We start from the raw sequence: 109028 nt of genomic DNA, 5'->3' as shown, positions 1-109028 counted from the left end.
AAATGCCCTCTCACACAGCACAGTAGTAGAAAACAGGGACAAGAAAAGCAAAGCAACTCTGCTTGTAGGTGTCCTCAAACAGGTATACATTACTCCAGACCTCCAGTACTGTAACACTGGGCTGACAGAAATATGTTTCCATTCTTGCATCATTGCACATTTGCAGCATGAGGTACTTTAAAGTGTTGAAGGAAGTTGTTCTGTCTTGCTAGGCAGTTAGTTTGTTTGCAGCCAAAGAACATGAACCAGAATTACTGAATGGGTCAGTCACGAAGGTGTGCTGATGGAAAAAGTTTTCCTGAAACAATTTGCAAGATCCTCCAAGAGGATACTCAGGTATTCAGTTACAGCTAAGCTGACCTTTCGCTGCACATTCTCATCCTGACAGCAGAGAAACTGACTAAGCTAATAAAAAAACGGTAGAATCCTGTTCCTCCTGTAGTTGCTGGATGATGTCAGTGATTGTCATTTTGAATGTATTAATTACTTCAGTTCTGTCAAATCTCATTAGGTGAGGTTTCTGACACTCCAGTTCAAGGAAGCACACCTTCGTAAAAACTCTTTCAAAAATAGCAAACGATCGTGTACTTCTGGATCTTGTAGCTTTGGGGATAGTTCTGGCGAAATTATTTTCAAAACCTCAACGAGCTGCTCCCACAGCTCAAACAGCCTCTGTACACTGTCATTAAAACTGAGCCAGCAGACCAGGTTGTAATTCAGAAGCATCTTATGTGTCTCTCAGCCCATTTTGCACAGAGTTGCAAATCTCCCCTTATTGATACCACTGGCATTGACAGCAATGATGCACTTTTTCACTACAGATTCAGTCTCATCCATACTTTTCATTGAAGCCTTGCTGACAAGTACTTCTTGGTGGGCAAAACTGTGAAACAAAAAAAGTTTCTGAGTTCAGCACCCCTATTCGTGCACCCTGCAGAGCCGCTGCCCCATCAGCTGTCAAGCCGCACAGATTGTCAAAGCTAACATGGCACTATTCCATTCTCACCTGCACACATTCAAAAATGGATTTGCCAATCACTGAGGCTCACCTGACATAAAACACCTTCAGACAAACAATGGCAATCACAGTCAAAAATGCGAACGCATACAATTACCTTGGGATTTCTTGTGACATCAAAGCTCTCATACAAGCAAAGGCTGTAGAAAGGGCTCATTGTGACTTTTTTAGCTATTTCATTTAGTAGAAAATTCACCATATCGCTTGTACTCCTCCGTCACATGTCGTTGCTCAGTGTTATATCTCTGACAACTGTATTTTCTGGTTGTACGGCCAGAACAATTTTCTTCATAAGTTCTCTGTTGCTGAATGGCAAATTAGTCGTTAGTTGTTATAGTTAAGTAGTTATTGCTTAGGCTGCAAGTCTGTCACAGAAGTCACGGATTCCGGGACTTCTGCAGCCTGCTGGTGCGCCTGACCCCAGGGCCGCCAGAGCAGGTCAGGTGGCCCCGGGCCAGCCCCACTGGCCCCCCCAGCAACAGTGGTGGTCCCAGGCTGCCCCCCCCAGCAGTGGTGGTGGTGGTCCCGGGCCACCCTCTGCCAGCAGCGACAGTCCCGGGCTGCCCCCCTCAGCATCAACAGGCTTCCTGGAGCCCCCTCTTCTGAGCACCAACGAGCACCCCGGAGCACCAGCAGGTGCCCTGGAGTACCACCCCCCCCCCACGCACCAGCAGGTTCCCCAGAGCCCCCCCATGAGCACCAGCAGGTACCCTGGAGGCCCTCCCCTGCCAGCACCAGTGGTGCCCCCAGAACATCCTAGATTTAGTCAGGGCTTTATAATACAAGTCATGGACAGGTCACGGGCCGTGAATTTTTGTTTATTGCCCCATGACCTGTCCATGACTTACTAAAAATACCCATGACTAAAACTTAGCCTTAGTTATTGCCCATTGGCGAATAAAAACCTGAAAAAAAGTTTTGCTTAGATATGTTTCATTTAGGCTAGACCCGATCCCCTTCCTCTTTGTACAGGGGCACTAGCACCATGGCTGAAGCTAAGTCTTCAGAATTCAAGCCCTGTCCATCTGTTAATGACGGGCTCTTCCAGTGCCTACTCTGTCTTGAAGAGGGACATACTTCAGAGCAATGCTCTATATGTGGATCTTTCTCTAAGCCAGCAGTTCTCAACCCACAGGCTGCATGTGGCCCAATGAGCACACAGCTGCGGGCCAGCTCAGCTGCGTGGTAAAGGCCATCCCCCGGGTTCCCAGCTGCCCGGCATGGAAGGGTGCAGTCAGGCTGCCCCGCCACCCAGCATGGTAGGGGCGGGGGCAGGGCTGCCGGCCCACCCCACATGGCAGGAGTCCGGGGTCGGGGCTGTTGGCGGGCCCCATGAGGTCTGGGGCAGCCGGCTGCCCCACATGGTGAGGGTCGGGGCTGCCCTGCCACTTGGCCCCTGCAGCCCAGGTAACACATTGTGGGCCGCATATGCAGCCCATAATGTCTAATCATTTGAGAACCACTGCTCTAAGCATACTCACATCTAAAGAACCCCCCCTGAATTTTCTCTCCTTGAGAGCTCGATGCAAGCTTGCTTGGACACAAAGGAGGATTTTACCTAGATCAGTCTTCCCAGTCATCTCTTTCCAGTAGTGCCCTGGTGAGCCAAGAGTCTACCTTGAGTCCTTGGGTCACATATGTAAGAGACCCCAATCATTCACTACTATTCCAGTGCCAACAATCTCTGACAGAATCAGAAGGGGGTATTGCTCCACAGAGGAGACAAGGGTGCAGGTCACCATCTGCGGGACCTAGCAAGCTGAGATTTGAGTCACTAAACTTCTAACTCATCTCAGGCTCAACCTCCTATGGGCAAAAAGTATGGCAAACCCTTTGTGGCTACCCAAGTACTGATTTCTAAGACAGCGCCTGTGGTACCCACTAAGTCTGTGGCCACACCTTTCTTGGGCACCCAATGCTGAGATCGGTACCAGAATCCAGGTCCCTACCACCTCTCTACCAGTCCCCTCAGAGCCATGTTCATTGCTACCGGCTATCTCGTTATGTAAAGCATACAAGGTACAGAGTGACCTATTTGTGAGCCTTGTACCAAAGGTGTTCTCCTTCAGAGATTTGAGAGTAGTGATATCCAAACTATTGGTTTCTGAGTTATTGGTATATCATGTTGAGGAAGTATTGACAGTACCAATCTCTCCAGGGCACTTCTGATAGAAAGGTCTCTCCCTTGGACAAAATGTATTCCTTCTCATCCTCATCTAGACACAGCACTGACTCATTTCCCACCCATCCACCTTCCCCTTCTTGGGTAGCACAGCGGAGTCAATAAATGTTTCTAGAGGTGATTCCATGACAGGTCACAGGAAGGGACCTCGGACTCATAGGGAACATCTGCTTTATACCCCCCCCCATGGATCCACCACCTCAGTATTGATATCCATACCAGCCTTGACCCTATTGGAGGCTCTGGGGTGTGCAGCCACACTCTAGAAAGTCTGCATCATCTACTGTCTCCAGAGTTGGATTTCCCCCACAAGAGATGCAGTTTAGGCCATAGCAGCTAGGCCAAGTAGTGTAAACTCAGATACTGTAGAAGCAAGAAGAGAAAACTGAGGAAGGGCATCACGTGCAAAGGGGAAAAAATATGAGTCTCTAATGCAATATCTTAATCCTCCCCTGATGAAGCAGTGAACCCTTCTACATCTGTCTGAGTGAGTGACTTCAAGGTGTTGCAGGACTTCATTTGGTGCATCACAGAGACCTTGGATATCGTTTTCATATCCCTGGCAAGTGTTTACAAGGTATGTGTGTGTTTGTGGCCTACTTGTGTGCCAGCTCATTAGATACAGCTGCATTCAATAATCAGGTGCAGACATTAAAATGATTGCCAAACTTTGTCTGGACTAGGAAAAGTGGTTGCATTTAGGTTGGTTACTAGCTAAACCAGACCTAAATTCAACTACTTTTCTTAAACAAGCCAAAGCATAAGACAATTAGTGGTAGCTATTTTAATCTCCCATGTGCGGTTTAGCCAGTTCTATAACAGGAAATGCAAGGTCTTGTTTGTTTTAACTGTTGGGGAGGCAGCAAGTGATAAAAGGAAATCTTCTTGTGAAGATTTAGTGTTACTGTCAGCAACTCAAGGGGAAACACATCCTCTTTCCTAGTGGCAGGTTGAGGTTGCTGAAGACATAAGTCATTTTATAGTTACTATCTCTGGCTATTTTTTCCTGTGAAATCAACATTGTTGGTACTTAGCAGAGTCATCGATTATAATTATTTGCTAGCAAATTCATGCTGGTGCATTTTTTTTGTTCCCTGTACTAATTTTGAAAAATACATTGAATTGTGAATAACAGATAACTAAAAATCTTAGTTATAGGAACAATTTCCTGAGGCTGCTAAACTATTTTAAATAAGGGATAAGATGGGGAAGGAGAGGTTGTATGCTAAATGCAATATGAGTTAGAAAATCTACTGTTTAAAATGAGCCATTGAGCTGGGCCAGACTGGAGATGGAGTAGAGCAGTGACATGTGACATCCTATACGCCATGTTCACCACTTTTATATATTTATAATACATTTTGTACTAAGTATGTCTTGTGCGGTGTCTTGAAAACTCATAATCTGCTGAATATTATTATCCTGTTGAAATGTGTGTAACAACACTGCCCTGTAAAATTATGAGATTTTTCTATATGATTGTTACTGAAATATGTTCTAGTTCTGGGTAATGCCCACAAACCAATTTCTCAGAGATAGACACACTAGCATGCCAGCAAGGTGCTAAGGGGCCATTACCTGCTTAACTGTCCATTCACCAGTAGGGGGGGAAGGTGTAAACAAGAAACTTACATTTCATCCTAGAGACCATTCAAATCTCATGTACACCGGGGACTGTTCATCCACACCCAGGCAGGGGGTAATTCTCAAAGAGAGGAAGGTACAAAAATGAGAGACCGTGACCCTCACATCACCCCTCTCACTCCTCCTCCAATCTCTCTGCTCACGGCATCAATGAATACCTGAAGAACATTGAATTGGGAGAGGAGTGCCTGGCTGAAAAGGAAATCTAGCCTGTGAATTGTTGCAGCTTAAGGGGCGGGGAATTGTTTTATCCAATCCAGTGTGTTTGGATTGAAGTGTTGGGGAACCTCTACTTGAGAATACAAGCCTGGTGCATAGAGTCCTACTTGAATCACTGGATGATTGTTCAAAAATTGTAGCTGAGTTGCAGAGAAGCCATGGAAAATAGTGAAAAAGTAACAATGGACCTTATTATTTGCGTTAATAAAGTCCATTATTACTTTTCTACGATTTTCTACTGTTGGCTGCCTGGGGCTGAGAGCAAGGGTTCCTGTTCTCAGCTCAGGGGTGGCCAGGGCTCCCATTGTCAACCCTGTGCACAGTTGGGCTGCCCTTGTCGAAACTGCAGAGGAAGCCTAATATTGCAGGATCCGCAATTTCCATAATATCGTGAGTTTAGGACTTATTCCTAATCATTTCCCAGTGTTGGAATGCTGGACTATCAATGAGCTTGCATTGACCAGGAGAATATGGAGCAGTCCAAGATGCACATTTCTGGGGAACAAGACTGGGACTAAGGATTTGTAGGTGCCACCCTAAATGTAATTCATGAGTGGTTGGGAGAGCATTCATGTATTTAGCTGGGCGTGATTTTACATGCTAGTGGCTGTGTATGAGTAGGACCAGGAGTAGTGGCTGTTCACAGTAAAGCAGTGTAAAAGGCACCACAGGCTACTAAGCTGAGGAAATACAGCAGTTCAGGCTGTACCCTGGAGAGTGTCACACACGTGCAGCTGAACTCTGGCCCACCATGAACTGCTGGGAGCATTGTGAAGGTGGTTTTATGTGCCCCTGCTAAGAGACAGTCATGTAGTACTTCTGTCTAATATCTGACCATTGTTGGTTGGATATAGAGTGAAGTTCATGAATGGTGAGGAAGTAAGGGGAGGGGAGTAGAAAGACTTCCATATGTGTGCACTGAAGTGTAAAACCATGATGAGACTAGTTTTACCAATGCTGGGTAAAACTAGCTCTAGGGAAGCTTGAATCTATTACAGATGTAACTGCTAGTTTATTATCTATAAACTGTTTAGGAGTTGTGCTGTTGTGATAATCTCCCCATTTGTTCCTGGAAAACAAAGCCAGTGAAAAAGTGAACAGCTCCTGGCTAGACCTTTATTTTATCTATGAGAAGGGGACTTGCTGAAAGCTAAAATTCTTAAAGTCTCCTTTTAGACCCATAGCACAAGCTGTAACAGATTAAATTTTAGACCACCAGAAACTGTTAGGAAGAGGGGACAAATAACTGAGGTAGACACAAAAGCAGGGGGGTTGTTCCCTATCACAGAATTCAGTTATTTAATATCCAGTCTGTGAGCCACAGGCAATAGTGTGAGACTCAGAGCTATAGAATGAAATCCCACTAGCTGTTCAAGCTGCTTGCAGTTCTTTTTAATATCAACTTCCATTCAATTTTTGATAAGTATAGTATTAATGTTCTCTAATCTGTAAAGGTTTAGCTTGTCAGGCTTATGGGTAGCAATCAGACTTTGGGAGGGTGTACAATAGTATCATGTTATAGGATTTTTTTTTTATTAAATAAAGGTGGGGGAAACTGGTTTCAGTGTAGTAATTCTCATATTAGAATAGAAAATCAGCCTCTCTGCCTATCATCAGTCCAACAAGAGAGGGAACTGAGTCATAGGAAAACAAGGCCACCGGTTTCTCATATTAAAGTGAAGCTAGCCACAGTATCTGACAATTCTGAATAATTTAAAGCGTAGTTCTAACACATAATGGATATGGAAGCCATAAAACACCTCCTCAGTTCAATGTCACTGGCCTTTTTTTTTGAATTTTGGAATAACAAAGTGTTTCAAATTGTATTCTGAGAAAGCCAGTCTGCCTTTCTTACCTCTGCTGCTTCAGTGTGTGTTACTGAAACAACAGAACTACTCCTTCCTTTCCCTGCGCAGGAACATAGTAGAGGAGGTGGGGAAGGGGAGAGTAAGGTTGTCAGGCTGCTGGACCAACTGTGAAGAGTTGCATTTTATTTGAGGGAGATAGGGCTGCCGGTCGGAGTACTTGTACATGTAGTCATATAGTCTGTGGTAAGGGTTAAAAACATCTCTCTTTATTCAGCCATTTGGAAATCACCATGCCCCCACTGCCCCTGCTAGAAGCACCTGGTGTCATAGTCACAATGCATCATTGCAACATGTTCCTGGTGGTTTTATGAATGGCCTCACCGCATTTGAAGCCCTCAGAAAGGTGTGCAGTCGCCTCGAAGACTTGTATTATGGCAGCGTGACCACAAGCAGAAGTGGTTCCTGTTTCAGATTGGCTGCTGTCTAAGGGCTAGTCTACACTACCCGCCTGGATTGGCGGGTAGAAATCGATCTCTCGGGGATTGATTTATTCTGTCTCATCTAGACAGATAAATCAATCCCCAAATCGACACGCTTACTCCCACCTTGTCAGGAGAAGTAAGCGCCGTCGACGGGGGAGCCACGGCAGTCAATTTGCCACCGTCCTCACAGCGGGATAAGTCGAATAGGATACGCTGAATTCAGCTATGCTATTTGCGTAGCTGAATTTGCATATCTTAAATCGACCTCCTCCCCCGCCCCCCGCTTAGTGTAGACCTAGCCTAAGGTTCTTTCACATCGGTGGAAAATTACTGCACATGCACAGCTTCCATGGTCAGGAGCAAGGGAGGCAGATGAGTGTGATTGTGTAGCACAAGAAGCAAAAGCTGAGTAAATAGCCACAGTGGAAGCTCTTTATGACCCTTATGAAATGCTATATTTTGTCCTTTTCTCAGTAACAGCAGGGCATATACTGTGGAATGAGAGAAGACGATGAAGCAGGGACAAGTCCCAGCACTGAGCCACACGCCTTAGAAACGGTAGTCAGGCAGTAGAGAATAATATAATACTGTGGCCTCTCTTTTTAAGATTGGTTTGCCACAATAAGTTCATTTGTGCACAGCTAAAACTTCTACTTTGCCATAAAACCAGTCACAGTATCCAATTGAGAGAAAAACATCTGGATCATGACTTCTTTCCCTGTGTGAGACATTGGTGATGCACCTCTCTTTCTGCAAGTACCTGAGAGCATAACAAAACTGATTCGCATGGCCAATAAACAATACGGTGGGAAAAATCTGAAGCAATAAAGTAATAGAAGACTGATACATGGGGAGAAAAACAGCACTCAGAGAGTAGAGGAGCCTTCACAAGAGGCTGTCTGGTATTACAGCCAGAAATGCTTTAAAAGGATAGAGGGATATTCCTTGTTAAAATATAATAAGTCTCTTGAAAACTTCAAACTGAAATGTTTTCTTTTATTGTTCATGCACAAGTTTGGTGATAGTGGGGTGCTAACTTGCTGTCGTTTTACACAGCATAGACAAGACCCACATGGCCTCTGTAAATTACCAGTAGAGACAAAGAATTGGTTAATACACTATTGAAATTTGAGTCTTACAAAAGCTATTGCTTCTGTGTAATTAGATTAATCTAATTCAGAAAGCACGGTACAGAAGACCAAAGTTTGGCTGGTGTAGAAACTGCCTTGGGTATCAAATTTTGGGATTTTGTCTTCACTCCAGCTTAGTTCTGAGCATTCAACTCCTAGCATGTCAGTTCAGCACCACAGCTGTGTTTGCTCTCTCTCTCTAGCTTTTTAAAGCCAAATATGGGGGCAATAGCAGTGAGTAATATTCTTTAACTCCCTCCCACAACCTAGGAGATGACTTTTTGGGGATCATTCACCAGAGGATCACCTGCCAACCTCCTTCCTTTACACTTGTACTTCCCTCTGCAAGCATGGTGGAGGCAACCAAACAGAGCAGGCAGAATGCCAAGAGGTGCCTTATTATGCATAGTAAATTCTCTGTGCCTCAAAATTCTAGGATGGAATCCTGTTTGAGCAAAGGCTTCATAAGGTTGTACCCAAATAAGGTGGTTAAACTGAAGCATTTGATCCAGCAAACTTCAAGAAGCCTTTGTATAAGGACAGGAACTTTTCTCATTTCTACTTCAAACACAAAAGTACCAGAGAAGGACTCCCCTTATTTCAGGAGCTAGGACCTCGCTATACCAGAGGTAAGTCCAGCTCAATGAATGGGCCCAATCCTTCCTTCCAGTCTGGAGTGCTTGGGGAAAATCTCACTTGGTCACAAGTGTGCATTGTTCTCTTCCCATTGATGGAGAGGGAGACCAGGTATTAACCTGTATAATGGCCAGATTTGACCAGGGCAGGACAGTACTTGGGTCCCAGGCTGGGAAGCTGGTGGTTAGAGAGCATGTGTGTGACTGCAGCTGGGTGTGTCCCTACCTGTATGAATCCTGGTGAAAGTGCAGGCTGGAGGGCTTTGCCGCTTGTCACAGCAGTGCAGTGTGAGAGGGATCCAAAGCTGGTGGGTCAGGGGGCTCAGTGGTACCCCAGTTCCAGGTGGCACCCTGGGGGGAACCTGTCACACTTGGGTCTCTCCCCTCTCCCCAAAATAGTGCCTTCACGCAGGCCTCTGGGGAAATTCTGATGTAGATCTCTCTCAAGCTCTTCTTTTGAAGCTGTTCCACCATGTATAAGTTATGAATGACTATGAATTGCCACTCTATATATCACAGTGAATAGTCCCTGGATCAGGGAAAGTGTGAACATGACTCGAGTCTGTTGATTAAGGCAGGGGTATGCGGAGGTCTGCCAGGGGATACATCAACTCATTTAGATATTTGCCTAGTTTTATAAGAGGCTACATAAAAAGCATTAACGAATTCAGTACAAACTAAAATTTCATATAGACAATCACTTGTTTATACTCCTCTGTGCTTTACACTGAAATATAAGTACAGTAGTTATATTCAATTTATTTTATAATTATATGGTAAAATGAGAAAGTAAGCAATTTTTCAGTAATAGTGTGCTATTACCAAAAAATAGCAGGTAGAGGGGAAAATGTACCCCACATAAGTGCTGTAACCACTAGGCTAAAAGTTAAAGGACATCACCACTGCTCCATTCTAGGTTGATCTGGTCAACCTGAAATTCATCAAAAAAAATTTCAATTTTTTTTTAATTCATTTTGGGTTGAAGAGAAATTCCTCCCCCGCCCTTTATTTTTCAGAATTGCCACTGAACCAAAAAAAAAATTAGTTAATTGCTCAACACTAGCATTATACAAAATCCTTCAGGAGAACAGAATGCAGTGATGTCTGTGCTAGGAATAAAGTTTAAAAAGGACATGATACCAGGGACTACTATACATGGAGGGGTTTTGCCATTTTTTCCCCCCTAAAAGAAAGTTAGCTATACTTTGCAGGTACTATGACAATGTGAATTGGTTTAAAAATATGGGAAAGGCATAGTACAAAAGTTCACATCAAGATTTCTTATCTTAGTAGGTCCTTGCACCTGGAAAATGGGAGGGGAAGGGAAAAAAAATCAGTTAAAGTTCTATCACAAAACTGGCATGTGAAAGACTTTCCTCACCTCTAAATATAGAGTTTAGGTAGTTACCCTCTCAAATATGAACCTGGTTCCATGCCAGCTCTGGTATAATTCGTAAGGGCTTCTTACCATCATTCCTTAGAATGTGGTTGCTTATTTGGTCTACTTGAGAGTATGGTTCTATTAGACACCACTTCTACTGTGATAAGTCTAAGCCAGGTGGGACACCTGTTCCTAATACAACACCCTAAGTTTTACAATAATACTCAGAAAAAAGAATGTCATGATCTAATTTTCCATGCCATAAAATGTTCTAATAGGTATAGAGTAAAATGTTAAAGTGTGCTTAGGTGACACACGAGTCTAAGTCACTTAGGTACAGATGCTCAAATGGTATTTATTCACAACAAAATGAATGGGAGTTAAGCACCTAAATACCTTTGAGGACCTGGGCCATAGGCACTTTTGAATATTGCACCTCAAGTAGCAAAAGTAGTCAAGATCCCAAACCTTTGGATGTTCACACATTGTCATGAAGAGAAGAGAGAGGCATCCTCCCAATTTGTCAAAATTTTAAGCTGTTACTGCAAGTGATTTTGTTCCTGAGTCAACTTGTACATTAATACCTAGCATGTGTATTGTCTGAGGTACTGCCACTTTAACTGAACAAGTAAACTGAACAATTTCAATAGCCAATTATATTTTAAGATTTATTGTATAGTGTCCAAAGACAAATAGGTGCAAGCAACAAAACTGTGTTTCACAGCTATTTTGACATGTGTTTACAATGCAGCTATGATCCGTTGCTGATTCAGACCACAAGTTGTTGTTTTAAAATAATCCTTTCCTTATTCCATCACCACACACATTAAAATCATACTGTTTGCATATTTGACAGAATCAGTTTACAGCATGAGATTCATATTCGTTTCATAATACTTTTATTACCAAAATCAACAGGAACACAGATGCATGCTGTACACTGTGTGTCGTGAAGATCTATCTCTAAGCATCAGTAAGTTGCTTAAGTAAATCATGATTTACATATAGTTTTGGCCCAGCTGTCTCACATTTAAGGTATTTCTTTACTGTAGCTGTGAGTATGCTTCCCAGCTTGAGCAGACAGACACATTAGCTCTGCTTGAGCTAGTGCACTTAAAAAAGCAGTGTGGCCACAATGGCTCGGGTTAGCTGGCCAAATATGTACCCCGGGAGTCCGGGCTGATTGTATTTTGGCAGCTAGCCTAAGGCACCATGGCCCCACTGCTATTTTTATCTCACTAGCTGAAGCAGAGCTAATGCGTGTCTATACTGCAGTTGGAAGCATGCTTCCTTCCAAGGCAGGAGGACATAAAAGCTTGAAAATTGTAAATGATAAATTTAAGGCTATTTGATTTTTAGGCTTAATACCCTGATATAGCCAAAAATATCCATTTCAGCAGTTCAGAGAAAGAGATACCCAATGCATGTAATCCAGGGCTTTTTTCAGGCAAATACTGCATGTTAAGAGTTTAGCACAAGCTTGAATTTTCTCTAAGTAGTTTGAGCAAAATGTAACAGCATTTTAAAATCAGCCATTGGAATTCAGTGAAAAAGTCACCAAAAATATCCAGAATTTAAGATTATATTTAAGATTATATACGATAATAAATACAACTATTTAATGTTTACACTTCAAATAGACTGCCTAACACAACTTTAGTAGGACTAGATTAGGAACTGAAAAGCAGCACGTACTGCACTATAATTTCAACATGAAGTATTTGTCCAGTGAAGTGTCCATTGTTAAACTAGCCAATGCAAAAATGTCCAAATCTTTGAACAGAGGGGAGATTTTTAGACAGTTGAAGAAATGTCTAATAACTTAGAGCTGTCCCAAATATCAGAAATAAGGGTTGATGCAGGCATCGCTCTGAGATGCTGGTTCGACTCCTTAAGGAAAAGTTATTCTTGATCACTAATTACAACAGTATTACCCACCCCCCCTTGACCACAGTGTTTATTTCCGTGGAGACAGAGAGGAAGTGTGTTCCACTTGTGAAGACATACAAGATAACTAGCGACATCAGAAGAATGTTGTATCAGCTGAAAAGGCACCAGCAAGTCGAAAATCCTCTTTTGTGATTACACTGTACATACGCTGAGGCAGTGGTTTAGAGTAAGGTGCAGGTCGAGGTACAGTTATGCGTAAAATGAGCTCCCGGCCTGCAGGCGGTGGGAAATCTGCAACTGCTCCTAAGTTCAGTCGCCGTTCATCTGATGAGCCTGACCTCTTCAGTTCTTCATCAAGTGAAGTCATTGTGGCAGCCTTAAACAGAACCAGAAACTTTGCTTAAGGGCAGGTTATTCTCAACACCAACATCAGAAATTATTTTGAAAAAGAAAAACAAAATGTGGTAAATTACACACCAAAAAGCTACATGTAGACACAAAAGTAAGACACTAAGGAATAGCACTGCGCACACTCAGATGTAAGAACCTCATACATGCAGCTGGTAAAGCTAGTCCATCTTTCACTTTAACTTTTGACACCATGGGAGACAAGAAATATGAATAGGAAAAATGCTTAATTTTTCAGTTAGGGCTCACAGTACTTCCCTTATTATCCAGACATGTCTGAGTGGGCTACAAAAGTCTAAAGACAGTATCCCCTCAAAGTATTAGTGCCACTACACAGGCCACGTCCTAGACTGCACTAAAATCATTGCCCTGTTCTGCATTTCCAGACTCAATAGGCATGTCTGCACAGCAAAACAAACCTGCGGCTGGCCATGCCAGCCGACTTGGGCTCATTGCTATCCTAGACTTCTGGGCTCAGGCTGGAGCCCAAGCTCTGGGACCCTGCGGGGGGGGAAGGTTCTTTACTGTATAGACATACCCAATGAGAAACTCTGCAATATATCATATTTTTACTGGCCAAGAAGTGGGGTTACTGTGGTCTATGATGGCAGGGCAAATGAGCTACAGTACAGCTAGCGCTATTTTATGTTGCTGATCCCAACCAGTGAACAACTTAATGTTTATGTTTAGTACAATGGCAATACCCACAATATTTCGAACAGACAAAAACATGATGCATTGTGAAAAGCCTCTGCTTCATAAAGAATTAACTTCATATTTAAACTTAATTAGATGAGATGTTTAGTGTTTTTACAAACTCTGTTTTTTCACATCTTGTTAAGTTTCAAAAATCTGTGGATGAGAAGTCAGTTTGAAAGTGGAGAGAGAGAATAATTTTTATGCTTAAGGTATGTGATACGTACAAATCATATGATGCTGTTATACTATATCTACTCAAAAGCTATTCTCTATGCCCTTACATGAAGCTAGGAAGATGAGCAGGAAACAAGGGACAAAAGCTAGTTACCTCATCAGAAGATTCAGTCATCTTGAGAAGGGATGAGAAGAGAACCAGTGATGAAAGATAGAAACAAACGCAAGTCAGATAACTTACAAAGGTTAGACAGAGATTTTAAGAGTGTTTTAAAGACACCATATACTGAATTCAAGAGTGTTTCTGTCAGGAGAGCTATTGTGACAAACATACTTTGAGAACACAACAGATGTAACACACATTGTTACACAATTTATACACAGGAGTCCAGGGTCAGAACTTAGTAAATAATAAGTCTGTCAATCAGGTTCTATTTAACCAACAAGTAGCTGCTGAAACAATTTTTGGAAATGAAACTTGCTATTTAATAGCAAGCTAAATTTTTGTCCCATCAATAATAACAATAATGTTTCAACTAGTAACGCCCCCCCCATAGGGAGATAGCTTGGATTATTTCTGCCTGAAAGAAGTCAAAGTCTTTAATTTACATATATCTTCAGCATTAAACTTTAACAAACATTAGAAACTTCTGCTGAAGTTTTGGAACTACTAAATGCTGCACTTAATCAGAAGTCTACCAGCAAGGTAAAGGGCAAAGCATACTATATGTATGCCTTGTAGCCTTATTGCATTTTGCAACATTATACATAGGTGGGCCTTTCTCAAAAAAAAAAAATTGTAAATAGAAGAAAGAAGCCTTTGATAAAAAGTGAAAAAAACCCACAGGATGGGGTTACATTTGTTGTATCCGCAGCAGAATTCAGTTGCATAGGGAAAATTAGATACAACGAAGTTAAAGTCCTTTTAGCAAATCTCAGCATTTTAACTGATAAAAATAAATCTCTACTTTAAGTTAATAAGAGCCATTTCTATAATCCCAGTTCACTGGATAAGAAATCTTTCAATTATTAAAGTAACTTATTTGAGAACAAAAACAGAACATCTGTTACACCACTCTGACTTGGGAGAAAAAGTTAAAATTGCCACAGCTTACAAGATCAGTATGTGGCTGGCAACATAAGAGTTGCTGAATGCTTGGTAATATTGCTAAAGAAGAATCAAAACAAACCCTTATTCTTAAGAACACTGATTAACAGGAAAAGACAGCTTTACATTTGAGAATTCCAGGATTGCACTTGTGAATACAATCTACTTCTAACTGAAGTTACTCCTACTGAATATGAATACTATTTTCTAATGTGCATTTAAAAAAATGGGGAGAAGTTTAGAAGGCACTTTAGTGTCAGAAGATTAGTAGGAAGTTTAGTATATCTGTTTGATATGAAATTAGTTTATGCCCAATAAGAAAACAACTGGAACACACTGGAAAAGGTTTGATACAAAGAGGCCAGTAGGGCTATCCAGGTGATAAACACTGCAGTTTCACCACCTGTCCGAGTCAGTAAAAATGCTAACAATGAAAAAAATATAAAGTAGGAACAGGCTATGGATATCAATGTGCAATTGCATCTTTCAGCACACTGCAAATATAATTAGTCAAGTGTCACAAGCAGGTTCATTAGTCTCAATACAAATATTTTAAGCTGTTTTATAGTTTAAAAAGAAGCGACACTCTTGATTGCAATGATGCACAATTTCCAGATTAATGAAATGGCAAAAATCTATATGCTCTTGAATTTTGTGAAAGTGTCCTGCCAAGAGAACTCACTATCGCTGGGCACAGTTCTAACAATGCAACAGCCACAACTGTCCTCAGAATACTGAATAAGATAAGTTTCGGTCATCATATTTTAAAAACCATTAGCATATTAGCAAAAGAAGGGGAGCAACTGGAATGAATTAGAACTGAATGGTCCGTCATGTGTTCCCCCCTTCCCCCCACCCCCCCCAAAAAAAGAGAGAGACTGACTGACTGCAGAGGTAGAAAAGGGAATGGGCCAAACTACTGAGTATTTTATCTTTTATAAATCACAAGGGCAAGATCAAATAGTCAAAAATACTGGGCTAGTGTGCCCACATATTGCAGAGCATATTATTGCAGGCTCAAAGTGCAAGTCTACTCTGAAAGTTACTACTTAAAAATAGTAGCAGCTTACCTATCAGATCTGCTCCCTGCATGTACTGAGTCATATCCACTTCTTTTATTGACAAAAATACATTTGTACTGCTTTTTTTCTGTTAAGCCCTGCAAAGCCAACACAGCTAAAGGAGAGAGAGTGGGGCTCTTCATTCTTGTGCATCATCAACATAACTGTTTATTAAGCAAAGTCTCAATCAGAAATACTTGTTCCAATCCACTGAGACAACAGAACTGCAGAAAAGTCACAAAGAGCAGATTTTGGCCTGCAAAACCTTTACCACCAGTGATAAAGTAAAAAACCCATTTTAACTCAGAACCCATAAGAGTTTGCAGGGCTAGAAGTAAAAAAATCTTTATAAACTGAGCACATTTGATCTGGAAAGCTAGATACAAATGTAGAATCACACAATGGCATTGTTAGTCATATTTCAAAGTGAGCTTCACTTAGATGGCTGTCTACCTACCCACATCCACAGTCTTAGAATATCCCATGGCTTTTGTTCTCCTTTCTTCATGTAGTTAAAGTTCTACTATTGCCAAAATTGTTTTCACAGGAAGAAGAAAAAAAACCTTGTGCATATTTATAAAAAATGCATGCCTATTTATAGATAGATAGATAGATAGAAATCAGCATCACTTGGAGAGTTGTTGCCTCATAATGTCTAAATTAAAGGTATCAGCGAATCAATTGAAAATTCCAGCTTACCCTCTGGGCATTCACAAATAACTTGTGGATGATACTACCAGCAGGTCCTCTTCCTGCACCAATGACTGATACTTCTGGCTGTTCCAGAAGACAATTTACAAACCTGGAAGTACAAAATAATGAAAGGAAGGAAAAGGTGAGCATCCAAGGTCTTAACTGTATCAATTCTTAATTATTTTCACAAGACATCTTCAAGACTCTTTCCTGTAAGAACTACACCTCTACCCCGATATAACATGAACCAATATAACACGAATTCAGATATAACGCGGTAAAGCAGCACTCCGGGTGGGCGGGGCTGCGCGCTCCGGTGGATCAAAGCAAGTTCGATACAACACGGTTTCACCTATAACGCGGTAAGATTTTTTGGCTCCTGAGGACAGCGTTATATCGGCGTAGAGGTGTACTAAAGCTAGCTCCCCATCTAGCTTGAGTATAAAAACAGTTCCAGCATGAAGAGCACTATTAGGAAAACATATCTTCAAAATTAAAACTGAACGTCCAGTTTAGAAACTTACCATTTTTCCAGTATTGCACATGACATTACATTACCAGGATTTTTTTTAAGTCTTAACTCTTGGATCCTTCATCTGTGGTATACACATCTGTCCCTCTACTTCTTTCACTCCATCCCAACAGGGACTGGAGCTCTTATCTCCATTCCTAAACCCTCCCGCAAAGCTGGAAAAGGCAACCCCTCCTACGCTTACTCACCTCCTGCGCTGCTGACTCAGCTCCTAGCTGCCTCATATTAGAGTTTATTGTCTCCTAACCAACCCTGGCCAATGTGTCCAATCTTCCCCCTGCTGGCTTCCAATTTCAGGGAGGAATCAAGAATCTGCAGTTGGGGGAAGTGAGCACATTAAGAACACAGGACGGAAATTAGGAGAATTTCTAGCAGGGAGGGTTGGTCCTAGTCAGGAATGGCTCCTCCAAAGAGTCCCAACACCAAGAGTGAAGGAACCCCTCTCATCCTAGCACAGCAACCACCTTAGCCCTAAGAATTTAGCCTCTTCCAATATTCAACTTTTTAACATTCACATGTTTAGCCAGACTAAGGAATAAACAGTCACACTGTTTCTGTGTGGTGCAGAACAGAAAAAAAAAAAAAATCATGGGCTAACTGGCTCCTATTCACTAGTTTTCTTATAGTGCTTCAATACAGCACTTCATATTAGTAAGAAAAATAATGGGAGAAATGGTTCTTTTGGATATTTCATTCTACATTATGCACAGGACAGTAATAAATAAATAAATAAAATGCCTGGTTCTTATATAACATTTCTCATCAGTAGGTCTCAAACAACATAGGAAGTTCAACTTGTGCACTTTCACAAGAGAGACACTAGATACTCTTATCACATTTACATAAAAAGTTGACTGTATTAAAATAAGTCCACATCGCACAATATTTTCAAAGAGATGGACAGATTACATTACATTGCATTTGGCATCCCCAATGCGTAGGACAGGAACCTTCTAGAAATGTTTCCGCCTACAAAGAGTTATAAACGTCATTCTTTGAAGTGTCTCTCTCATGTGTTGTGGTTTCTTGGCGATCTGCATTATCATTACTACTCTCCATTGTCTAAGCTGTGGAACCTAGAAAAATATGTGGAGAAGCACCAAAGAGAGTAAACTAATAAAGTATCAGTCACCTTTCCAGATCTTCTTTTTCCTCCTCCTGGTCACATTTCTCTATCCCAAATTTTGCTTTCAGTGACCTTGCCCTGGCAATGATAGCTTCTGCACTCATAATCTGAGCAATGATTTCCTGTATAAGGGTGGGGGTTTTTTTGAAGGGGGGGGAGAAAGAAGGAGAAGAAGAAAAAAAAAATCAGCATTTTAAAAACACACACTATAGACAGTACTGAGATCTGCAAAGTTTTTATCCCTGGCTAACATGACGGGCTTACTTCCAATTTTTTGTCCTCTGGGTTTGGAAATCTTAGAACTTTACTGGAATGAGATATTATCTGTTTAATAATCTTCTTAACTGAAGCGATATCTTCCAGCGTTTCTAAAAAACAACACAACTTTAGTCATAGTATCATCACTGTTCTTAAAAACATTTTAATTACTTATTATATGTTATTTACCTTCTTCCTTTACCTTTAGTACAGCTGCATGGATGACACAAGGCAAAAGATGCCTTGCAAGGTCAGCTGGTTTCTGAACTGCAAGATAGTGAAGCACCTATGGTATGTCAAAAAATTAATGGATTAATGACAAAATTCATTTAAACAAAACTAAGATTAACTATGACTGATGAGCACCAATGTTTTAATTGCAAAAACGGAACATTAAGCTGCACTTCACCCACTACAACATTAATGAAATAGATACAAGAATCATTGTCTCAAAAGTATGCTGTGATGTTAATCCTCATGATAAAAGCTCTATAACAAAGCTCCAGAAAATATTCTGCAGGGAGATGGGACTTAAGTCTTTCTCATCTGGAATTTGCAATTCTAACCCCACTACAACAGTAAGCAAAGAAACTGCAAATAATGAAAGTTTCAAGAAATTAAAGCACTGAATTTAATCAAAATCTTTGTTTCATTTATTAGAAATGCAAATAAGTCCCTAACTTACCAAGTTACAGTTGGACATGTTTTCAAAAGGCAACTGTATTATTTATTCAAATTTCAGAAAGTTATTCTAAGAACAGTTATACTGGCAAAAAAGCCGTCCATTGTATTCAAGTTCGTATTCTGAGTACTGCTAGGGCATTCAAGTAACACAGTAATAATTAGAACGAACAAAATATAGTGCAATTACAAGTTACTGGTTAAATCTTTCATAATAGACCATTACGTGTTTACTAGGAATCACAGAACAGACTACACAACACAGAGCTTTTTACCTTCTCGGCCTCTCTGGTATCATCAAACAGTCGCCTCTGCCTCCGGGCTGGAACTGGCTTTGCTGTTTCCCACGCCTCTACCCACATGTTGCTAGGAATCTTCATTCGGGCACTCAGTTCACCCTTAAGTACTCTATTCCCCTCTTCATCAACCACTTCCTCTTCAATGTAATCTCGAGGAGAGTACCATCTCACAAAATCCTCCAGGCAACAACCAGGGTTAGCTGCCTAGAATGGAAGAAAAAAATAAGATAAAATATATTTTTAATAGACTTTCTCTATATACAATCTGGTTAACAGGGCAATGTGATTTCGTGGACTGAGCTAAGGACTAGGAGCCAGGAATTCCTGAGTTCTAATCACAAATCACCAATTCACTGTGTGAGCACTAGAAAAGCACTGAACATTCACATTATTAAATGGTACATAGCAATGGAAAGACAACGCATTGAAAAAAATGCATCCTCTTACTTATACAAATCAGTACAGGTTTACCAGTTATTTCAAGCAAGCTCAAAATTAGGCATTTGCCTCGTCAATGCTGCAAAAGAGGTTTAACACATGCGATTCCAATTAGCATGAGAAAAGGAGATTTACAACAAGTTCTTGTGACTCGGTAAAAAAAACTGGAGATGGAAAATAAAAATCACGCTGTCATCACTCAGTGCCTGAAAAAGTCATAGGCTGCATTAAAATACTTTCTAAACTAAGGTTTGTATTGGTTAATGAAACAGGTGGCAAACACCACTTGTTTTAATGCCAATAAAAGTGCCAATGCATACTGGCCATCCAACTTCATTTTTTGTACCAAATCATTAAATGAGAGCAGCCTATTAACTTTTATTTTGCAAATCAAACGCTCCCAATAAGTTATAAAGCCTCATTTAAGAATGGCACAATTTGTTTCTGCTCCTATATTGTCATCAGAAGGCATGGTTGTCCATGCAGTAAACCTTGCCATATTCAATATGCCCCCACCTTCCTTTAAGTCATATTTTACATTGCTACTTTAGGTTTTCAAAACAGCTTGTGCTAGAAAAATTACTATGAAGTGTTGCATCTCTAAGCAGTGTGGTACACATACCTACTTTTAGGGGTTTTTTATTAACAGATTTTAATTTTAAGCTTTAGAAGAATTATAAACCATGAATTTTTAAATGTACCCTGAAATTTTCATTTAGGAAAAGAATAGCCAAGTTTAAGACAGACAGCAAGGGAAGAAAACAGCTGTCAAGAGATCCTGCAAATTAGTCATCTTGACCAACTATCCCAGCTTGCTCATGTCAGAATAGTCCCAGAGAACTCTGCAAGCAGCATATACCTTAAAAGACTCCATATCGGAGAGTAAGCAAGCACTCTGCATGCGTGCCCGAAGGTGAGCGCCTTCTGCTGATGTTCCCAGTTTAGCCAATACTTCAGACTGTTCTTCCAGTAGATCTTCCGTCATGGGTGCTGGTTCCTGTAATGTTGAAAAAGACGGAGGGCTAGATTCACAAAAGGACTTAGGCGGTGTCTACAATTACAATGCTGCAGCAGCTGTACAACTAGATAGCTACAGTGCAGATACTTATTACAATGATGGGAGGGGTTGTCCTGTCACTAAGGTAATTCACCTCCCTGACGGCAAGTAGCTAGGTCACCGGAAGTATTCTCCCATTGACCTAAGCACAGTGTACACCAGGGGTTAGATCGGCTTCACTACATCTCTCAGGGGTGTAGATTTTTCATACTCCTGAGAGATGCAGCTATGCCAATGTAACTTTTCAGTGTATACAAGCTGATTCACGAAAGAAATGGTTACTCATCCTGTGCAATAACTGTAGTTCCTCAAGATGTGTGTCCCTATGAGTGCCCCACTCTTAATGTGCATGCACCCCTGGCACAGTTGATCAGAGATTTTCATTAACAGTGGCACATATGCAGGCCAAATGGACACTGGTATCCTCGTACCCCATACCAAGGCTATATCAGGCTGTGTGGGTGAACCACCCCCTCAGTTCCTGCTGCACTGCTGTGTCTCAGGAGAAACTCCCAAGCAGAATGTTAAATTTACACTTTTACCACAGAACATTTGCGCTTCTGACACTAGTACATATTGTGAGTTGGTGCTCTGGGTACAGTTCCCCACACATTTCAGCTGAAAAGCAGCTGGCAATCTAGAACAGCGTTTTTCAGACTTCGGGTCACAACCCAGTACTGGGTCGCGGCACATCAGGCACTGGGTCGCTCTGGTCAGCACTACCGACCAGGACGTAAGAAGTCCCCTCGGCGGTGCTGTCCAGCTAAGGCAGGCTAGTGCCTACCTGTTTTGACACCACACTGTGCCCCGGAAGCAGCCAGCGGTGGGTCCAGTTTTTAAGCAGGGGGACCACGGGGCCCCACGTGCTGCCCCCGCCCCGAGCACCGGCTCCACACTCCCGACCAATGGGAACTGGGGCGGGGTAATGGTGACTGCAGGTGAGAGTGGCGCAGCTCCACCTAGGAGCCGGATCTGCAGCTGGCCGTTTATGGGGCACCACGTGGTCTGCGGTGCCAGGACAAGCAGGAAGCCTGCCGCTGCATCCCGGCTGCACCACTGACCGGGAGCCACCGGAGGTAAATCTGCGCCCCAAACCCCTCTCCCCCAAACCTGGAACCTCTTCCTGCACCCCAAATCCCCCCCAAACCTGGAACCTCTTCCTGCACCCCAAATCCCTCATCCCTGGCCCCCCCCAGAGCCTATACCTCCAGCCCAGAACCCTGACCCTCTCCCGCACCCCAACCCTCTGCCCCAGCCCTGAGCCCCTCCCACACCCCAAACCCCCAGCTCCCATTGGGTCACAGGCATCAACAATTTTCTTCAACTGGGTCCCCAGAAAAAAAGTTTGAAAACCACTGATTTAGAAGATGTCCATGAAAAAATGGGATTGAGAAACCTGCATCATGTGACGCTGTACCTGCCCCATGAGACATTGCAAACCCTTCCCAAAGCACCCTCCGGCCAGTTGCACAGTGGGATAGCTACCACAGCGCACTGCTCTCTGTGTCGTTGCAAGAGCTGCTAGTATGGACATACAACAGCAGTTTTAATTAAAGCGCTTTAATAAAAAGGTATAACATTTGGTGAAAAAACTTGCAAGTATAGATATAGCCTAAGTCTCCCCACCCACCTACTGGCTCCCAGTCCCAGTCTCCTTGGCCAGTCTCATCTCTAACCCATTTCACAGTCCCAGCTTCCCTCTTCTTACCCCCGTCAGACTCCACGCTCAGTAACTCCTCCACCTCCTTGTCCCAATCTACTTCCCCCACAGGTCTGCCTCTTGTCCCTTCTGCACTGAAATCAGTCCGTTTACTTCTCCACATTGCCTGGGGCAGAACAACATTGAGACCACATGGAAGACAGGCTCCTTCCTCTCAGTTCAGATACTTGGACCTGGACCTAGAAAATCCCACTGCTCAGAGCTGCAATTGCAAGGAAAATCCTGCTCAGTCCCAAGGTAGAGTATGTCCAGTGTGGACAGAGTCTTTAGGGAATTTAGCTGCTAAAAATCTATATGTCTCTACTGAACACGTGCAAATTGTGATTCTTTCAAAGGCTTGTAAATTGGCCAAATTTGGTCAGATAGTCTTTGGGACAACGTGCAAGAGGCACATTTCTGACACAAAGTCTACCCCCTGCCAAATTTCAAGTCTCTGCTCCAAAGCATGGCAGTGCTACAGCTGTTCAAAGAGAAATGTTGCCAGAATTTTTTAACATGGCCAAAATAATGTATTTTCCTAGCTTCATTCTTGGAAACAGCTGAACCATCTTGGCTGAAGTTTTCCAATAAATTCAGCGTGGAGCAGAATTCCGGCATGTAAAATTTTACCTCTAATGGTTAAAGTTTGCGAAAGTTTTAAGCAACTGAAAACAGGATCTAATAATGGGAAGTGCTACCAAACCTACCTATAAGTGGTTATAAAAGCAAGTTGCTAAAAATCATACTATAAACACTGCTAAGCTACTACTTTCTAACCTGTGTTACTGGAATGTAGAGAGGTTCTCCGGGATGCAGCAAAGTCAGTTTTCCATGTGGATGTAGACGACCTTCTGGTTTTAAGTTTGCAGGTTCTTTACTTCCTTCTTTTGTTCCTTTCTTTCCATTTTCTTGTCCATTTCCTTTCAGTTCTTCTGTGTCACTAAGACATTCAAAAAATTCTTCTTCACTGTCACTCCATGATTCCCAAGATTTCCCAACCTCTCCTCTTTCCTTTTCAGTCTCCTTCTGATAATCTCCACCTGAACGGACTACTGCTTTCCCAGTATCACATGAAGAACCACTAGGGGAACGATCAGATGTATATGTTTTTTTCCCCTCATCCCTTGCTTGCTTTCTTTCGATGCAACAGTTTAGCATCTAGAAAGATAAAAACATTAACAACTAATTTCTAATGCATAAATAACTGTTCACTAATATACTTACATAATGGCAGCAATGCCATTATACCACACAGTAAAACTTATTAAAAAAAGCATAGAAAGGCTCTCAGTTCTAAAAGACAGCAGTATAATTAATATGGAAGAATTTGCACTGATGCAGAGATTTTATCAGCTGTTAGGAGAGGTTACAATTACCACAAGCTACACTGAAATTGGAAAACTAACAGTGTTTGGAAAAATCACATGGTAATGATCATCAGTGACTCTACTGATCCACATAGTGACTCTAGAACATATTGACTAAATGTTTTATTGTTCTTGATTATTCCTATGAGGAAGGAAAAATTAAGAAACAGATCATTCTTAATTTGTGATATTTACCTGAAGTTTCTGATGCAGTAGACAGCATCTCAGATCTGGAGACCCATTAGCTAACCTGCAAAATGTTAAATTTACACTTTTACCACAGAACATTTGCACTTCTGACACTAGTACATATGGTATATAGAGTTATATAGAGTTGGTGCTCTGGGTACAGTTCCCAAAAGACAAACATCCACATCATAAAAACTACCACTATAGCTACCCTGTTAGGCTATGGTTTCAGCAAACAGGCCAAGGACTGAACAGGGCATAGAAAATGAATTACTCCTTTCACCTCCTTCAGGTCAGGGATGAGGCAAATTGGAGACTGGCCCAAGAATGCTTGGATTGTCTCTGCCCATGCTGTACCCATTCTGGGATTAAAAGGATATCAGTTTCAGGGCTACCAATCCAGCCCCTTTTACAAGAAGTAGACAGACTTTAATAATAATTTTAAAAGGCAAAATTATAATGGAAGGGTAACTAAAAAGTCCCATTTTACTCACTGATGCCACCTTTCACAAAAGAGGATGACTAGGTCGAACAAACAACCAGGCCAGGTCTTTAGAAAATGTATTGTATTTTTGTTATTTGTTAATGTGTAGGAGCTGCATACTGATCACCTCTCTTTCTGTTTGCAGGTCAAAGTCCTGCTAAGATAGACACAGGGCAGGGGCTTCAGCAAAAAAGTAACTAAGTGCCCAAAAAAGTAAGTAGGTGCCCAAAAGGGGAGATGGGCATGAACACCTCTGCCAACAACCAGGAACCTGGAGCAGCTGCCCCCCACATTCTGCCATTTTTCTGATGAGAGAAAAGGAAGGGGTGTTTTACCCTTACTTTCACAGATGCCTTGGTTTTAATGTAGAGATTGGGGGTGGGGACCGAGAAATGTTGGCACAAATATTCCTTTCTAAATTCTCCTGAATCTCTCCCCAATCAAAAATGGGTGCATCTTTCACACACACACACACACACACACACACACACTCCTTAAGTTCTCTACCTTTGTGGAGCTAGGGAAGGCAGCAGATGCTCCTTCCCACCCCTTATTCTTTTTTTCCCCTCATGGGAGAGAAGCGGAAGAGAAGCAGGGAGTACTAATTCAAATAATATACATCTAAAATCATTTTTGCAATTCTGAAAAGCAAAGTATATTTTAAAGTCATAACTAGTTATCCTATGTCACAACCTATGGACATTTTCAGTCAAATTCCAATGGAACGCTTACCCTGGAATTAGGTAATTTTTCTCCCATCTGCGGCGCATTTCCACTACAAATTCTTGCCAGAGGTGTGCCACTCCTTTTACCCCTCCGTGGTAGAAGTTGATCATACAAAGACATAAAGCCAGTTTGTAGGTCAGACTATCTGAAGGAGCAGATTTGAACTGACTGTAAAGATTCTACATGAGAAAAATAAAAAATCCAGAAAATGACTTTCAAACTTTTGATTTCACTAAAACACAATCATTATCTGTGTGTGTCAACATGAGAGCAAAACTCAAGTATGCAAAAGTATTAGCTATCAATGATAAGGGACATAGGTGAATGAAGACAGTTTCTGTAGAACCTCCACTAAAAACAACTATTCTTCCAATCATTCTCTAGTGGTAATAGGACGGACAGAGTTGCAGTAGACTGAGAGAAAAGAAAGGATAAGTAGCAACACCTGCTGGTCAAACAAGAATGTAGCTGGTTTTAAGGCTGTCTGTTTTAAAGAACATATTTAAAACAAACTGCTGTGGACAAAAGGTGCTCCATCTGGGAAACATTTTTTTAAAGAAATACGCAACAGAAAAGAATAGCTATATACTGTAGTCAAGCTCCCTGGATTTACCCCTGCATATAGATAAACTAACATTCTGCAAGCATCCTGTGACAAACTTTTTCTAGATATTAAGAAATCACTCAGATTTGAGATATTTCTCCTATGAATTTCAATTAAACTTACATATTCTTCACTCTCCGGAGGAGGATTGTTTCTTGAAGTACTAGGCCTGGCTTCAGAACCATTTGTTAGTTTGTCAGCAGCATCAGGGAATAAGAACTTTGGGGGGGAAGGAAATAGACCACGTCAGTTTTTAAACACGTTCCCCACTTTTTCTCTGCACATCTATTTTTTCTTGGTATATTTATGCTAATATGCTGTGATCAACTTCTTGAGTTGGAACAGTGTTATTCAAACAGTGAAGGTTATTTATTCTGCCTTGATGCACTTGAAATGGATATTTTCTTGAAATTGATGAGAATATTCCACTAGTTATTGTGGCTTGTCAAATCCTAGACAAATAGGTATAGCTGTCAGTCAATAAAGGTAGTCTCCAGAAAAAGCAACTCTACTTGATAGTGGTATCACTGTTTGATTACTCTGGTTATGGATAGGACAGACTCTTCCAACCTAATGCCATTATGTCATAACTAATCACAGTAAGCCAATATATTTTTTAAATTTTATAAGCCACAAACATGAAACAAAAGACCTACATACAACGCACATGCACACAATATGATGCATGGACAGTTTGCTTACCAACATAATAGTATTGAGGACTTCAATATTTAATGGTGAGTCATCTACACCTCTGTGTTTGCGAATTTTTTTCTTTGCACTGTGAACCATATTTGTGACAGACAATTTATGGATTGGGACTGGTGCTGGCTCTGTGAGCTTTGACAAAGCATGGGTTATATCAGCAACCTCTATAAAATAAGAAATAGTTATAAAATAAGTTCAGAGTTCTATTCTATCATCTCAATTTATTTAGGATTTACAATTCTAACCAACCTGTTAACCTATGCTTTTACCTATTTCACTAGGAGGGTGGTGAAGCACTGGAATTCGTTACCTAGGGAGGTGGTGGAGTCTCCTTCCTTGGAGGTTTTTAAGGCCCGGCTTGACAAAGTCCTGGCTGGGATGATTTAGTTGGGAATTGGTCCTGCTTTGAGCAGGGGGTTGGACTAGATGACCTCTTGAGGTCCCTTCCAACCCTGATATTCTATGCTCTATAATTCTGAGGCTATTGTCCCACATCTGAAATTAACTGTTTTTAGCCACACAGCTGCATGGCAGAGTCAGATTACGAAGCAGCCACCAGACTCCCTTGCCTCTTTTAGAGATTGAAGATAGCCATTAGGACTGGATTGAATGTGCTGCTATCACCTATTGCCTAATTCAGAACAATGATTACAGTGCCCAAGTCAACAAAGAAATTAGACAGACTGTCCTACCCTCAAAAGAAGATTAAAATAGAAGTGAGCTTGTTGGATGAGAACAAAGGAAGTGAAAAATTTAAAAAGACCCCAGGAAGATGATGTAGGTGAAAATCCACTGATTAGCCAAGATCAAGTGGTACATTTGATTGATGGACAAAGGAAAGGTAAAGAGGGACTAAAGAAAACATCACTATCCTGTAAGCATATGTCTACACTGCTATGTAAGCCCAGGGTTCCAACTCAGGCTCAAGCCTAACTCCCCTTCCGTCTGCACACAAATCATGCTAACCCAGGGCTTGGACCCAGCATCCAGGACCCCATGCGGTGGAGGGTCCGAGCCTGAGTCAAGCCACAACACACAGTTCCAGCCCCACTGGACTCGTGCTCTAGAAGTCCACTAAAAGTATCCCACAATCCCACAGGCCGACTTTCTTTGTCCTCTGGACAGTCAAGTCTGGTGCACACTCAACTTTTCCCACACTGCATCACAAACAAAGAACTAGAATGACCACATTTTGGGAGGGTGCTAGGAAGTCTGGGATGTGGGTGGCTGGACTCGGGCCTGCATAATGCAGTGTAGACACAATTCAAAACCTGGGGTTACAAATAAGTTTAGATACTCAACGCCTAACTCAGGGGTGGGCAAACTACAGCCCACAGGCCACATCCAGCCCGCCAGCCAATTTAATCCGGCCCTCAAGGTCCTGCTGGGGAGCAGGGTCTGGGGCTTGCCCCGTTCCCGTGCTCCAGCCGGGAAGCGGGGTTGGGGGCTGCTCCATGCATACATGCCGCGACTCCCGGAAGCAGTGGCATGTCTATGCGTAGGGGCAACCAGGGGGTCTGTGCGCTGACCCTGCCCGCCCCAATTGCTGCCCCCGCAGCTCCCACTGGCCGCGAATTGTGGCCAATGGGAGCTGCAGGGTGGCACCTGCAGACAGGCCAGTGCACAGAGCCTGGCGTAGCCACACCTCCGCATAGGAGCCAGAGGGGGGGACATGCCGCTGCTTCCGGGAGCTGCTTGAGGTAAGCGCCGCCCGGAGCCTGCATCCCTCACCCCCTCTCCCAGCCTGGAGCATCCTCCTGCACCCCAAACTCCCCAGCCCCACCACAGAGCCTGCACCCCAGCCGGAGCCCCCACCCCCCGCACACTCCAACCCCTGGCCCCAGCCCAGAGCCCCCACCCTGAACTCCTTATTTCTGGCCCCACCCCAGAGCCCACACTCCCAGCCAGAGCCCTCACCCCCTCTTGCACCACAACCCCCATTTTGTGAGCATTCATGGCCCGCCATACAATTTCCATACGCAGATGTGGCCCTCGGGCCAAAAAGTTTGCCCACCCACCCTAGCTTAAACCCGCTGTGTGCTAATTCATGTTCTACTAAACCTAGGCTTACACTACAGTGTAGACATATACCTCTACCTCGATATAACGCTGTCCTCGGGAGCCAAAAAAAAATGTTACTGTGTTATAGGTGAAACTGTGTTATATTGAACTTGCTTTGATCCACTGGAGTATGCGCCCCGCCCCCCCGGAGCACTGCTTTACCGTGTTATATCGGGCCGCGTTATATTGGGGTAGAGGTGTATTCAAAGAGACAAGCTTGGTCTGGTGTGTAGGGAAAAAGTGTTAGCATTAGCCTGTAATACTCCCTGCCAAGAGAAGCTAAAGGTTTCCCCTAGTGCTGTAAAATAATATATCTAGCTGATGTCATGAACAGACAAGATAGTAGAGATGGGAAAGTGATCCAATTAAAAAAAAATACTTACAAATTATGACATTGAAAAATTAAGAACAAAGATTTCTACCTTTTCCATCTTCTTCAAATGTAGATCTTCCAAGAATCTCATCAGTTGATTCCTTCCGACGACAAAGTTTGAAGAATTCAGTAAGGAAGTCACCTACAAAGAAAATAATTTTCTGAATATTTAGTTAGTGAAGATCCTCTAACAATAAATTAACCATAGCATAAGTCCTTTCCTACCATAGTAGGAGTCCTTGGAGGAGAGGGAAAGAAGTGGTAATTATTTTTACTTTTAATTTGAGAAGTGTACCTACTACAATCTCTAGGCCATGTTTTACACATCTGTGGATCGAAACTACAAATTAAAGCTTAACAAGAGTTAATCAAGGCCAACTAGAAAGCCAACAACCACCATTTCAAGAAGAAATCCAATACCCAGTTAATCCACCTCCTCAAGCTTTGTAGCAAGTTCAATCAGACCCTAAGAGAAATTAGGAGAGGTTGCGCTCAGAATTAAGGAAAATTATAAAGAAAATCCAAAATCACAGGGGATTAGGAGACTGGTCATCTTTTCAGCCCTAAACTACTATTTCTTGATGTCTAGAATGGAAAAGAAGTTAAAGAGGTCTTACCTAATAAACATTGCGGATTATCTGCTTTTCTGACTCTCACAGACCACTGTGGGGCTTGAATGGGATCCAAATCACTAAAAAAAAAAGCTTCATTTTGTCAACACCAGTATTAGGGGGAAATTACTTGCACCACAAGTAATCAAATGTTCTTAGGAATTGCAAGGGAAGATCTAAGTATATAAACAAAGAAGTCAGCCAAGCTAGGTTATGGAAGTCATAATATAGGTTGCATTTTCATATCATAATTATTGCTACAGGGAAGAACAAGATATACAGAACAACATGAGTTAAGTGAGAAAAATTAATGACAGATGGAAATCTGAAAAACAAGGATCCTGTTTTCCTGCATGTGTCTAAAAAAAAGTCAGGGAAGAGAAATACAAAAAAATAAGTACTATTTAAAGCTAAACAGAATATATTTTGGTGTTTAACATTTGTCTTTAAAGAAGATTTAATTGTCTACATATATTTTTCTCTTCAAGTTTCCAAAACTTAAAACCAAACACCACAAACGTGTTAATACAATTACTTAAAGAGTTAGTATTCTTTTCTAAAACAGGTCAGTGCACATTGTTGACCATGCTTGCTAGAGGGAGTAGAAAGCAGAGGTGACATCCCATTCTTCAGCAAAGACAGCTGTAGGTTTAAGGAACTCCTTTTGCTTCCCAGGTTCACTATGAGGCATCTTCCTTCATCTCAAAGCTAGACTAGCACCCTACTTAAATAAATTAATAAGAGAGAGCCAAATGGAAACTAGAAAGAGAATTAATGCACATATAGGAGCACATGTACTATGTATACGGAGATCAGTATGTAATGGCCCTTTCCCAATGCACTCACAGGGAAAAACTGTTAAGAAAACGATTGGTTCTGAAATACAGAAAGCTAGGTTATACATTCATCAAGGCCTTAAAATTAAAAATGTTAGACCTTTAAACTCTAGGTGACACTAGAAAGATACAAGCTGTTAATGGATGAAAAAAATCTAAACATTTATTAATTTGTATATTTACAATATACTTACGAATAAACATCATTGTCCACAATGATACCTTCTGTTAGATGAGGCCATGTAGCTGCTAAATGGAGCTCACTGAAACAGCAAAAACTTGGTATAAATTATGCTAGACTGATTTCTAAAAAGCTCAGGAAGAGATTTTCAAAAAAGTCATAAATGACAGTTAATCTCCCCCTAGCTCCCATTGAATTTCAATGGAAGTTAGGGAGCTAACTGACATTTATGCCTTTCAAAATCTCCCTCTTTGTGGCCTGCACAATAAACCACTGAATAAGATCCATGAGATTACTGTTATATATATTGTATTCTGATGTCAGAATTTTATTACTGCATTTTTGTTAAATTTGATTTCAAGTCTTTTTTTTTTTTTAAACTTTGGGGGGCACATGAGGGATGATGATGATGTAAAATTGATAATTAGTTGATTTTTCAAAGGAGCAAAAAATATTTTTAACTCAGACAAGTTGATGTTTCCACTGACTATCCCTTTTTTATTTCTATTCTATTGATTTGTCTGCTGTGCCCATCATCCAGTATCTGAATGCCTTCTAGTAGTGCACTAAACAATGTGACTAACATCCATCATATAAGGTTCTTTCCCCAATTCCTCTCCCTACAGGGAAGGGGGAAGCGGGGGGAGTTTTTCATTTTGTTTTGTTTTTTTATTTTATGTATGCATGTTAAGTGTCCAACTTCACAGAGAGGGGCAATAGGGAACAAGTTGAGAATGGGTGCATATGTTGGTGGAGGAAATTAGGATAACAGTGGATGGACGTTTCCTCTTCAACAGAAGGAGGGGAAAACCTACAACATGCCCTAAGAAGGGCTGCAGTTAAAGAAGAGACATGGAGATCCCCCAGGAGAACTCAAATTAGCACCACAGAACTCCCAGTCAACAGGCTCGTAATCCAAACTCTAGCACTGGAAAACAAGCATAATTTCAACTAGTGCCTGGCAAAGTGGGGCACTCATGAACCAGGGCCGCTATGGATACAGGTTTGGCTGCACTGCTAGAATTAATCCTGGTTCTTACAGGACACACAATGGCTACCCTAATAGTCTGCACAGTTGCTACACCCTTTGGAATTATGATTTGCAAATTGCTTTGGCATACCTAGAACATTAAACATGCTACAAGACACATTCTGTTTAGACTAGGTGAATTTAAAAAAAACAAAAACTTGGATCTAAAAAAAGATCCTACAGGCATTTAATGTAAACCATATATACCCAGCAATTTATATCACTTGTTTATGGCTCAAGGAAACTCATCTTCTACAAATGCCTTTGTTCTTTTGATAATAAAGTCAGTTTACTTTTGAAGATGGTTTGCTCAACTTACTTTTTTTAAAACATTAAGAGTTCTAAATCTGACACTTTGCATATGGGCACAGCATCTATAGCTATGGTACATTTTAGCATTATGATTTGAGTGATAAATACAAAGTTGAAAAAGTTTATCATCTATTATGTTGCATCAAGTATCCATGTATCAAAAAATATCTGTCACGAAACTTGAAACTAAAATATAGCTTTTTGCACTATTCTATATATTCTCGTATTGTTTATTATCTTCATAAAAACACAGTCTCAACGCACACTGCTCTTAACTCCTAAGCAATACTTAAAACTCTGAGGCCTTCTGTTAGCAGTATATGGCGGCACACAGATATATCACTGGAAAACAAAAGTCTATATAAAATTAGATTTATAGTTCTGATTTTTTTCTCAGAAGCACTTACACTATTTTATAATATGCATAATTTTCTGCACTCTTAATCTCACCTAATAGGATCTTCACAGGCACCAAATGGTAATTTCCCAAATTCCAGGCCTCCAACTTCTCCTCCAATTAGTGCATCTATATCTGAAGACAGATCAATACATTTTCCGTAATATAAATATGGTGATAGTTTGCTAGAGTAATAAATAGCACACTGCCTACTAAACATAAAAAAAAAAAAAACTTACATGGCACATGATCTTTCTGTTGGAACAAGTGGTTAAAATTTAGATAATATCATAAAATATACATTGCTAACAATTGACACACTGTCTCGGCAAACAATACACTCCATATGCTAAAAGTTATTTTAAGGCAATTGAAGAGGAAAAGTTACTTTTATTATTTACATTTTTAAGTGATTTCTTCTTCATTAGAATAACAATGTCCCTACATGATTTCTCTATTTAAATACAGATGAAAACCAAAACTAAAAGATAAACGTTACCAGCAAATATTTTTTATTTAATTATGCATTTCTTAGACATCTTAGGTCACTCATACCATTCCCTTCTACACACATTACAAATGCAAAACATGTAAAATATATAATCCCTACTGAACTAAAAAGATCTCCTGAAGTACCCAGCAAGTAGTGTTGGGCATTTGACCAGTCCGAAAATAACTGGTCAACTGACTGGTCAAATATTTTAAAGCAATAATAACAACAACAGTAACAAAAGGTACAAAGAAAGAGTAAGACTTCATGGTCTCCAACAGGCTTAGGCATAATTATCTATCTAAGGCTAATTATAAAAAACAACTTACTTAACTGAGGTATTTTAACTCAAAAATGTGGAACAATGAAATTAAGTTCTAAAAAATAGAAGAATGGCACCATGATTTAATCAAAAAGGTAGGCCATCACCAACATCTTGTCATTCTTGCTTTAATATCTGACAATGTCTGACCACGGTCAAATAGGCAATTGTGACCCTAAAAGCATCCCTACGCCAGAAGGCAAGGGGTTTCCCAAGTATCTAGCAGTGAGTTTCAGCTGGCCTGACCAGCTCAGTGTACGCCAACTCACTATTGTTATAATCTGTATCTAAAAGGTGTCATGTAAAATGTCCTTGGAAAACTAAACTCATTGACCATTAATATTCTTGCATGATGTATGTACGGTCAACCTATAAAGGATTATACAGTTGTGGTGGAATTATGACTAAAATGTATTTAAACTAGGCACTTCAGGGTGAGTTGATAGTTGATAACGATTTTTTCCAGAGTAAGGAATGCAGTTCCACCTGCTTGAATGTGTCTCCTGAGTAAACTGAGCAAGGTTTAACCAAAGACAGTGACAAGCACATTTGCATGCCAGGCAAACAAACCCATCAGGAGAGCAAGTGGGGAAAAGTGATCACTTGATCTCAATGGTGGGTGGAGACTGGACCCACAGGAAGCCTTACCGCCTCTTGAAGCTGGTGTAGCGAGAAGGCATGGCCTCCCTCAGAGAGTGACAGGGAGGGACCACAACATGCCCTCTGGTGGGCTAAACCAGGAGAACCACGTCTGCCGCGCCGGAGCGGCAGGGCAGGACAGAAAGGGGAAGAACAAAAGGTGGGCCCTGCAGCTCAGTGGGGCTGGAGCCATCACAGGAGACGGACGCATCCTGCCTGCTGCTGGAGCCTGCAGAGGAGCTGCCGGGGCTGCCACCTGAGCTCCCAGGACCGCTGGCCGACCAAGCTCCCCGAGACAAAAGACGCAGGTACACCCAAGGGGGAGAGTAGGAAGCAGCTCTAGAAAACCAGGCAACAGTCTGATTGGCAGTTAGCCTGATACAAGGTAAGCGTGTTGCCGCCAGACCCCAGCTGACCCAGTGGCGGATACTGTTAGGGCCCTGGGTTGTGATGCAGTGGATTTGGCCAGGCTCCTGAGGTGGCAGTACTCCCGCTCCTTCGGCCAGAAACCTTCATTCCCCAGGCATCCTGACCTGAGCCTCTAGACTGTACTGGTGCTCACTCTTACCTGAGGCTTCTAAACTGCTTAGCTACTCTTCCCTGATTGCAGGCCAGAGCCTACCCATTGCTTTGCTGCCCTGCCTTGACTGTGCCTGAGGCTCATATACTGTTCAGCTGCTCTGCCCTGATTGCAGGCCAGAGCCAACTAACTGTCTGCTGCCCCACCCTGGCGGCCTGGGACTCAAACTGGCCTGGTCTGCCTGGCCAGAGGACCAGAGGTACACAACAGTGAGGAGGCATGGCCTCCCTTAGAGACTGACAGGGAGGAACGGCCACACAGCCTACACCGGTCAATGAACTTGGAGACATGTACTTTTCAAAGGTAGCCTGGACTATAAAGAGAGGGGCAGAGAACCCCCAAGTGATCCTTCACCTAAGGAAACAAGGAAAACCAGCACCTTGGACTCTGGGGATTCTAAGAGCTAATCAGCTATTGCTGAAACATTGTTTAAGATAGTTTCCTCACCAAAGACTGCAGCTTGTTAAGTTAGATCTTAGCCATTAGCATATTTTTACTTTTGTGTAACCCCTTCTATTTTTATCCTTTATACTTGAACTCACTTAAAACCACTCTTTTTAATTAAACTAGTTTTACTTTTTATCTAAACCAACCTAGTGCTTTGATTGAATTGAAATGATTGTTAACTCCAGTCAAGATAACAAGATGCTTTTTCTGTCTCTTTAAAGGAGCAGCACACTTAATATCTTCTGTGAATGTACAGTAATGGGGTTGTGCACTGCAGAGAGATCTGTGAGGAACTTGAGGGCTGGAGTTTACTGATTGTTACCTGCTAGGCAAAGTTTGGGCTGGGAGGGTCTACACTGCAATTAAAAACCCATGGCTGGCCTGCATCAGCTGACTCAGGCTAAGGAACTGTTTAATTGTGGTGCAGACATTCGGGCGTGGGCTAGAGCACAGCTCCAAGACCCAATGAGAGGTCTACACCACAATTAAACAGCCCCTTAGCCTGAGCCCAAGTCAACTGACATGAACCAGCTGCAGGTTTTTAATTGCAGTGTAGACATACCAGAAGAATCCTGAGAACCCAAGTCTCCAAGAGTCTAAATCTAGTGCTCCATCCACTGGGCAACACGGCTTCCCCAATATGTAAAAACATCTAACACTACATTAGATATAATAATAAAAACCATTATGCTAAGGGATGTAAATAGTCATGGGCATAAATCAACAGCTAACTGATGGGGGTGAGAAATAAGCATCTTAACATGCTTTGCTCTCCCATCTCCTAATAATTTAAAAATGTAGCCATCATAGTACCATTTGTGTTTATATTTTAATTAACTTAGACACATCATCTTAAAGTCACAACTTCTGTCTTAAACTTTTACCTACGGTTTCTGTAACACTTGGGATTACCAAAACAAAAAAGTCAGAGAAAAATATTTTTCTCCGTTTATTCAGTTTACTTTGTGCATTTGAGATGACTTTGAAGATAGAAAGTTTCATTGCTCCCCTACATATTAGGGCTAGGTTTGCTAGTCAAAATGCTTATCAAATGAAAATCTTTATTTAGGGAAGTTTATCCAAAACAACCCAGTAACTTAACCTTGGAATCCAAAAACTGCAAAAATAAATAAATAAATCTTTTCAGACAAAATGAAGACCGTATGAAAAATTGCCTTAGCCTGGGAAAGTTTCTATAGCATTACAACACTGCCAGATTAAAGGAATCCAACTTAGTGCTAAAATTTAATAGTAAATTTTTATCTCACCAATGTTATCCCTTCCTACCAATAACAATGTCTGATTGGGCAACTCTGTTTTCCTCCGATTATTTTTTATGTATACCTATGGAAATATTTGTGGGCTTATTTTGTCAGCAGTCTGCAGTGCAAGGAAAAGTGCAAAGAGAAAAATGAAGCCAAGTGGTTTTCCAGCCAAAAGAGCAAAAGACACTGCACTGTTCAGATTTAAACATTGTTATAAAATTGTTCTTAAACCCACAGATATTCATATGCTTCTCTCTTAGTGAGCAGCTACTACAGTTTTGCAAAATTCTGCTAAGTCACATACAAGTATTATAAACATTTTCTTTACATTAATTGTTTTCTATAAATTAATGTAAAATTTTCCTGAAGACACTATGCACACGAATCTCCTACCTGGTGGTTGTTGGGGCCAGAAATATTGTTGCCAGTCTTGAAGAACATACGTTAGTCGAATAGCTATGCTTACTGGAGGCAGTGGAGTTAAAGGACATCCCTAAAAAATAAATGAAGAAACACTACAAATGAATTAAAGTAAATCAACTAGAGTTACAATAATACTCTTCACACTTCACTTATTTGAAACTAAAATACTCGGTTTAAAAAAAACAAAACAAGTGAAGAATGGGTTTTCAACATTATGTGAGATATTGTTGTTTCAGTACAATCTCTTCTAAAGTTTCAACCCCAAGCAGGCTATTTATCACTGTCCACTTCAGTCACTTGGCTTTAAAAGAAATAACTGGTCTAATTTTAACACAAGTTTTCCCTATAATATATAAAAATATACCGTACAGTATAAAAATAGTCCAGATAGTATAAATTCACAAATAAAAATGAATCAAATTAGATTACTTTTAAAACATGGGCCAAATCATGTTTCTTTGTACTCAGGTCAGCAATCCTACTGACTTCAATGAGATTCACTGCCTGAATAACATCAAAAGAATATGGTTCTATGACAGCTACACTGACACCAATAACATGGGTGCATAAATAAGTAGAAAATTATTTCAAATCCACACAAGAATGGGGACTAAACTAGAAGAAGGTTGGTAATAGGATACATTACTCTTCATCTTTTGACACTTGATCAAATCCAACACAAAGATAATTATGAAAATCATTACTGTCTGACTGGTGCTTGATGGCCCATGTGAAATGAACTGGTGTATCCAAGTGCAAAGAAAGTCTGAAAAGTTTCTTAAAGAGTTAAAAGAAGAATAGATATGTTCCCATTCCTACCATAGTCAAAAAGATCTAAGTGATTTCTATCAAACTTTCAAGGAAAATTTCTAATAGAAACTAACTCTCATCTCACTGTAAGGAGAGATGGGGGAAAGAAAGGTACTAAAAAAATCCCATCAAGATGTGTGTCTACCTTACTACAGTAAGCATGTGACCTTATTCTTGTCACGATGCCCTTCATCTCTCCCTCACTAATGGAGTGTCAAATTTAGAGTATAATTTCTTGAAGGCAGGGACCACATATCTGTGAAGTACTTAGTAAATTTAGAGTTTTGTGTCACTCAGGAGGCTACAGAATTAGCCTACTATTAGAAAGTAAAGAATTAATGAAAAAATTATTCAAAACAGTACTCACACATTAGCAATTTAGTATGACTGTTCTTTATTTTTAAAAGGTCAGTGGAGCTTTTAATTAAACTAAAAGGAAAACAGGCAGACAATGCCGATTAAAGCATAGGCCATTTTTCTTCCCCTTTAACGATTACATTACCTTAAGTTTTTTAAAAATTGCTGATTTAAAAAGAAATAGCCTACATTTCACTTGGTTAAATGGCATGATTTCTAGTACATACATACTTACTATCTTGGATTTGAAGATGTCCAACAGACCTGATAAATGAGTATACTGATTTGGCACTTTACGAAGATGAACCATTTCAAAGTCAGTTCGAACTCCATGGCCCTGACATTCTCCAACATACATTCTTCGCCATTTATGATGTATTTGCACAAACAATGGTACCTGACTGCAAAATATTGAAGCAGTAGATTAAAAAATGTTCACTGTTCTAACATCCTCAGAACTATTTAATAGTATGTATGTCAAAGCAATTTCAGACAATTCTACACAGAGATATAAAGAAAACCACCACGATGTACTGGTAATTGGGTTTAAATTAAAAATGGTTAAGTTAAAAAATAGAGGTCATAAAATACAACTTCCACTACCAGAGTTAAGTGGAATGTACAACAAACCATAGTAACATTTTACCAAGCATTTTGTCTTAAATTCTGATTTGGGGAGATTTAATAAAGGGTAAGAATATTTTCAGGAGCTTTAGAAGATTTATGCCATCAGATCTGTGAACAAACTAATTTATAATTTTATAAACTAAATTTTTATTAAATTTATATTAAATACTGAGAAAATTCAGTTTCATTAATTACTTGGATAATAATGAAGTGGAGAGTATACTTGTACAATCTGAAGACACAAAGCTGAGATTGGTTGCAAGTAATTTGGAAGACAGGATTAGAATTCAAAATGACCTTGATACATTGGAGAATTGGTCTGACATCAACAAGATTAAAGTAAAGTACTATGCTTAGGGAGGAAAAATCAAATAAACAAATACAAAAAGGGGAATAACTGCCTAGGCAGTAGTACTGCTGAAGAGGATCTGGGGGTTATAGTGAATCATAAACAAAGAGCAAACAATATGATATAGTTACAAAAAAGCTAACATCAATCTAGGATGTATTAACAGGAGTGCCGTATCGGGGACATGGGACGTAACTGTCCCACTGTACTCAGCACTGTTGAGGCCACAGTTGAAATATAGTGTCCAGTTTTGGGTGTCACACATTAAGAAAGATGTGGATAAACTGGAGAGAATTTGGAAGACAGACAGAAAAATAAGAGGTTTAGAAAACCTGACCTATGAGGAAAGGTTATAAAAAAAAATTGGCATATTTAGTCATGAGAAGAAGGAGAACTTGACAACAGTCTTCAAATATGTTGATGGCTGTTAAAAAGAGGACAGTGATCAATTGTTGTCTGTGTGCACTGAACAAAAGACAAGAGCTTAAGCTATAGCAAGGGAGATTTAGGTTAGATATTAGGAAAAAGCCTTCTAAGGATAAGGATAGTTACGTACTAGAATAGATTACCCAGGGAGGTTCTGGAATCCCTATCACTGGAAGTTTTTAAGAACAGGTTGGACAAATGCCTGTCAGGAATGATGTAGGTATACCTCGACCTGCCTCAGCACACACAGCTGGACTAGATGACCTTTCAAGGTCCCTCCCAGCCCTACATTTCTATGAAAATCATGTCTTGTAGACCAATTAATTACTCTTATTGTTTTTTGTATTTTAAAACAAGAAAAAGTCTATGGAACAGAAGTCATACGTATGGTTCAGTGCATTAAAATGTTAATTATCTTTGAAAGAATCCTTTGCTATTAAGGTTAGTCCACGTTTCCATTGAGACAATTTTTTGTTTCTTTCTGTGGCACTTTCAGACAGTCTACACTATATGTTGTTACTATCAATTTAATATTTTTCCTTACTATGAAGCATCTTCCAAATTATAATGAAAGTAATATCTGGACATGTAATCATTTAGCACTTCACTTACCAACCAGTGTTCCCCAATGCAATCGAAACTGAACTCAGAAGAAGGTTACATTTGGATTCACTAAGAACTGCATCATTATTTGCTGCTGGAGCAATAACCACAAATTCCCGTAAGCCATACCTAAAAAAAAGGTAACATTTGTAGTAAGTTACATGTGACAAATAATTGCATATTCTTGAGTCAGTCCTAGGTAGGCTAGAGTACAGATATCACCAATTTACTTAACTAGTGCGCACTGTGGTAGTAATATAATGGCAATTAATTAGCATGAACTTAAATATTTAAGAGGCCTGAAAAAAAGCCAAACTATTAAAGTGCATTTTGGATTTTCAATTCATTTTCAAATATTTTAAAAATTACACATTAAAATTTCTTCTTCTTTATATAACCACTTGTACAATTCATGTACCAGAGCATATTATCTGTTATTACTTATATTCTAAATCAGGGGTTCTCAACCTGCGGCCCAATCAGCACAGAGCTGCAGCCCATGTGATATCCTCAGGGCCATACAGGTAGTATTGGATGTGGCCCACAATGGTAAATAGGTTGAGAACCACTGTTCTAAATAAAAGACATGTGCTGTGATGTACTCGATCTGAAATTCAGGCAGCATAAAAAAAAAAAAGACGACGGCAGCATGTATTATTCACTCTGGCAGAGATCGCTGTGCTTTTCCTAGTGTGAACATAAAAGTTTGCATGAGGCTATATTATTTTCTTAACCATAATTCTTATGGAGGAGAAATAGAAGAAGGTAAATAAACCCAACATTTATGCAAAGAGCAATTTATTTGACAATAACTTTCTGCTTTCCATTCCTATTCTTTAAGTGATCTGGAATTAAATAAAGCCATTCTCCTTCTACCCAAGTCTGCAGCCAAGATACAATCCTGAGTTTGTAACATCATACTCTGGCCACAAAGAAACTTGTGATAGCACTAGTTCTGCTTCACTGCAGAAAGGAGTGAAGAAACCAAAAGGAACACAGTGCCTATTTAACTGCAGTACAAACATAACAAAAAATTATGAATGACAAAAATACATCTTAAAATTTTATTCAATAAGTCTTGTTCTGATATGAAAGAAACTAATACTTGAAAGACTTCAGTCTGAAATATATTTAAACATGTTGAATTTAAGTACACATTCCACTAAGTGTCATTTGAAGATTTTAAAACACTGAAAGCTTTTCACTTTCATTTTAATTTAAACCATTAGCTATTTTAAAATTAGCTAAAATGTTCCGAATTCTGAGTGATGCTTATTTTTGTCAGGCTCAAATTTTGACACAACGAATGCTGAATGTATACCCAATCTGATCTCTGAAAATCATATTATGATTAGGGCTCTACCAAATTCATGGCCATGAAAAACACGTCACAGACCATGAAATCTGGTCTTGTGTGTTATTTTTTACCCTAATACTATACAGATTTCACGTGGGACCCCAGCGTTTATCAAATTGAGGGGCCTGACCCAAAAGGGAGTTGCAGGGGGATCACATGGTTATTTGTGGGTGAGGTGGAGTCACAGTATTGCCACCCTTACTTCTGCACTGCCTTCAGATCTGGGCAGCTGAAGAGCTGCGGCTGTTAGCCAGGCACCCAGCTCAGAAGTCGGTGCCCTGTTAACAGCAACGCAGAAGTAAGGGTGGCAATACCATACCATGTCATCCTTACTTCTGCGCTGCTGCTGGCGGCAGCTCTACCTTCAGAGCTGGGCTCCCGGCCAGCAGCCGCTGCTCTCCAGCTGCCCGGCTCTGAAGGCCGTGCCACTGCCAGCAGCAGCGCAAAAGTAAGGGTAGCAGTACCACAACCTTCCATACAATAACCTTGCAACCCCCCCCCCCCCCCCAACACACACAACTCCTTTATGGGTCAGAACCCCTAAAATTACAACACCATGAAATTTCAAGATTTTAATAGCTGAAATCATGAAATTTACTATTTTAAAAATCTTGTGACCATGAAATTGACCAAAATGATATGTTAAAATGTTACCTGTAATACAGAAGAAAACAGAATAAAGAATGTATACATACCATCTCACTAGACAATGGGCTCTAGGAGGAAAATCATTGTCCATGCACAGCAAGTCTTGCATAGATAACGGAAGGGCATCTGTGAAACAATTTGATAAAGCTAAGTGTCAGTATATTTTTACAGCGTCAAGCAGAAATCTGTTGTGTGTGAAAGGTAAAGAGAAAATGTTTTCTAACTGGATTTATTCTTTAAAGATGTTTTTGAGGTTCATTATATTAGAACAGAATCTTTGAAACAGAAAACTTTTCTCCAGCAAAAATCAATTTTACCTCAATTTTTTTCATACAGCAGATTTAATTCCTAGTATAGTAATAAAAACTTCATATCCCTATTAAGGCCCTAGAGTTTGCCTTCCTGTTTTTACTGCTTTCATATTTTTCCTCCCTCCTTGAGGCCCTATATCGTAACCACCATATTTCTGGGATCCATCATTCACAGCCATAGGACCTCCTGCAGGTAGCTGTCCATGCTACGTGATACCTTCAGGTAAAAAGAGATATTTGCACAAAGTCTATTTATTGCCTTTTGGGTGTCCAAGGCCAGAGGAATGTTAGTTTTTAAGGTTTAATACAATTTCTGAAAGTAGGTAATACATTGGGCTCTATTAATCCATCTATTTTAAATAGACCAGCACACAATCACCACAGAATCTAGGTGTAGTTACCCAGACAATGACCATTAAAAATAATGCTCAACTCACTGCATTCAACTCTGCACTGTTACTACTCAATGGTATCAAGTATCAGGGGGTAGACATGTTAGTCTGTATCCACAAAAACAACAAGGAGTCTGGTGGCACCTTAAAGACTAACAGATTTATCTGGGCATAAACTTTCATGGGTAAAAACCTCACCACTTCTTCAGATGCACCTGAAGAAGTGAGGTTTTTACCCACGAAAGCTTATGCCCAAATAAATCTGTTAGTCTTTAAGGTGCCACCAGACTCCTTGTTGTTTTTACTCAATGGTATGTGTTCCTTGTAGCTGTGAGGCAGTTGTCCAAAAAGGGCCATATTTTTGGAGTTTAATGTACCCAACACACACACACACCATATAATCATTTGAAAGTTTATTTTATGTACATTTAGATGAGGTATAATGTGCAGCTGTCACGTGGTGCCACAAGGCCTGAAGGCAAGGTGAAACAATGGTACCCAGAGTGAAAAAGTGTCATTTTTTGCACAGTTCCAATAACACTGCAGCGTGACTATGACAACAGTATTTACTGTTTGTTAATTTCAATTTCTGTGGTGTTTATTGGTCAAAGCTACTAAACAATGTATGAAAAGATCTGTATTAAATTTGCATGGACAAGTATTTTTTCCAGAGATGGTGAAGTTTAGTATATAGCAAATATTAACATTTTGTAATATACTGACATGAAATATTTTCATATCACATATTTTTAATTGCCAAAGTATCTCAGAAGTGATAATAGTTTTCTGTATTTTCAATTGAAATTTGCTGACCAGATCAGTCTCACACTGAAGTTTGTGCACCAGCAGATGGCGTGCCAATAGTTTGTGCTGCATTGTGACTAGATATAAATGTAGGTGAATTCCTAAAAGTAAGGCTTCTCCATTTGTAAGCTTTTGTACATACAATGTAACATCTAGTCTGCCTGGTAGAAGATTGTAAGCTATGTTGGTCCCAGGATACAAGAGAGACAATATTAGTGAGATAATATCTTTAATTGGACCAATTCCTGTTGATGAAAGAAATAAGCTTTTGAGATCCACAGAACTCGTCTTCAGGTCTGAGAAAGGTAATCAGAGTGTCACATCTAAATAAAAGGTGGAACAAATTGTTAAGCATGAGGAGTTAACATAACACATGTTGAACTTCAAAACAAAGTGGGCAATTAACATCTCTGCAGTCATGGGACAAAGGAGAATTAGTAGGTTACAGACTGTTGTAAGGAGACAATATTCTGCAGAAGGACTTCAGAAAAAAAAGGAAGAACCATCTCCTGCAGTTCGTATATTTTATTATTTCATGTAATTTACGGGGGAGGGGGGTCGCACTCAGAGGATAGCTATGTGAAAGAGGTCACCAGTACAAAAGTTTGAGAACCACTGCTATACACCAACATCCGTCATCACAAAGGCATCACCTGCCTACCTCAAATATGTAGAAAACAATGGACAACAGTCAGATATCCTATCCAAACACAAACTCATCCATTTCATCCTCACATATCCATAACAAACTTACATTCAACACACACTTTTCCAAAACATAAGAACAGCCATGGGTACTAGGATGGCTCCCCTTTATGCCAACCTCTTCATGCGCCACTTTGAGGAAGAATCTCCAGAAAAATGTGACAAAACCCTCTCTTCTGACCTTCAAATAAACCCCCAACTTCATCATCAGAAGCAAGCTCCCCATAGACCAGGACAAACCAACTCAAAATGGCACCAGACCTTGCCAGAACAACATATGCAAAACTTGCAGCCATATCTCCACTGTTACAACAATAAATACCCCCCGCAGCATACTTTTCATGATCTATGGGCCCTACACACCCATATCACAATATGTGGTGCATCTCATACAGTGCATCAAATGCCCCAACAACTAGGTGGGTGAAACTAGACAATCACTACACTTTCTAATGAACTCTCACGGAAAAACCATAAGACCAAAAAACCCTATCACCTGTGGATGAACACTTTTCACAAATGATCACTTCCATATATGATCTCTCAGTCCTCTCAGTCCACAACACTTTCAAAAGACGAGCATAGGAGCTTAAATTCATAATTCTGCTAGACACCAAAGATCATGCTCAACAGAGACAATGCTTTTATGTCTCATTACGACAACCAGTAACCCACTTGTCTACACTACCAAGTTGTGTCGGAAAAGTTATGCCACCTTAATTAAAACCACTGATGCATGTCCACACTAGATCCTTGTGTCGGCAGAGTGCATCCACACTAACAACTCTTGCATCGACACAGAGAGCAGTGCACTGCGGTAGCTATCCCACTGTGCAACTGGCTGCAGGGTGCTTTGGGAAGGGTTCGCAATGCCTCATGGGGCAGGTAAAGTGTCATGATGCAGGTTTCTCAATCCCATCATTCCAGGGCAGTGGTTCCCAAAGTGGGGTTTGTGAGCCCCTGGGGGTTCGCATAACGTTTCAGGGGGTTCACAAGAAAAATTTCATTAATGGCGGCCAGAGGACTCTGCTGGGACCCAGTTGCAGGGCAGATAGCCTGAGCCCCAGGGAGAGCGGGGCCGGGCACTTTGAGCAGGCAGACCGAGCCCTCCCCTGTCAGCCAGGGAGACGGCAGCCCGAGCCTTGGGGAGAGCGGGGCCAGGCAGTTTGAGCTGGCAGCCCGAGCCCTCCCAGTCAGCGGTGGAGCCAGCAGCCCCGAACCCCAGCACTCCATGCGGGGTGCAGGTGGCAGCTCAGATTCCTGTCCCACCTTCCTCGGTGGAAGAAAAGCTGTTTGCGAGCCAAACCAGCCAGAAGCACGTTGTAGCCAGTGTAGGAGTGTTAAGGTGTCTCAGTAATTGTCCTTCTCTCTGGAGTGCTGATTTGCGTCAGTGAGTGAATCTTCTCAGTTTCTAGTTTGTTGGTTGTTAGCAGTCTCTCTCTGTTATTTTTATTATAACTTTTGTACACAAGTTCAATGGATAAGTGGCTGAAAAAGGAAAGTGTAAAGACGCTGGAATCAGCTAGTGTTTCCTCAAGTCCACACTGAGGAAAATCTAAGTCTAATGATCATGATGGTCCTGGAAAGTCACTTACAAAAAAAAGAAAATAGGACAATGATTATATAAAATATGGCTTTACATGCATTGGTGATCAAGAACATCCAAAACCACTGTGTGATTTATGGTGATGTTCTAGCAAACAGCAGCCTCAAACCTTCTCTACTTCGGCGCCACTTAGAAACTAGGCATCCTGCACAACTCGACAAGCCTGTTGATTTTTTCAAGCGAAAATTAGCTGAGAAGAAAAGTGACATTACCAGTTTTATATCCAAAGCAAGTACTGATCATGAAAATGCACTTAAAGCGTCATACCACATGAGCTACCGAGTAGCAAAAGCATCAGAAGCCCATACCATAGCAGAGAGCTTGATTGGTCCATGTATAAAAGACGTAGTTCATTGCATGCTCGGAGAAAAGGCTGCAAAAAGGATTGACATGGTACCTTTGTCCAATAATACATTGTCACGAAGAATTAATTACATGTCAAATAATGGAGAGACCACAATTGTACATAGAGTGAAAAATAGTCCATATTATGCTATACAGTTGGATGAATCAACTGATGTAGCTAATCTAGCTATTTTGCTACTGTTTGTACGTTATGTGAATGAAGGTATGGTTGAAGAAGACTTGTTGTTTTGCCAACCATTGGAAGAAGCTTTGTTGTGTGTACACCTCCCGTTTTGTCGGCAAAAGGCAGCTTTTGCTGACAAAAGGTTGTAGTGTAGAGAAGGTCTTATTCTTCTTTGTCCTATGACTGCAGAGGTGTTAATTGCTCACTTCATTTTGAATGGTTTCTTGCAACAGGTGTTAACTCCTTATGCTAAACAATCTGTTGTATTTAGCTCTGACACTCTGTTTACCTTTCTCAGACCAGAAGAAGGACTCTGTGGAGCTCAAAAATCTTGTCGCTTTCACCAACAGAAGTTGGTCCAAGAAATATATTACTTCATCCACTTTGTCTCTCTGGTAGAATGTTTTCATGTATAATTGTCTACGCACGCAGTACCAGCCTCTGAAATATTCTAGAAAGTAGTTTTTCAATTCAGAATTTATACATAGGTCAGTATTAGTGTCAGAGGTGACAATACACAGCTTTATATTGTGAATATGCAAATGCTGTGAGAAAGAAGTGGCCTAACAAGAAGTAGTGACGACAACATCCACAGACAAGTCTTTGCCTCATGCTCTTCGTCCCTTTTCAGTGCAGTTACTGCTCTTGACAACCATGTCATCAACACTAAGACAATCCCATTTGACCCTGAAACATATCTACGGGTGCTAATCAACATATCCACTGGACTACGTAACATCAGATATATCAGTCTCCACGGAAATAGCAGATGTTGGTGAAGAACAAATGAAGAGATTTGTGAGAGGTGTACCTGATTCTAATGGGACAAGAAACTTCGTCAGCCCCATCAAAAAATCTGTCATCAAAATGTTTGCTGACATGGCCAAAACAAATAAATATCTGGCAAGGAATGGACAATCCCAGCAGTTATCAGTCCAGAAACGGTCTTCCACAGAGCTCTGTCCTTAACAAGATGCAGAGATGAGGTTCTTAGTCACTCAACAGGACCTGGGCCTATGTCCCTCTTCCATACTGATGGAACAATGAGAAGAACAGACAAAGCTGAATTAGGGCATCATCTGGAAGCCCTAGCTGAAAGAATTCGTGACCTAAGAGCATGTAACAAAGAGTATGTCTACACTTAGAGTTTTTGCGCTGTAAGTTTCACCGGTGATAGGGAACCAGTGAAAGAAAAGCGCTGATTTACGTACTCACTTAATTCCTCAGTCAGAGAGTGTTTACACTAGCAGCACTTCCATCGCCGACGAGAGCAGCGCTGTAGAGCAGCTATCCCACAGTGCATCTCTCTCGATAGGTCTTGTGGGAAGGGGAGGGGTGAGCGGAAGGCTTTCTGGGTCCCTGCTCAGTGCCCCATGCTGCACTGCTTCATGTCCCAGCAGCCCCATTACTTCCTTGTTTCTTTCATGGCATTTTTTTTTTTTAAACCCTTGCTGTCTGGCTGCTTTCCCTGCCACATCTACAAGCAAAGGGAAAGGGAGTTTCAAACTTCCCGGGGCCAAGCCAAAATTTCTGCAGCAAAAAAGGTGTTAGCAGAGCTGTATGACCACAGCAAGAAAGAAAAGGAGATCCACAGAGACCTGAATTGCTTGAACTTCAATCTAGCTATCACAAGTCATTGGCCTAACTTCCACCATGTGAGGATAGTTTTTAAGAACATTTTGGCAAACGAAGATTTGGATGTCTTCATACACAGGTAAAACAGATATTGGATTACCATTGCAACATGGATGGAAAAATGGGGGCGATGAACTACTTCCTGTATTCTTCAAGGATCCAACAGCATCTGAGCTTCTACAAGACCTTATTTGTGCCTGTACCAGTAGGGGTCATTGCACAATCAACGGTGTCTGTAGTCAAAACAATCTTCCCTGCACAGAACTGTGTACATGCCAAGACAATTAAGAATTTGGTAACCCAAGCACCCTCATGAAAGATCATAATGATGAACAAAATGGTGATAATGTTGACTAGAAATGTCACCAGTGCTATCACGTTTCAATACCTGTACAAATTAGATTATTACCTTTTAGACTGTCATTGTGATGCTTTAAGGTCACAGAGAAATCCAACTTTATGTCTTGAAATAGTAAAAGAGGGTCATTAAACTAACAGAAACTAATGTAAATATTTCAAAGTGATCATTTTAACGTGTTGATGGTGTCACTGTTTATCCCTGTTTCTATTGTAATGGCATCACTCGACAGCTCCACATCATACCTCATCTCAACCTTCACAGCTGTCAGTCTAGCACATTCACTAGCACTAATGTAACTTTAAATTAAAAGGGACTTTCTTCTACTGAGAAGGCATAGCTACCAAATATTTTGGAAAAAATATTTCTTGCCTTAATCTGTAAAAGTGTTAAAACACATCATTAAGGAAATCACAATAATAGTAGATGCTCCTGCTATGGTAATTCCTAATCATTATTCAAGATATATCAGAAAAGAGCTGGGACAGGGACCGTCCATGGAAGGACATTACCAATCAAATAATACAAGCATGTACTGGCTATCATCTGAAAAAGAAGAGAAGTCTTCAGGGGCTTTGAGATGTTACTTAATATAATGAGACTGAAAATTTTCTTGTTCTTGATAGTTCCAAATTCTGAGGCATGTGTTTTAGAGTTGGTGGGTAAATGGTGAGGAGTTAAATTTACTGTACTCTGATTTTAAGGTTTACATGGGGATGAGAAACCTCTCGGCTCCTTGGAGCTAAGATCAAAGTTTAGAGGACACTGTAGTTGGAAACACTGTAATTACATACAATCACGTCCTCTTCAAAATAAAATAAACAAACAATGCAGGTTTGTCAGCTTTAATTCTGCTGCAGCATTTGTTAACATGCCAAAGAGAGTAAATGTAATAGTGAACAAAACATACCATTATAAAGCTTTGGTATGTCTGTTAGGCTACAATATGTTCTTTCATTACTACCATAATGTTTCACTAACGCAAAATGCTAACATTCAGTATTTACATTAGATTTTAAAACAGCCAACCCAACATAAGATTCAGGTTGTTCCAAACATCCACAAGTTTTATTAAAACTGTTCTTTAAAGCAGATTTCAACATATGGAATATACTGAAACTGAAGACAACAAAATGATTTTTGACTCATGTTAACGAGAGGTTTGAATGGAGGATTGGGTAGATAGGTTTTCCAAATTCTAGCCCCCAACTCCCACACTGTGCAATCTTCTGAAAGTATTTTAGGGGCTGATTTTCACAAGTACTAAGCAATCCCAGCTTCAGCTGAAGTCAATGGGAACTCACGTCATTAATCGCCCTGTGCCAAAGTTTATCCTTTTGTAATATGGGGTAATACCTGCATCATGGGATTATTTTGAGATCCTCTGATAAAAGGAATAAGTGTGCAAAGTATTGTTATAAAGGGATGCTGTCATTATGAATAAAACTATTTATATAGTCTCATGGCCAGTACCTAGAGTTAAAGTTAATGCTTTTCCAGCTTCTTTTTAGTTCATGCACATATGCATACATGCTGAGACATCTCTCTTTTCTGACATCTCTCTTTTTTTTAAAAAAAAACAGTCAAGGTATTAGCTTAATAAGAATCCTGTTAGTCTTATAGTTTGCATGACACTGACAGGAAGGCAGAGTTGTGAAAAGATGCAGTGTTCAACTGTCCGGAAACGAATGTAACAAATACAGAGCCATCAATTTATTGGATGTAAAGAGCTGTTCCAAAATGCTATTTGATTTTTTGCATCTCACTTTTTATTCTGTGAATAATTTCGAGATTTTTTTCCAGAATAAAGAGGAAATTTGAAGAGAAAAGTTAGTTGGGTACAACAAAAAAAACCTTGTCAAGCCTGACAATGTCCATTTAAAATTGATCTGTTTTGTTTAGCTATGATATAACCAGACACACAAGAATGAGTATCTACAGATTACCTAATGTTATTTAAAGAAGATCTGACACTATCATTTTTGTATGCAATATAAAAAAAAAAAAAAAAGTGTATACAGGTGCACATACAAAACACTTGCTATTTTTGCCTTTTATGCCAAGATAACAGCCAGACAGCTGAATTTTAAGGACCTTTACATTTATAACCGAACAATAACTCAAATTCTTTGGCGAGAACCAACTAACAATACTACATGGAAACTAAAGTTTCCAAAATATTTTAAACAGACATGTGGTTTGAGAGCATAATCTGCAGACCTTTGAAGTTTCTAGGCAAGTCAAATTAATGTGCTGCAAATTTCACACTACATTATCATGATACAGTGAAAAGTAATTTCTGAATGCTATCTACCCTACACATATTTACCATATAAAAGAACAATCATTTACCTTCTACCAACTCCTCTTTCCCATCTTTGTAACTGGCTTCTTGCACAAGATAATGATGCGTAATGGAGAATCTGAAGTCAGCAAATGAAATTTCATCTGATTTCTCCTCCCATATTCCAGTGGTGTATACACCCTGCATATTGAAAAGGGATGAGATATTATTCGGTCATGGAGATTTAGGTTAATCTTCATCAACAACAATGTTCCCATTTTTTACATCCATGTGTGGAATGAATTTTGTTATGTGCACCAATACAGAGGTGATGGGTGGCGGGGGTGGGGCCGAGGGGTTCGGAGTGTGGGAGGAGGCCCAAGGCTGGGGCAGAGGGATGGCGTGTGAGTGGGTAAGGGCTCTGGCCGGTGGTGCTGGCTCTGGGGTGAGACCAGGAATGAGGGGTTTGGGGTGCAGGCTGCCCCAGGATTGCGGCAGGGAGAGAGGACTCCCCCCAGCCCTCTCCGGCCACAGCCGGGACTGAGGGAAAGGGACTTCTCCCCGGCCTGTGCAGCCCTTGATTGCCTGATGCGTGTCCACACAGCTTAGAGGGAACTTAGATCAGCAATAAGTATATTCCAATTATTACCTACAGAATTAATCTTTCTGGTGTGGACAATAAATATGTATTTTACATAGTATCTTATTTTATATAGATTAATAAAAACGGAGTCCCAAAACGCTTTACAAAGTTAACAAAATATTAAAACAAATCTTGCTATGATCAAGTAGGTTTATTTCAAAGGTCTGGTTATTCTAAATAACCTATAGAATTATCTGGCAATTCGAAGGCATTTGTGTTTCTCTCCTACAAAAATCACAGATTTCAGAGTGTTCACCAGTGCTGTGCTGAAAGACAAAACAGCTCCTTTAGGAGATTATGTCTACTTTATACTGCTTGGTTCCAATATTTGGTGTGAAATATTTTTCCATTTCTAATATTCATCTTGAATCTGACCTCACTTTTAAGTAATTACACAATTCTATCCTTCAGAGAACAGTAAACAGTTCTGTGTATGAAAAAACAAACATCAATCAAGTTTCAGATGTAGAAACAGTAGTTAGATCATTATTTAAAATATAATGTATCTGCATAATGCTGACTGTAAATATCACAATGTAACACTGCATATGTATGATTAACAACAATTCTACTTTTCTATATAGTAATGCTTAAACAAAACTATTTAGAGGATTCCTTGATTTGCACCATTCTCTTTCTTGTTATAGGGCTTCTATCACTAGACTATTGGAATAGATAACTCAAGAAACAAGTTCAACCTTAAGGTGTAGGAATATATTAATAGTTAAGATTGAAAGTATTTGATTAGATAACCAAGTTTTAACCCTGAAAACTGTGTGCTGACCACCACATTTAGTTTCATAAAACTCCCTTTGAATATGTAGCTGCCAGCCCACCCAGTACAGAAGAATTTCTCTGCATTGCTATGCAGGATATCTGGGTAGTTTCCTGTCTGGTGTCCTGGGCTCAGAGAAGGAAGGCTGCAAAGACTCAGGCTATGTCTACACTACAGCCTATGTCAACATAAGTTATGCCACTCAGGGGTGTGAATAAACCAACCGCCTGAATGACACAAGTTACACCAACATAAGCACTCGTGTGCACAGTGCTATGTTGACAGAAGAGCTTCCCTTACTGACACAGATTCTGACGTTCACTGAGGTTGTTTTATTATGCAAACGGAAGAGCTCTCGGCTGCGCCACTGTTTTTGTAGACATCCTCAAAGTCTAAGGCCTTGGCTACACTTGCAAGTTACAGCACTGTAAAGCCTCCCCCAGTGCTGTAACTCACTCCCCGTCCACACTGGCAGGGCACTTGCAGCGCTGTATCTCCCTGGGTACACCGCTGCAGGTACTCCACATCTCCGAGAGGAATGGCTACGACTCACAGGTGTGAGTGTAAACGCTTGCAGCACTGTACTAATCACCTTGTCAAGAGGCCAATCCTCTCCATTGTTGTGACCGGCTGCAGGAATGCGGAAGTGCCGGTTTCAAAGCTCATACTGCAGAGAAAAGCAAACAATTTGCAGCTTGCTTTGAGTAAGTAAACGAATGAGCAGGGGGCCGGGAGTTTGGAACTTGCAAAATAGAGAGCTGACATGCTCCAAAAAGCACTCTCTCTCCCCCCACACTCCCTGTCACAATCCACTCCACCCCCGCCCCCCCCCCCCCCCCCCGTTTTGAAAAGCAGGTTGCAGCCACATGAATGCTGGGATAGCTGCCCATAATGCACCACTCCCAACACAGCTGCAAATGTTACAAGTGTGGCCACACCACTGCGCTGGCAGCTGTCAGTGTGGACAGACTGCAGCGCTTTTCCCTACTCAGCTGTACGAAGACAGGTTTACCTCACAGCGCTGTACAGCTGCAAGTGTAGCCAAGGCCTAAAAAATACTTAGGGTGAGTGGAGTGCCTCAGCCACAACTGCATCCTCTGTAATGAAATACTGACTAGCTCTGAGGAGTCATGTGACACCTTTATCCATGCATCATAAAGGTTAAGTGCCATGGAGTGGAGGAAAAACAGAGATACTTGAGAACTGAAATGGGAACCTGGACAACACCTTTCCCACTCTGAACCCAGGAACAAGAACACTGGAGCACACAAAGGTCTACTCATTACCAATATAACATTTCCTTGGGAGAAAATTTCTCCCAATCATAACTTTATAATTAATTTTGACCACACAGATTCATTTCTGCAAGTAAAATTCCCATTGAAAACTGTTCTTGCTGTAAGTAACCTCAAACTTTAGTCTGCCAAATACAAGGAAATTTGAAGTGTAAATATGAATGCACACTATATATTATACCATGCCATTTCCAATTATAAAACAGAATTTCATAAGCAATTAAACTGACCTTTTCTAGGGGCTTGCCTGAAGAAACCCCAATAAGTTTCCAGTCATTCAAAACTTCTTCAACTTTTGAAATAAATCTAGTGGGGAGAAAAATTGTTAGTATTTCCTAAACAGTGTCTACATTAGACCTTATCTCGCTAAAAATCACAGTACAATACAGTGAAATTCCTGAAAAATGAGCACTGTACAACTCATTACAAGGGGAAAAAATTGTTAACTTATTTTAGGATTTTATTCTATTCTTTTTTTTCTATTTCATTTATACTAAGCCTTACGCTCAGAGTGCCTGATTGTGAGCCTCTTATTTACACTGGTGAAGTGTTACTCACATGAGTAGTTCCACTCAGTAGTTCTATTTCAGGGGAAATTACACTTCATTCAGATTTTATTTTCACTGATCACCAGTTTAAAATAAGGGGCTCACAATCTGATCTACAGGATGTAGGCACAAACATTCCATTGAACAGAGAGGGGGAGGTGTACCTACACGTACCCAAATAGTATTGTAAACGTTAAATAATTTGTAAACAGAATGATTTTGTCTGTCTCACTGACCAGCTCAGGAATTATACACTTGGAAAGTTAATTTTAAAATAACCTATTTATTGTACAATACAGTGCTGCTTACATCATTCAGTATCTGAACAGAAAAGGGCAGAATGGAACGAGAATGATGGCCAGAGTCTGAGCAGGAAATCTCTCTCTCTCTCTCAAATATTTCAAAGTTGTAACTAACAAATAAAATACAAAACACACCATACAGATATAAAGCTGTACTTTTAGTTTATGATTCTGGTGACCGTGATAAACGCCTCAGAAGTTATTCTTAGTTTAGAAAGTCATCTGAATTTTCTGGGTGAGTTTTAGTAGAAACTGAATTCATGCTTTGTTTGTTAGCTTACTGTGAATTACATTTTTCAGGATATACAGTTCTGAACACTTTCCCAAGTTGATTTCATTATGCTCAGAAATATTGGAAATCCAAATAATAGAATCATAGAATATTAGGATTGGACTGAGAGACCTCAGGAGGTCATCTAGTCCAATCCCCTGCTAAAAGCAGGACCAACACCAACTAAATCATCCCAGCCAGGGCTTTGTCAAGCCAGTCCTTAAAAACCTCTAAGGATGGAGATTCCACCACCTCCCTAGGTAACCCATTCCAGTGCTTCACCACCCTCCTAGTGAAATACTGTTTCCTAATATCCAATCTAGACCTTCCCCACTGCAATTTGAGACTGCTTCTTGTTCTGTCATCTGCCACCACTGAGAACAGCCTAGCTCCATCCTCTTTGGAACCCCCCTTCAGATAATTAAAGGCTGCTATCAAATCCCCCCTCACTCTACTCTTCTGCAGACTAAATAACCCCAGTTCCCTCAGCCTCTCCTCATAAGTCATGTGCCCCAGTCCCCTAATAATTTTCACTGCCCTTCACTGGACTCTCTCCAATCTGTCCACATCCCTTCTGTAGGGAAATGACCAAGCCAACAATTGTAAAAGTCAATAAATCAACACTAGCTGCAAACAGTAATGTTCTGTCCCCAACAGCTGAAAATGCATACTTAAACTAGTTATTAAAAATAATGGGAAGACAGATTCTAATATGTACTTTTCTCCCTGACAGACTTCATTCTTTGAAACTTTAGTGTAATCACCAGAAGCCCTCCGAATATTATGACTCAATTATAAATATTCACTTTAAACAAACAAAATTCCATACCATGGATTATTCAAATAGCAACCCAAATTTAGAAATTAACACATAGCAGACTATAAAACTTTGAAAGAGGACTACGCTTCTATCATAAAAATTAGAGATGGAAAAGGCCTATAAAATCATGTAGGTAATGTAAGATTGTTCTTTACAATCTATTTTCTGGTACTTTACATTAATATGTTCACTTTAAGGAAACACACCCCCACACCCACCCCTACCCGATGATGGGTCTGATCCTACTTCTATTTACTTAATTGGGAGTGGGATTAGGCCTCGTGTATCTTTCATTGGCATTTCAATATCCCAAATCAGAATTATTCTTATGGTTGGGATAGCACCTTCTGCCTATCCAATCAATCTTAATTAGAAGAGGTCAATTTTCTTCTGTGCTCATTCCATCTGCATACAGACAAACTAGCACTTCAATCAACTTCTAAGTTTGTGTCATAGGCAGCAATCCATTCTGTGCACTGTCTACATTACTATTTTAAGTAAGCAAACAAAAAAAGATGACTAAATTTCTGACATGCCAAAACAAGATAAATTGTTCCCTGTCAAATATTTAGCCAAGCAAAACTAATAATGGTATTTAACCACACAAGCACATATCTGCTCTGAACAGAATACAGGAAATACACCTCTACCTCAATACAACTAGACCTGATAAAACACAAATTCGGATATAACGCGGTAAAGCAGCGCTCCGGGGAGGAAGGGGGGCGTGCACACTCCGGAGGATCAAAGCAAGTTCAATACAACGTGGTTTCACCTATAACGCAGCAAGATTTTTTGGCTCCCGAGGACAGCGTTATACCGGGGTAGAGGTGTACTATATTGCACACTAAGCAGTGACATTGTGTTCGGAGTCAAGTATCAGGGGGTAGCCGTGTTAGTCTGTATCTACAAAAACAACAAGGAGTCTGGTGGCACCTTAAAGACTAACAGATTTATTTGGGCATCAGCTTTACTGGACTTCTTCGGATGCTATGCGGTTTTTACCCACGAAAGCTTATGCCCAAATAAATCTGTTAGTCTTTAAGGTGCCACCAGACTCCTTGTTGTTTGTGTTCGGAGTGGAGTAATATCACCAAAATGCAGTTCCTGCTCTGAAGAACTGTCTCTACGTTAGCTTTTCTGAAAGACACCCTACTGTTGGCTCTCCTTCAGTGGTGACAGCAGTGAGAGAAGCACGGAGGGACAAGGCTCCAGGAAGTCACTGGTTATTTTACTACGGGATCATTTAGACGGAATCAGAACAGGCCTACGCAACAGCACGGTGAAAATGCTGCCAGCGTCCTACGCCAGCACACCCACAAGTAGATACACTGCGGGGTCAACAACAGGAGAGGGAAACTTGTCCCCAAATCGCTAAGGCGTGTGGGGCCACACCACAGGAGGCACGACGCTGGGGCCTCAGGGGAAGGAGCGGGACTCGGGAGGCCATAGTGCCTTTCCCAGGGGTTCCTGAGCGCAGGCAAGAGCTTGCCGAGGAGGATGCGCGCTGTGCAATCATCCCATCCGGGATGACACTGGGTCGCTCTCTGAGGGCCCCTTCCCCTAAACTTGCAAAGCCGGGGGGGGGGGGGGGGCGCTACCGCAGGGAAGGGCGGCGGGCTGGGCGCAGGGGAGGGGTGAGAGATGCGGAGCCCGGGGATCCGGTCTCGTACCTTTCCCACTCGGAGGCGGTGGTGAAATCCGTGATCTCAAACACCTCGGACTCGGGCTGCGGGGAGAGAGCGGGAGAGGCGGTGAGTGCGGGCGGGCTAGGAGAAACCGCCGGGGGAGCCGGATAGGGGCCGGGGGACTCACCTCGCTGTCCGCCGCCATCTTGTGCAGCCACTGGGCAGTAGCGCGCATAGGATCACGGGAGACTGGCGGGGGAAGGGAACAGGAGGGTGGAGAAGGACGGCGAGAGAGCCATTGGAAATGTCCCCAGCTTTGGAGCTCGCACAGAGAGTCACCCACTGCTCTCGGTCCAGTCCGATATCTCCCTTCCCCTCGCTGAGACAGCCCTGTCCCTACACCCCTCCTGAGGGACAGCCCTGCCCCTCCGCTCCACTCCTCCACACACACCCCTCCTCAGAGCCAGCCTTGCCCCTACACCCCTTCACACACACCCCTCCTCAGAGCCAGCCTTGCCCCTACACCCCTTCACACACATCCCTCCTCAGAGCCAGCCTTGCCCCTACACCCCTTCACACACACCCCTCCTCAGAGCCAGCCTTGCCCCTACACCCCTTCACACACACCCCTCCTCAGAGCCAGCCTTGCCCCTACACCCCTTCACACACACCCCTCCTCAGAGCCAGCCTTGCCCCTACACCCCTTCACGCACACCCCTCCTCAGAGCCAGCCTTGCCCCTACATCCCTTCACGCACACCCCTCCTCAGAGCCAGCCTTGCCCCTACACCCCTTCACGCACACCCCTCCTCAGAGCCAGCCTTGCCCCTACACCCCTTCACGCACACCCCTCCTCAGAGCCAGCCTTGCCCCTACACCCCTTCACGCACACCCCTCCTCAGAGCCAGCCTTGCCCCTACACCCCTTCACGCACACCCCTCCTCAGAGCCAGCCTTGCCCCTACACCCCTCTTGAGAGACAACCCTACGCCCCACACAGACACCCGTCCTTAGATCCAGCCCTGCCTCTTCATCTCCACACACACCCATACACGTACAAAGACAGCATGTCCCTTTCATCTTCACAGTCTCCTCAGAGATTTTATGCAGTGTAGCTATAGCTATGTCAGTCCCAAAGTATTAGCGAGACAAGGTGGGTGAGGTAATATCTTTTATTGGTCCAACCTCTGTTGGTGAGAGAGACATGCTTTTGAGGAAGAAGAGCTCTGTGTGGCTCAAAAATCTCACCAATAGAAGTTGGTCCAATAAAAGATATTACCTCACCCACCTTATCACTTCTCAGAGAGACAGCCCTGCCCTATCATCCCCACACATACACCCTCCTACATACACAGACAGCCCAGTCCCCTTATCCCCGTACAGATACATCTCCATCCCCGTAGACACCCTGCCCCAGGAAGAGACACCCCAACCTAATACACTCAGAGACCGATGGGGATCTTCCCATCCACCCAGGCCGCTCCACACAGAGACAGCCCACTACATACACACAGAGAGACATGTCCTCCCTCACCCACTCAGAAATGCACCCTTCTATACGTACATGACCCTACCTCCATACATACCCTGCTCCTATATATATTATCCAACACACAGAGATTTCCCCAACTCTTCCTTACATATCTCATAAGACACCACACATCCAAAAAGAGGTAACTTCGCACCCAAGCTTGTTTGGGGGCAGTATTTAGGTTCTTCTTTCCCTCTCCAGATCTTCATTCCATTAGTTTGCATTAAGTTCTAACACCTGAATACATTCTTCATTAACACACCTTTGGCCTAGGACTATTTAATTACAGGGTGTACATAATGTAGATGTAATATAATAGCAAACTACAGGATATAGACAGATGAAAACAATACAATCAACATCTAATTTGATCTCTATTAGCATAAGAGTGAATGAATTTGAAAGCATACTAACACTTAACACTTCTTTGATATTCACATACAAGTGAATTGTCCTGAGACTCTGGCATGGGCTGGCATCTGACCTGTCCGTGTCACAAGGTTATTCTGACATTTTTATAAATAGTGATTTATGATTGGATTTATGAAGAGTGTACAGTGTACCTTTTCCTGTGCTGGAGGGATTATGGAGTCCTCTGTTGGCTGGATGTTGTACTGGGGATTAAAAGAGCCCAACACCATGAATGAGCCTGCAGGTGCATTACAGTATGCAGTTTAGTGACAACTATGAAGTCGTAGGTAGATAAGGTTTGTTACAGTATATCCAATAAGAGAATATTTTTATTATTTATTGAGTTCTCTAAGAAGGAGAAAGGAAAGCAAATACTGTATAGTAGAATCTGGTTAATTAGGACACCCCACCGGATGAACTGCCTATTCTAAAAAAAGAACAGGAGTACTTGTGGCACCTTAGAGACTAACAAATTTATTAGAGCATAAGCTTTCGTGGTCTACAGCCCACTTCTTATATGCATCCGAAGAAGTGGGCTGTAGTCCATGAAAGCTTATGCTCTAATAAATTTGTTAGTCTCTAAGGTGCCACAAGTACTCCTGTTCTTTTTGCGGATACAGACTAACACGGCTGCTACTCTGAAACCTGCCTATTCTAAAAGAGTTTGAAAAGATTTGAAATTAAATAGAAATATAAGAATAAAAACAATGTCTTTTGAAGGATATACTTTATGCATTAGTTTGAGGCTGTTTTTAAAAAGAAGCAAGGAGTTCAGGGATCTTTTCTGGGAGGGAAGTAATTAATTTTTAGGAAAGTGGTAGGAATTGACATCCAGAGAAAAGTGCCATAAAAATAGGTCATGCAGCAAAAGTGTAGCTAGACAGACAAGGGAGAGAGATGTAGGCTGCTTTGCATGCTAGAACAGCTCTTTTGTAATTGGGGCCTAAAATCCTACCATGTAGTTTAATCCTGTTTTGTTTCATAGATGGCTGAGACTCCAACTTACAATTCTCCAAACAAAATGCCCAGTGGATAGTTGCCTTGGCAACAGCCTGTAAACTAAACAGTCTGGTTGTAGCAGTGGCTGCCTGAAGGATTTTATGCGAGAAGAATTTGCTTTAATAATGGGAACACAGTTGGCTATGCAATCTGAAGCTTACCCAGAAAATAAAATCAAAGTACACAGAATCACTGTGTGAATTAGCTGCTATCCAGTGAAGAGGGACAGCTATGACCTAAAAATGATAATTTAGCTGCTCTTCGGATTGGTGTCTCTGTTTCAAAACTTGCTCTTTGATACAAGCTCTAGGTAAGCTCGATGTTTCAGCATATTTTACAGAACCTATTATTTTCAATTATTATTTATGAAGCTCCACGTTATACGTGGTAATTTACAATAAAGTAAAAAGACAAAAATCTTGAGGAGATTACCATCTAATTATAATCTTAGAAAACCAGTTTAATGGAATGCATGTGCTAATATACACCAAGAGAAAGTGTTGTCCAGTGATTAGCATCGAGGGTTGGGAATCAAGAATCTTGACTTCTATCCCAGTCTTTGCACTCATTAACTGTGGGACCATGGGCAAGTCACTCAGTTTCTCTGTATATGTTTAGCCACGTTTAAAATGGGGATAATACCTGCCTATCCCACAGGGTTGTTGTGAGGCTTAATATTATTGTGTTTTAAACTTTATGAGATCCTTGGGTGAAAGGTGCCATATAAAATTGCAATTTGTTATAAAAACTTGAATTTCATCTAAGATAAATCCATGGGGATAAGAGTATCAGAGGGGTAGCCGTGTTAGTCTGAATCTGTAAAAAGCAACAGAGGGTCCTGTGGCACCTTTGAGACTAACAGAAGTATTGGGAGCATAAGCTTTCGTGGGTAAGAACCTCACTTCTTCAGATGCAAGTGGGGATAACTATCCATGGGGATAACTATCAACCAGTCTGTAGAGAGTGCTGTGGCACTTGTACTAGGAATTATGCTTTCCTGTTAGTTAACGTAATAAGAAATAAGGGCCTGTGCCTGCTCATGTTTAACAGTACACAGTAGGAAAATTCTTATTGCATCCAATGGGAGTTGGATTGGGCCCTACATTTTCTCAATTTTTTTTTTTTATGTTGTGACATCAGCCAGTTTTTCCATTCCCATCAGCTGTGCTGTGAGCTTAGCTGAAAAGAAAATAAAGGGAGATAAAATAATGAGATGTATCAAAGATCTTAGTTGCATGAAGCAGAAAATGAACTCTTACTTTGCCACTTTGACATTTATTAACCTAAAGGTATTTGTTACCTTGTATGATGGAATCCATAATGTAAAACAAAACAAAATCAAACAATGTTACAGTTAATTAGTGGTTAGTCCCTGCTCCCCTCCCCCCCTTGTGTTTATAGCTAGGCTGAAAAATTTAAACATACTATAAAAATGTATTGTATTTAAGGTTATTATTAGGGCTAGTTAGTGTGATAAAAGCTTTATAAGGAACACTATGAATATTATTATTATAATTTAATAACACCAACAGTGAAAACACTTAAGAATCTCTGCCACAAGTGGAATAAAATTTAATCTTAAAACAAATATTATGGAACAAAAAAGAGAACAATAAATTATTCCAAGGTTTCCTTGAGGTAACTTCAGAGATTGATGTGGAGATCATCATCAGCAATATATCTAAAGTTTAATAATTTCTCAGAAACCTAGATTTTCTGCACCCTAAAACTGGAAGTACAGCTCTGATCACAGCAGCTGAAGAGACTCTCAAAGTTAAGTATTTACTATCCAATACTGCAAATGTATATTGACTTCATCAAGGGACATATTCAGGTCCCTTTTTCTGTGGTTTGTTAGATGCCTTCTACTCCCCAATGTTATATAAAAGGAGAGAGATCAAAATAAATCAGTAAAAAACAAACATACCAAAGTTATCACCTCTTTATAGGCAGGGCCGGCTCCAGGCACCAGCTTAACAAGCAGGTGCTTGGGGCAGCCAAGGGAGAGGGGCGTCACCTGCGGCAATTCAGGGGCGACAGGTCCCTCACTCCCTCTAGGAGCGAAGGACCTGCTGCTGAACTGCCGCCGCCAATCGCGGCTTTTTTTTTTTTTTTTTGCTTGGGGCGGCAGAAATACTGGAGCCAGCCCTGTTTATAGGTCTCCCAGCATGTCTTGTATTATCTCTGACTGTCTTTTAGACTGTAAGCTCCTCATAGCAAAGGCTGTCTTTCAGTCTTGTATAGCATGGAGCATACTGTCTGTGCTCACAATAATAAAATAAATGTGCCCCTGCCTCTCCACATTCAGGGCTCATCCTGGTGAGTAATTAAAATGGAAACTTCTTTATCCCTCTTTCTGTGGTAGACAAAGTCTGGGGATATGTTTTCCCACACAATATGTGAGGAGAGTTATACAATTAGGTAGGGAAACACAGGAGTTGCTCTGTTGGAACAGATGAATGGTTTAATCTGGTTCAATATTTTGTCTCTCTGACTAATTCTAGATGCGTCAAAGGAAGTTATAACACTTGTTAACAATGTACCTAGTAGTGCATTACTATACTATGGGGGAAATTCTTTCCGGACCATCATGGAGCATGTGGATTTTACTACAGCCATTTAAGTGTATCTCACCATGACCTACCTCAACTATCCTCTTCAATATCATCCTCAAAATTCAGCTCTTCCTAAATGCCTGCAGATTTTAGTCTTCAATTCGCCAAGCATTATGTAACCAGACAATTTAATTTCTTAACTCTAAACCATAGCATCTGTTAAAACAAAGAAACCTTACAAAAAATTGAACAAACAATGTGTTCAGATTAATTAAAAAGAAGAACAGGAGGACTTGTGGCACCTTAGAGACTAACAAATTTATTAGAGCATAAGCTTTCGTGGACTACAGCCCACTTCTTCGGATGCATATAGAATGGAACATATATTGAGGAGATATATATACACACATACAGAGAGCATAAACAGGTGGGAGTTGTCTTACCACCTCTGAGAGGCCAATTAATTAAGAGAAAAAAAACTTTTGAAGTGATAATCAAGCTAGCCCAGTACAAACAGACAGTTAGATAACAAGTGTGAGAATACTTACAAGGGGAGATAGATTCAATGTTTGTAATGGCTCAACCATTCCCAGTCCTTATTCAAACCGGAGTTGATTGTGTCTAGTTTGCATATCAATTCTAGCTCAGCAGTCTCTCCTTGGAGTCTGTTTTTGAAGTTTTTCCTGTTGTAAGATAGCCACCCGCAGGTCTGACATTGACTGACCAGACAGGTTAAAGTGTTCTCCCACTGGTTTTTGAGTATTATGATTCCTGGTGTCAGATTTCTGTCCATTAATTCTTTTGCGTAGAGACTGTCCGGTTTGGCCAATATACATGGCAGAGGGGCATTGCTGGCACATGATGGCATATATCACATTGGTAAATGTGCAGGTGAACGAGACACAATCAACTCAGGATTGAATAAGGACTGGGAATGGCTGAGCCATTACAAACATTGAATCTATCTCCCCTTGTAAGTTCAAAAACAGACTCCAACGAGAAACTGCTGAGCTAGAATTGATATGCAAACTAGACACAATCAACTCCGGTTTGAATAAGGACTGGGAATGGTTGAGCCATTACAAACATTGAATCTATCTCCCCTTGTAAGTATTCTCACACTTGTTATCTAACTGTCTGTTTGTACTGGGCTAGCTTGATTATCACTTCAAAAGTTTTTTTTCTCTTAATTAATTGGCCTCTCAGAGGTGGTAAGACAACTCCCACCTGTTTATGCTCTCTGTATGTGTGTATATATATCTCCTCAATATATGTTCCATTCTATATGCATCCGAAGAAGTGGGCTGTAGTCCACGAAAGCTTATGCTCTAATAAATTTGTTAGTCTCTAAGGTGCCACAAGTCCTCCTGTTCTTCTTTTTGCGGATACAGACTAACACGGCTGCTACTCTGAAACCTTTCAGATTAATTGTTCAGCCAGTCTGTTCTTTATTGCATTTTATCTCTTCCTTCCTTTGTACTTTGTCTATGTAGATTATAAATTCTTCCGGTAAGATATTACTTTTCATTTTAGTCTTTACTGCATGTAGCTCACTATTGGTGCTAAAAATAAAATAAAAAAAGTCTATTTTTATTTTGCACAGCTAATACTTTTTGGAAACTTACTAGTACATTTGACTCAATATCTTGCTGCAGTGAGCTCCATGGGCTAATTATATAATGCTTAAATTGAGGCCTTTGGCTGTACTCCCATAATATTTACTAATACTATCAATAATATCTCCTTTTATTCATTTTAACTTGTAATCTTTTAATTTTATTCCATATTCTTCAGGTTTGGAAAAAGTAAACAGAAATACCATTCATTATTTGTTATTCAGAGAATAAAAGGGAGAGAATCCATCAAGCCTATTGCAATCAAATCCATAGCGCTAGTGTGATTAAGATTATTTTTATTTTAATAATCAGACACTTGTGTAAGGTTTTACATCTTCATTGTGCTTTAATTAATCCTCACACTACCTCTAACAGTTTGTAACTCTAACTTCTTTTGTGACTCTTTGTGTAATCATATCCCTATTATGGCATTGTAGATTGTTGGATTTCCCTTGCAAAAGGGATCAGATATTCTTTTGAATGATAGCAATGAGACAGCTGTCCCTGTGGTGAAACATCATGTGCACGAGAAACATCTGTCAACTGTAAACAGTCCATATTCCCCAGACGCAGTTATTGTAATCAACACGGCAAGGTGACCTACACCTCCTTCAGCACTTACTGGGTAGTTAAATAGAGGTTTCATTGTACTTTTCTTCCTGTGAATGAGCCTAGTTAAAATCTCTTCCTGGAAAAACAGGCTCTGATTCTCCACTTAGTTAAGACTATTTTGTGCACGTGGGAGCTATGCTGTAATGGATCATGGGAGGTGAGTCTAGCCAACCCATAAATAACATAGGCATGAGGCACCAAACTGCAACGCCCAAAGAGGTAAAGGGGCAGCATTTCTAAATCAAAATTTTAACTTTAAACCAAAAGTTTTGGCTGATATTTCAGTGTTTGGATGAAATTTTTCAGGTTTTGATTTCTGATTGAAAAGTCAACATTTTCTGCATAAGAAACTCCCCAATATAGGGACAATGGATGTAGCATTTAAAATGTGCAGAATAATTCACTCAAAAATTTACATGTGTTTATACAGGGCAAAAATCCCATTGACTTCACTGGGGCCAGGATTTCTATCCATATTTCCTCTGTTACTGTGTAGTGAGTAGCTAAACCCAAATTCTTACCTTAGAGTTCACTCCTGCAAGATGCTGAACACACTGTCCCTAATCCAGAAAAATATTTAAGCACATATGCTTAACTTCAAGTATGGGAGCAGTCCTACTGACGTCAATGAGTCAGCAACACTGCTCATGTGCGTAAAGTGAACTGTCTACTTACAGTATATGCTTTTCCAAATTGTGGCCAGTGTGCTTAGCACTTTGCAGGATTGAGCCCAGCATGCTCATATGGTCTAGATAATACTTAGTCCTGCCATGAGTGCAGGGGACTGGACTAGATGCCCTCTCAAGGTCCCTTCCAATCCTATGATTTTATATACACAGCTATGGTATAAAAACATAGATAGATAGATAGATAGCTAGATAGATAGATAGATAGATAGATGCACATACAGGCAGCTTGCATTGACTGTGTCATAAACATACAGCTCGGGTAGCATAAAATCCCTCCTTTACTTGTAAAGGGTTAAGAAGCTCAAATAACCTGGTTGGCACCTGACCAAAAAGACCAATGAGGGGAGAAGATACTTTCAAATCTGTGGGGGAAGGTTTTTGTTTTCTCTCTTTGTTGTTCTCTCTGGGTCAGCGAGGAACCAGGGCAGGGAAAATACATCTCCTAAAGCCATACCTGAACTAAGCATCTAAGATTACAAATTGTAAGTAATAGGAAGGAAATGCATTAGATTATCTTTTATTTTAGCTTGTGAATTTTCCCTAGGCTAAGAGGGAAGTTTATTCCTGTTTTTTGTAACTTTAAAGTTTTGCCTAGAGGAGAATCCTCTGTGTTTTGAATCTGATTACCCTGTAAAATTACCTTCCATCCTGATTTTACAGAGGTGCTTCTGTTACTTTTTCTTTATAATAAAGTTCTGCTTTTAAGAACCTGATTGGTTTTTAGTGTCCTAAAAACCCAAGGGCTGGTCTGTGCCCACTTGTTAACCTATTTGGTTGGTATTATTATTCTCAAGCCTCCCCAGGAAAGGGGGTGAAGGAGCTGGGGGGGATTTTGGGGGAACAGGAACTTCAAGTGGTCCTTTTCCTGAATCTTTGTCTAACTCACTTGGTGGTGGCAGCGATACCGTTCCATGGACAAGGAAGAATTTGTGCCTTGGGGGAGTTTTTAACCTAAGCTGGTAGAGATAAGCTTAGGGGGTCTTTCATGCAGGTCCCCACATCTGTACCCTAGAGTTCAGAGTGGGGAGGGAACCCTGACAGACTGCAATGGGAATGACATACACATGTATGAAGGCAGAATTTAGGACACAGTAACAAATGTGAACTGTGAATCTAGAATTTTGTTTGTCTCCTAAAACTGCACTGCTGGTCATTTCTTTTGGATCAACTAAACGGCTTGTCTACATGGTGTGATTTCTAAAATACATGAATGAGTTTGATCTAAAGAGACCCAGATGGTGAGCTTTAAGATAGTGCTGTTTGAAACAGTACTAGGTTAAAATGCACTAAGGAATCTTTAGTATGCACCAGCAGATCCACATGGACCAATTAATGTGCAACTCGCTAGCGTGCTTTAGAAATCACCCCAGTAGAGCGCATCACCCACCATGTAGACAAGTCCTAAGCATAGTTACATAGTAATTCCAGGAGTAGAAATCTGTAAATACATAACACTGGTCTACAATTTTTGAGAAGTCGTCTGCTTCAGAGATAAAATGTGCTATTTATTATGTATTTTGATGTGCTGAATTCAAATATGACAATTAAAACAACTGATTGGCTACTGTTTCTAAGATATTTAAGTTTTTACATTTTATGTCTATGTATATTGTGTAGATAGTAGAGTTTTAATCATAAATTGTAAACCTAGGTCTTTTCATGTGTTTATGGTTGCTTTACATGAGAATATTTCACCTGTCCTGTTTATGTAACACTTTAAAAATCAGCAAAAGGGTTATATAAATAAAATTTATTATGAAACAAAAAGGAAAAAACTATTATGTACATAGTTTAGTCCTATTCAGTGTCTACTCGGTGCTTCTTGGCTTGTCTCTTGTATTCATTAAATGGAGCATCTCTTGTCAGTGTCCAGCATTAGTCTGCAAGCATTGATGGACTCCATTTGCCCTGATAGCGTTTCTCCATTGTTGCAATGTCCTGGTGAAATCACTCACCGTGCTCGTCACTCACTGCTCCGCAGTTCGGTGGAAAAAAATCTAGATGAGAGTGCAAAAAATGTATCTTTAGTGACATGTTGCAACCAAGGCTTTTGTATGTCTTGAGGAGGTTTTCCACCAACAACCTGTAGTTGTCTGCCTTGTTGTTTCCGAGAAAATTTATTGCCACTAACTGGAAGGCTTTCCATGCCATCTTTTCCTTGCCACGCAGTGCATGGTCAAATGCGTCATCTTGAAGAAGTTCACGAATCTGAGGACCAACAAAGACACCTTCCTTTATCTTAGCTTCACTTAACCTTGGAAATTTTCCATGGAGGTTCTTGAAAGCTGATTGTGTTTTGTCAATGGCCTTGACAAAGTTCTTCATCAGACCCAGCTTGATGTGTAAGGGTGGTAACAAAATCTTCCTTGATTCAACAAGTGGTGGATTCTGAACACTTTTCCTCCCAGGCTCCAATGACTGTCGGAGTGGCCAATCTTTCTTGATGTAGTGGGAACCTCTTGCACGACTATCCCATTCGCAGAGAAAACAGCAGTACTTTGTGTATCTAGTCTGCAGACCAAGCAAGAGAGCAACAAACTTCAAATCGCCACAAAGCTGCCACTGATGTTGGTCATAGTTTATGCACCTCAAAAGTTGTTTCATGTTGTCATAGGTTTCCTTCATATGGACTGCATGACCAACTGGAATTGATGGCAAAACATTGCCATTATGCAGTAAAACAGCTTTAAGACTCGTCTTCGATGAATCAATGAACAGTCTCCACTCATCTGGATCGTGAACAATGTTGAGGGCTGCCATCACACCATTGATGTTGTTGCAGGCTATAAGATCACCTTCCATGAAGAAGAATGGGACAAGATCCTTTTGATGGTCACGGAACATGGAAACCCTAACATCACCTGCCAGGAGATTCCACTGCTGTAGTCTGGAGCCCAACAGCTCTGCCTTACTCTTGGGTAGTTCCAAATCCCTGACAAGGTCATTCAGTTCACCTTGTGTTATGAGGTGTGGTTCAGAGGAGGAGGATGGGAGAAAATGTGGGTCCTGTGACATTGATGGTTCAGGACCAGAAGTTTCATCCTCTTCCTCTTCCTTGTCTGACTCAAGTGAGAATGATTTTGGTGCATCAGGAACTGGCAGTCCTTCTCCATGGGGTACTGGGCGTATAGCTGATGGAATGTTTGGATAATGCACAGTCCACTTTTTCTTCTTTGACACACCTTTCCCAACTGGAGGCACCATGCAGAAGTAACAGTTGCTGGTATGATCTGTTGGCTCTCTCCAAATCATTGGCACTGCAAAAGCCATAGATTTCCTTTTCCTGTTCAACCACTGGCGAAGATTTGTTGCACAAGTGTTGCAGCATATCTGTGGGGCCCACCTCTTGTCCTGATCTCCAGTTTTGCAGCCAAAATAAAGGTGATGGGCTTTCTTAACCATAGTGGTTATACTGCGCTTTTGTGATGCAAAAGTCACTTCACCACAAACATAGCAGAAGTTATCTGCACTGTTCACACAAGTACGAGGCATCTCTGCTCACTTTGGCTAACCAATGTGTCCCTTTGCAAAATCAAACACTGACAAATAAGAAAGCACGACACTGTATGATTTCTAGAGCTGATATAGGGCAATTTGTTCAGCAGAGTGATGTAAGCTTCGTTATGATTGCATCATCCATGACTTCTAGGAATAACATGATGCAATTCATATCATGTATGATGCAATACCAGCTTCAGATTGCATCATTCATTGTTTTGCCTAAAAAGCAAGTACTGTCCAAACCCAGTCATAGATTTATTCATAGATCCAGTCAAAGATGTATTTTAGTCATTTCTGGTTTAAATTGAGATCCCTTCCCTTTATAACTCACTTATCCTCCACCATTCCCAAGTCAAGGGTCGTATATACTGACCCAACAGCATATCTTGAAAACTAGAGCCAATCAACAATTTTAAACGTCATTTTCGTTCTCAGTGACCCAGAATTAGTAAAGTTTGACTACATTTATTTCAGAAGCATTTTGGCTGTAGAGCAGTGTAATTGCTGCAAACTATGAGGTATCATCTACCATACTAAGTTTCATTGTAATTAAAATAGTTACATTACATTGGTCCCCTGTAACTTAAAGTTTTGCTAACAGTTTACACAAGCATGTAATCCTTTGTTCCTAATTTTATATAAAAATGTACAATAAGGTACAGAAAATACATTTATAAAGCACAAGAAAACAATATATATATTTTTTTAAAGGCATCTGAAAAGTCTCCGGACATAAATTTTTCAAATCAACATGATCTGGCTTTTGTAATGCTGGCTGTGAGAAATGTGGATGTATTTGAAAATCTTGATATGTGAGCAAACCATAAAACAGTAGAACTTCTAAAATAACTGCTAAAGAATCATGCATAAGTACTAACAAATATAACCTACCAAGAAACATATTTTCAAAATTCATAATGAAATTTTGAAATACTGTACTGTAACAGCATAAATTAGAATATGGAAACAGTTGCTTAGGTGTGGTTTAATCTCTTTATGATGAAAAGGCTCAGGCTTGTGACACTGAGATCTATAAATAAATTATATCCAGAGCTATTATTTGGGGAATCTCTTTTGAGTCCTCTCTTGTAGCTCCTGCTGGTATCAGAAGCCGTGTCCAGGATTTACAAAGTCAGACTACAGCTGGCACATAGATCTGTTTTTCAGTTCTTTAAGCTACTGTTATATCTCATTTTTCTTCAGGTCTGAGTGATGCTGTTAGCAAACTTTCACAAGCTGAATGATGCAAAAACAGACATATTATTCTCTCACCAAAGATCTCTGTATTCATCTTACACTTTCCATTGCTGATAGTGCAGTTGTTTCATTTAACAATATTGTTTACTATTTTTATAGCACTTTATAAGTGAAAAGCATGGTGCAGCAATTAACTAATTAATCCTGACAATGTAGCAATAAGGTAGGTGAGTAAGTATTATTAGCTCCATTTTACAAACAGGGAAACTAAGAAAGGTAAAGTGAGTTGGAGAAGACCACAGAATCAGCAAAGCTAGGATAAGAATTTAGAACATTCTGATTCCCAACCAAGTGCACATTCCTATAGACCCTCCTACCTTACCATGAAAAGTGTTGTTTTTTTGTTGTTTTTTAAGTCAAATACTGTGCTAAGTTGTGCAGAAGTTAGAGCTCATAAAATAGTGTACAGTTATCTCAGCAATAGCTTGAGGTGGCAATAGAGACTGTCCTATGTGATATTCAACGTCAGCCTGTGCAACCTTAATTCTGCCCCCATGTCTGTAGGCAGTGTGATAGTCTTTAATTATGTAATCACTTTTATTTTTGCCACAGGACATCTGCCTCATTCAGTGGACACAATGGACATTGCTCACTTAATGAGCATATATTCTTTTTTTTTTTATATTCTTCATAGGCAACGTGTGGCTCCATGTCTTATTTACTGTGTGCTAATCTAACCCTGCTCTGAAGAAATTATTAATTTCCTCATGCGGTTTGCTAAAATGCTCATCACTATACTATCCAAGTGCTTCACAAACATTAATTTAGCTTCACAACAACCCTGTGAAATGAGCAGGTGGTATTTACAAATGGGGAACTGAAGCAGAGAGAGAGAAAGATCAAAACTTTCCACAAATTCTGGGTGCCTTATTTGAGATACCCAAGACCTAATTTTTCAGAGTTCTTAGCATTCTGTAGGACTTCATGTGTTTAAAGCACGGCTCCCATTGATTTCAGTTGCTGCTATGAGTGCTGAGCGCTTATGCTCAGAGCCCAGGGTCTCAAGTTGGGCATCCAGAAAATGAGTAATTCACAATTAATGATCACTGGTGAAAAGTCTGGCATGAGACTTATACAGCATCAATAGGAATCCTGTGGCAGAGGCAGGGATATAATCCAGTTCTTCAGGGCAGCATTCAACTGCCTTAACCATGAGACCCGCCTTTTCTTTCCTGCAATCCCTTGCCTCATTCACTACACACTTCCAACTTCTGTAATAACTACAGCCAACCATCCCCTTTGGTAGACAATCCTGACTCATCTGCAGATCAGGTCCGGCCTCTTCCCTTAATGTCCTCTCTGGGGATCCATCACGAACATGGGGTTCAAATAGACCTCTGCACTGAATGAGGAAGGGGCCCTGTGGAAAAAATAGTGTGTGATAATGTAAATTAAAGACTGTAGCATAATGCATACTCACAAAGGGGTTGAATTCAGATTGCACCGGCAACCCTAATACTGGCATTTTCTAATTTTTGAGTGCGTGACTTTGCAACCTCAAAGTGGTATTTTAATGTAGTTATTTTATTTTTTTAAAAGCAAACAAAAAAATTCCAACATGTAGCATCATATCAACACCCACATGGTTCATTAGCAAGGTTGGAACCATTAGACTCACCACTTAGGCCTTTACCAAATGAGCTAATGGAGTAACTGATAACAATACTATGTTGTCATCCTCTATGTGGACCAGTATTAGATGGACTTGAGACACACATTACCAGTGGGTTTCACAGATGTTTGCTGACAGCATAGGAATGGTGAGACTTGGGAATCTTGGATTACATTCCATGCTCTGGTGGGATGTGGGCTGTAGTAGGCACAGACTCTTCTGCCTATTCCCTCCATGTTTGACCCCTTCTGCTTCATCCCCTCCAATCTGTGTTGTACCAGTACTGTCTCTTTCCCATCCCATTTTCCTCATCTACCCAGTCCCAGTCTCCACTCCTCAGTGGAGTGGCTTCTGATCCCAGTCCCACTCTCCTTGCCCAGCCTGTCCTAGACTCCCCTTCAAAGTTCTCTGTCCTAATCTTAATCTCCCCTGTCCCCTCCCACTCCTAGTCTCTCCCCTTCCCACACCCAGTCTCTTTGCCCAACAAGTGCAAGTTTCTTTCCACCCCTCTCCAGTCCCAGACTCACCAGACTCCTTGTCCCAATCTACTCCTTTCTGTCCCCTGGTCCAGCTTCTACCCCCTCTGCATTTGAATCAAACAGCTTCTTCCTTCATGTTGCCTGGATGCCAGAAGGGGCATCATTGAGAGCACAAGAAAGATAGGCTCCCTGCTTTTGGTTCCACTGCTCAGCCTTTCCACATTGAGCAGCCAGCCCAGGGAACATCCAGCTTTGCCCTGGGCTGTCTATAGAGATGACACACGTGCATTCTGAAGCAAGTTCAGTGTACACAGAATCTTTGGAATTTTTTTCTGTTAAACTCTAGCAAGTCGCTCCTGAGCATGTGCAAATTGTGATTTTCCAATAGCTTATGGTTTAGACAAATTTGGGTGCCTTACAATTTAGCCAAATAGGGATAGCAAAAGGCACATTCCTGATACAAAGGCTACCCCCTGCAAAATTCTAAGCTCAGGCTCCCAAGCATGGCGTTGCAAGAGCTGTTACATGGAAAAGTTGCCAGATTTTTTTAGCATGGGCATAAACATTTTTCCCTACCCTATTTTTTTGGAAATGGCTGAATTTTTTTTAGCTGAAAATTTTCAGACAAATTCCGCCAGAGGCAGACACTTAGCATGTAAAATTTCAGTTCAAACAGATAAATAAGGGCTGCAAAATTATACTTTGAATTCTCATTTTAACAGGTGTTTCTACCTTAACATGCCATACTTTCTTTATATGCAAGAGTCTAAATAATAACAAAATAAAATCTGAAAAATTGAAATTTGTAGCATCTTTGAGTATGCTAGTTTGCATCTAAACTTTATAGTACATAACTTTGCATAGTATTTCTAGATTTTGTATTAGATATTAGTCTATATTAGTCACTTATTTAGATAAACTAAGAAGTAAGTATTTCTGGTCATTAGATGTCACTGAGTTTATTCTTTCTAAGTTACAATTAAAGTCTGATATCTTTTAATAAACTAGTAAAGATGAGTTAGGGTTTCCTTTTGCAGAAATACAAGCTGAATCATTCATTGACTTTTGTTATACTACAAAGATTCCTTTATCCAGAACACTGGCAACCACTGAAACACAGAACATAATCTGTCAGAGCATCAGAAGCTATGAGGTAAGGTGCCTCACACATACATTTCATCTCAATGGAAAAAAGAGAGTAGAAAAGTGGAAACTGGGTCTCTTAAAGATTAATTTTTTGGTAGGATTTTTTCTAAAAGTAAGAATTTATTAATGAAATATTACAGAAAAATCTTTAAAAATAGATACTGTATGTTACAGGTTGTCCTTTATGAAAACATAAGGCTTTTTTCATCATAGTTTGTTCATGTTATAAGAAAAAGGCTAGTAAATACTTTTTCAGGCCAGTCTAACTTTATCAAAATTATTTTATTCAGCAGTGACATAAGTATATGCAGGAGAACAAATGTTAATTATGTTTTTCATAAAGTGATCTTGATAAAATAAATTATCAATTTTATATTGAATAGAAATATATTTCTCATAAATCTGAATACTAGCAACAGCAGCTATTTAAGTATGTCTAAAATGTATTCCAGCTAATTTATCTGATATTTTCAAATTTAAAATATAATTTTGTATTGTACTCTGTGCAATGGAGGGCTCTACAGTGGTGCTTTATATTGCCATAAATATATATGTATAAAAATAACACATTTTCTAACATTTAGAAATAATTAAAAAATAGAGTTTTCGCAATGATAGTTTAACACAAGCTTTACAGTGTTTAGTTGTTATGAACATATTGCAGCATTGAATATTATTTAAAACTGAATTTTAATCTGAGTTGCTAAGTATGTTCACAGAAAGATACCACTTATTCATCATTTGTGAAACTTAGGGATTTCATTTGATATTGCAATAAAAGAGGTAGATTTCAGGTAGCGTCAGCATTCTACAAATGCAAACACCTTTTTTAATATTAAGTTGTTTTCTTTTTAGTCTAGAACAAACTGTAGAAATGCATTTCTTTTGTTGTTGTTTTTTGTGATACTACAGACAGAAAATGAGCATTCTTGTAAATATACTATATGTGAATTAATAGATTGAACCTTCCAAACCTTCACTGGAAAACAAAAGTTTATGTTAGTATGTGAACAGACTGGAAGAGTGTAGCATCTGTGTCTTGATTAATAACTACCAGGCATATTGTGTTCAGACAGATGGCTGGCACAGAATGCTGAAATCAGAGATCCAATAGCAACTGATATAATGACTAGTTACTTTTGAACAGATACAATTTTATAAAGAAATAGCACCATAAACAGAGAACTTACATCTATGAATGTATCTTCAAAAGCAGGAATCTTACAAGATAGCACTGCTTATAAAAATATAATTAAATTGTGAATTTATGATAAAGTAGATGGAGGGTGATATCCTGCCGCTACTGAAGTCAATGGGAGTTTTATCATTGGTTTCAGTGAAGCCAGGATTTCATCTTGAGTGTTTATTAACTTAATATCTGTTGCTCTGTTGTGAAACATGCTCAACAAAGCTTTGAACCTATGTTTAAAAAGAAATTGGTCTTGTTGTAGATCCCTTTCTACTCATGGTACACCTTGAATACTGCATGCAGATGTGGTCGCCCCCATCTCAAAAAAGATATATTGGAATTGGAAAAGGTTCAGAAAAGGGCAACAAAAATTATTAGTGGTATAGAACAGCTTCTGTATAAGGAGAGATTAATAAGACTGGGACTTTTCAGCTTGGAAAAGAGGTGACTAAGGGGGAATATGATAGAGGTCTATAAAATCATGAGTGGTATAGATAAAGTAAATAAGGAAGTGTTATTTATTTCTTCTCAGAATACAAGAACAAGGGGCCATCAAATGAAATGAATAAGTAGCAGGTTTAAAACAAACACAAGAAAGTATTTTTTCTTGCAACGCACTGTCAACCTCTGGAACTCCTTGCCAGAGGGTGTTGTGAAGGCCAATACTATAACAGGGTTCAAAAGGGAGCTAGATAGATTCATGGAAGATAGGTCCATCAATGGCTGTTGGCCAGGATAGGCAGGAATAGTGTCCTTAGCCTCTGTTTTCCAGAAGCTGGGATTGGGTGACAGGGCATGGATCACTTGATGATAACCTATCTTTCATTCCCTGTGGGGCACCTGCCATTGGCCACTGTCAGAGGACAGGGTACTGGGCTTGATGGACCTTTGGTCTGACCCAGTATGGCCGTTCTTATGTTCTTAACTGCTTTATAAAGTCAATGAATGAAATGCCTGATCCAAAGGAAAGACTCCTGTTGATGACAATAGGCTTTGGATCAGGTTGTAAATGATGATGTAGGAGGTATATTAGCTATTGTGTGTTCAGCACCAGCTCACACAAAGTTTTGGACTTAGACCATATTTTATCGAGAGACAGTGTTGGCTCAGGCACCAGGGTTCTCTTTTAGCAAATTTCCAACTCTATACAGTAACATGCACCTGGAAAGACAGCACTAGACAAAGACTTTAATGTTTCATCAGAAAGATAACAGCATCCTCCCAGAACTGTACTGTCAGCAACAGGTATGAACCACATTGCTTAAACAGATTTATTTGATTTCTGGACCAGAGGTGAAAAAGATACCAACAATACTGACTTTTTAATAGCCTCATTCAACAAATCATACATGGGGGCTTCCATACTACATGGAATACTGGTTCTGGAGTTTAGGAGAGGATGTTCTATTCCCAGGACCTTGTGCAGAATTCCAACATACTTTGCAGAGTCAGGCCATGACATATTAAGTTACATGGAAGCTCGTTTACATCCACTTATGTTTTGTTAAAATGTGGGTAACAGTTTTGCAGTTGTCTAGTTTCTGATCCTGAAACAACAAAATATAATGTTGGGGAGTCCCTTATGTATTTCAGGCACACCCAACAGACTCACAGGAACACATGGAGACTGGAGTCTTCAGTTACAGGTAGCGTTTATTGTAGCAGAAGCTCAGCTACACCCTGCAGAAGCATAGCTCTACCACACTCATTTCCCTCCCGCATATTCCGAGGAGCGAGCTCAGTGGTTCTCGTTTCCCCCCTTTATTGTAATTATCTGCCGTCCCCCTCCCTAGGTCCTGGTCTTGGTTTTGGCCCAATAATTGCCCTCTAATCACCCTGCTAAATCCCTTGCCATGACCTTTGTCACTTTACAAGGAGCTGTTTTTGAGCACTTGGCTATTTTTTTCCACTGAACACCTGTAGGCTTGTGCTTTAGGTCTCCCCTCCCCCCACCCATGTTCATCTCTGCCGGCACTTTACCAGGTAGACTTGATGAAGCCTAGAGATAACACCCCACATAAAAATATTGATTTCTATATCTAAAATATACACGTTTGCACCAACAGTTATTTTATGTATTGCTTTATGCCAGTACTGTACTTTCTGATAAGTGTAGTCTGTCATAGCTTTTTTCAGGAGGTCTGCATTAACTTTATGAAGTGTACATTATTTTATGTTATTTAACTGCTGTACAAAAGATTTGCTGGCTAAAAGGAGAGAAATATATTGAGTTTTCCTTTGTGGTAGGTCATATTAAATTCTGAATTTAATATAGACTTTTTAATTTATGAAAGTTTTATATAGGCAATTCAAGCAGAAAAGTGGTTTTAATTCTGTTTTGTCTCATGGTCATAACTTGTAATCAGGAATATGGTTTTCAGAGTATGTTTGAAAAAATGTTTTTCAAGCACTTTAAATCCTTAGAAGGTGATATAGACACAAAACACAACACTGTTTAATAAAATCACTATGAATTTATCTTTAAGTCCTAATTTGTGAACAACTATACAATATCACTTTTAAAAAGAGAAATAAATATAAATTTTGTATTATTGGTCACTGAACTATACTGCTTTGTATTATTACAATACATATGTATTGTTGCAAGTTGTGAAATTCTTATGGCTTTTCAAAATGCAGATACGATACTGAAAAATGAATCAGTCATACAAAATTCTAGAAACAAACAAGTAAGTAAGTAATCTTCTTTCCAGTATTAATACTTATGTTATAATCAAGTAACCAAAAATGAGAGTAAAGCAAGAACTAGCTAATAGTCTGTGAGGAAGATAAAGATTTTTCACTCAGTGATAGATGCATTATTGTACATCTATGTGTGTTTCTGCATCTTTCTGAAGCATCAAATATTGGTCATTGCTGGAGGCAGGATACTGCACTGGATAGTCAAATGATTTGATCTCATATGACAAAATCTTTTTATTTCAGCCTTCTGTACAATTGAAAACAGACAACTATCGTGCCATTAATCAACATATGACTTTGGGATTAATGTAGAACTATATTTTTCTAGACTCAGATTCAGTTGGTTTCATCATCTTTTTATCATTTTGCATTTCTCACTCTTCAGGGTGAGATGACAGCAGCATTTTTCTGGTCCATAGAGTAGCTATTCTCTGTGGCAATTCTTTAGAACATGGTGCACTCTGTAAGGCACAGATTTTCTTTTGGCTTTTATCAGATCCTTCTGTGCTTTTATACAATGGTTCTAAAAAAAAGTGCGTTAGAGACAGCAAATGGAGGCTGAGGTGGGGAACACAGACAATGGACAGAATTCAAAGGGAAAATGTATTGCTTGTGCATCCTGGGCAGTATGGTCTCTCACTCCCATGGTGGCTTGTCCATAGCCTCATGAACTTCTACTAATGCCAATCCACTGGCATCACTGCCAACCATTACTAGAGGGCATAGATGGCTACGTAATCATCAGATCCATATACACCTCTACCCCGATATAACACGACCCAATATAACATGAATTCAGATATAACACGGTAAAGCAGTGCTCGGGGGGGGGGGGGGCTATGCACTCCAGTGGATCAAAGCAAGTTCGATATAACGTGGTTTCACCTATAACACGGTAAGATTTTTTGGCTCCTGAGGACAGCGTTATATCGAGATAGAGGTGTAATAGAAAGATGACTCACCTTTTTCACGGTCTTGAATTTTGCAAACTGCTTGTTCACAATATCCATCAACCACCTGATTGTTGGACCAGAACAGCATCTTGCCACCTACCTTTATCCTGTAAAACTACCCTTCTATTATAAGGTGGGAACTCTTCAGGGTAGCGTCTGTCTTTTTGTTATGTATATTTCCAGTGCCTAGCACAATGGATCTGGGGCCTCAAGACCTTACTGCAATACATACAATATATAAAATAAGTAAAACTCCTCTTCCTATTATTTTAATCTGAAGGCTGCTGTCATAACTCTGAGCAACAGCTGTGTTTATAGTATATCCTGAAGCTCATGCCAGAGGTGCCACAGAACACCTGCTCACCCTCACTGGGCCAGATGATATGCAACGTGGGATATCCAACCAGGATATGCAACCAGCCATATGTCAGGTCCTTCTTAATTTCCTGAATAATGGGAATGCAATGGTGGGCACACTTAACACCAACAGTCTCTGTGACCAAACTGCTGCAAAAGGCCTCGTGTGCAGCCACTGCCCTACATAAAGTTCCTGAAGGTTCTTAATCTTACAACCTTATCCTTTCCTTAAGCCTTGGCCATTATTTACAGTGGCGTCCTCATTTTGTACAGGAGCAAACAAGCTTCACTTCCCATGGAATCTAGTTCTACCTAGAGGAATCATAGCACTGCATGGAACCTCTTTTTTGTCCCTCACCGCAGGAATTCTTAGCTCTGTTGGCAGTCTGTAATGCCCCCATTAGACACTGACAAACTTGCCTTTTGTTCTTCTCTCCTAAAAGGAAACAGGGTGTAATGCAAGATCCATTCCTTTTCTTGCCAGCTTTTTCCTGTGATACCAAATGAAGAAATTTGTCAAAGGTGTCAAAGACAGAGGAAGAACAGGAATATTCAACAGGGAAGACTTTGGCCACACAAATTCCCAGTACGTCATGTCTCAAGCCACTGTATACCAATTGAGGGCAGAGAATCAGTTTCAGCAGGATTCAGTTACCTCTCTAGAGTCAAGTTCTGCCTTTGTCTTTAAGAATCCTAGGTCATTCAGGCATAGCACAGTAAATCATTCTCTCTCTCTCCTAATTGGTCCATAGTTTGAACTCTGTGGAACATCTGTAATCTATAGAGTATCTGAATCTGTGCCTTTTTCCAATTGCATACTATTAGATCCTCCTCACATCTAGCCATGGATATAATTTCTTAAGGGGGGGAGGGAGAGAGGGAAGGAAACCAGAAATTTTGGTAAAATTCTTGCCAGAGATATTTCAAGAGGGCTAGCCATGTTTGTTTCACAGATGCATCTGAGGGGTGGTAGGGCCCTTTTTCTTTTGAGAGAGAGAGAGAGAGAGAGAAGTGGAAGGGAGACAATGACCACAGGACAATCTGTAGCAGAGAAATGTGCAAAGAGAAACAAGACTTTGAACTTTCCTATGCTGCAAAAATTCTCCCTTCCTCTGTTTGGGAATATTGTAAAGGTAATACTTAACTTTATGTGGAGCTGAGAAAAAAACCTTGCCCTATTATACAGCTAACAGCAGTGGATTTGGAAATGACTTGTTTGATATCAGATGATAGGAGAAAAGGAATGTGTACAGTGGGGTACATGATGATGGAAATGAAATTTGTGAGCTCACCCCAAAGAATCTGAATGCCTGGATGAAAATGAAAATGAGTGGCCAGACAATATACTTATTGCATCTCTCCATAGAGATACACAAAGACTCCATTGGGGAAATTGAGGAAGAAGAGGTTTTGCGTGAAGTTCTTAGTATAATACCAAGAGCATGCTAAGACACCAAGGCAAAGGCCCTGTTCTAAGGAGTTTACAATCTAAACAGTTACTTTGGTTTTGCCTTTTAGACAGGTAACATCAGTGCCCAGACTACGGCCAGATGAACAATCTGCTTCTTTTCCAAATGAAAGACAGAATTCAAGATGCATCAGTATACTTCATTACCTTTTTTCTTGAAGAAAGAGGAAAACATAAGACACCTGCATGATTTTGACCTCAACTTTCTGGTGCAGGCACCTTGCTCAGAGTCTAACATTTTGAAGTCCCTTATAGGATTAGATGCTCTTCAAAAAAGAAAAGTACAGATTCAGCAAAGTAAGTTACATTTAAAGTTATTACTTTTACAGTAAAGTTATGTATTTCTGTAGACTACAGAAACAGGATAAAGTCAAGTGGCTAAGCCTCAGAATTAGCCTTTTGTTTTCAAATTCATTTTTGGTCTTCTTCTGGTTTGCTTGCTGCCTTCTTCATGTTCAGTATACTTTAGTCAGACCACCATCCTTCTGTCTTTTTGTGTGTATCTGTGAATGAAAGAGGAGCAATGACAGAAAACACAAAAAAGAAACAAGGGAGAATTATGTCCCACTTCATCTTTTTTCGTGTTTAGTCAATGTGGTCAATCTTTGGGTGAAATCCTGGCCCCACTGAAGTCAAGAGTAAATTCCCATTGACTTCAGTGGGGTCAGGACTTCAACCCTTTATTTTCCCTTGCATTACCAATTCTAATTGGTCAGTTTAGCCACAACAAAGGACATAAGAAGCTAACAATGGCTTTACTGGGTCAGACCAATGATCCATCTAGCCCGGGATCCTGTCTTCTGACAGTGGCCAATGCCAGGTGCCCCAGAGGGAATGAACAGAACAGGCCATCATCAAATGATCCATCCCCTGTCATCCACTCTCAGCTTCTGGCAGTCAGAGGTTAGGGACACATGGAACATGGGGTTGCATTGCTGATCATCTTGGCTAATAGCCATTGATGGACTTATCCTCCATGAGCTTATCTAATTCTTTTTTGACCCCAGTTATATTTTTGGCCCTCACAACATCCCGTCAACGAGTACCACAGGTTGTTTGTTGTATGAAGAAATACTTCCTTTTGCTTGTTTTCAACCTGCTGCCTATTCATTGCATTGGGTGACCCCTGGTTCTTGTGTTATGAGAAAAAGTAAATAACACCTCCGGATTCACTTCCTCAAAATCATTCATGATTTTACAGTAGAACCTCAGAGTTGTGAACACCTCGGGAATGTAGGTTGTTCGTAACTCTGAAATGTTCGTAACTTTGAAAAAAACGTTGTGGTTGTTCTTTCAAAAGTTTACAACTGAACATTGACTTAATATGACTAATACAGCTTTGAAACTTTACTATACAGAAGAAAAAATGCTCCTTTTAACCATCTTAGTGTAAATGAAACAAGTACAGAAACTGTTTCCTTACCTTGTCAATTTTTAAACTTTCCTTTTATTTTTTAGTAGTTTACATTTAAAAACAATACTGGATTGTATTTCCTTTGGGGGGGGGGGGAGGGTGTCTCTGCTGCTGCCTGATTGTGTACTTTTGGTTCCAAATGAGGTGTGTGGTGGGTCAGTTCGTAACTCTGAGGTTCTACTGTATAAACCTCTATCATCTCTCCCCTTAGTCATCTCTTTTCCAAGCTGACAATCGCTCCTCATTTGGAAGCTGTTCCATACGCCTAATCATTTTTGTTTCCCTTCTCTATACTAGGGTTGCCATGTGTCCGGTTTTCGACTGGAATGCCCAGTCGAAAAGGGACCCTGGCGGCTCCAGTCAGCAGGCTCCCTACCTGGCTCTGTGCTGCTCCTGTGCATTGTGTTAAAAGTATTTCTGTTTATCATTTTGAACTTGTCTTTCAATTTCCTTCACTCTCTGCTTATTTTGGTTTATTATGAGAAAAAGGCAAGGAGTAGCATTACTTACCTTTCTTACCACTCATTATTTTGTATACGTATACTATCTCTATTATTCTTCTGCTCTGTAAATTAAGCAGTTCCAGCCTTTTCAGTCTCTCTTCATACGGACCTCTTTTCATAGTGCTCAAAATATCAAGACTGTTTATAAATTGATGCTGGGAAACAGTAAGGAACCTAGAAACAAATTTTATACTAAATAATTTCACAAGGCATGAAAGAATAAAAATAAAAAGTGCTTTGAAAAGGGACAATTCAAATTAGGGAAGATATTTAAGGAGATAATTTGTTCAGACTCAGGCCTGGTCTACACTATGAGTTTAATTCTAATTTAGCAGCGTTAAATTGAATTAACCCTGCACCCATCCACACAACGAAGCCATTTCTTTCTAAATAAAGGGCTCTTAAAATCGATTTCTGTACTCCTCCCCGACGAGTGGAGTAGAGCCAAAATCGATATTGCCATTTCGAATTAGGGTTAGTGTGGCTGCAATTCGATGGTATTGACCTCCAGAAGCTATCCCACAGTGCACCATTGTGACCGCTCTGGACAGCAATCTGAACTCAGATACACTGGCCAGGTAGACAGGAAAAGCCCCACGAACATTTGAATTTTATTTCCTGTTTGCCCAGCGTGGAGAGCACAGGTGACCACAGAGAGCTCATCAGCACAGGTAACCACACAGGCCGATAATGGAAAAAGAGCACCAGCATGGACCGTACAGGAGGTACTGGATCCGATCGCTATATGGGGAGAGGATTCAGTGCTAGCAGAACTTTGTTCGAAAAGACAAAATGCCAAAACTTTTGAAAAAATCTCCAAGGGCATGATGGAGAGATGCCACAATAGGGACTCAGATCAGTGCCGCATGAAAGTCAAGGAGCTCAGACAAGCCTATCAAAAAAAAAAGGAGGCTAACGGTCGCTCCGGGTCAGAGCCGCGGACATGCCACTTCTACGCCGAGCTGCATGCAATTCTAGGGGGGGCCGCCACCACTACCCCACCTCTGACCGTGGATTCCAAGGCAGGGGTAATCTCATCAGTCACACCTGAGGATTCTGCGGACAGGGAAGAGGAGGAGGACGACGAGCTTGCGGAGAGCAAACAGCATTCCGTTCTCCCCACAGCCAGGATCTTTTTCTCAGCCTGACTGAAGTACCCTCCCAAGTCAGTATCCAAGACCATGACCCCATGGAAAGGACCTCAGGTGAGTTTACCTTTTAAAATATAAAACTTGTTTTAAAAGCAAGCGTTTTTTAATGATTACTTTGCCCTGAGGACTTGAGATGCATTCGTGGCCAGTACAGCTACTGGAAAAGTCTGTTAACGTGTCTGGGGATGGAGCGGAAATCCTCCAGGGACATCTCCATGAAGCTCTCCTGGAGGTACTCCAAAAGCCTTTCCACAAGGTTTCTGGGCAGTGCAGCCTTATTCCGTCCTCCATGGTAGGACACTTGACCATGCCATGCTAGTAGCAAGTAATCTGATATCATTGCATGACAAAGCCTGGCAGCGTATGGTCCCGGTGTTGGCTGGCATTCAAGCAACATCCGTTCTTTATCTCACTGTGTAATCCTCAGGAGAGTGATATCGCTCATGGTAACCTGGTTGAGATATGGGAATTTAATTAAGGGGACAGAGGTGGCCGTTCCTACTGGGCTATTTGCCTGTGGCTGAAAAGAAATCCTTCCCTGCAGTTAGCCAAGTGCGGGGGGAAGGGGGAGGGGAATTGGCCCTGAGCTTTTCGCATTTGGCTAGCAGGGATCTTCCCTGATACCAGCCACGCGGTGGGGGGAGGGATAAAGCGATCATCCAGAGAATTGGATGGGGGGGTGGGGGGGAGTTAGTTTGTTTTCTGCTGCTGAAGGTTAACAGGAAAACCGCAGCACTCAACGGGTTTGCTTGGTATGTGGGAAAGGAGGGCGCAGAAGCCGAAAGACAATGGCTTACCATGGCCGCATGCAAGCCAAATTCTGTTGCCTGGACCTGTGTCTGTGATCTCTAGCAGCAAAGCCACAGGCACTCAATATTAAGAGGCAAAATGCGACCTTGCACAGAAATCACATGTGCTATGTAATGTGAATAGTGTTGTTCACCGTGAAAGAGTATAAGCATTGTTCTGTAAAATGTATCTTTTAAAAAAATTCTCTCCTTTTTCCCCCTCCCTTCAGCAGCTGCAAATTTTTCAAGCCTCCCTCCTCCGTCCCGAAGGCTCTCTCAGATAAGGCGTCGGAAAAAGAGGACGCAAGACAAGATGTTCGCGGAAATCATGGAATCCACCCGCAGTGAAAGAGCTCATCTGAATGAGTGGAAGGACACTGTTTCAAAGTATAGGAAAGATGCCAGTGAACGTGAGGACATGAGGGACCAACGTGAGGACAGGAGGGACCAATGTGAGGACAGGAGGGATGCTCGAGATGAGAGGTGGCGGCAGGAAGATCAGAGGAGGCAGGATGCAATGCTGGGGCTGCTGCATGAGCAAACAGACATGCTCTGGCGTCTGGTGGAGCTTCAGGAATGGCAGCAGAATCACAGACAGGCGCTACAGCCCCTGTATAACCCCCCTTCCCCTCACCATGTTCCATAGCCTCCTCACCCAGACGTGTAAGAACGCGGGGGGGGGGGGGGGAGGGGAAGACTCCGTGCACCCTCCCATTCCACCCCAGTGGACAGCCCAAGCAAAAGGCTGTCATTTTTTTAACCTTTTTTTAGTGGCCTTTTCCTTCCTGCCAATCCTCCTCCCAAACCCCACCCGGGTTCTCTCCCTCTTTTTATAATCAATTAATAAAGAATAAATGATTTTTAAATGATAGTGACTTTATTTCCTTTGAAAGCAAGCTGTGATCGAAGGGGGAGGGTGGGTTCCTTACAGAGAATGAGTCAATAAAGGGAGCGGGTTTTCATCAAGGAGAAACAAACAGAAATTTCACACTGTAGCCTGGCCAGTCATGAAACTGGTTTTCAAAACTTCTCTGATGCGTAGCGCTTCCTGGTGTGCTCTTCTAATCGCCCTGGTGTCTGGCTGCGCATAATCAGCAGCCAGGTGATTTGCCTCAGCCTCCCACCCCGCCATAAAGGTCTCCCCCTAACTTTCACAGAGATTGTGGAGCACACAGCAAGCAGCAATAACAATGGGGATATTGGTTTGGCTGAGGTCTGACCGAGTCAGTAACGATCGCCAGCGACCTTTTAAACATCCAAATGCACATTCTACCACCATTCTGCACTTGCTCAGCCTGTAGTTGAACAGCTCCTGACTCCTGTCCAGGCTGCCTCTGTATGGCTTCATGAGTCATGGCATTAAGGGGTAGGCTGGGTCCCCAAGGATAACTATTGGCATTTCAACATCCCCAACGGTTATTTTCTGGTCCGGAATGTAAGTCCCCTGCTGCAGCCGTTTAAACAGAGTAGTGTTCCTGAAGATGCGAGCATAATGAACCCTTCCTGACCAGCCCACGTTGATGTTGGAGAAACGTCCCTTGTGATCCACCAGTGCTTGCAGGACCGTTGAAAAGTACCCCTTGGGGTGTATGTACTGGGTACCCTGGTGCTCCGGTGCCAAGATAGGGATATGGGTTCCATCTATTGCCCCACCACAGTTAGGGAATCCCATGGCAGCAGCGCCATCCACTATGGCCTGCACATTTCCCAGAGTCACTACCTTTCGTAGCAGCAGCTCAGTGATTGCTTTGGCTACTTGCATCACAGCAGCCCCCACAGTAGATTTGCCCACTCCAAATTGATTCCCGACTGACCAGTAGCTATCTGGCATTGCAAGCTTCCACAGGGCTATCGCCACTCGCTTCTCAACTGTGAGGGCTGCTCTCATCTTGGTATTCTGGCGCTTCAGGGCATGGGACAGCAAGTCACAAAGTTCCATGAAAGTGCCCTTACGTATGCGAAAGTTTCGCAGCCACTGGGAATCGTCCCACACCTGCAACACTATGCGGTCCCACCAGTCTGTGCTTGTTTCCCGGGCCCAGAATCGGCGTTCCCCGGATAGACCTGCCCCATTAACAACATGATCTCCAAAGCACCGGGGCCCGCAGTTTGAGAGAATTCTGTGTCCATGTCCTCATCACTCTTGTCGCTGCGCTGCCGTCACCGCCTCCTCCTTGCCTCGTTTTTCTGGTCCTGGTTCAGCATAAACTGCACGAGAATGCGCGAGGTGTTTACAATGTTCATGACTGCTGTCTTGATCTGAGCGGGCTCCATGCTTGCCGTGGTATGGTCTGCAGTGTTCACCCAGGAAAAAAGGCGTGAAACGGTTGTCTGCTGTTGCTTTCATCAAGGGAGGGGTGAGGCTGTACCCAGAACCACCTGCCCCATCAGGCACTGGGATCTCAACCCAGAATTCCAATGGGCGGGGGAGACTGCGGGAACTATGGGATAGCTACCCACAGTGCAACACTCCGGAAATCGATGCTAGCCCCGGTATACGGACGCACACCGCCGAATTAATGTGCTTAGTGTGGCCGCATACATTCGACTTTATACACTCTGTTTCCAAAATTCGAATTCTGTAAATTCGGATTAATCCCGTAGTGTAGACATACCCTCAGTGTGGTTTAATTTTTAATTTTATTTCAGCCCTTAGGTTATACTGACCTCTAGAGGCACAAGAGTTGGGATAAAAATCAAACAATCCAGATAAAAGTGTGCAGACTAAGAGAAAGCCTGCCAAAATTCTGAATTTTAAAGTATAGAACTTGTTCCCCACACCAGCACACTCAAACCTTGGTTTGCTCCAATGGGACAGACACCAGCACTATTTTGAAATTATTGCATACAAATGAGCACATAGTGCATGCAAATGACCACTAATTATTTCTGTGGAATTGGGTTAGTTTGTATATTTATTTGCATATCAACACACAGCATGTTCTTTGAGCTCATTTTCCCCCCATATCCTACCCCACGTACACTTTGAAATATACTTTGGGCCAAATCCTCTTTATGGTATTCTTGTAAATAGTCCAAATAGGAATATATTCACATAGTTCCCCAAGCACTGCAGAATAATAGATATAGGGTAGTTCTACCTACAGGAAAAAACAAAAAATGTTTGTTTACACACAGTGTGGGCAAACTGGGTAACAACAGTTTGACCCTCATTGTAAGTGAGGCCAAACTACAGTGTAAAAGTTGACCAAAAAAAATTGCTTTAGTCTAAGCAGGCCTTATCTACACAAGGAACATTAAAAAAAAAAAAATCTATCTAGTACTACTACAATTTTGCTGTACTGGTGGAAGCCCTAAGGTAGGCAAAGCTCTTGCAACTTCTGGCATATTTACCGTTGTGCCAATTAAATCATGTGTCAATATAGTATGGTTTATGGAAATTAATGAGACTCAGACTCAGACTTTAAGGTCAGAAGGGACCATTATGATCATCTGGTCTGACCCCCTGCATGCTGCAGGCCATAAAACCGTCCCTACCCCTTCCCTGGACTCTGCTGTTGAAGTCCCCAATCCTGTTTTTAGTGACTTCAATCGGCAGAGACCCTCCTGCTAGTGATCCCTGCCCCATGCTGCAGAGGAAGGCGAAAAACCTCCAGAGGCTCAGCCAATCTGCCCTGGAGGAAAATTCCTTCCCGACCCCAAATATGGCGATCAGTAAGACCCCGAGCATATAGGCAAGAGTCTCCAGCCTGACCCCTGTTAGCCATTTTACTATTTACCTACCATTGCTTGGTTTTCCTTGACTACTATGTTTTACCATTAAACCATTCCCTCCATAAACTTATCTAACTTTATCTTAAAACCAGACAGGTCCGTCGCCCCCACCGTTTCCCTCGGTAGGCCGTTCCAATATTTCACCCCTCTGACGGTCAGAAACCTTCGTCTAATTTCAAGTCTGAACTTCCCCACGGCCAGTTTGTATCCATTCGTTCTGGTATCCACGTTAGTACTAAGCTGGAATAATTCTTCTCCCTCCCTTGTATTAATCCCTCTAATATATTTAAAGATAGCAATCATATCCCCTCTCAGCCTTCGCTTTGTCAGACTAAACAACCCAAGCTCCTCTAGTCTCCTTTCGTACGACAGCTTTTCCATTCCTCTGATCATCCTTGTGGCCCTTCTCTGCACCCGTTCCAGTTTGAGTTCATCTTTTTTAAACATGGGAGACCAGAACTGCACACAGTACTCCAAATGAGGTCTCACCAGCGCCTTGTACAACGGAAGCAGGACCTCCTTATCCCTACTAGATATACCTCGCCTAATGCATCCCAAGACAGCGTTGGCTTTTTTCACCGCCACGTCACATTGTCGACTCATAGTCATCCTGCGGTCTACAAGGACCCCTAGGTCCTTCTCCTCTTCCGTTACTTCTAACCAATGCGTCCCCATCTTGTAACTAAAATTGTTATTAGTCATCCCCAAATGCATCACCTTACACTTTTCACTATTAAATTTCATCCTATTTCTGATACTCCAATTCACAAGCTCATTCAAGTCTCCCTGCAGGATATCCCTATCCTCTTCCGAATTTACAACGCCTCCCACCTTCGTATCATCCGCAAACTTTATCAGCCCACTCCTGCAATCGGTTCCGAGGTCAGTTATAAATAGATTAAATAAAATGGGTCCCAAAACCGAACCTTGAGGCACTCCACTAGTAACCTCCCTCCAACCTGACAGTTCACCCTTTAATACGACCCGCTGCATTCTCCCCATTAACCAATTCCTTATCCACCTCTGGATTTTCATATCGATCCCCATGTTTTTCAGTTTAACCAATAATTCCTCATGGGGTACAGTATCAAACGCTTTACTGAAATCCAGGTATATTAGGTCCACCGCATTTCCCTTATCTAATAAATCCGTTACTTTCTCAAAGAAGGAGATCAGATTCGTTTGGCACGATCTGCCCTTCGTAAAACCATGTTGTAATTTATCGCAATTGCCACTAATCTCCAGGTCCTCAACTAGTTTCTCTTTCAGAATTTTCTCTAACACCTTGCACACTACAGATGTTAAACTAACAGGCCTGTAGTTACCCGGATTACTTTTTTTCCCTTTCTTGAAAATAGGAACCACATTAGCTATTCTCCAGTCTAACAGGACCACCCCCGAGTTTACAGATTCATTAAATATCATCGCTAACGGGCCTGCTATTTCCCGCGCCAATTCCTTCAATATTCTCGGATGAAGATCGTCCGGTCCTCCCGACTTAGCCCCATTAAGGTGTTCAAGTTTTGTTTCTACCTCAGATATGGTAATCCCCCATCCTGAACGCCCCTCTGTAGTGGTGCTAGTATCCCTAATCCCTTCATTGGCCTCATTAAACACCGATGCAAAATATTCATTGAGATATTGCGCCATGCCTAGATTGTCTTTAATCTCCTCTCCGGCAATAGTCTTCAGCGGTCCCACTTCTTCTTTCTTTGCTTTCTTCCTATTTATGTGGCTGTAAAACCTCTTACTATTGCTTTTAATTCCCCTCGCTAGGTCCAACTCTACACGGCCTTTGGCCTTTCTCACTCTATCTCTACATTCTCTGACTTCACTTAGGTACATTTCCTTACTGATCCCTCCTCTTCCACTCTTTGTACGCTTTCTGTTTTTTCCTAATCACCCCTTTGAGTCGGTCGCTCATCCAGCTCGGTCTAAATCTCTTGCTTAGTAATCTTTTTCCCTTTTTGGGAATACAGGCCTCCGACAGCTCATGCATCTTTAACTTGAAGTAATCCCAGGCTTCTTCTGCCTTTAGATCCATTAATATGTTTGCCCAATCCACTTCCCTTACCAGTCCCCTTAATTTGTTAAAATTGGCCTTTTTTAAATTATAAACCCTAGTCTTTGACTTAATTCTGTTACTCCTTCCATGTAGTTTAAACCGAATTAGCTCATGATCACTGGAGCCCAAATTGTCCCCTACTACCACTTCCTCAACGAGGTCCTCACTACTTACCAGAATCTAAAATGGCCTCCCCCCTCGTCGGTTCAGCTACCACTTGATGGAGGAATTGATCAGCAAGCACATCTAGGAACATCTGAGCCCTATTATTGCTACTAGCGTTTGTTCCCCAATCTATATCCAGGAAGTTAAAGTCCCCCATAATTACACAGTTTCTATTAGTAATTACTTCTCTAAACACATTAAATAGTTCCTTATCCATATCCTGGGTCGATCCCGGCGGTCTATAGCACACCCCAAGCACTATCCCTGGAGAGGCTCTAGTAGTCCTTTTACCCAGTGTGAGTATTGCCCAGACGGACTCTGTGTTATCTATTCCATCAACTATTATTTCTTTACAGCTTATTTCACTATTGACATACAATGCCACCCCCCCCCCTTTACCTTTGTTCCGGTCTTTCCTAAACAGCGCATACCCCTCCATACCTGTGTTCCAGTCGTGACTGCCATTGCACCACGTTTCAGTTATTCCTACAATATCTGGTTTCAATTCTTGGACCAAGCGCTCCAATTCCTCCATTTTATTACCTAGGCTTCTGGCATTGGTGTATAAACACCCTAATGTAGGTCGTTTAGCCTGTCTCCCATTAGTAGCACTATATGTTGCGGGCCTCCTTGTGTTCGTCCCCCCTGTCCTTCCTATGTCTAATCTCATCTCCCCGGCTATGTCTCCTCTCATTTTACTCACCTTTTCCATACTGGAATCTGGCGTGGAGATTAACTGTGCATCTCCCAACCGTCTCCCCAAACTTCCTAGTTTAAAGCTCTTTTGATAAGATGAACCAGCCTCCCTCCCAGAAGTCTATTTCCTTCCCTACTCAGGTGAAGCCCATCCCGCGAGAACAGGTGTCTGTCCCCGAAAGCCTCCCAGTGGCCATACATCCCAAAGCCCTCCTTATAGCACCACTCCCATAGCCAACTATTTATTCTCACAATCCTATCAGCCCTTTGCTGCCCTTCCCTCGGAACAGGCAGAATCCCACTAAAGATAATTTGAGCCTCTATCTCCTTGAGCGTCTTCCCCAGCCTGGCATAATCTCCCTTGATTCTCTCTAACGAGAACCTAGCCGTGTCATTCGTTCCTACATGAAGGATTATCAAGGGGTTCTTACCTGCTCCTTTTAGGATCCTTTTCAACTGCAGGTCCACATCGCGTATCTTTGCGCCTGGTAGACAGCACACCCTTCTGTTCTCCGGGTCCGCCCTGGTCACAGGCCTGTCCAATCTCCTCAGTAAAGAGTCTCCAATTACATACACCTGCCTGTGACGGATTGGATCACAGAAACCCCCTTGGGAGCTGCCACCAGATGTGCAAAGACTACCCCTGCTTCTGTTTTCCCTGCCAGCTCAGAACTCCAGCACCCTGTCTTGCTGAGCCAGACACTCCTGTTTGGCTCCAGACACAGATCCAGGGCCTGAATCACTTGTCCCAAAGCTGCAAGTTTACCTGAAAACAGCTCGCAGTAGCGTGCTTGTCTTTAGCACTCAGATGCCCAACTCCCAATGGGGTCTAAACCCAGATAAATCCGTTTTACCCTGTATAAAGCTTATGCAGGGCAAACTCATAAATTGTTCGCCCTCTATAACACTGATAGAGAGATATGCACAGTTGTTTGCTTCCCCAGGTATTAATACATACTCTGAGTAAATTACTAAATAAAAAGTGATTTTATTAAATACAGACAGTAGGATTTAAGTGGTTCAAAGTAGTAACCGACAGAACAAAGTAAGTCACCAAGCAAAATAAAATAAAATGCGCAAATCTATGCCTAATCAAACTAAATACAGATAATCTCACCCTCAGAGATGTTTCAGTAAGTTTTTCTCAGACTGGACACCTTCCAGGCCTGGGCACAATTCTTTCCCCCGGTACAGCTCTTGTTGCAGCTCAGGTGGTAGCTAGGGGATTCTTCATGATGGCTTCTTCTCCCTCCCTGTTCTCTTCCACCCCTTTATATATCTTTTGCATAAGGCGGGAACTCTTTGTCTCTCTGGTTTTCCACCCCCCCCTCACTGGAAAAGCACCAGGTTAAAGATGGATTCCAGTTCAGGTGACATGATCACATGTCACTGCAAGACTTCATTACTCACTTGCCAGCACACACATATACAGGAAGACTCACAGGTAGACTCACAGGTAAATACAGCCATCTGCAGACAATGGGAGTCATCAAGATTCCAAACCATCATTAATGGCCCACACTTTACACAATTACAATAGGCCCTCAGAGTTACATTTTATATTTCTAGTTTTAGATACAAGAGTGGTACATTTATACAAATCAGATGATCATACTCAGTAGATTATAAGCTTTGTAATGATACCTTACAAGAGACCTTTTGCATGAGGCATATCCCAGTTACGTTACATTCACTTATTACCGTATTTTCTCTAAAACTATCTCAGTTACATTATATTGACTTATTAGTTTTTATAAAACCATATAGACTGCACAACGTCACACTGCCGTCGCCTGGCAACAGTGCGATCTAGTAATCTAGTCTCTGATCCCTCTAGTCCTGACCTGTGCCTGTTCCTATCTTCCCTTATGCTCCCCCTTATGCCTTCCTGAATCCTCCCGGGGCCCAGAATTGGTGCTGTCTCCATCAACTCCTCCCCTCTCTCTCTTGGACTAGCTGCTCTTCTCTTCTTCCTCACCTTCCCACCTTCAGTCGCCACCTGCTGCCCCTCCACCTCGCTATCCAAACACTCGAACCTATTCCTGAGTTCTATTCCCCCCTCACTGGCCCTTCTTTTCCTTGGCCTGCTTCTCACAGTCACATGCTTCCACCTCCCTTGTTCTCCCCCTTCCATTCCCCTCTCACCGTCCTCTACCTCTGCCTCTACCTGCACCACAGGGCATTCTCCTTCAGCCCCCCCTTGCCTGTCCTCCATCAGCTGCTCAAATCCCCGCCTAAACTCCACCAGGGTATCTACCTGCATCTCCAGCCACTTAATCTTTTCCTCCAGTAACACTATCAGGCGACACTTCATACACACGTACCTGTGTTCCAGCTCCCCTGCAAGGACCGTATACATACCACAGCTTCCACATGCAGCCATCTGCATTCTGTCTGCTGCTGGGCTCATGGCTGCTGTAATCTCTGCCCACAGCACCTGTGGACTCAGAGCACACACCACACCGCGCCCTCCTGCCTCCCCCCTTACCTCCCTCTCAAACTCCCCTGTTAGCCGCCCTGTTTGCTGCCTCCGGTGCCGCTGCTCGCAGCTGTGCCGCTGCCTGGCTGGGCGGCCGCTTTTATGGGCCCCCTACTTGGCTAAGCCCCGCCCCCTAATCAGGGCTCGGCGTCCCTCCCAGCACCCTGCCCCTGGTTAGACTGGACACCTGGATGAGCTGCACTGTTTCAGCTATTTAAGGTTATAGTAACAAATCTGTTGATGGTCTGTAAAGAATTTTCTGCATGGATAAAACAGCTACAGTTAAGACATCACACTTTTATAGTTTTGTGGTTGAAAACTTTTTTTACTGCTTAAATTAGATTTATATTCCATGGGATCATGACTATTAGCATTACTTGAAAATTCACTAGTTACAATACATTCTTGGAACCAGAATAAAGACACAAATTTAAGTGTAAGGCTTGTTCTCTCATTGAGAAAGTGCACAGCAAATGACGTAAGTTCTGGGATATCAAAACACTGGTTACCTTTTGAATTTTTATAGCAAACTCACAGAAATCATAGATCAAAGACAGAGTTAACAGGTAACATGATGATTTTTATAAGTGTGTGTACAAGGGCTTTTTTATTTTTTTTTTGAGATATGTAGTGACATGTGCCTCATATCAAATAATTCCTCTTTCCCTAGTGCTAAATGCATAGAAATAGAGGATGAGATACACAGATTAAATGGGTCATTATAGCTATCAACCATCTTTGCATTTTGTGTGTTGATATTGGACCTGAAGATGAGTTAAATACTGAGAATTTGCCAAAAAATAAAGTTGGGCATATTTTCTTGCTTAAAACCATTGATTATTGCCTCAAAATTGTGTATTTGATCTCCCAAATACAAAGCATATTACTAATAGTTTGTTCTGGAACTTACAGTTTCGCCTGGCACCAGTGACATTTCAACCTATAAGAACAGTTCAACTTACTCCTTTACAGGACAATAAAGTCAACGCAAAAACTGATAGCAACAATATTTTGAGTATTACAAATTCTGTACCTATGCCTATAAAACCATGTATCAAACTTTACCAGCCTCAATAAGCCAACCTGTAGCAAAGGCAGGCTCAAAAGTCATCAGAACAGGCTCCTACTAGTGTTTCTGATAGCTCTACTTCAACAGGAAACCTGGACTCATTCAGAATGGATAACTATTACAAATGCTCTGAAGACTTGAAAGAACAAGCAAGTGAAATAAAATTAAAATGCAGCGAAGCTGATGTAGGTATTAAAACTGAGCAGGGTGACTTTGAAAAATATCAGCTTTCAATAACCTATGAAAATTCAGATATTGTGAACACAGCCAGCGTTTTTGATGACAGTCATGCTTACTTCAACTCAAGTGAAGTGACAAACACCAAGGAGAACTGTGAAATATTTGCAGTTCAGTGTCCTGCATCAAGCAATGCAGACACTGTAAGAGCTGGAAACTGCGAGAGAGCTTTAGCACCAAGGACTGCCATTAGAACTTATCTAGAGGAAGTAGATGTTTCAGGGGTGATACCTGCTCATAGTTGGTGTGCAGTTGTAGACAGTGTGAACGCTGTGCTTGAAAATCATGGTTTAGACTCAAGCTGCAAAAATGAAGTAGTAGAATCATATCATATGCTAGAAGATAAATCTGTAGCTAAAATCATTCCTCGCTTTTCTGCTGGGAAAGCAGAAAACAGTGTTTATCCAGTAGTCTTTGGAACAACTGAAAACATAGCAATTTCAGAAGCAACTGAAACAAAAATCAATAAACCGGTACCTCTTGTCCATATTACACTATCTGAACATGAGCCACGTAGGGCACTAGAGATTGCCAAATGTCCCACCAGAAAAAAGGAGATCATCCATAGCATGCCTCCTAATATGAGTCACAGCTTCAGCATACTTGCTTACAAAGAAAATGACAATAAAATAAAAACTAATAGAAATAGATCTGCTTCAAAGACTAAAATGAGTAGCAAAGTACCTCAAGATTTCTCTGTTTCTGATGAGCGTTCCACAAAATGTAACATCCACAATACCAACATCAAGAACCAAATTTTCCCTTCTGTTGGACTGTCTCATGTGGAATCTGAGGCTTCCTCAAAGCTTCAGAAAAAAAGACCTCAGATGAAGAAACACCATGTTCTTCAGAGTGCTCAGAAATCTAAAAAGCAAGCATTTCCTTATATCTGCAAAAGTTCAAGCAGCTTAAAGAAACATGTTACTCCACTTTCTGTTCCACGAACACAGTCTGCTTCAGATTTCTTGAATTTGAAATATAGTGACATGTTCAAGGAAATAAATTCAAATGACAAAGGCCCAGGGATTTATGAAATGTTTGGGACTCCTGTATACTCCCAAGTGCGTGGACTTGGTCAACATGAAAGCAGATTTTACAGGGAAGTTTGTTCTGCTCCACCTGGGAGATACGCAGCTAATAGACGTAAATCTACCTGCACTATTGAGAGAGACAGCAGCAGAATAAGAAGCACCCAGAAAAGAACACGTTCTAAACCCAAGAACACAATTGGCATTAAACAAAAGCACAAAGACTTAACACCAGAAGAGAGAAGTTCTGAGTTAAGAGATAGCAACACGGAGCTGGAAGATGATGTAATAATTTCTGGTCCAGATTGGCACATAAAAACTTCAAGGAGCAAGCCATTGTTTAACGAAGATGAAGGTCAGCAGTTTCTGGTTTTGAAAGAGTTTTCACAATTCACTAAACAAAATGAAATCATTCCAAATTCAAACTTGTCAACTATTAAAGAAGTCCCTTTGGAGCAGTCTTCAGATAATAGAGATGTAGTTAACAATCAGATACTTGCAACCAATGTCCACAATTTTCAGCAGGTTGATGATAAACATCATGCAGAATGTGTTGCTTTAGTGAGCAGTTTACTAAAGACAGATCAGAATAACAAGTGTGTAGTCCAAGGAAGAGTGGATATGGATGACTCCATGAATCTGGAAGCAAACCAGACCTCCTGCAAATCTATAGATAAATATGAAGCACTGTTTGCATTGTCTTTTCCAGACAGAGCAGACTGTGTATCTTCTCAAAGAAAACTAGATCAGAGTTGGACACACATGTCTGAAAATTGTAATTCAGAAAATGCATCAACTCAGCATCCAACAAACCAGACTTTGAATGCTGCAAGTCCAGCTTTTCAGACTTATCAAAACATTCTGGACTATGCAGATAATGAAGAACTGACTGAAGAGTTGCTTTGTTGCCTGGCGGCAGAGCTGCTAGCACTCGATGAAAAAGATACTGCCTCTTCCAGAATACCTACAAAGAATACAGGTTCTAAAACACAAAATGTATTTGCTAAAGAAGAAAGAGGCAGTGTGAATGAAGATGGCAAAGGAATAGCAAGTGCAGAGGAACAGGTAAAAACAAATTTCCCATATCTTGCTAATTGTTTCCCCATGCTGTAGCAATACCACCAGCATGGAAAAACAGATGAGCCCCCATATTAGTCAAGCAGATGGTAGCCTGTCCACATCCAGAATATTTGTACCTCATCCTGGTGTGCAGACAGACTTGCCCATTGGAGATTTTCCAAAACTAGAAAACTGTAGTTAGCCTACACTCCTTTGACTACCTAATCTCTTTCTCAGAATCTCAATAAGCAACTGGGATCAGCAGAGTATCCATCTTGAAGACCACCAGAAGTGACAAATAAGCCTGACCAACAGTGACCATATTCCAGGATGAAAGGAGTAATTATGGAGAAACTAAGATGGGCAAGGCTAAAATAATAAGCAGTGATATAAACTGGGGAAATGGGGTCAAGGAAAGGGACAAGAGATATTTCTGCCACAGGAACAAACCCATACATTTCCTTTGGCCAAGGCAAAAGCAAGGGCTCTCTAACCCTATTTACTACAAGTGGTGCCTGCCTTCCACAGAGGGCCACCTCCTCCTTTTGGATCTATGTTAGCCATCAGATGGCTGCTCTAAAAATGACCATGTGTTGGCTTATCATAGAAGATTGAAATGAGTTTAAATTGGGAAAAATAAAATAAAAATAAGAGAGCTCTATTAGGGAGGGAGCAGAGCAAAGTTATAGGATACTGAACTGCGCCTCAAGACACCTGGGCACGCTTCTGAGCTTAGCCACTAACCTGCTGTGTGACCTCATGCAAGTCATTTCACCTCTCTACTTCCTCCCCCCCCATCCCCTTTGTAATTTCAGGGCAATTATTTTTCACTGTGTGCACTGCTTAGCACATTAGGGCACTGATATGTAGATGCTACTGTAACACAAAAATAGTAAACGCACACCCACTTGATAGATTTCACTTTCCCTCCTCATAAGCATCCCTGGGTAGATAGGGAAACTATTTCCCTTCATTCTGAAACGGCCCCTTCCAAATTAGCTCCAACTTGTTTTAGAGCAATTGTTCTGGAGGAAGCCATTTCTAGGGCTGGGATGTATTTAAATGTATTATCTAGTCCAAGGCTAGTGTCAGGTTGATTCTTCAGATTAATAAAATTTAGGTACTTGAGAACCAAGGTGACAGACAAGGGGATACCCTGCTATCAACCTTTCTTCCCAGCTGGATTCCCTAGCATGCTTTCTCACTGGCATTCAATAGTGCCTAGGTACCATACTTACACATTACTTAAAAGTACTTCTTACATACTTGTCATTGTGCCTATGGGCTGACCAGGAGCCTTGTAATTTGACTACTCTAAAGAGATATTATAAAGAAGAATATCAGATTATCGTTTTTTTAAAACATGTGAACAACATTAAAATGAAGCCTTTATCTTCCTTTCTCCTCTGACCCACCCTCTCCCTGACTACCACCTCTCTAGCAGAGTTACAGTAAAGCGTTCCTGGCACCAAAGAGGGAAAGTGACTTGTTGAACTTCAATGAATCTACAGCATTTCCAGAAAGCAGTCTAGGTAATAAGGCTCCTATCACATGGACGAGAGGTGAAATCCTTGGAAAGGGAGCCTATGGCACTGTAAGTTAAAGTCTGAATATTTTTAAAAATATACATTTGCCTCAAGCTACATAATTTCTTTATAACTATTTCCCCTATTATCCCATTTACTGTATGTGTCAAAATATTTTGGATTATACAGGAGTTCTAGATCAACTTCCATGATACATTTATTTTTTAAAAAGCCTGTCTTTAATTCATATTTAATTTTTTTCAAATACTGCAGGTGTACTGTGGTCTGACAAGCCAGGGACAATTAATAGCAGTGAAACAAGTTGCTTTGGATACCTCAGATAAAGTCACTACAGAAAAGGAGTATCAGAAGTTGCAAGAAGAAGTTGACCTGTTGAAAACACTAAAGCATATCAACATTGTAACCTATTTAGGAACCTGTTTAAAAGATAACATTGTAAGCATTTTCATGGAGTTTGTTCCTGGTGGCTCAATTTCCAGTATTATTAATCGTTTTGGGCCATTGCCAGAAATGGTCTTTTGTAAATATACAAAACAAATTCTACAAGGGGTTGCATATTTACATAAAAACTGTGTGGTACACAGAGATATCAAAGGCAATAATGTTATGCTTATGCCAAATGGTGTAATAAAGCTGATTGACTTTGGATGTGCAAAGCGTTTAGCATGGGTAAGCCTGGGTGGCACACACAGTGAAATGCTCAAGTCTGTGCATGGGACTCCATATTGGATGGCACCAGAAGTAATAAATGAATCTGGATATGGAAGAAAATCCGACATCTGGAGCATTGGATGCACTGTATTTGAGATGGCAACGGGTAAACCACCTCTGGCTTCCATGGATAGGCTAGCAGCTATGTTTTACATTGGAGCCCATAGAGGACTGATGCCTTCTTTACCTGACCATTTCTCAGGAAAAGCAGCGGACTTTGTCCATGTGTGCTTAACCAGGTAAGTAGTTTTTTTACTTTTATATGTATTTTGATCTTTGATGGTTTCTCAAATTGTTTGAATGTTGCTGATCATCAGTGGAAGCTCGGGTTAGCTCTTATAAGATAAAATGCCTATATAAGGTTTCATTTACTTAGCCTTCCAAGAAGGCTTGAAGTAATACTAAATATGAAGATTTCAAATTCCATAATGCCATATATCAAAAGTTATGAACCTCTTGGGTTTTTCCATCAAATCCTGGCCTCACTATTTATATGGAGCTATAGCATGCCATGGATGTTTAGTTAAATCTCCTGAGTTCAGTGGAGACACCTTCTTAAAAATGCCCATTGCCAGGATCTGACTTGGGGCTAGCAAAGGGAAACAACTTACAAGACTGGGTCATAAATGGGGGAGCCCTCACATAACTCTTTACTTTTCTATTAGAAAATTCTTTAGCCATTACCACTCTAGAAAATATGTTCTCTTTCTGAAAGAGAGAGCACATTCCATACAAGTCATTCAGCAGACCTGGGTGTTGTTTTGCAATGTTTACTTAAAAAAAATTTTTTTTTGAGATTTTTAAAACAGCAGTTTACTCCCAACACAAAAGTTACATTTGAACGGGTAGGAACAGCACAACAGGCAGTTTCCTGCTGTCTGCAGGCATTCTAGTGAAATTAATGGGAGACTTATGGGCAACTGAGGAAAGAATTTGAACACCATAGAGGCAAATGATTTAGTGGATAAAGCAGTGGCTGGAGAGTCAGGAGACCTGGGTTCTACTCCCACTTTGTTACTGACCTGCTATGTGACCTAGAGTGAGTCACTGCCTCTTCGTGCTTGCTTCGCCTCCCACAATACTGTGTTGTTCACCTAGGTCCCAAGGGAAGAAAATCCTATGAAATAGCTATTGATAGAGAGAATGTAAAGGAAAATTTGAGTATTCATCAGACTGGGTGATTTTGCATTTACTAAGACGCTTCCATCCAAGATTTTTAAAGCACTTTACATTAAATTAGCATTAATACCCCTGTGATGCAGGTATTGTTCCAGTTTTATAGAAATGAAGGAAGGAGCACAGAGATTAATTTACTTGTCCATGGTCACAAAGAAAGGCTGTGAAGAGGAAGCCAAATCTAAGTCTTACGGCACTCCATCCTATGCCTCAACCTCAAGGCCAGCCTTTTCCCCTTGATATACATCTAAAGACATTGAGAAATAACCTCACCCCACCCCGCCTCCAAAAAAGTGCCTTACTGTACAACTCTCTTTGAAAAATCATGGACAACTACAGATGGGAAATTTGGTACCACGTGGGTTTTGGTATTACATCTGGGTTTACTTACAGTCTTCATTAATAGGAAAGAGGAATTAACTAGAATGTTAAAATCTGCATAAAATACTAAGTTAGAAGCAGCTTCAAACAAAATACAAATGATCAAGAAAAATTAAATACATGGGTAGAAAACAATATTAGATTCAGTTTGAAAAAATGCAAATTGAAACATGCATATGGAATCCCAAACAGAGGAAGGAAACCTAGAAAACACAGTCTTTCGAGTGTTCAATTCTTGTGACTTTATCATGACTCTTGTCATTTGGGATGTTCTTTTCAAAAAGTCTTAGCTCCTGGAGTCAAGTGATTCAACAAAAATCTCAGCTTTCATGTAATAATAATAATAATAAAAAAGAAAGTTTCTAGCCCACATAGTTGTGGAGATAAGCTTGAAATTATGACCATAGTCTATCCCAAAGGCTCAAAAACAGAAATGGGAAAAAAAGTAGCCAATGCAGATTTGGTCACTGCACATACGTAGAGTCAGCAAGCAAAGAAATAAATCATTCTTTAAATAGCTTTGATGCTACTGCCCCTGGAATAGCAAGATTACAAGAAAGCTATTGACTAATTGGAAGGAATTCAGAGCGAGTGACAATGAGATCAGAGGGCTGGAGGAAATGATTTATGAGTTAAGAATACTATCAAATTAATGTCAACCTGCACTTTTCACCAAGCCCTCCCCTCTCCCCCAGAAAGTCCAAAAAAAGAGAAATGACTGGAGAAGTGATGAGTTAAGATTGTATCTAGATTTTATAATTTAACAGTTAAGCATCATGCATGTTTTGTAACAACTGTTTATTTTATGTATTAATTTCCCTCACTCCACTATGCAGAAATCAACATGAGCGTCCATCTGCTCTACAACTGCTGCAGCATCCCTTCATGAAGGGAAGACAATGAACTTTTCAAAACTTCTGCCAAACGAATGTATATTTTCAACTTATATCTATTTCTACCACTATAAAAGGTTAATTTGCATTTGATTTGAAAATGGGAGTGTAGTAACGTACTAAAACTCAATCAGCCAAACATTGGAAAGCACCTATGAGACTGCAATATAATTACACTAGTTTGATTTGTGATATGAAATGCTTATCAGGGCAGGGGAATGCAGTTGCCATTTATCCAGTAATGGAAGTAATTTTTTTTCCTGCAAAGATTAAGTTTTTAAGAGTTTGCATTTTGAAGAAAAGCAAAAGCCATGCAGTTTTGTTTTCAAATTGAAAAGGCTTTAAAAAAAAAAAGCTATTTTATAGTACTTAAAAAAAAAAAGTTGATGAACTTGGGAATCCCATTTTTTCTGTAAATACATAAGTGGTAAAATATCTAATATTAGCAGAAAGCATCCAAGACCGTCCTGAACGCTATTCAGCTGGTCTGGAGCTGTACCTTCCCGAACATAATTTGCCAGTTGATTAATTAAATATGGTTGTGGAAATCACTTGGAGAATCAGAACTTACTTTATATACAGGTCAGCATAGAACATGGTTACAAGTACAAATTAAGTTTTCAGAAGAGAGATCCCTTTAATTTCTCTTGGATACAGAACAGCAAGTTCCAGCACACAGACATCATCTAGTAGTCTTACCTCTTACTTCTAGTGGTTTATCAAAAGTTAATTGGCAGGAGTTATCTGCTCTATATACATACTGGTCTGTAAAACTTCTGTAATTAACATTTCCTGTTTTCTCTGGGAATATGAACGCTATGATAATTTGCGAAGTTTCTTCCTCCTTTCGCTTGGGACTGGTATTAAATTCACTTTGCCACAGTGAAGTTGTCACTTGTCTATATCGCCACTGAATCTGTGCATTTGATGGGTAAAATTTGGAAGGGGGCCATTTAAAATGTCACGAACTACAGTATTAAAGAGAAATCCCTGAATGCTGTAAAGGAAGACCGTCCTTTTCCAGGGTTGATGCACGCTCTTTGGACAGATGCATTGTACTTCACTGATACTGAGCAGTAAAAACCACAGGCCAAATGGCTATGAAGTGCTTGACTGTTGCTTAAAGAGCTACAAAATGCCATTTAAATAATAATCTACGGTATTCAATATCTTGGTTATGATTTAATGGAAGAAATTTGATTTGACACTTTGAAATTTGGATATTCAATATAGTGCATGGATTGGTAGCTTGAAAAGCAAGACTACAGCATCTCTGATTGTATAAGATGTGATATTGTGGGGACAAGGCAAAAGAGTAAAGCAGGAATCAAATACACACAGGAACAAATAACTGCTTAGAGGTGATGCTTGAGTCAAACTATTCTGAGCTGAGAGGTAAAATTTCTCTCTTGTACAAATTGAAGTTTATAGAAACCCAACCAATGCAATTCTCTCACTTCTCTATTTTATATATTTTATTCTTTGGTGAGTGTATTTCTAAACATAACATTGAAAATTTAAAGTCACTTAATCACTTTTGAGACTGTTACCTTAAGTGACTTAGGAGCCAAAGTGTCAGTTTCAAAAGGGACTTAAACACACAGGAGCCAAAATCCCATTGACTTTTGATAAGTCCTAGGAGAGTTTTAGGCTCCTAAATGCACAAGTCCGTTTTGAAAATAGGGTTTAGGAGGATGTCATTTAAGCAATTTTGAAAATTTTACTTTTAGTAAACTAGGTGCCTGTTCTCACCATCTCCAGGAGCAGTGTGCACTATTGCCAATCACCAACATTTAAAAATCATGAGCTAGGCCCCCAACAACCATGAGTCGCAATCATTAAGTTAATAAATTTTGCCTTCTGGTTTCTAAGCCTTTATCATTCACTCTGCTCATAGTGTCAGTTTTCTCTCTGCTTTAAGTGAAAACTGAGATTCTCATGTAATCACTTGACTCCTAGAACTGAGGCACTAAACACCAAGTATCTCAAGAGCTGGCAAAATTGACAGTGCAGGACAATTCAGAAGTAACTGACTTTAGATTAGTTCCACCATTCAAACGAAGTAAAATGCAAACTGTAAATTAATGATCTGTAAAAGGGAGAGTAATTTAGATTTAGAAAACACTTTCCTCAACTTTTTACTTTAGGAGCAGGAGCATGCTTCACAACATGGCAGGGAAGTGGAAAAGCAAAACAGGATTTAGAAGCCTGTGGCAAAACTTTGCAGGATCATGACATTGTTACTTCATCAATCCTGCAGTTCCCTGTTAGTGTTCCATAGTTGCAGAAGTTATGCAAGTTTTCAGTTTTAATAATCGGAAGTATTGAAAATGTAAAGATTTTTCTCTCTTTTTAAAGTGTCACACAACTACTGCCAATGAAATTAAAGTAGTTTTTGGTGATATACATTAGGTACCGTTTTGCTAGCATACGTAAACTGAAAGTTCTCACATGAACCAATATGGGCGGGAAGGTCTTGCACGATCCTATATACATCTCTGTAGGAATTCCGTATAAATAAAATCTGGTGGAAGGCAGGAATTAGGGGTCACAGTGACTAACTGGCTTTCTGTCTCCCTTCCTCCTCCTCCCAGCCCAGGCATGAGATTCCAAATTGTGTAAGCACAGAAAATGCTAGAACCATTCTGCTGCTCAGTGAGAAAACTGTGATGACTGCTGCATTGTATTTAAGCATATAAAGTGCATGCAGAATCAACAGCTATCCACATCAGTTGTCTTTTCTAATTGTAACACAGGCTAAACCCATCTAATAGTTCAGTTACCACAAATTGCACCATAATCACCCTTGCTTTTTTGAATTTATTGCAGAATTGTTTCATAATATACATTTTAATTTTTTAAACATCTTTAGTCCTCATTGTATGATGAACATTTGAACTATTAACTATAACCAGATGGAGTGGAATTTGCCAGTTTGTAGAAAACTTAGTGAACTGCCCCTATTTAGCTCAGTGAGGTGTTACCACTGACATGTGATGGTGCTTTTGATATCAGCACTGTAAATTATTTCACTGTGGGTTGCTTAGGCAGTAACATACTTATTTGCATTGTTGATGGCATAGAGCAGTGATTTTCAACTAGGGTGACCAGATAGCAGTTGTGAAAAATCGGGACGGGGGTGGGGGATAATAGGTGTCATAAGAAAAAGCCCCAAATATTGGGACATCTGGTCACCCTATTTTTAACCCATCAGCACACTGCTGATCACTGCACACATAGTCAGGGGCAGACAGGTGGTATATATATTGTGTGGATGCAGCCCATACAACACAAATTGTTGCATATGCGGCCCACAACGGTAAGTAGATTGAGAATCATTGGTAGAGTGGATACTGGGTGGATAGTGGAACAGCTAGCTGCTAGCAAAATTTGATAAGGAAATATATTGGGGAAGGGATGTATTTAATAAAGCAGAACTGCTTCCTGGTGATAAGAACCCTAAATGCCTTGGTTAATACAGAAGTCTGCAACACAATGAAAACTTAGGGGCAGGATAAAAAACTGAATTCAACAGCAAAAAGCCAACAAGATATAGTGGAGACAGTGACTTGGAGAGAGTTTGGAGGAGCAGAGCCACCACATGATTCTAGGTTTATAAACATAATTCAGACCTAAACTGTCCTATAGAACACTGGGAATTGAGCAGAATAGCTCAGAATGGATGAAACTATCAGACTGAGGTGGAAGCTATATTTTAGTTTAGAACAAAAATCTTTAGCCCACATTAGGAAACCAAAGTTTCAGCTATATTATTGGCCACAATGTTGAGTACAATACAAAATTTATAGAACATTTACTATCAGAATTTCTCCTTGAAAAGGGAATTAAAGTGATTTATGTCCATAATTTTACGTACTGAAAAAAATTATACTATATCTAGTGATGCTTCTTCTCAGGGTTTTTATATATTTAAAATTCCACAGAACTGAGCCAAATTATATACACCATCTGTCAAAAGAAAGCAGTTTAGCAGATTCTCTCTCACTTTACTGGGCTGTCTCAGAGGACAAAGTAATGAACATTTCCCCTACAACTGTGCTGACACTTAGATATTATTTCAGTGCCATCAGTAATCTGAAAGGGATATTTTGCAAAATGGAAGTAGCTGGCAAAATTGAAGTTTGTTCAAGCTTCTAACAGGTTACAAAAATAATAAAAAAAAATCATGTAAATCCAACTTTTTCTTTAGAACTATATTTTAAAGTGTTTGACTTAACTGAATCTACCCAATTTCCCCTCACTTTAAAGTCTCCCAGTAAAATCATTTTAGATTCTTGTCACATAAAATCTGCTAAACAATTGTTCCTTCTACCACTTTTATTAATATTTTCCATTACGTATCACGTAAGAGTGGAAGAACATTATGCCAGCGTAATAATCCTAACTTCACACTCATTTCCCAAAGTCCAAATAATTCAGTCCCATTTTACAGAACATAGATTGATCCTTATGCAAAGTCCTTGAAAACTAGAGCATCTTCATTACATTATCTTACAATTATCTGTCCTATGACCTAAAGTGAGGTATACATAGTTCCAAGATATATAATAATTGCCTCTTCAGGTTAGGGCAGGCTTCAAAGTAAAGATGAACTTTAATTTAGCATGAAATAATAGCTAGATACCACTTATACTAAATAATAATGGACAGAGGTGCTCTAGACCAAGCAGGATGTATTAGAGTAGAAATTTTATGTTTTTCAACAAAACCCTCACATTCCCCCTGGAAGGTCTTGCAATAAAAGCTGCTGCACTGAGTAACTTGTTAAAAATAAGTGGATTAGAGTATTCTAGTAACCCCTAGATGTTTTAATATTTAGAAAAACTAAGCATTGTAAGAATAGCCTCAAACAGGGAGAGCATTAAACATACTGATATAAACCTGTTAAAATCCCTGATGCTTTGGTGACATCTGAAATTGTTTTAGCATCTGTTATTCAAAGAAAATTTCAAAGCTTTAGAATCTTTGTTGCTTAAATGTTAGTTTGTTGCTATTTCCTAGTGAGTATATAAGATTTTAAAGTCAAATTTCACCCACTGAGTTAGATACTACAGCACACGGACAAAGGGAAGCACTGGAAATTCAGAGGCCTTGTCTACACACTACACCTGTAGCTTATGGGAAAGGAAATAAGATATACTAGTATAAGGCAACTTTACACCAACTGCAGCCACATTATGCTTTGTACCAGTATAATTATACTGCTGGGAAAAAAAAAATCTACCCTTATCTGGCAGTTACACTGGTACAAAAGTGGTGTATATACCAAGGCAAAGGGTCAGGGGAGAAGAAGAAGTAGTAAGCCCAAAATAAAGCATACAAGTTATCCAACGACACCTGGATATGATGCAGCAGACATTCTTGAAGTGGTTGTAGTATAGCTACATGATTCACTTAAAAAAAACAAAAACCCAAAACTTTTAAATCAAGTTTCTTGGACTTTTTAATTCAAAACCCACCAGTCCCTCCATTATGTGTCTCACAACTGAGTTAATTTTTCATTTAGGCTATAACAACTTTTTAAAGTTTGAGCTATCTTGAGTAAAAGCAACATTATATCTTGTCATTCCAAACTCATTAGAATAATTGATAGAGGGAATCAGTGTAGTTTATTCTATTTTACAAAGATCCCATTGGAGCAACTGGGATGCCACATCCATATAAAAAGTAATTAAAATGACTCAGTGATCAGACAATTCTTTAAGAAGGTGAGAGAAAGTAAGCCAGAAGATCAATGGGAAATTGGAAACAAAATGATCAAATATAAACTGCCCCCAACAGGGAAGGCTTCTGAGCAGCCCTCAAGATAATCAGAGTGACCCCATAGGACATCTTTAGTAAGGGACTTTTATGAGCAAGAAGAACCGACCAGCTACAATTGTAGGGATATGGGGAAAGTAAGTAGTCCAAAGCCATCTTGTATTTATAACATTCAGTGTCTGGGAACCAATTACAGCTGACTGATTTAGTCAGCTTCAGTACTCGTAGCAGACTTGAGAGGAGCAAGGGAATAACAGCTTTCTCCCTGTAGAACTGATTGGAATGCCAGCATCCTTGTAATTCTGCTTTGTTGGAGTATAATTTTAAAACCAAGAATTAGTATATTTCAAATTACAGATAAAATTGCTATAATACTCCTAAGACAGTCCCACAAGGCCTTGAAGGTACTTAATTAAACTTTACACACTTATTACATGAACATTAATACACATTTTGATATGGAAAAAATCAAAGTTCCCACTTAGTTCATATCAAATGAAAAGTAGGTACTGCACATTTTTTTTAAATATGCATCTAAGTTATAAAACTTGCTTTTCTGAAGTTCTCCAACTATGTATTTCTGCTGAGTTAGAAATTACTGTAAAAAAAGTTAGAAGTTAAACTACATTACTTTTCAAAATTCAAAAGTGCTTTCTGTTTACATTTGAAAAACCATGAATGTTTTGTCATCAAATCCAAGGGGATTTTTCATAATTAATATATACAAGCAAAACTGGCAAGGTAACTATAGGAAATGGGACTGTATTTCTGCCCAGTAGTGAGAGTCTGGTAAGGTAAGGAACTTGATTAATAAATAGCTTTTACACAAGTCCATGAAAAAGACAAGTGAAGTTTTAATCTCATAAAAGGGCTGTTTTAAAATTGCAACTGGCTATTTTAACATGAAACATTTATCTACAATGAGCAGAAAAGCTATACAGCACTTCAATTTTAACCAAATACCAAAAGTACTAGACCACAGCAAGATACAGTACATTGTCTAGAGTACTTTAATGCAGTACTTCCACCATTAGCAATGAGACTAAAGATTCAACGTACAGTAGAATCTCAATAATCCACACACTTAACATATCACAAAAATGATGAGATTTAATAGCTGAGCACTGTAGTGAGGTTTCAGAATTAAGACTTCATTTTTACAAAATACATAGTGTATTTTCTATTAAATTCACTCAAAACAGTAACAAAACTATAATCAAAGTGAACAAAGTACATTGTGGCGTATTAGCTTTTTTATTGCATTTATTCATTCACTTATGGGACCAATGCTGATCCCGTAAACAGTTGGAACATGCTGTAATTCAAAGTTCAGTAATTTGCAATGGGTTTCAGTCAGTGTGAATTAGTGATATCTTGCTGTTCCCCACCCCCCATATCCACCATGTCAACTCTAATCTCAGAGAGCAAGACTTCAGTACAGATTTACATATTTACACAATTATAATGCAAACTAAAAATAATCTTATTTGTTGATATTCTTTACAAAGAAATTGAAATAATGGTTTCTCATTAACCTAGAATAGCAACCCTTTGTCAATGTAATTTCACAACCCCCTGGAATCAACGTGAATGACTTGTGTAAGTCATCACCTCAAATGAAGATCTCTGGCCTTTTTCCATTTGCTTTTAACCATCACCAGTTACCTGCCTGGCATTTCTTCTCCAAGTTATAACATTAGATGCTATATTTATAGTACAATATATTACGGTATCCACATTGTATGCATAAGATGCATTTCATGGTACAGCTATTTAACAGGCTTACAAGCAAATATTGTGATACTTTGTAAAGAGTATTTTAACACAATTTACTATTATTTTATCTTCTATCTCTGCATATTAGTTTAGCACAGTTTACATTGCTTACATTTGTCAACAATTCTTCAGACTTAGTGCTGAGGTGGAGAGGAGAGACTATTCAAAGGGTTAGAACATATCCAACAATGTGAAACAAGTGTAATAATGTTGAAGTATATTTTTTTGAATGTAGAAAAATTCAAAGCAGTTAAGGGTAAAGTTTTGTATCCTGTATATCCATGGGCAAAGGCTAAATGTGGACCTAGACACATTATTCTGTTTTTCAATTTAAAATGTTTAGATGTACAAAGTAGTATCCATTGTTCAAATAAAACTTAGTTACAAGCTTTTGCATTACTGGAAACTGAGTATTACATAGTAATTGATATACCTGTAGTTACATAATATAGCAACTACAAACTGGTAGGTACTGAACAATTTTGTAGTTTAAAGCACTTCATTTAATAATGGAACTAAAGGGCTAAGCTTCAGATTAAAATTCTGAA

General features: G+C 40.6%; 2 protein-coding genes across 16 annotated transcripts; one reads left to right on the top strand and one right to left on the bottom strand.

The window, feature by feature from the left end:
* Nucleotides 1–9733: 9733 nt before the first annotated feature.
* On the bottom strand, nt 9734–57198 carry RAB3GAP1 (RAB3 GTPase activating protein catalytic subunit 1). 12 transcript variants are annotated; one of them, XR_010591266.1, is made up of 25 exons: nt 56938–57143; nt 56796–56851; nt 53412–53487; nt 50537–50669; nt 41892–41970; nt 39849–39968; nt 38070–38235; nt 36638–36737; nt 32555–32636; nt 30776–30844; nt 29752–29825; nt 29184–29276; nt 26695–26864; nt 26116–26211; nt 25395–25567; nt 24185–24239; nt 23400–23780; nt 20726–20863; nt 19405–19632; nt 18638–18734; nt 18455–18558; nt 18197–18312; nt 17253–17376; nt 16539–16641; nt 9734–12765 (listed from the first exon to the last, which is right to left on the bottom strand). XR_010591266.1 is itself a non-coding variant. In XM_005286801.4 (25 exons), exons 1-25 carry the CDS (start codon nt 56983–56985, stop codon nt 12523–12525), a joined length of 3021 nt encoding a protein of 1006 aa, XP_005286858.2. In that variant the 5' UTR covers nt 56986–57143; the 3' UTR covers nt 9734–12522. The 12 variants fall into 12 exon arrangements, 5 of the variants coding, with proteins under 5 accessions (XP_005286858.2, XP_065416597.1, XP_005286859.2 ...); XR_010591271.1 differs by having other exon boundaries at nt 18651–18734; XR_010591270.1 differs by lacking the exon at nt 17253–17376 and adding an exon at nt 13825–13845 and having other exon boundaries at nt 18651–18734.
* Nucleotides 56744–104426, top strand: MAP3K19 (mitogen-activated protein kinase kinase kinase 19). 4 transcript variants are annotated; one of them, XM_065560522.1, is made up of 7 exons: nt 56744–56876; nt 59676–59999; nt 79877–80123; nt 93735–96221; nt 97657–97809; nt 98015–98712; nt 100867–104426. In XM_065560522.1, the coding sequence occupies exons 4-7, from the start codon at nt 93999–94001 to the stop codon at nt 100931–100933; spliced, it is 3141 nt and encodes a 1046-aa protein (XP_065416594.1). In that variant the 5' UTR covers nt 56744–56876; nt 59676–59999; nt 79877–80123; nt 93735–93998; the 3' UTR covers nt 100934–104426. The 4 variants fall into 4 exon arrangements, with proteins under 4 accessions (XP_065416594.1, XP_042711504.2, XP_005286866.2 ...); XM_042855570.2 differs by lacking the exon at nt 79877–80123 and having other exon boundaries at nt 97660–97809; XM_005286809.5 differs by lacking the exon at nt 79877–80123.
* Nucleotides 104427–109028: the final 4602 nt, after the last annotated feature.

Source organism: Chrysemys picta, chromosome 11, assembly GCF_011386835.1.
Source record: "Chrysemys picta bellii isolate R12L10 chromosome 11, ASM1138683v2, whole genome shotgun sequence".
NCBI classification, from domain to species: Eukaryota; Metazoa; Chordata; order Testudines; family Emydidae; genus Chrysemys; species Chrysemys picta.
Note: the sequence above shows the minus strand (reverse complement) of the source record. Positions and strands in the feature narration are given on the sequence as shown.

Coding starts and splice junctions, on each gene's coding strand:
- RAB3GAP1 (XM_005286801.4), bottom strand. CDS start 56,985: ATGCGCGCTACTGCCCAGTGGCTGCACAAGATGGCGGCGGACAGCGAG. Junction 53,488..56,795: donor ACCGCCTCCGAGTGGGAAAG/GTACGAGACCGG, acceptor TCTCCCCACTAG/ATTTATTTCAAAAGTTGAAG. Junction 25,568..26,115: donor CTCCGGAGAGTGAAGAATAT/GTAAGTTTAATT, acceptor TTTCTCATGTAG/AATCTTTACAGTCAGTTCAA.
- MAP3K19 (XM_005286809.5), top strand. CDS start 93,999: ATGGATAACTATTACAAATGCTCTGAAGACTTGAAAGAACAAGCAAGT. Junction 96,222..97,656: donor TAGCAAGTGCAGAGGAACAG/GTAAAAACAAAT, acceptor CCACCTCTCTAG/CAGAGTTACAGTAAAGCGTT. Junction 98,713..100,866: donor GTCCATGTGTGCTTAACCAG/GTAAGTAGTTTT, acceptor TCCACTATGCAG/AAATCAACATGAGCGTCCAT.